The following is a 135,153-nucleotide window of genomic DNA, read 5'->3' as shown; positions in this document are numbered from 1 at the left end:
TAAAAGGGGGCCTCGGTGTACTGACACCACCACAGTGGTCCTTTGACTGCAGCTTGGTAAAATAACCCTTTTATGCACATACTTAGCCACTTAACAAACTGAAAATCGCCACTAAGCTTTGTCCCCGGACCAGTGGCTTAGCAAGGGTGGGGCGGTGGGGGCGGTCCGCCCCGGGTGTCAACAGGCAGGGGAGTGCTCTGCTGGCGAGTCCCTACCAGCTGCATCCACCTGGCAGCTGTGTGGTGTGGCGCCTCACGTCCCGCTGCTGTAAGAGAAGAAAATCGCCTCGTTGGCCCTTCCCTCACTCTCTTTCCCGCCCTCGAGGAAATAGGAAGTTACATCAGAGGGCGGGACACAGTGAGGGAAGGGCCGAGGCGATTTTCTTCTTTTACAGCATCGCAAAGTTGCGCGAGGCGCCGGGTGGACAGAGCTGGTAGGCAGGTGGGGACTGGGTCGGGGGGGGGTGCCGCCGTGTTACGCGGGGGGGGGGGGGCCATGTTGCTGTGTCACGCTGGGAAGGTGCGCGTAGCAGCGATCCACCCCGGGTGGCAGTGAACCACAGAACACCACTGCCCCGGGCTGCCTAATCTAACTGGTTAGGGAATGGCCAGTTAGAGAGAGAGAGAGATTCAGTAGCACTACTCAGTCATGTGCTGTTGAATGTCAGCTGCTGGCCAGCTTAGGGGGGGGGGGGGGGGTTTGCAGAGAGGATTTTACTGCTGGATTTGTTTCCTTCTGCAACCAGAAGCAAGTCCCTGCAAGGTTTAATTAACCCTTTAGTGTCCGATGTGCCTATCCATCTGTTCCCATATGGCTTATTACGGGAACATTGGGCACTAAAGGGTTTTAAAGGCAGATGAGAGGTAACAGATGTGTGCCTGTCTGAACAAAATCGAAAGTGAAAGCACACACTGGCGTCTGTTTTTTTGTGCCTAAAAATTAGCCTTGCAAAAATGTTATGCAAGAGCAATTTTTGTGAGGCTCGAACTTAGGAGATGCTGGATCTGTGCCTTCACTTTCAATTTTTGTTTGAACATGCACACAAGAAGCTGCACTTACTGCAAAATTGCTCATGTGTCTGGCACACTCCCTCCCATTAGCTGCAAGCTTTTTGTGTGTAAAATTTGTATGCCATCAGCTTTTTGCACGGTGCAATATTATGCTTGCCTTAGAAGCCACATGCTCAGACATCTGGATAGTAGGTGCTGTTATCTAGATAAGGCAATTTATATAATATTCAAAAGAACAGATTCTCAGAGGAGTCTTACTTTTTGCTTCTAAATTTCATCAAGGATTGTCATGAATTCCCCTTTTCCACTGCACAGGTCACAGTGACTAGTGGGCTCATTTTTGAAAGAGAAGGACGTCCATCTTTCGACATAAATCGGAAGATGGACGTCCTTCTCCCAGGGACGTCCAAATCGGTATAATCGAAACCTGATTTAGGACATCTCCAACTCCATCGCAAGGACGTCCAAAGTTCAAGGGGGAGTGTCGTAGGTGTAGTAAAGGCGGGACTTGGGCGTGCCTAACACTTGGACGTCTTTGACCCATAATCGAAAAAAACAAGGACGTCCCTGATGAACACTTGGACATTTTCACCCAGACCTGTTTTTCTTATGACTAAGGCACAAAAAGGTGCTCGAAATGACCAGATGACCACCAGAGAGAATTGGGGATGACCTCCCGGTACTCCCCAAGTGGTCACTAACCCCTTCCCAGCCTTTAAAAACATCTTTCAAAATATTTAATGCCAGCTTCAGATGTCATACTTGGGTCCATGACAGCGCTTGCAGGTCCCTGGAGCAGTTTTAGTGGGTACTGCAGTGCAATTCAGTTAGGCGGACCCAGGCTTATACCCCCCCCCCCCTCCTACCTGTTACATTTGTGGAGGGAGCAGCGAGCTCTCCAAAACCCACCACAAACCCACTGTACCCATATATACAGTGGGGGAAATAAGTATTTGATCCCTTGCTGATTTTGTAAGTTTGCCCACTGACAAAGACATGAGCAGCCCATAATTGAAGGGTAGGTTATTGGTAACAGTGAGAGATAGCACATCACAAATTAAATCCGGAAAATCACATTGTGGAAAGTATATGAATTTATTTGCATTCTGCAGAGGGAAATAAGTATTTGATCCCCCACCAACCAGTAAGAGATCTGGCCCCTACAGACCAGGTAGATGCTCCAAATCAACTCGTTACCTGCATGACAGACAGCTGTCGGCAATGGTCACCTGTATGAAAGACACCTGTCCACAGACTCAGTGAATCAGTCAGACTCTAACCTCTACAAAATGGCCAAGAGCAAGGAGCTGTCTAAGGATGTCAGGGACAAGATCATACACCTGCACAAGGCTGGAATGGGCTACAAAACCATCAGTAAGACGCTGGGCGAGAAGGAGACAACTGTTGGTGCCATAGTAAGAAAATGGAAGAAGTACAAAATGACTGTCAATCGACAAAGATCTGGGGCTCCACGCAAAATCTCACCTCGTGGGGTATCCTTGATCATGAGGAAGGTTAGAAATCAGCCTACAACTACAAGGGGGGAACTTGTCAATGATCTCAAGGCAGCTGGGACCACTGTCACCACGAAAACCATTGGTAACACATTACGACATAACGGATTGCAATCCTGCAGTGCCCGCAAGGTCCCCCTGCTCCGGAAGGCACATGTGACGGCCCGTCTGAAGTTTGCCAGTGAACACCTGGATGATGCCGAGAGTGATTGGGAGAAGGTGCTGTGGTCAGATGAGACAAAAATTGAGCTCTTTGGCATGAACTCAACTCGCCGTGTTTGGAGGAAGAGAAATGCTGCCTATGACCCAAAGAACACCATCCCCACTGTCAAGCATGGAGGTGGAAATGTTATGTTTTGGGGGTGTTTCTCTGCTAAGGGCACAGGACTACTTCACCGCATCAATGGGAGAATGGATGGGGCCATGTACCGTACAATTCTGAGTGACAACCTCCTTCCCTCCGCCAGGGCCTTAAAAATGGGTCGTGGCTGGGTCTTCCAGCACGACAATGACCCAAAACATACAGCCAAGGCAACAAAGGAGTGGCTCAGGAAGAAGCACATTAGGGTCATGGAGTGGCCTAGCCAGTCACCAGACCTTAATCCCATTGAAAACTTATGGAGGGAGCTGAAGCTGCGAGTTGCCAAGCGACAGCCCAGAACTCTTAATGATTTAGAGATGATCTGCAAAGAGGAGTGGACCAAAATTCCTCCTGACATGTGTGCAAACCTCATCATCAACTACAGAAGACGTCTGACCGCTGTGCTTGCCAACAAGGGTTTTGCCACCAAGTATTAGGTCTTGTTTGCCAGAGGGATTAAATACTTATTTCCCTCTGCAGAATGCAAATAAATTCATATACTTTCCACAATGTGATTTTCCGGATTTAATTTGTGATGTGCTATCTCTCACTGTTACCAATAACCTACCCTTCAATTATGGGCTGCTCATGTCTTTGTCAGTGGGCAAACTTACAAAATCAGCAAGGGATCAAATACTTATTTCCCCCACTGTAGGTGCCCCCCTTCACCCCGTAAGGGCAATGGTAGTGGTGTACAGTTGTGGGTAGTGGGCTTTAGGGGGGGGGGTTGGGGGGGCTCAGAACATAAGGTAAGGGAGCTATGTTCCTGGGAGCAATTTATGAAGTCCACTGCAGTGCCCCCTAGGGTGCCCTGTTGCTGTCCTGGCATGACAGGGGGACCAGTGCACTACAAATGCTGGCTCCTCCCTTGACCAAATGGCTTGCATTTGGCCGTTTTTGACATGGATATCTTTGGTTTCGAAAATCACCGAAAGTAAGGGATGACCAAATCTAGGGACATCCAAATGTAAGGATTTGGTCGTCTCTGACGGTATTTTCGAAACGAAAGATGGACTTCCATCTTGTTTCGAAAATACGGGTTTCCCCACCCCTGGATTTCGCCATTTTGCAAGGACGTCCAAATCACAATTTGGACATCCCTTTCGAAAATGCCCCTCTAGGTTACCTCTTACCCCCTAGAGACTCACAGGACAAAATTATTGGATTAAGTAAATCACGGTGTTGAATTCTGATACTTAAATTATGAAATATCAAGAGAAATATGTTGATGTTTAAATACATAATTCATGTATTATTCTATTTTTTTTTTTTTTTTTTTTTTTTTTATTTTCTTTATTTATAAATTTCAAATTTTACAAGCATCAAACTTGATATAAGAAAAATGATTTTAGAGGTTACAAATTTTCCAAGCAAAATTATTTTCTATATAATTTTCCTCTAATCAATATAAGTCCACACTTATGGGAGTTCAAAATGAGAGAAAAACGTTGAAGCAAAAAAAAAAAGGAAAGAAAAAATAAAGAAGAGAGTGGAAAAACAACTCTAACCGTTATTACAATACTATTGAACAATAATACTAGTGGGAGCATTAGTTCCAACTATCCTTCTAGATGTTATAAAGTTCTCAAGTTGAATAGGATCAAAAAACGTAAATTTTTCGTTTTGGTAGGTGACTAAACATTTGCAAGGGAATTTAAGGAAAAACGATGCCCCCAAAGTAAGCACTTCTCCTTTCTTCTGTAGAAATTTCTTCCGACGTAATTGTGTTTCTCTTGAAACATCTGGAAAGATGCTGATCTTTAAACCTTTGAAGAGTTTTGCTGAATTCTTATAAAATAATCTTAGTATCCAAGCTTTATCCGGAGATAAAACTACCGTTATTATCAGTGTAGCAGGCAATACTTGTTCAGTGTCAGAAAGTTCTAGTAAGGCGGATACATCCAAAGGTTGATTTTCTATTTGCTGTAAATTTCTAGATGGAATATAATAAACCTGTGCCAAAGGAGGAATATCTTCTTCTTTTATTTGGAGGATTTCTTTAAAATATAATTTTAACATCTCTTTAGGAGCCATAGTATTTAAGAAAGGAAAATTTAAAAAACGAAGATTATTACTTCTAGAAAAATTTTCCATTATTTCTGCCTTTCTTCTTAGATTACTTAAGTCCTTAATGACTACATTTTGCACTTCCTGTAGAGATTGAATATCTTTGGCTTGTTGTCCCACTTGTAAATTTAAGGATTGAACTTTCTCTTCCAGTTTTTCAACATCCTGTTTAACCGTTTGTATTTGAGGCACTAAAGCTTTACCTAAGTCCATGATAAGTTTCCAAAGGGATTCAAGAGTCACTTCAGGGGGTTTAACTTGAATCAAATGTAAAGACTCCTACCTCCATCTGTACGTTTTCCACTCGACTTGAGAAAATACCCTCCTCCATCGATGTTCCGTTCGGCCCAGCTTTCTCCTGATCTTTAATCGTCCCCAGCGCTCTTACTTCTACATCTCCTTCCGGAGTTCGAGTCGATAGCGCCGCCAAAAAAGGAGATTGCTCGCGAAGCATAGGAGGAGGAGGAGGTGTTCGTGCGTCCGGGCTCAGTGAGACTTCCAGCTCATGTATTCCCGTCACGCCTCCAACTGCTGCGGGAGATATCAGCGAGCCGCCCGTCGGCGTGCTAGCGGTTTGAGCCCGCAGTAGGAACGAGTCTATTGTATTGCTTCGAGTCGGGGTCCCAAGTCGCTGGGGGGCGATAGCCGCGGCTTTCCCCCTTCTTTTCGGCATAGTGAGGAAATATTTAAGGAAAAACCGAAGTTTTTCCAAAATTCAAAAGGTAAGTTCCTCGGGAGCTACAAGAGTATGTCTTTCCCTCTCGGCAGCCATTTTGAACTCCCGTATTATTATTCTATTTTAAAATGATTTTAAATCAAAATATTTAAAAACCTTGAGCTCAAATATACTTTTATAGTTGTTAAAGAAACACTTATACTTAAATATATATTGCACAAATCATCAGATAATGATATTAATGCAAATATTTTCTTGCTATAGCTAAATGAATATATTCTATAAATTCTGACCTAGGTTAGCTTCCAGGTTTCAAAAAGAATGACTAATTTAACAGAAAAGAATTTTCTCATATAAAATTCCAAGAGTTCAGTGGATGTGTAAAGTAAAGTAAGTACAATTAATATTTATTCCTAGCAATTGTTTTGTAATTACAAATATTGGATTCTTTTCTCAACATTCTATTTTCTTTTTCAGTTTTCTCAATAATTTTCCAGATCAAGTATTTCTAACCTTTCAGGTAAGTTGGTACATTTATGTGGATATGCATGTTTGTATGTACCCGTAGCTCCAGTGTCAGTACTTTTTCTCAAAAAAGTATTGCAATGCTTTAGACCCTGATGCACAAAGCTTATTGTCCCTTTCGCCTCATCGACCCCTCCCCCAATCAGGGGCGTAGCCAGACCACAGAGTTTGGGTGGGCCTAAGCAAGAAGTGGGTGGGCACCAAGTTTTCTCCCCACCACCCACTAAATAAAAATCTCAAGCTGGCGGGAAAACGCTTCTTTCCACCTTAGCAGTCTGCAGCAGACATGCACTGAAAACTGAGCATGTGCAGGTGCCGGTATTGTGGTGAGTAGCGTTTTCGTTACCATCAGGGGGATGCCTTCAGCTGGCAGAGCTTGGGAACCCCACAAGCTACCACTAAACGTGTGCTACTGTTGGGTGGGCCTGAACCCTAAGTGGGTGGGCCCTGGCCCACCCAGGCCCACCTGTAGCTACGTCACTGCCCCCAATGCTCACCTACCCTTACTCACACCTCTCCTACTCCCTTCACTCTTGCCCATCCCCCTCCGCCTCATCTACCCCTCCAATTGCTCACTTACCCTTGCTCATACTTCTCCTACTCCCCTCATCCCTACATGAATTCATTCTTATTTCTTTTATTACTCCGATAATACTCAACTTATTTCTCTCCACCAATACTTTGTAATCCCAATTACTACGTAAACCTCATTGAACCTGCTTTGAGTGGGAAAGCGTGGAGTACAAATGTAATAAATAAATAAATAAACATTGGAGGCAGGAGGGGAGGGCCCAGCCTCTGCCCGGTGCATCCTGAGATGCACTGGGAGGGGCGCTGTCATTTTGTGAGGGGCAGATCCAGAGGCAGGCGGGAGGAGATGTTGCCTCTGCCTCTAAGGTTTTGAAGGTATGGGGAGGAGATCACTGGAGTGAGGGGACTTGAGAGGGGGTCCACTGGACCACCAGGGGTTTTTTTGAGATGGGAGGGTTTGGGAAGGGGTCCACTAGACCACCAGGGATTTTGTGGAAGGGGATATAGGTCACTAGACCACCACAGAGCTTTTTGAGTGGTGGGGGGGCTTGAGAGGGAGTCCCCCTCTCGAGCTCCCTCTCCCCGCACAACTCAAAAAGTTCCATGGTTGTCTGCTGTCAAATGCATTTGACAGTTTTGAGTTGCAAACAGTGACTGGTGCGCAAAGGGGGATCCGTGCATCTCATTTGCATGCCATCCCCTTTGTGCATCCATCGCTGTTTGTGACTTGTTCACTTCTTATCTCTTATTTGTCCTGTTTGTCTGTCCTAATTAGATTGTATGCTCTGTCGAGCAGGGTCTGTCTCTTCATGTTCAAGTGTACAGCGCTGCGTTCGTCTAGTAGCGCTATAGAAATGATAAGTAGTAGTAGTAGTCTTTGGGATTCCAGAATCTTGCTACTCTTTGGGATTCTGCACAGAATCTTGCTACTCTTTGTCCTTATCCCTTATTTGTCCTGTTTGTCTGTCCTGATTAGATTGTAAGCTCTGTCAAGCAGGGACTGTCTCTTCATGTTCAAGTGTACAGCGCTGCGTACGTCTAATAGCGCTATAGAAATGATAAGTAGTAGTAGTAGTCTTTGGGATTCCACAATCTTGCTACACTTTGGGATTCCGGAATCTTGCTACTCTCTGGGATTCTGCACAGAATCTTGCTACTCTTTCTGCACAGAATCTTGCTACATTTTGGGATTCCGGAATCTTGCTACTCTTTGGGATTCTGCACAGAATCTTGCTACTCTTTGTCCTTATCCCTTATTTGTCCTGTTTGTCTGTCCTGATTAGATTGTAAGCTCTGTCGAGCAGGGACTGTCTCTTCATGTTCAAGTGTACAGCGCTGCGTACGTCTAATAGCGCTATAGAAATGATAAGTAGTAGTAGTAGTCTTTGGGATTCCACAATCTTGCTACACTTTGGGATTCCGGAATCTTGCTACTCTCTGGGATTCTGCACAGAATCTTGCTACTCTTTCTGCACAGAATCTTGCTACACTTTGGGATTCCGGAATCTTGCTACTCTTTGGGATTCTGCACAGAATCTTGCTACTCTTTGTCCTTATCCCTTATTTGTCCTGTTTGTCTGTCCTGATTAGATTGTAAGCTCTGTCGAGCAGGGACTATCTCTTCATGTTCAAGTGTACAGCGCTGCGTTCGTCTAGTAGCGCTATAGAAATGATAAGTAGTAGTAGTAGTAGTTCTTGCAGGGCTCCCATATTTAATGGGGTCTTTTGTGCATTGGTGCCTTAGTCACTTATCTTTTACTTTATCTTCTTTCTTGCTTAGCTCTTTACCTCACTTGTATCATGGACTACAGATCTGCAACACCAGCTGAAGTGGTTTCTTTCAGTGTCTCTAGGACACTTGCTATACTATCTTCATTTATATTAAGTAGGCATACTAAATCCTTACTTTGTTACGATGGAGCTAAAGATGACCTCGTTCACAAGATTTGTTTTGTATGTTGTATCTATTCCAAAAAAAATGTTAATATCAAATAGAAAGGATTTCCTACCAAAATTCCTTCCAACTCATTTGTTTTCTTATCAGCTCTTCCAGCACACTCAAACATTCAGTCTGGAATTCATGTACGGTACCAGAAGATTGTAAGGTGGGCAATGTAATACCAAATTCTAAAAAGGGTTCCAGGGGTAATCTGGGAAACTACAGGCCTGTAAGCCTGATGTTGCTGCCAGGCAAAATGGTAGAAACTATTTTAAAGAACAAAATAACTGAACACGTAGACAAACATGGTTTCATAGGACGTGGAGGGGCATAATTGAACGAAAACGTCTATCTCCATGGGCGTTTATCTCCGAGAACGGGTCCGTGAAGGGGCGGACCGAACCGTATTTTCGAAAAAAATAAATGTCCATGTTTTATTCGACAATTTGTGAGCTGGGCGTTTTTGTTTTTCAGTGATAATGGAAAATGAAAGCGCCCAGCTCAAAAACGAATAACTCCAAGACATTTATTCGTGGGAGGGGCCAGGATTCGTAGTGCACTGGTCCCCCTCACATGCCAGGACACCAACCAGGCACCCTAGGGGGCACTTTTACAAAAAAAAAAGGTAAAAGAGCTCCCAGGTGCATAGCACCCTTCCCTTGGGTGTTGAGCCCCCCAAATCCCCCTCAAAACCCACCACCCACAAGTCTACACCATTACTATAGCCCTAAGGGGTGAAGGGGGCACCTACATGTGGGTACAGTGGGTTTGGGGGGCGGTGTGGAGGGCTCCCATTTACCAGCACAAGTGTAACAGGTGGGGGGGGATGGGCCTGGGTCCACCTGCCTGAAGTCCACTGCACCCCCTAACAACTGCTCCAGGGACCTGCATACTGCTGCCAGGGAGGTGGGTATGACATTTGAGGGTGAAAATAAAAAGTTGTGAAACATCATTTTTTGTGGTGGAAGGGGGTTAGTGACCACTGGGGGAGTCAGGGGAGGTCATCCCCGATTTCCTCTGGTGGTAATCTGGTCATTTAGGGCACTTTTTGGGGCCTTATTTGTGAAAAAACTGGGTCCAGGAAAAGTGCCCTAAATTCTAGCTACAAAGGCATACTTTTTTTCCATTATCGGCGAAAAGCGCCCATCTCTCCTCGGCCGATAACCACGCCCCAGTTCCACCTTCGCCACACCTCCGACACGCCCCCGTCAACTTTGTACGCTTCCGCGATGGAGTGCAGTTGAAAACGTCCAAAATCGGCTTTCCATTATACCGATTTATTCGTTTTTGTGAGATAAACGTCTATCTCCCGATTTGGGTCGAAATCTAGGCGTTTTTCTCTTTCAATTATAAGGTGGAAAGTCAACATGGATTCAGACAAGGGAAGTCTTGACTAGAAAGTTGCACGGGGACAGAAATCTAACCCATCTCCGCCGAAATCTAACCTGTCCCTGTGGGAATCTAGCCTGTCCCCGCCCATAACTACCATAAGTAATCTCCTCTGTCCCCAACCCTGGCCCACCCAGCCCTGTCCTCACTGACCTGTGTCGCACCCTGCTGCACAGTCACATAGAACCCCCCCCCCCCCAAGAAAGCCAGATTCTATAAGCAGTGAAAATACTGGTAAAAGTAACATAAATGCATTTTCATATGCTGCCGAATACAAAATTTAAAAAGATGTACATTTTCAAAAAAGCAAACATCCATGAGCAGCATGTCCCCCTCTCTTCTATCCCATATGCTCTATTTTCCTTTTTCCCTTCCCCCCTCCATTTATGTCCCCTTTACCAATCTTTTTTCCAGCCCCCTCCCTCCCTGCACCCACACTCCCTCCACCCTTTTTGCAGCCCCTCCCCAAGCGGCAAAGCAAAAGTGTATGATCAACCAGATCAAAAGCAGATGACAGGTCAAGTGAAGCTATAATGACTGAGCCCCCCCCCCCCCCGAGTGCATTCTTGCCTGCCGTGTGCATGCCCACTGGGGGGGGGGTGTCGGTTCCGCTGGTTCCCTGCTCCCTCTGCCCCGGAACAGGAAGTAACCTGTTCTGGGGCAGAGGGAGCAGGGAACCAGCGGAGCCGACACCCCCCAGCGGCGTGCACCCGGGGTGGACCGCCCCCACCTTGCTATGCCACGGGGGGGGGGGGGGGGGAGAAGCCTCAGAACCCTACCTCTACCTGTGCTTTGTTTATAGGGTAGTTTACGTCACAAGCATAAAAAAGCCTCCTGCAGAAAAACATTGAATGAATGAAAGCTTTTTTTTTTTTTTTTTTTAACTATAGTCATGTTTTGAAAGGGTAACCGTAAGGATTGAGAACACATGGAGTTTTAATGTTTGAATTGGGGAGGTTTTTATGCCTGTGACATGAATTATCCTAATAAATTCTGCCACCGATAAACAAAGCACAGGTGGAGGTAGGGTGCGGAGGCTTCCACCCCCCCACCCCAAATAAATCATACTCTATTGTGCAATGGTTATTAAAGTACATAGGCTGGAAATTGAAAAGAGGATCTGAAATACCAGCTCACACGTCTGCTGCCTCCGTTCATGTTTAGATGTTGACAGTTGTAAAATAGTTGTTCTTTCTGCATATAACCAGTATATACCCACACATTCCTGGGTGTATTTATAGAAAAGGCTCTGAGTCATTAGACCATTTCCCGGAATTTGACATGTCCCAATGGATGTCTCAATTCTGATTTCTACATTCTGGGTCTGAATATCTAGTGGTTTTCATACTTGAAAGATTATGTATGATTCTGGGCTATGCAGAAGAGAAGATATATATATATTTTAATGTTTTAGTTATTCAAAGGAAGTCAGTACAATGCAACAACTACAACAAAAAATCCCAAGATACCATATACATTCTATAAATGTTTACCTTATATATCTCCCCCTCCCCAAGCAAATTTTAATATCCACAATGAAGTAAAGGTAATGAGTGAACCATACAAGGACAGAAAAAGGCAGAAAAAAAGTTGGGAATACAATATGAGGTGTGGGCAGCTGTCCTCCAAGCCGTATAAATGTTCCAGCAGTGGCGTTCCTGGCCTGGATGGCACCCGGGGCAGAGCGCCGATGCCCCCCCCCAGTGCAGCACGCCCCCCCCCGCTAAATGACCCCCCTGGGTGCATGCCGCTGGGGGGGGGTGCCGCGCCGCGCGCCTGCTCCGAGTTCACTAAACTTCGCTTCGCTGCAGCTCCCTCTGTCCCGGAACAGGAAGTAACCTTTTCCGGGGCAGAGGGAGCTGCAGCGAACGAGCGACGAAGTTTAGCGAACTTGGAGCAGGCGCACGCCGCAGCACCCCCCAGTGGCGTGCACCCGGGGCGGACCGCCCCCACCGCCCCCCCCTTGGTATGCCACTGTGTTCCAGGTATTATGATAAGACTAGTAAATCAGGCCCATTTCTGACACAAATGAAACGGGCGCTAGCAAGGTTGTCCTCGGAGTGTGTATGTTTGAGAGAGTGTGTGTGAGACTGACTGTGTGAGAGAGAGAGAGAGAGAGTGAATGTGCGAGTGTGTGTGACAGAGAGAGTGAGACTGGGTGCGAGTGTGTATGTGAGAGAGAAAGTGTGTGTGTGAGAATGAGAGTGTGTGCTATGGGCCCCCTCCCTCCGAGTTCCAGGGTCGTCGTCCCCCCTCCCTCTGAGTTCTATGGTTGCCCCCTCCCTCCGAGTTCCAGGGTCGCCCCCCTCCCTCCCTCCGAGTTCCAGGGTCGCCCCCTCTCCGTCCCTCCAATTTCCAGGGTCTCCCTCCCCCCGAGTTCCAGAGTGGCCCCTCCCTCCGAGTTCTAGGGTCGTCCCCCCTCCCTTCCTCCCTTCCTTCCAGTTCCAGGCGCACTCACTCCAAATTGTAAAAATCATCTTCAGGAAATGAGGGCAGGACCAGAGCTAACAGAGAGAGAAGGGCCGAGCGTGCACCCCTGGGGGCGGCGACCTAGGGGGGGCGTGGTGTTGCGGCGAGGGTGGCAGGGGCGGGGCCTCATGCTGGTGTCGTGCTGTTGGTCAGTGCTGCGGCTGACGTACTGGTGACATCAGTTCAATAAGTGGAGCCTTACAGAGCGCAGGAATGCTTCAGCCACGGTCCACGGAGTCCAGCTTCAGAACGTTGGAGGTGCGTTTTATTAGATAGGATATAATACAAACTATGTTTATGAGCTGTGAATTGGGACATCAAGTAGTAATAATCCACTTTTTTTTAAAAACAATCTCAATTGGTGGAACAACAGATTGGAGGCCTTTTTACAAAGGCGCTACACACATGCAGCACACGCCTAAATAAGACTACTGCCAGGCCACCGCGCCCTCTGGTGGATATTTTAGATTTGGCATGTGCCCATAACACCTGGATGATTTATTAATTTATTCCTCCCACATGCATCATTTTCAGTGGTTATCGGCATTTGGCGTTCGCTGAGCAGTCATCGCGCTTGTAGCGCATGAGCCCGTACCACTAGATCAATGGGTGGCGTTAAGGGCTCAGGCAAGTTTTGGACGCAGTCTGGTTTCAGTTTTACCGCATACCCTTTTCCCGTCCCATTAAAAAAAGCCCTTTTTTGCAAATGCCATAAAAACTGGTCTGGCACGCGCCCAATACACGCACCTACACTACCGCAGGCCACTCTTTGTCGCAGCTTAGTAAAAAGGATCCCATTGTTTCCAAAGTTGTGCTAATACTGTTTTAGCTCCCATGATGACATGTATCACCAGAGTGTATTTCCTTTGGGATACCATCAACAGAGGTGTAGCTAGGTTGGTCACCAGGGGAGCAGCCGCAACCCCAAATGGCCTTGCAGTCAGGGGCGTAGCCAGACTTTGGCGGGAGGGGGGGTCTAGAGCCTGAGGTGAGGGGGCATATTTTAGCTCCTCCCCGCCGCCGACTCTCCCCCGCCGCCACCACAAACGTTGACCCCCCCCCGCCAACGAGCCTCTTGACCCCTCTCCCACCGCCAACCCTCCCCCGCTGCCACCTACCTTTGCTGGCGGCAGGGGCTTAGCCAGACACCCAATTTTGGGTGGGCCTGGGCCCAAGATGGGTGGGCAGAACCCCACCCAGTCCTACAGGTGATTTGGTCTCTCCTTCTCTCGCCTGCATGCCATATGGTCTCAAACATCCCCCCTCTCCCACATACCTTTTAAATAGCAGATTTTCACTGGCATTAAGAAGCAACTAATACACACTGGTCATGTTGGTCCTGCAGCCTTCCCACTGCTGCAACTTCCTGTTTCCGCATTGGCGGGAATACGTCAGAGGGAAGGTTATGAGGCCAGTGTGCGCAGTACGTACAGTGGGGGAAATAAGTATTTGATCCCTTGCTGATTTTGTAAGTTTGCCCACTGACAAAGACATGAGCAGCCCATAATTGAAGGGTAGGTTATTGGTAACAGTGAGAGATAGCACATCACAAATTAAATCCGGAAAATCACATTGTGGAAAGTATATGAATTTATTTGCATTCTGCAGAGGGAAATAAGTATTTAATCCCTCTGGCAAACAAGACCTAATACTTGGTGGCAAAACCCTTGTTGGCAAGCACAGCGGTCAGACGTCTTCTGTAGTTGATGATGAGGTTTGCACACATGTCAGGAGGAATTTTGGTCCACTCCTCTTTGCAGATCATCTCTAAATCATTAAGAGTTCTGGGCTGTCGCTTGGCAACTCGCAGCTTCAGCTCCCTCCATAAGTTTTCAATGGGATTAAGGTCTGGTGACTGGCTAGGCCACTCCATGACCCTAATGTGCTTCTTCCTGAGCCACTCCTTTGTTGCCTTGGCTGTATGTTTTGGGTCATTGTTGTGCTGGAAGACCCAGCCACGACCCATTTTTAAGGCCCTGGCGGAGGGAAGGAGGTTGTCACTCAGAATTGTACGGTACATGGCCCCATCCATTCTCCCATTGATGCGGTGAAGTAGTCCTGTGCCCTTAGCAGAGAAACACCCCCAAAACATAACATTTCCACCTCCATGCTTGACAGTGGGGACGGTGTTCTTTGGGTCATAGGCAGCATTTCTCTTCCTCCAAACACGGCGAGTTGAGTTCATGCCAAAGAGCTCAATTTTTTGTCTCATCTGACCACAGCACCTTCTCCCAATCACTCTCGGCATCATCCAGGTGTTCACTGGCAAACTTCAGACGGGCCGTCACATGTGCCTTCCGGAGCAGGGGGACCTTGCGGGCACTGCAGGATTGCAATCCGTTATGTCGTAATGTGTTACCAATGGTTTTCGTGGTGACAGTGGTCCCAGCTGCCTTGAGATCATTGACAAGTTCCCCCCTTGTAGTTGTAGGCTGATTTCTAACCTTCCTCATGATCAAGGATACCCCACGAGGTGAGATTTGCGTGGAGCCCCAGATCTTTGTCGATTGACAGTCATTTTGTACTCTTCTTCCATTTTCTTACTATGGCACCAACAGTTGTCTCCTTCTCGCCCAGCGTCTTACTGATGGTTTTGTAGCCCATTCCAGCCTTGTGCAGGTGTATGATCTTGTCCCTGACATCCTTAGACATCTCCTTGCTCTTGGCCATTTGTAGAGGTTAGAGTCTGACTGATTCACTGAGTCTGTGGACAGGTGTCTTTCATACAGGTGACCATTGCCGACAGCTGTCTGTCATGCAGGTAACGAGTTGATTTGGAGCATCTACCTGGTCTGTAGGGGCCAGATCTCTTACTGGTTGGTGGGGGATCAAATACTTATTTCCCTCTGCAGAATGCAAATAAATTCATATACTTTCCACAATGTGATTTTCCGGATTAAATTTGTGATGTGCTATCTCTCACTGTTACCAATAACCTACCCTTCAATTATGGGCTGCTCATGTCTTTGTCAGTGGGCAAACTTACAAAATCAGCAAGGGATCAAATACTTATTTCCCCCACTGTATCAGTCACTGTTTGCTGCAGGTGAAGATCTACTATTTATGCAGGAGGGACAGTTGTTGGGAGTTTTCAGCTAGTGGGGCTTCGGAATGCCTGCCAACCACATCATAGATGTGCTGCTACTGGGTGGGCCTGAGTCCAAAGTCCACTGGCTGGCGTGGGACCCTAACCCCCGCCAGCCGAGGTCCTCTTCCTCTGGCGCAAGGCTTCGTCGTTCTGTTTCTGTGAGTCTGACGTCCTGCACGTACAGGACGTCAGACTCACAGAAACAGAATGAAGCCTTGCGCTGGAAGAAAAGGACCTCGGCTGGCGGGGGTTGGGGTTCCCCGGCAGCAAAGCTAGGCGGCGGGGGAGGGTTGGCGGCAGGGAGGGGGGTCAAGAGGGTCGTCGGCAGGGGGGGTCCAGGGCCCCTCACGTAGCTACGCCACTGCTTGCAGTGGTGCCTATTTTTCACGCAATCTGTCGTGTTTAAAATACGCGCTGGTGCCATAAGCAGTCCGCTCTCCCCCATTCCCGCAACCTGGCTACGCTTTTGACCAGCAACCTTATGATGCAGTAAGCAACAGTCAGCACGAAGTGGATAAATGACCAACAGAAATGTGTTCATTTGTGAAGCAGCACTGTCCAAAAAACTTGTACTGCTGGACACGTCCACCAAACATGGACAAGGAACCTTGCTCATAACAGTTGCGCCAACATAGTGTCAAAACAGTTTTATAAATCCACAACAGTCTCACTGGTGTATAATACCACTGCTAAAAAAAAAAATCTTATAATCATTCTCTCAGCGATTTCTGCTTGATAGTTGTTCCTTCTTCCAGTCCTAGATATTTAAATATACCTTCCTGTTCAAGTTCCTTTATCTTCCAGCCAACAGTCAAACAGGATACCAAAATATGGGTAACGTAATTTCAATATAGTTGTAACATCAAATCTATTCAAATATCATCACAACTAAGGCCAATTACAAAAAATTTCTTTATTCAAATTTATACAAAATTATTAACCACAAAATTATTCCTAACCACGGGAACATAACAGGTGATATCGAATTCAAATACTTCATCACCGTGGAGACCTGAATGTGGAGTACCCCCGGGGATCGCTGCTCTCGTCAACCTTTTCAACCTAGTGATGACACCACTGGCCGGGTCGCTGTCCAACCAAGGCCTCAATCCTTACATCTGTGCGGATGATGTCGCGATCTGCATCCCGTTCAGACATGATCTGGCGGAGATCACAAATGAAATCAATCACAGCCTCCAAATAATGAATTCATGGGTGGATGCATTCCAACTGGAGCTCAATGCAGAAGGGATGCAGTGTCTTGTCCTCTCATCACAATATAACATGAACAGGCCCACTACTATGAACACCCTGGACTGCACTCTTCCTGTCTCGGACAGCCTGGGGATTCTCGGAGTTGCAATTGACCGGAATCTTTCGCCCTTACACTCGACAGAAACGGCGCTATCTAAAGTCTGCAATGACCTCTTCCTTGCCAAATCCAAAGGCCACTACTCCATCCTCATCCTCCTTGACCTATCCGCCGCTTTTGACACTGTCAATCACAATTTACTTCTTGCCACACTGTCCTCATTTGGGTTCCAGGGCTCTGTCCTCTCCTGGTTCTCCTCTTATCTCTCCCACCATACCTTCAGAGTACATTCTCATGGTTCTTCCTCCACCCCCATCCCGCTCTCTGTTGGAGTTCCTCAGGAATCTGTCCTTGGACCCCTTCTTTTTTCAATCTACACCTCTTCCCTGGGCTCCCTGATCTCATCCCATGGTTTCCAATATCATCTTTATGCTGACGACACCCAGCTTTATCTCTCCACACCAGACATCACTGCGGAAACCCAGGACAAAGTATCGGCCTGCTTATCCGACATTGCTGCCTGGATGTCCAACCGCCACCTGAAACTGAACATGGCCAAGACCGAGCTTATTGTCTTCCCACCCAAACCCACGTCTCCTCTCCCTCCACTCTCTATCAAAGTTGATAACACCCTCATCCTCCCCGTCTCATCTGCCCGCAACCTCGGAGTCATCTTCGACTCCTCCCTCTCCTTCTCTGCGCATATCCAGCAGATAGCCAAGACCTGTCGCTTCTTCCTCTATAACATCAGTAAAATTCGCCCCTTCCTCTCTGAGCACACCACCCGAACTCTCATCCACTCTCTCATTACCTCTCGCCTTGACTACTGCAACCTACTCTTCACCGCCTCCCACTTAGCCATCTATCCCCCCTGCAGTCCATCCAGAACTCTGCTGCACATCTTATCTTCCACCAGGACCGATATACTCATATCACCCCTCTCCTCAAGTCACTTCACTGGCTTCCGATCAGGTACCGCATACAGTTCAAGCTTCTCCTGCTAACCTACAAATGCACTCAATCTGCAGCCCCTCCTTACCTCTCTACCCTCATCTCCCCTTACGTTCCTACCCGTAACCTCCGCTCTCAAGACAAATCACATCCTTCAGTACCCTTCTCCACCACCCGCCAACTCCAGGCTCTGCCCTTTCTGCCTCGCCTCACCCCATGCTTGGAATAAACTCCCTGAGCCCATACGCCAGGCCCCCTCCCTGCCTATCTTCAAATCCTTGCTCAAAGCCCACCTCTTCAATGTCGCCTTCGGCACCTAACCACTATACCTCTATTCAGGAAATCTAGACTGCCCCAACTTGACATTTCGTCCTTTAGATTGTAAGCTCCTTGAGCAGGGACTGTCCTTCTTTGTTAACTGTACAGCGCTGCGTAAACCCTAGTAGCGCTCTAGAAATGTTAAGTAGTAGTAGTAATCTTACACTAGAGAGCCACGTGAAAAATATGACGAAGAGGGTGTTCCATTCAGTGTGGAGACTCAGGGGAGTGGAGCCTTTCTTCCCAAGGGATATATTCCGCAGCCTGGTACAATTAATGGTGCTGGGCCACCTAGATTACTGTAATGCCATTTGCGCCAGATGCAAAGAACAAATCGTTAAGGGACTGCAGGCTGCCCAGGACATAGCGGCCAGACTCATATTTGGAAAAACTAAATACGAAAGCGCCAAACCCCTAAGAGAGGAACTGCAACTGGCTCCCTCTAAAGGAGTGAATTGCATTTGAAATCTGTACCCTGTCCACGGGATCGTGCACGGTGAGGCCCCGTCATATGTCGGGCCTCGTGGACTTACCAACCAGGAACACAAAGGGGTCAGCGCGCACATTCTTGAATGTCCACTGCCCCAGTTGCGGGGGTCTTAGGTATAGATCGGTATATGCATCCAGCTTCTCCTACATCGGCGCGCAACTATGGAATGCATGACCTAACAACCTTCCAAAGGTCACTGGAGACCAGCCTGTTCAGGAAGACATACCACAATGATCCATCCTAAACACCAGATAACGAAACTATACCAGAACCAGACAAAACCGAACTCTCTAGACTTGACTGCTTTCAATCACTCTGTCACTTACGAACTACCACCTTATCTCTCACACCGGAAATGAACTGATTATGGAACTTACTCTATAAATTTACTCTATCATTTATGACCTTTAAATGCTTTACCACTTTGTATTTCTCATTCCGGAAATGGCGATCACCATTACGGCATATTGTAAGCCACATTGAGCCTGTAAATAGGTGGGAAAATGTGGGATACAAATGCAACAATTAAATAAATCATGGGGGTAGCAATAGAAACGTTATAGCAGATAATAAAAAAAACTTTATAGAAGATCTTTATTTTGGTGCCACTGCACAATTAAAACAAGTTTTGGTCGTTTGAAAATGGAGTTCCTGAAAGAAGTCTTTTTGAATTGAGCAACGCACTTATAGATGTTCTAGAAAAAAATTTCCATAAACTGAACCTTTTTTGATAGTAACAAAGATTTTGTAGGAAGGTTGTTAAAGGCAGTGATTGGAATATAGTAAGCACTGACAAGAGTGTGCTCTGAATAGGTATTGAGACTTTTTTTCCCTTCCTTTTTAAATGGTTGAATTTTGGTTTAAGTTGTTATCGATTCATCTTTAGCTTGTAATATCTTTGAGTGGGTATGTGTGTTTTGGGATCTTGCCAGGTACTTGTGACCTGGATTGGCCTCTGTTGGAAACAAGGTACTGATCTTGATAGACCTTGGGTCTGTCCCAGTATGTCAACAACTTATGTAAGTATATGTTGAAAGTGAAACATTCACGTTCCTCATTGTGGTTTGGCTCTATACAGAAAAGGAGCTGTCATAGCAGGAGAGCTGGCTGCACTACGTCTGGTTTTCAGTTCATCTCTGGATTTTCTTTAAGATCTTATCCTGGCCCTCAAAGTATTTCATGCTGGTGTTTATTTATTTAGACTTTGCTTACAACCTTTTCAGTAGTAGCTCAAGGTGAGTTACATTCAGGTACTCTGGATATTTCTCTGTCCCAGGAGGGCTCATAATCTTATTTTGTACCTGAGGCAATGGAGGGTTAGGTGACTTGCCCAAGAATCACAAGGAGCAGCAGTGGGATTTGAACCTGCTCTAACCACTAGGCCACTCCTCCACCACTGGAGAAAACAATTTGAACACAAAATGTACTCTTGTCCTGGCCGTCTCACTGTCTCTAGAGCAGCGATGCTCAACGTGCAACCTTTCATGGCACTTTTTCACTGATGAATGACACTTTTGTAAGATCTTTCATTTTATATGATGGCAGAAGGCTACCCAAGTCTTTTTCCTTCTTTATATTTATTAAAAAACAAAAAGCATAAATGGGAGGTAAAATGTTTATTACACTAATTGTTCCTCTCGGCTTTGACTGTTTCCTCTCGGCTTGACTGTTTCCTATATTCCTTCTTGTTCCCTTTTTTCCTTCAGATGCTAACCATATGGCCCTTCTTGGGCTCAGACAAACCCATCTAGAATCTACATGACTTCAGCTTTCTATTTTATAGCCCCCATATGAATTCCCTTCCTGTAAACATTGGTTCTGAAATCATCCTCCTGTCACTTTAAGTCACGCCTTAAAACATATTGGGCCCTGTTTACTAAGTTGCACTAGTGTTTTTAGTGCATGCTAAGCATGTAGATGCTCATAATATTCCTATGGGCATCTACACAGTTATCACGCACTAAAAACACTAACGCACCTTAGTAAACAGGGCCTGTTATTTCTCCCTGGCTCTTCTGGATGGCTCTCAATGAATTGTTTGTCAGGAGTTGGCACGGAATGGCTTGATTTATTCAGTCTGGTTTGAGTGAGTCACTGTGGATGTTTGCCTGTCTATCCTATTATCAATGGTGTTCCTTTCTACTATTTTTTAAAATTGCATTGTAAGTTGTAAACTGCTTAGATCCACTTGCCTGGAATATGTGGTATAGCAAGTTCTTATAAACGTAACTCCAGAACATCTGGCCTTTGTATCGCTCCATGGTGCATCCGCACCTTGAGTATTGTGTTCAGTTCTGGTTGCCGTATCTCAAAAAAGATATAGCAGAATAAGAAAAGGTTTTCTGTGAAGAACGACCAAAATGATAAAGGGGATGGAACTCCTCTCATATGAGGAAAAGCTAAAGAGGTTAGGGCTCTTCAAGATGGATGAGAGGCAATATGATTGGGGTCTACAAAATCCTGAGTAGCGTAGAACGAGTAGAAGTAAATCGATTTTTTACTCGTTCCAAAAGTACAGACTAGGGGACACTCAAGGAAGTTACATGGAAATACTTTAAAAACAAATAGGAGGAAATATTTTTTCACTCAACGAACAGTTAAGCTCTGGAACTCTTTGCTGGAGGATGTGGTAACAGTGGTTAGCGTATCTGGGTTTTAAAAAAGTTTGGACAAATTCCTGGAGGAAAAGTCCATAGTCTGCTATTGAGACAGATAGGGAAGCAACTGCTTGCCCTGGGATTTGTAGTATGGAGTGTTGCCACGATTTGGGTTCTGTCAGGTACTAGTGACCTGCTTTGGCCACTGTTTGGAAAACAGGATACTGGGCTAGATGGACCATTGGTCTATCCCAGTATGGCTACTCTTATGTTACATTCTAAGTGTTACAAAGAGCAAGTTGATCATATAAAAACATACAGCTGACCACATTATAATTTGCCTGATTTTGACTTTCCCATCACTTTTCTATGTTTGAACTTGGGTCTTTACATGTGTTGGTGATACATTTGATTGAAAAATGTGTTTTTTTAACATGATCAGTTGAATGAACCTGAAGAATTTACAGATGTAACCACTTAAGGTATTTTGGGTGAACTTTGATCATGGGAAACAGCAGCAAGATGGGGGGGGGGGGGGGGGGGGGGGGTGGTTGTTATCAAGCTGCATTATGGCACTAACCTCTGTTATTGTCCCTTAATGTAACTAAAAGGACTCTAATGATGGGTGTGGTACTTAACATAGTGATAATTAGATCAACATATAGGGCTGATTTTCAAAGCACTTACAAAGTTCCATAGGTACTATGGAACTTTATAAGTCTAAGTGCTTTGAAATACGCCTAAGCGTTACATAGAAATGAGATGCAAATGTATGTACTGGGTGCACATCTGCAAGCTAAGTTATAGTTAGTAAAATAACCCCAGCTGTACCACCTGGATGTCAGTGGTAGTACAAGAACTTTTAGAAATTTGCTTTGAGACTCCATAGTTCACCTCATAGGGAAATGGGAAATGGGACTTGATATACCGCCTTTCTGCGGTATTTTGCAACTACATTCAAGCGGTTTACATATATACAGGTGCTTATTTGGTACCTGGGGCAATGGAGGGTTGATTTAGATTGTAAGCTCTTTTGAGCAGGTACTGTCTTTTCTTCATGTTCAATTGTAAAGCGCAGCGTACGACTGGTAGCGCTATAGAAATGATTTATAGTAGCAGTAGTAAGTGATTTGCCCACAGTCACAAGGAGCTGCAGTGAGAATCGAACCCAGTTCCCAGGATCAAAGTCCGCTGCACTAACCACTAGGTTACTCCTCCACTCCTGGGCGTACAAAGCACATATTATTTTCCATAGTAGTTGCTTGAAATGTAGCCTGGAGGAGTGGCCTGGTGGTGGCTCTGGTCCTGAGGAACTGAGTTCAATTCCACTTCAGGCACAGCTCCTTGTGACTTTGGGCAAGTCACTTAACCCTCCATTGCCCCAGATACAAATAAGTACCTGTATAAGTAAGCCACATTGAGCCTGCCATGAGTGGGAAAGCACAGGGTACAAATGTAACTAAAAAAAAAAACAAACTTCTGCAACTCTCGGCCATATGTTTTGGACATGTCCCTGATTAGTGACTTTTGGAACAACATATTAACAGCAATTTATACATATTGGAATTGTACTGTCACATATAGTCTGTTGATACTTTTTGGTCATTGTCCACTTACTGACTGCCGCCTGCAGGCTTTCCCTCGTTTCTCCAAAAAGCTATTATGTATGGTATAAAATCTATTTTGCAACACTGGTTGCAGAAGCGGGGTGCTGCCCTTCAAGCCTGGCGCTCACTGTTGTTGGTGGCACTCTAGGTGGAACAATGAGTTCCCAATTTAGAGACTAATCGAGGTAGACGATTTCAAGAGACCTGGGAGCCCTTCTGGCTATCCCTACTGGTAAGGGCAGAAGCAGCATTTTGAATTTCAAACAGTTTCTATTTCCCTTAACTTGTCCTTCAGTAGCCCTCTCGGAGTGCCTGTATGAGGTTAAGGAGGGCGGGTAGGAGGTGGGTTGTATTGGTTGTATGCTTGCACGTTATTGCTGTTTCTACTGTTTATTATATATCAATAAAAGTGAGTTAAATATCTACTTAGGGCTAAATTTTCAAAAGATTATTTGGGACTTAGGCATGGCCTAGGGAATTATGCAGTTCCATGAAAGCAAGCCGAGCCCAAATGTAGTAGAGCATTGTGACAACAAGTGGTTCTCAAACCTGGTCCTGGAGGCATCCCAGCCGGTTAGTTTTTCAGGATATTCACAATGATATTCATGAGATTTGCATGCACTGCCTCCGCTGCTGTAGGACCTCTGCAACATTGCCTATTATCTCGAATTGGCTTACAGAACGTAACTGGTTTTAAATAAAGAACTGTTGCTTGATGGTTTACGGGTGGCGCTTTCATTGCTTTTGATCTTCTTGGAACTACCGTTTAAACCAGTAACCTCTTTTCGTTACCATGGTGTAACTCTTGCTTCCCTTTGTCCCTCAGATTTGAACCTTTGTAAAGTTTTTTGATTCCACACTCATTCTGTCTCTCCTTACTACCAGACTTGATTATTGCATAATTGTATATCTTGATTGCTCCCAATCTAATCTTAAAAAAACTTCCAACTATTCACAATACATCTATTAAACGCATTTGTCATGCCCACAGATTTGATCATGTTTCCCCTTTAATTCAAAAGCTGCATTGGTTACCTATTGAACAACACATTAAATATAAACTCCTCACTCTTACTTTCTCTGCTTTTAGGCATAGATCCCCTGACTATTCTGCAGTTTGACAATACCTTACTCTCCGGCTAGATCTCTTCATTCTTTGAATGATCACTGCTTTGTTCTTCCCAGTCCCAAAGTAGCATAGCTCGTGTTCACACGTCACCGTGCTTTTTCTTTATGGCCCTTCACTATTAGAATTCTCTCCCCCTCTCTATGCATTCTGAATCCTCTTTTAAGAATGTTAAAGTAGCTTTAAAAACCTGGTTATTCACTGAAGCTTTTAATTTGAATACCTAGTTATCGAAGACGCTTGCGGTTGGTTCATCACCTGGTTCCTTCCCCTTACTACTACTTTGTTCCACCCTCCATTCTAGTTATTCCCTCCCTTATCCACTCCCCAATTTGTTGGTTTCCTTTAGACCTGTCTCTTTGCTTGACTGCTTGGTTTCTTTCCTATAGAGTCATTGTAGTTCCTTCCCTCTTTTTAAGTTTATATTTTTAGATTTGTAAACCACCCAGATCTGCCAGTCAGCTAGGGCAGTATAGAAAGTTTTTAATAAACAAACATAAACGTTACCACATCACACCATTTTTGCAAAAACTTCACCGACTACCAGAGCAATGCAGAGCTAAATTTAAAACTCTTGTCTGATCTTCAAGGCCCTTAAAGGAATGGTATAGAGTACTTGAAGAACAGGATCTCCTTCCAAGGTCCTCCAGGAGTATCCCTAACCATACCCTTCTCCAAAGGTCATCACACGATGTGATACTCAACAGCGAGCCTTCTCCAGAGTAGCTCCAACACTCTGAAATGTACTCCCTGAAAGACTTCGCTTAACACAGATAGTGCCTACTTCAGGAAGCATCTGAAAGCTTGACTCTTCAACCAGGCCTTTAATGGACCAATTAACTAACTTGCTAGTCACACACACATAAGGAGTGACACTACCTGCACATACTGTAGCAGGATATGTTTATCCACTCCTACCCTAGCTAAGATTATATTCAAGCACCTTTCTTTAAATTAGTCCCCTTATTGTCTTACTCCTGTTACTTTATCTCTTTGCTTACACCAAATGGTGTCTCTTAAAATGTTTTATTGCATATTTTGTTGACATTGTAATGTAGCATACTATGCCATACTTTGTATTATTTGTATATTTTATTGCTGTAATTGTCTATTGCTTGTTTGGACTTGTTCTTGGTGTGCCCTGCCTTGAGTGAATTCTTTCAAGAAGGCAATAAATAAATCCAAATAAATAAATAAATAAATAAATAACATGGAACCTAGCATTAAGTAGCTATAATTTGGGTTATTCTTCTCAATGTGCATCACTTTGCACTTGTCTACATTCAATTTCACCTGCCATTTAGATGCCCAGTCTTTCAGCCTCCCAAGCTCCTCCTGCAATTTCATGCAGTTTGCATGCGATTTAACAAGTTTAAATAGTTTTATATCATCTACCAATTTAATCACCAAACTCATCACTGCCATTTCCAAATAATTTATAAACATGTTAAAAAGCACCAGTACAGGTTCTTGGGGAACTCCACTATTTATCTGTCTCCATTTAGAGAATTGGCCATTTAACCTTCATCTCCATTTTCTGTCTTTTAATGAGTTTTCAATCCACAGCAGAACGAGAAGGCGTATTTTCAAAGCACTTAGACTTATTTACTGGCTTTTCCTAATCTGCCTCTCTTCTCTTCTCCAGCACTTCCCTTGCCCCCTATATCTCCTAACCCCCCCCCCCCCCCCCCATCTTTCACCTACTCCCCAGTTGCACATTTCCATCCTCTGTACTTGCTCTCTCATATCCAGCCCCACTCCTCTATCTCCTATTGCCTCTATTTCACCATCTAAACTCCATTTACACCCTTACTTAACCTCATCAGAGATCAATCGCCTTCTTCCAATACCCCCATCCCTTTTCAATGCCTCTCATCCTCTCTCCAGTCTTCCAGGGCAGGCACATGATGTCTTAACCTTTTCCCACTTCATCCCCTTTCTCTTACCCCCAACTCATTCTCCCAACCTATCAACACTCCCATTCATACCTACCAATTACCAGGTCACCACCACCCCTCAAAATTCCCCCTCCATCTCTTCCATTCATAATTCCCTGTTCTGCCCCCCAACACTCAATCACCAAGTCCTGGTCATCTTCTGCTCTGTTCCCCTCGCCCCCAAGTCCCATCAATATTGAGTTCCATCCATCTTCTGCTTGGTTCCCCCAACCCGAGTACCATCCACATTCTGCTTTTTCTAGGGTCTCCTGTCATTTGACATTTCTTCTCTCTCCTATCCACAATCATTCTCTCTGTGTCCTTATCTGTCCTCAACAGCATCACTCTCCGTATCCCTGTCCATCCAGCTTCTTCCCCCTCTTCCCTTTCTCCTGCACCCCCTAAGCTCAGCCAGAATATCTCCGTTTTCCCTACCTCCATCTCCGCAATCCAGCATCTCTCTCTGGATCCCTATTGGTCTGGTCTCTTTTTTTCTCTCTGCTCCCCTCCTTTCCCAGCATTGTTCCTTCTTCCTCAACCTCTCAGCTGATCTCTCTCTTCAACTCTTCCCCCCATCCAACATTTCTTTCCCGCCACTCCTGCAGTCGGATATCTCTTTCCCTCCACTCCTTCTCCTACATAAAGTATGGCATCTTGCGCTCTCCACCCCCGCCCCTCCCCTGCAGACCGGTATCTCTATCAATCCTCCAACCTTCCTTCAGGTAAGCTGGCTTCAGCCATCCAGACAGCCTGCCTCAGAAACCTTCCCTCTGCTGGGTCCTGCCTACACAGAAGCAGGAAACTACAACAGAAAGCTTCCAGGACCGGCTGGAGAAAGCCTGCCTCGATAGCCGATACTGCTGGCTGACCTGCGGGAAACTTGGAGAAGCACCAGGGAGGAGGAGGGAAGGGGGAGAAATATCAGACTGTGCTGGGTGAGAAGGGTGTGGTGGTGGGAGATGGAGATGACAGGGAGTGAAACACCCTGTTTTGCTGTCCCCCCCCCCCCTTCCTCAAATCTACCTGAGAAGGCAAAGGAGTTGAAAAATAATTTTTTATGATGCCTATGATTGTTACCTTGTGTTCCTAATGGTATCTCTTGTTTTTAATTTTTTTTTTTTTTTTACATTTGTACCCCGCGCTTTCCCACTCATGGCAATGCGGCTTACATGGGGCAATGGAGGGTTAAGTGACTTGCTCAGAGTCACAAGGAGCTGCCTGTGCCTGAAGTGGGAATTGAACCAGTTCCTCAGGGACCAAAGTCCACCACCCTAACCACTAGGCCACCCTCCACTGTTGCTACTATTGAGATTCTACATGGAATGTTGCTATTCCACCAATGTGGCCGCGCAGGCTTCTGCTCTGTGAGTCTGACATGCAGGACATCAGACTCACAGAAACAGAAGCCTGCGCAGCCTTGTACATGGAATGTTGCTAGTGGAATAGCAACATTCCATGTAGAATCTCCAATAGTATCTATGTTATTTTGTTACATTTGTACCCCGCGCTTTCCCACTCATGGTAGGCTCAATGCGGCTTACATGGGGCAATGGAGGGTTAAGTGACTTGCCCAGAGTCACAAGGAGCTGCCTGTGCCTGAAGTGGGAATTGAACTCAGTTCCTCAGGACCAAAGTCCACCACCCTAACCACTAGGCCACTCCTCCACTGTTGCTACTATTTGAGATTCTACATCGAATGTTGCTATTCCACCAATGTGGCCGCGCAGGCTTCTGCGAGTCTGACGTCAGACTCACAGAAACAGAAGCCTGCGCAGCCTTCTACATGGAATGTTGCTAGTGGAATAGCAACATTCCATGTAGAATCTCCAATAGTAGCAACATTCCATGTAGAATCTCCAATAGTAGCAACAGAATCTCAATAGTAGCAACATTCCATGTAGAATCTCCAATAGTATCTATTTTATTTTTGTTACATTTGTACCCTGCGCTTTCCCACTCATGGCAGGCTCAATGTGGCTTACATGGGGCAATGGAGGGTTAAGTGACTTGTCCAGAGTCACAAGGAGCTGCCTGTGCCTGAAGTGGGAATTGAACTCAGTTCCTCAGTTCCCCAGGACCAAAGTCCATCACCCTAACCACTAGGCCACTCCTCCATTCTGTATTAATGTAATACTTTTTTGTTCAGGAAATGCAATTTTATACATGAACAGTTAATTAAGCAAGCGTTCTTCCTCTTCTCAGAAGAACCCAGGTGAGGATCAAAGCAGCATAAGTATCTTGAGGTGAAGAGCTCAGAAAGCCTAAGGAGAGAAGCAGGCTCACAAGGAGGCTAAAAATAAATGCTTTTGTTCTATACATTCTTAAGGCTTACATCATACTTGTTGGGTAACATAGTAGATGACGGCAGAAAAAGACCTGCACGGTCCACCCAGTCTGCCCAACAAGATAAACTCATATGTGCCATTTTTGTGTATACCTTACCTTGATTTGAACCCGTCTTTTTCAGGGCACAGACCGTATAAGTCTGCCCAGCACTATCCCCGCCTCCCAACCACCAGTCCCGCCTCCCACCACCGGCTCTGGCACAGACCATATAAGTCTGCCCAGCACTATGCCCGCCCCCCCAACCACCCACCCCGCCTCCCACCATCGGCTCTGGCACAGACCGTATAAGTCTGCCCAGCACTATCCCTGCCTCCCAACCACCAGTCCCGCCTCCCACCACCGGCTCTGGCACAGACCATATAAGTCTGCCAAGCACTATCCCTGCCTCCCAACCACCAGTCCCGCTTCCCACCACCGGCTCTGGCACAGACTGTATAAGTCTGCCCAGCACTATCCCTGCCTCCCAACCACCAGTCCCACTTCCCACCACCGGCTCTGGCACAGACCGTATAAGTCTGCCCAGCACTATCCCTGCCTCCCAACCACCAGTCCCGCCTCCCACCACCGCTCTGGCACAGACCATATAAGTCTGCCAAGCACTATCCCTGCCTCCCAACCACCAGTCCCGCTTCCCACCACCGGCTCTGGCACAGACCGTATAAGTCTGCCCAGCACTATCCCTGCCTCCCACCACTGGCTCTGGCACAGACGTATAAGTCTGCCCAGCACCATCCCTGCCTCCCAACCACCAGCCCCGCCTCCCACACCGGCTCTGGCACAGACCGTATAAGTCTGCCCAGCACTATCCCTGCCTCCCACCACCGGCTCTGGCACAGACCGTATAAGTCTGCCCTGCACTATCCCTGCCTCCCAACCACCAGTCCCGCCTCCCACCCCGGCTCTGGCACAGACCATATAAGTCTGCCAAGCACTATCCCTGCCTCCCAACCACCAGTCCCGCTTCCCACCACCGGCTCTGGCACAGACCGTATAAGTCTGCCCAGCACTATCCCTGCCTCCCAACCACCAGTCCCGCCTCCCACCACCGGCTCTGGCACAGACCACATAAGTCTGCCCAGCACTATCCCCGCCTCCCAACCACCAGCCCTGCCTCCCACCACCGGCTCTGGCACAGTAGTGTCAGATGCAGAAATGCTTATATGTCAGGAAATATAAGCCTTTGTTTTCTAAGGAGATAATGGCTAGCAGTGTTTACCATCTCAAATATGGCATATTTAAGAATGCAAACTCCAAACACAATCACACTGTATACCTCAGTGCGATATCTAGCAGAATCAATGTACCACAGGTTTCATCCTCCCTGGCTTTTGTCAGCAGTATTATTTTGACTGGTCAGTAGTTTTTTTTTGGAATACAATGCAAATATTTGTGTAGGAGGAAGCAAGCAAGCTTCGCTGGGAAGCCAAAAGATTTCTTTAGCCTTTCCTGTAAATTTCCTTCAGCAGCTCCAGTCATTGAAGACTTAAAGCCAAGAAGGGATTTCACTCGCCCAGGCAAGTTCCATGGACAGGACAACTGTTATCTCACGAAAGCAAGACATTAAATACAACAAAACACAAAGTTTTTACAAATAGTAAAAATATACTATGTGTATTAATACAGACTAAAAAATGTACAATGTAGTTTATAGAAAACAGTTTTCAAAAACTGGAGAACTATGACAAGTAAACCAGAGCAAGCTCTGGCTCCTGCCTGTAGTACTTATTTCCTTCTCATGTATCCAAAAGCCTGGCTCATATCAGAATCCGACCCTTCACTCTCACTGGACAGAGCTGTTTCATTTAAAGGGCAAGTTTCAGAGAAGACGGGCCAGGCTCCCATCTTCACATCTGTCGTGTCACATAAAAGACTGCTCTCAAGTACACCATCAGCCTGTGCAATGCATGACGTTTCCAGGTCTTGAAGCAAGGGGATCTGTGAGGTACCACACTCCTTCCAAGGCTCCTCAGAATCACCCAATAATACTGAATTTAAATTGACGTTAAAACTACTGCAGCTTTCCAAAGGCTTAGCGGGGAAAGTTTCTGTCTGTATGGGGGCAAAACATACAGAACTTACACTTTCGTTTTCATTAAGGATAGTCTGGCACATCTCTGAGTTGACACTGTCGGCAGTCAGAGATGCGTCTTCTTGGTCACTCATTTCCCCAAGCAAAGAATCTCCCGATATGCCTGTGTTGGCACTGGAATGGTCATGGCTGCTCATAACACGCCTTCCAAAGTAATGGGTATTTTGGGTACCCTTCATCATCCTCACTGTTGGTGTCGTCATCTTCACTGTGCTCCTGCGCTCTCTTTTTCACACCTTTGAATTCGACCTTCACAGAAGTCAGAGGCTCAGGGGTCAGCTGGTCTTGGAAACTGTTGAACGTTATTCCGAGGCTGGAAAATCACTCTACAGAACGAAGAGACAAAAGTTTAGAAATAATTCCCCCACACACAAAACAAATTCCAAAACACTGTATTCCTCACAAAGTAAACTGATGTCAGGATGTTCCACCCTCCTCTTGTAATGCAGAACTAGCTAGATTTCTGAAAATATCACCTCATCTTCTGCTTTTGATCTTACTCTTCTTGTTAATGTTTGGCGCAATCTTATTGTAGTGTTTACAACCGTCATGGTTCCTTGTGGATTTTTCTTTAACAGTTTATACTGAAATTGTGACTTGCCGAGTGGAGTGGAGGAGTGGCCTAGTGGTTAGGGTGGTGGACTTTGGTCCTGGGGAACTGAGGAACTGAGTTCGATTCCCACTTCAGGCACAGGCAGCTCCTTGTGACTCTGGGCAAGTCATTTAACCCTCCATTGCCCCATGTAAGCAACATTGAGCCTGCCATGAGTGGGAAAGTGCGGGGTACAAATGTAACAAAAATAAAATAGATACTATTGGACATTCTACATGGAATGTTGCTACTATTGGAGATTCTACATGGAATGTTGCTATTCCACTAGCAACATTCCATGTAGAAGGCTGCGCAGGCTTCTGTTTCTGTGAGTCTGACGTCCTGCACGTATGTGCAGGACGTCAGACTCACAGAAGCCTGCGCGGCCACATTGGTGGAATAGCAACATTCCATGTAGAATCTCAAATAGTAGCAACAGTGGAGGAGTGGCCTAGTGGTTAGGGTGGTGGACTTTGGTCCTGAGGAACTGAGTTCGATTCCCACTTCAGGCACAGGCAGCTCCTTGTGACTCTGGGCAAGTCACTTAACCCTCCATTGCCCCATGTAAGCTGCATTGAGCCTGCCATGAGTGGGAAAGCGCAGGGTACAAATGTAACAAAAATAAAATAGATACTATGGAGATTCTACATGGAATGTTGCTATTCCACTAGCAACATTCCATGTAGAGCCTGCGCGGCCACATTGGTGATCTGCAAGGGCCGACTTCTACATGGAATGTTGCTAGTGGAATAGCAACATTCCATGTAGAATCTCAAATAGTAGCAACAGTGGAGGAGTGGCCCTAGTGGTTAGGGTGGTGGACTTCGGGCCTGAGGAACTGAGTTAATTCCCACTTCAGGCACAGGCAGCTCCTTGTGACTCTGGGTAAGTCACTTAACCCTCCATTGCCCCATGTAAGCCGCATTGAACCTGCCATGAGTGGGAAAGCGCGGGGTACAAATGTAACAAAAATAAAATAGATACTATTGGAGATTCTACATGGAATGTTGCTACTATTGGAGATTCTACATGGAATGTTGCTATTCCACTAGCAACATTCCATGTAGAAGGCTGCGCAGGCTTCTGTTTCTGTGAGTCTGATGTCCTGCACGTTAGACTCACAGAAGCAGAAGCCTGCGCGGCCACATTGGTGGAATAGCAACATTCCATGTAGAATCTCAAATAGTAGCAACAGTGGACGAGTGGCCTAGTGGTTAGGGTGGTGGACTTTGGTCCTGAGGAACTGAGTTCGATTCCCACTTCAGGCACAGGCAGCTCCTTGTGACTCTGGGCAAGTCACTTAACCCTCCATTGCCCATGTAAGCTGCATTGAGCCTGCCATGAGTGGAAAGCGCAGGGTACAAATGTAACAAAAATAAATAGATACTATTGGAGATTCTACATGGAATGTTGCTATTCCACTAGCAACATTCCATGTAGAAGGCTGCACAGGCTTCTGTTTCTGTGAGTCTGACGTCCTGCACATACGTGCAGGACGTCAGACTCACAGAAGCAGAAGCCTGCGTGGCCACATTGGTGGAATAGCAACATTCCATGTAGAATCTTAAATAGTAGCAACAGTGGATGAGTGGCCTAGTGGTTAGGGTGGTGGACTTTGATCCTGGGGAGCTGAGGAACTGAGTTCAATTCCACTTCAGGCACAGGCAGCTCCTTGTGACTCAGGCAAGTCACTTAACCCTCCATTGCCCCATGTAAGCCGCAATGAGCCTGCCATGAGTGGGAAAGCGCGGGGTACAAATGTAAGAAAAAAAAAAAAGGAACTAAAAGTGAGGCTACAAATAAAGGCTATAATGTTCGGAGGGGTAAATTTGGGCAACTTTTATTTTTGAAAGTTGTGTACTATAGGCTCAGTAGAAAGGGACTATGCAATTTTTCTTCACAACTTTGATGATTTTCCTGTTCTACAGCCTAAAACTGCAAATGCCTAAAAGGTACACAATTACTTTTTTTTTTAATTGATAAACTTTCCTCATTTTTTTTTTAAAGACGTAATTAGTCCATACCCGCGGCTGAAGTTTTAGAGGACTATGCAGTTGATATCCTCTATGTGGTGGTATAAATAAGTCATATACCCCACTTTTGGTACCTTTTCGCTCAGCGGGACAACTGATGTGCCCATAAGGACAGCAGCTCTCTCACTTTTAAAATCGTGGAGAACTGGCTACATTGACTAATGCCACTGCACATTGTGAAGAGGTCCTGTATTCCCCTGACGCAGCTCCAGTAAACAGGGAGTGTCCCTATCGGGATATTGAATATGATTGTCACTTTGCTGAACTAGGACAAAAGGGGTTGATGCTGGGGGAGTGAGAAAGAAGAGATAGACACAGAGTATGGCAAGGATGAAGGAAGGATAGATGCAGTGGAATGTGGAGAGGCGGTGTACGGGGATGAATGCTGAGGCATGTATGAAAGGCAGGGTACATGAACATTGGAGGAGGTGAGTAGGTGCTAAGGAAGGGGGTATAGAAGAGAAGGGGCAATGGATGTTGGGGAAGGGGAAAAAGAGGCAGATAGCTATGACGAGGGTGAGATACAAAGAAGACAAAAATTTGAAGGAGGTAAGAAGGGTGGAAATGGAGAAGTATAAGGGGGATGCGAGTCTATATAAGGAAGTGAAACACACAAAGGGAATGGAGGGTGAGGGATGAGTGAAAGAAGGAATGGAGTTGGTGAGGGAACGACAGTGAGACTGGGTAGGGTTGCGTACAGAAGATTCAAATGGGGAATTACAAGATGGGTGAAAGACAGGAATGAGAGACAAGTCGAGATGGAAAGAATATGGTTTATTGAATTTAATATACCGCTTTTCACAAAAGCTTCAAACTGTGTACAAAGTTAAAAAACATACACAAAGAATAAGGAAGGAAATACAATGCAATAAAGAAAAGTGAATTACATAAAGAAAGAGAAAGAAGTTGTGACAGGACGCTGTCGTTGACGATATGAGAGAACAGGAATTGTAAAAGTGAGTTATTCATGTGATAAATCAAAAGCAGATGAGAACAGGAGTGCTTTCAGAGAGGATTTAAATCATGAGTAGGAGACTTTGAGACAGAGGGGCTTAGGGAACGAATTCCAGAGGGATGGAGCAAGGTAAAACACTGAACAGCTGTGGGTAGATTCAAGGTGAGCAGAGGACAGAGGTGGAAGGAACAGCCGGCGATCATCCAGAGAGACAGAAAGAGGTAACTGAGTATAGAGCCTTATGAGTTAAATTGAGGGCCTTAAATTTTATCCAGTAAGGGACAGGTAGACATGTGGATTATACATATAATTAAATGGAGGTATACTAGGGTTGTTGAAATATGAGGTGTCTATTTGCTGGGTTTTGTGTCACTTCACACCAGTGCTTTCTTTTCTAGCGAAAAAAAAAGGTGCCGGTACTCAAATGCCAGGCCACACTTCAGGGGTGGGGTGATCACTAAGGGACCCACCCCACAATAGCCAAGCTCCCTGCAACCAGTCACAGAAGCTAGGCAGAATTGGTATGTAGAGCCTGAGCTCTTTCATTAAAACTTGGGGACCATGGGTCAATTTTAGCAGACAATGGAAAAGGTGCCGGTTACTCAGTACCCCCTCAAAAAAAAGCCCTGCTTCACACGATATCTGTCAGTGGACTGTGTAGGGAGGGAGACCATAGCCAGCAAATTACCAATACTAGTTTTTGTTTCCTGCACAACATCAACACAAGGGAAAGGGGCAGGGACAGAACTTGATTCGTTGGCCCTCCTAAGTGAAAAGATGTTTTCGCTGCCCCTGAGGAAAGTGCCAGGAGGGTTTGAGGGAACAAGAGACAGAGAGGGTGTGTCAGGAGGAGGAAGGGGAAGGGATGGAGTGTGTGCTGGGTGGGGGGGGGGGGGGGAGATGAAAAAACTATAAAGGGAGGGTGTGAGGAGTGAGGCAGAAAGAAGCAAGGGGGGGAGGGGGAGGGAGAAAGTGGGGAAGGAGAGAGATGAAAAGGGAGGAAGCAGAGATGAGGGGGAAGGGCCAGAAGTGAGGAGGAAGGGTGTGGCATATAGGGAAAGGTGGAGGAAGAGATAAGGGAGAGATGTGAAGGACTAGTTCATAGGCTAAAAACAGGAAATTTGAAACTGGGATTAAAACCTGACTATTTCAGAAAAACCTATTATTTATGGTAACGCAAGTGCGATATAACTTTTTGCGCTCTGGAAATTCACGGTTGTAGCTGCAGGATGAATGGCTCCTTCTTCCTTTTTCCTGCTCTTTTGTCTTCTGGTTTTTAAATTGTTGTGCCTCTACTCTTTCCCCTTCTTTTGTATGTTCTCCCACATACATGTGATGTTTTTGCTGCTGGAAGTCATGGCAGCCATTTTCAACAAGAAGACAGGCAGGGCCGAATGAGAATGGCTTCTGCGCCCCCCTGACTCTCCTCTAGACCACTAGGCGAAACGGTAGGCTCGGATGGGAGGGTGGTGGGCGGTCAGGGCCTACAGGTGTGTTGGGGTGGGGAGGAGCTATCTCTGTTTGGGAGGAGGAGGCAGTGGTGGTGGAAGGATGGTATAATACCAGACACCACCAAGGGGGGGGGGGGGGGGGAGAGAGTGTAGGAATGCCAGCAGACTCGATAATAAATAAAAATTTAAATTTTGGCCCCCCTCTTTTTTTTGTTAACCAAAACATCTTGGTTTATACTAGAATATATACGGTAGTTTCCATGAAGGGTGTGGTAGCATTCTGGTTTGTTCTGTTTTCCCAATAGAGATGTATTGGTTCTCTAGGGCATGGTGCACTATAAGCTGTGTGCCTTTTCATTGGTGGGAGTTGATATAATATAGGGGTCTTTTTTTACCAAGGTGCGGGAAAAGGGCCCTGCGTGGGCTGTTTTTTTCCCCACATGCCAGGGCCCTTTTTACCACAGTGAGTTAAAAACACCCCAGGCACACGTGGCCATGTGGTAAGAGAGCTCTTACCGCATGGCCATGTGACAGGCAGCCTGATAAGGGCCTCCACGTTAACTGGGCAGCGTGCGGCGATGCCCGATTAACTCTGGGTTATCGCCATACAAGCCATTTCCGGGGGTTTTCATTTTCCCCCAGAAATGGCCTACACTCGGGGCGGGACTACCATCAGTGGCCGCATTGGGCCGGAGGTAGTCCTGAAACAGCGAGTGGTAAGCCCGCGTTGGGCTTACTGCCGCTCTGTATAAGGGCCCCATAGTAAGTTTGCTATCTAGGTTTTTATTAGTTTTTAGCATTGCAGCAGTTCTTGAGGTGACACCACAGTTTGAAATTTTTGTTTTTTTTGTACAGTGCGTTGTAAGGAGAAATGTCTTTACTCCTATGTTACAGAACTGGAGGTTCAGGATTGATGCTGAGGTTCTGCTGTACAAAATTCAGACTTCACTCCCACACAGAAGAATTTGAAAATACTACTTTTCAATAATTATATTTTTATGCTGAAATGAAAACCTCGGACAACAACTTCTTGCCATGTATTTTATAGTTCATTTAAAAGAGAGGGGAGGGGCTGTGATGTGGCAGCATAATGCTCAGGAACATTACTTTGGCTTGCCCCCTTCTAAACCTAGCTTGCATCCCCACTGCCACCCCAAACACTTCTGTCTAGAGACGCCACTGCAGACCATCCCAGCACTATCTGTACATAACCAGGGCGGAGTGAGGGCTTTCCGCCCAACTATATACATAAGGGTGATATTCACTACCCAGAGGTGAGTGGTTTAAATTAGGGGTAGTCTGTAAGAAATTTCTGCAGAATTATCCATTTAGCATTGCTGAAAATTCACAGATACAGTACTTATACATTTAGTGGCTGCTGCTACATTTCCAACTAGCTGAAGGAACAAATGCACGTCCTAAAGAAACTTTAAAGAAGTAGAAACCGCTTACCAATGATTCTGGCATACGAGTCCGCTTCAAACAAACAAAGCCTCCTCTGTACAGTGCAGCCAGAACCAGCAAAATGCCAAATGTTAATAAAACTCCACTTATCGCTGCTGGGATGTAATGGTCTGCAAAATAGAGAATGCACTGCATTACTTTGTTAGAAATCCAAGTACAGCACACACAGTGAGGGATGGGCAGCCATTTTCTCTTTTGTTGTTTCCCCCGCTTCATTTCCGGGGACATTCATCATTTTATTTGAATTTATTTGGCCACTAGCTAAAAAGTAAGTACTGCAGGGTTACTGCAGCAGCCCAGTGGTACTTCCCACCCTCAGAACGCTGTCATATCCGGTGCCTAAAACGTTATTTATTTTTGTACTTCCGGTGTGTATCGCATGCTGCCCAGTTAGCACCAGGTTAGCACGGGAGCCCTAACCACCACCTGAATGGGTGGCAGTAGGGCGCCCCCCCCTGAAATGGCCACGTGGCAAGTGCTTCACTTGCCGAATGGCCATTTCTTAAAAAAACAAACAAAAAAAAAAGACCTACCTTTTACCCACTGTGGTAAAAGGGGGCTTTGCGCCAGCACCAACGCAAGCCCCCTTTTGCTGCAGCTTGGTAAAAGGGGCCCCAAGTTTGTACCTGAGGCAATGACTTGCTGAACATCCTATGAAGCAGCAGTGACATTTGAACTGGGCTTCCATGGCACTCAACCCACTGCTCTATTCGACTAGTCCTCCATATTAGAGGAAATAAAAATCACGATTTAGAGAACAATACACAGAGCCAGTGGTTAAAGTAGCAGGAAAACCAGAGTTGAGATCCTGCTCCTCCCACCAACTCTCCTTGTGACCATGAATAAGGTCACTTCACCTTCCACTTCCTTGAGTACAGACAAAATTCACTTGGACACGGAATCTTACCTTGAACTAGGATTTAGAAAGGCAAGTGTTAAAAAAACTCAAATCCAATCTTAAATGTAATTTAAGTGTTTATTTTCAGCTAATTAGGGATTATTTGAGCGTATATAATTGGTATTACTTATGTTTTGTTATGCTACAGCAGGGGTTCTCAACCCACTCCTTGGGACAGATCTAGTCAGTCAAGTTTTCAGGACACCCATAATTAATATTTATTTATATAATATTATAATATTCATGAGATAGATTTGATACAAAGAGGCAACGCATGTAAAGTCAGCTCAGGCATATTCACTCTGGATATCTTGAAATCTGACTATCTTGGGGTGTCCTGAGGACTGGGCTGAATCCCTGTCTTACAGGTCTATTACTGGGTACATTTCTTGATTCAACCAAATACATATATTGGTGCAGCTGGGGAGTTCCTCAGCACAGAAAGAGCAGAAAACCAGAGTGAAGGCTCCAAGGCAAGGAAAGGAAGAAGCCAAAACACTAGGAGAGCTGATCTTCTGGCGTTTTAGAAAGGCATTTCTCGGATGTTTTTGGCACCAGAGGTGTGTTATCGGTGTTGTTAAAACCTAACATCAGAAGCCCTAATTCTAAATCATTCAGTCTGGCAGTCATAACAGGAAAAATATCAGAACTCATCCCTGTGGAAAAACGTAAGGGCCTGATATTCAGCTGGCGATGATCAGCATTTTGCTGACCATCACCAGCGTTATCCCTGGAAATTCAATGCTGGGCCACGTCTGGCTTCCAGCACTAAATTTATGGGTATAATGAGTCAGCAAAAACGTAGCTGATCAAGTGTGATATCCAGCACTTAACCGGCTATGCCGAGCCCCATAAAGATAGGACTGACTGTTATGTGGTCCTATTTATGCAGGTATCCTAGCTGGTTAAGAGCTGATTCTGCACACAGAACGTCCCCCAAATAGCTAGTTTTGCACTGGACACTAGCCGGACATTTTAAGTGACACTCTCTGGTTAACTGCCTTGGAATATGATTGGTTAGCTTCAAACAAGCGATTTAACCAGCCAGGAGCTGTTTCTGGCTGGTTAAATCGCTTTGTTTGAAACTTTCTTTTTTTTAAATTGATGACTTTACACGATACAAACAATAAAGAAATGAAAAAAGCACAATATTAGTCATCTAATTTTTTAAAAAACATGTTCTTAGTGAATATATTAACCCATTGCACCTCCCCAACCACATTTCCAACCTCCCCCATTCTCACCTTTTTATTCTATCAAAATCATTTCAAAATAACTTGAAATTGGCAATAAGATCTCTAGTAATCACAACACCTTGACCACCCAACCCTTAGCCCCTCCTCCTCCCCCCAAAAATAATCATCACACATCATGGCTACACCAAGATTCCCTGAATCTGTCACAGTGAATTAAGAACCCAACTGCGGTCCCTGGACGATAAAGATTGTATGTATATTTCCCATATAGATAAAAATGCCTTCTTACATTTAAGGGACGTCCTAGCCTCATTATGCTCCATCAACATCAGAGAACGGAATTTGTTTCTCCATACCTAAAATGAAGGTGATCCTATGGATGGTTAAATCACTTTGGATATCGGACCCATAAATCATTTAGGCCACTACTGTGCCATCTGTGGATATGCACCGAAATGTATGCCCAGGTGTTCCTGCAGTCCAGCTTATACAGCAAACAGTTGGAATATATCCTTCACTTGAAGACTGTGGGTAAAACAATTGGGCATTACCTGCATCTATTTGCTACTGTGTCTTGAGGCCAACAATGTACTACCAGGTGCTCAGTTCCAAGCAAAGAGATAAAACGATGCAGCTGATGGTGAAGAATCGTCAGAGGTTGCATCAGCAGGCTGGGGACAAAGGAGGGTTGAAAGTGCTAAGTTGAAAGGGAGTATTAGTGGGAAAACCGCAGCTACTAGAGATAGGAAGAGGTACTGAGGTGCTGGTCACTGAGAGAAAGGAGTTTTAGGGTACAAAGTCATGGTGGCAAAAAGAGAGCATCCCTACCAACTGCCCTGGAATGGCACCAAACGAGGGTCCTGCTCATAGGAGATGTCATCTGTTGTAATACAACAGAGTAACACAGTAAAGACGGCAGCTTAAGACCTGCATGGTCCATCCAGTCTGTCCAACAAGGTGACCAGATTGTACTGCTGTTCTGTGCAGGATCCCTTTATGCCCTGTCTAAAGTGTGAAGGTCATTTACATTTGCTGTTCATTCATCATCTCTCTATATGGGGAGCCTCTGTCTCTCTGGAAAAGAACTGTTTGTATATTAATACCTTTCAAGTAAAGGGCCATGGATTTTCATAAACTGCCATTCTGCCTAGTACAACCAAAGTGGTACTTTCTCTGTCTTCGGTGAGCTCACAATCTAATTTTTTTGTACCTGGGGCAATGGCTAGGGTTAAGTGAGTTGTCAGGTCACAAGGAGCTGCAGTGGGAATCGAACCCAGTTCCTCAGGTTCTCAACCAACTGGTCTCTCCTTTCCTCTAGTGTTGTCCATATTCAGGTCCTCAAGTCTCTTATTGTAGTCTTTTGGCACAACCCCTCATACTAATTTTGTCGCCTTCCTGCAAACTGCTTCAAGGCTTTTTATGCCTTAGCGAGACACAGTCTCTAAACTGAACACAATACTCCCAAGTGGCTAATATGCAGCAGTCGGATTCACGTGACAGCGAGGTAATGTGCAGCAAACTGCTATTATAACTGCTCTCACAATTTAGTGAGGTGCTGAAAGCAATTTTTTCTTTAGTGACTTAATGAATTTTATTTGGAGGGATTATTGATAACATATCTGGCATAAATGGCTCAAGTTTTGCACAAAACAGGGCTGTTGGGGTGAGGTGGGGCATCAGGGCCCCGCCCCCCTTCGTTCCACCACCGGGCCGGGCCCCCTGAGCCTGCAAAAGGTGGGATACAAGTGCAATCAATAAATCATAGCGCCTCACCTCACTCCGTCTGGAAGAAGCGTAGAATGGAAGTCTGCAGATCGCCTCCCTTCGGGCCTTCCCTCCCTGTGTCCCGCCTTTGAGCAAGTTTCGACAGACGAGGGCGGGTCACAGGGAGGGAAGGCCCGAAGGGATGCGATCTGCAGACTGCCGTGCTTCTTTCACACGGAGTGAGGTCGAGGTGACGGCACTATGATTTGAATTCAGGGGGGCCAAGCGGGGGTGGACGGAGGGGACTGCGGCGCCGGGCCCCCCTTGGAGGCCCGGGGAATTTTGTCCCCCCCTGCCCCACCCCCTCTCGGCGGCCCTGGTGTGGCCACACACGTGCTGGTGCCGAGAATGACAGAGGCATCAGCAGCACGTGTTGATTAGGAGCCAAGTGTAAAGCAGTTTTGGCTGTGGTCTGGAAGTGATGTTTGTGAACCTTTGGATGATGGTGTAGTCCAGCAGTGCTGTTATAAAGCAGAAAACACAGGGACACTGAGTAGTCAGGACCTAACAGATGCATGGGGTCTTGAAGGGGAGAAAAAGAACAGACTGGAGGCTAGAGTGATGAGCGGTGGCGAGCGAGGTATCAGACCATCTGGACAGCAATCCTTCACCCTCCCCCAGTCTCAGGGTCCTTGTTTTAGTTGATTCACCCTGGGGCCTGCCCCACACTAGGGTCATCCCTTTGCATAAATCCTGCCGCTCTTTCATTTTTGCATGATAAAACAGACATGTAGAGGAAATTATGACAATGCAAAAGGGCCATATATTCCTGTAAAAAAGCAACCCAAAGAACTCAGAAAAGCAACATGATTGCAAGTAAGAATTAAAACCAGACTTTCCAAGGAAAATGAGGGGTGCATTAGCTAGCTATAAAGCATTGTTGCTCACCCGTTATTACGTGTTTTCCATAGACAGCGGAATTAATCAGGCACAAGGGTGGGTGATGTCTTTCTATGTCACTAGGATGGAACAACTCTCCCAGAGCTCAAAACTTGGAGTAAGATATGAACGTGGGAGGTCCTTCCTACATGCAGCAGTCTCAACTGCTCAGTCTGGATTTAAGACTCCTCTAGACCACTTTGCAAATATAGGAACCTGGAAATAGGTGCTAATGAGTATGCTGCTTCTGGCTCTGAATCCTTAGTAGAGAGATTATAGGATCCTGGAAACAGGAGCTAATAAGCGTGAGCTGGTCGATATAGTGTATCTGGATTGTCAAAAGGCATTTGACAAAGTACCTCATGAAAGACTCCTGAGGCAATTGGAGAGTCATGGGATAGTTCTATTGTAGATAAAAAAAACTGGTTAAACAATAGAAAACACAGAGAGTAAGGTTAAATGGTCAGTATTCTCAATGGAGAAGGGTAGATCATGGGGGTTCCCCAGGGGTCTGTGCTGGGACCACTGCTTTTTAACATGTTTATAAATGATCTAGAGATGGAGCAACTAGTGAGGTAATTAAATTTGCTGACGACACAAAGTTATTCAAAGTTGTTAAATCGCAAGAGGATTGTGAAAAATTACAAGAGGACTTTACGAGACTGGGAGACTGGGCATCTAAATGGCAGATGACGTTTAATTGAGCAAATGCAAAGTGATGCTTGTGGAAAGAGCAACCCGAATTATAGCTACACAATGCAAGGTTCCACATCAGGAGTCACCAACCAGGAAAGGGATCTAGGCGTCGTTGACATGAAATTAAACTCTGGAATTCGTTGCAAGAATGTATTAAAAGCAGTTAGTTTAGCAGGGTTTAAAAATGGTTTGGATAGCTTCCTAAAAGAAAAATATATAAGCCATTATTAAAATGGACTAGGGGAAAATCCACTGCTTCTTTCTAGGATAAGCAGCATAAAATGTATTGTACTGTTTTGGGATCTTGCCAGGTACTTGTAACCTGGATTTGTTACTGTTGGAAACAGGATCCTGGCCTTGATGGACCTTCGGTCTGTCCCAGTATGGCAATACTTATGTACATATGTGCTGCTTCTGGCTCCGAATCCTTAGAAGATAGATTATAGGATCCTGGAAACAGGTGCTAATGAGTGTGTTGCTTCCGCTCCGAATCCTTAGTAGATAGATTATAGGGTCCTGGGAAAAGTGGGTTTCTGTCTGTGCTGGTATAATGCCAGTATGTTGGTACTAGGCATTTGGCAAGTCTTTGCCGTTTCCTTTAACAAAATTAGATATTTTTGGAAGGAATGCAATATTGCTGTTCCAGGAGTAGCAAGATAGACCATGAGGATTCATCTGTTCCAGTCATCAGAACTGGAGCTGACGACTAGATCACTAATCAAAGCTGTTGAAAGTCTAGAAATTTACAACAACGCCTAAGCTTTCCCAATATCCCAAAAGATTCTTAATAGCAGTTTGACCTGCTTTTTAAATGATAATGTATTGTCAAATATGACCCCTAATAGCTTTAAAAATGTTTCCAATACAAACTGATTGTCTCCAATGTTAAGAAATTGATTGGTATGTACATTATATTTTGAATGCTGCAACGGTTCTGCCTGCCCCTCTGCCTGTTATTGAATTAAGGAGTAGAACAGCAATCTACTCCCTCAAAGTTCAAAGGGAGGAGGAAGCCCCACTCAGGAGCTGAACACGGGAGGAGGTATTCTGCATAAGATAATGTCTGTTTGGAGAGGCCTGTATGGAAAGGAATCGCAGAGAGGAGAGACTGACATTAAGTCAGAAGGAGAGGATAAGCGGCATAAAATGTACTGTATAGTTTTGGGATCTTGCCAGGTACTTGTGACCAGCATTGGCCACTGTCGGAACAGGATACTGGGCTTGATGGACCTTCGATCTGTCCCAGAATGGCAGCATTGATGAAGACTGCTGCCAGAGGTATGCCGATGAACAAGTCAGGTTTGCGCTGGGGACTGCACTTGAATCTTGATGACGGTGCTTGGAGGAAGAAGCTTGCGCTGCCGTACACTATTGTTGAGGAGTTTTAGTGCTCTAATGCTTCTTTTCTTACTTATTTATTATTTATTGCATTTGTATCCCACATTTTCCCACCTTTTTGCGGGCTCAGTGTGGCTTACAATAGGATATGAGTAATAGAATACATTTGTTACAACTTGGTTATGGATTACATTGTGGAGAGTTGTGCGAGACATTCGAATATCAATTAGGAATATGACAATGGGACATCAACATAGAAACATTGGAAGGAGACAATGGGAAGCTAAAGGCAATGTTAGACAAAGACATATGGTGTACATAGTTCCGTGAGTAAGTGTATGATTGACTGGATTGCGGGATGAGGGATCAGAAGTGGGTGTATATTGCATTGATGAACAGTGAGTATGGAATCTATGTGTTTTGGCTCTTTCCGTAAGTTTGTTCAAACAGGTGAGTCTTCAGTAGTTTACGGAAGGAGGCTTGTTCGTTAATCACTCTTAGGTTGCGCGGTAGTGTATTCCAAGCCTGCGTGCTCATGTGGGAAAAGGTTGACGCGTGTAGCGTCTTGTATTTCAGGCCCTTGCAAGTGGGGAAGTGGAGGTTGAGGTGTGTTCGGGATGATCTTTTAGCGTTTCTGGGTGGTAGGTCTATTAAATCAGACATGTACGCTGGGGCTTCGCCGTAAATGATCTTATGGACTAGTAACGCATTCCTTAAGTGGAAGCCAATGTAATTTCTCTCGTAGTGGTTTTGCCCTTTCATATTTTGGTTTTCCGAAGATGAGCCTGGCTGCTGTGTTTTGGGCTGTTTGAAGTTTCCTCAGTATTTGCTCTTTGCAGCCCGCGTATAGTTAATTTTACCTCTTATGAATCACTAACATACTCCATCTTTGGAGCTCAAAGTGATTTACATCATCAAGAGAGCCAATCAAACATTGGGAATACCAGCCAATAACTCATAGAGATTCATGCCCATACCACATCCATTAATAATTATTCTAACAGTAATCTATCAATCAATTAATCTCTATTACATACGTCCAAAATAAATAGGACTTAAGAGCTTTACAAACATCTTGTAACAGAGATACATTTTATCTGAGTTGGAATACTGTTCCACCATTTAGCCACCAAATACAGAAAGGCAGCTGAGTGTATGAGTTTATACTTTACCCCTCTTGGATTAGGAACATCAATTTCATATAGGTTCCTTTCTATTAACAGGTAAAATAATCCAATTACTTATACACTCTGGTGCTTCCCCAAGAATAATTTATCGATTCCTATGAAAGGGGCTGGTGATGAGGCCTTCTCTTCAGGCCTCTAGAAGTGCTGAAAAGGGGCCGAACTCTGGACATGGAAATCTCCAAAGATCCATGTGCCAGTTTAAGCACAGAGTATTATCTGGTGGTCATCTCGGGCAACTGAACTTTTAAAGACATTGCACAGGGAGGTCGCGAGTGGTTCAGTTGAAAATTTAATGCATACAATTCAGCTGATTTGTGCATAAAGACGACCTTCTTCTAATTTGTTGTACCTAAAGAAGCCTTTTCAACTTCATAGCAGTGGCATAGTCACGTGGGGCCACGGGGGCCTGGCCCCCCCCCCAAAAGTTGCTCTGGGCCCCTGGTTTGGCTAGCGGGGGTCCCCAACCTCCGCCAGTTGAAGCCTTCGTCCAGCGCTGGTCTCCGGCACCACTGCATTGCCTGCCCTGCTCTCTCTTCCCTTCACATCCGGCACACTCCTTTTAGTGAAATTCTCAGTTTCACTAAAGGAGGATGTATGCAAAAAAAAATGCTTACATTCTACCTGGGTTGCGGACCAGGCCCATGCAGATGAGAGTGTGTCAAAGTTCTGGATTTTTCTGTCGCACTGCAGTCAAGGTCAAACTCTGATTTTGCAACATGAGAAAGAAGGGAAATTGGAAGAACATCAGGAAAACATGATTTTAAGAATAATTAACTAGACAGCTTTGTTTAGCATCCATTTGGTTGCGTGGAGAAGACCAAACTGAGATGCGGAGGAGACCACTGCGGATGGGAAGGACTGTGCATGATCAGAACTTAAAACTAAGATCTGAGCTCTGGGACTGTAGTTCTATTCTGATGATGTGCGACAACATGATTCACCTGTGGTCCACTCAATCCTGCTTATAGACAGAACATTTGCTTTTAGTACAAGATGTGAATTATGCCACGGCCCAGTACAGTAATACAGCGTGCTTGTCTGACATTGCTGTCTGGATGTCTCAACGCCACCTGAAATTAAACATGACCAAAACCGAGCTTCTCATTTTTCCCCCCAAACCCACCTCCCCACACCCCCTGTTTTCTATTTCTGTTGATGGCTCTCTCATTCTCCCTGTCTCCTCAGCTTGAAACCTTGGGGTCATCTTTGACTCTTCTCTCTCCTTCTCTGCTCATATCCAGCAGATTGCCAAGACCTGTCGTTTCTTTCTTTACAACATCCGTAAAATCCGCCCCTTTCTTTCCGAGCACTCTACCAAAACCCTCATATCCACACCCTTGTCACCTCTCGTTTAGACTCTGCTGCCCGTCTCATCTTCCACCAGGGTCGCTTTACTCATACTACCCCTCTCCTCAAGACCCTTCACTGGCTCCCTATCCGTTTTCGCATCCTGTTTAAACTTCTTCTACTAACCTATAAATGTATTCACTCTGCTGCTCCCCAGTATCTCTCCACACTCGTCCTTCCCTACACCCCTTCCCGTGCACTCCGCTCCATGGATAAATCCTTCTTATCTGTTCCCTTCTCCACTAATGCCAACTCCAGACTTCGCACCTTCTGTCTCACTGCACCCTATGCCTGGAATAAACTTCCTGAGCCCCTACGTCTTGCTCCATCCTTGGCCACCTTTAAATCTAGACTGAAAGCCCACCTCTTTAACATTGCTTTTGACTCGTAACCACTTGTAACCACTCGCCTCCACCTACCCTCCTCTCCTCCTTCCTGTACACATTAATTGATTTGATTACTTTATTTTTTGTCTATTAGATTGTAAGCTCTTTGAGCAGGGACTGTCTTTCTTCTATGTTTGTGCCGCGCTGCGTACGCCTTGTAGCGCTATTGAAATGCTAAATAGTAGAAGTAGTACCCCCCCCCCCAAATACCATGAATACAAATACACAGAGCTTAATTTCTGGGGGAACAGCCTGAACTGCTCTCCCGTTCAGGAAGCCTGCTCAAAAGAAGGGAGATTGTGAGCCTGGAGCAGAGCAGAGAACAGACACTCTGCTCTCCCTAATCTACTACTACTACTACTACTATTTAGCATTTCTATAGCGCTACAAGGCATACGCAGCGCTGCACAAACAACGAAGAAAGACAGTCCCTGCTCAAAGAGCTTACAATCTAATAGACAAAAAATAAATAAAGTAAGCAAATCAAATCAATTAATGTGAATGGGAAGGAAGAGAGGAGGGTAGGTGGAGACGAGTGGTTCCAGCCCAATTTCTCCTGTTGCTCCTGCCATGGGGCCCACCCTGATTTCTATCCCCCCCAACTTTCTTTTAGTTTACAAATTAAGCCCTGTAAGAACATAAGAACTGCCATACTGGGTCAGACCAAATCTACGAAGCCCAGTATTCCTGTAACAGTGGCCGATCCAGGTCATAAGTATTTGGCACAATCCCAAATATTCCAGGCTGCTTAACACAGGGATAAATAGGGGCTTTTTCTCCAGGAATTTGTCCAAACCTTCTCGACATACCCAGTGACACCTTCTGGTCACACATTCTACAGCTTAAGTGTTTTGAGTGAAAAATTTTGTTTCTACGATTTGTTTTAAATATGGGGATTGGGGGGGGGGGGGGTAACCTGCATGGAGCAGCAGTAACAACCCTGACCTCTTTACTGGGCAGACTGAATGGACCAGGCTGATCTTTATCTGTTGTCATTTATAATGTTACTATGTTAAATGTTCTTCTAAGTAACCTCATGGAGTTCTTTCTGAAAGATTAACAAATCTTATTTACTTGTCCCACTCCACTCATGATTTTATAGATTTTTTTAATGCTGTATATTTTCCCTGTCTCCTCTCCAAGCTGAAGAGCCCTTTCTTCATAGGTTTTAATCATTTTGGTTACCCTTCACTGTATCAGACATCTTCTAATAGTTAAAAAGGTTTTTATTCTTGCCACTTTACAACAGTTTGTCCTAATTAGATTGTAAGCTCTGTCGAGCAGGGACTGTCTCTTCATGTTCAAGTGTACAGCACTGTGTACGTCTAGTAGCGCTATAGAAATGATAAGCAGTGGCGTTCCTGGGGGGGGGGAGGCTGACACCTGGGGCGGATCGCCGATGCGCCACGCCCCCCCACTGCAGCGCGACCCCCCCCAACACCCCTCTCACCCTGGCGAAAGAACCCCCCCCCCCCGGGGTGCACGCCGCTGGGGGGGTGCCGCGCGCCGGTCAGCTTCCTTCGTTTCCATGCTCCCTCTGCCCCGGAACAGGAAGTAACCTGTTTCGGGGCAGAGGGAGCATAGAAACGAAGAAAGCTGACAGGCGCGCGGCACCCCCCCCCCCCCCGGCGGCGTGCACCCGGGGCGGACCGCCCCCACCCTTGGTATGCCAGTGATGATAAGTAGTAGTAGTAGTAGCACAACCTGACGTGGCCACGTTTTGTCTCTCTAGAGGCTGCATCAGGGATTATCAACTATTAGGGTCCCAAAGGGTATAGATGTAGCAACGAAAACAGCTCAGCAGCAGAATAAAAAGAGTGTCTCGTTTGGGACCCTAATAGTTGATAATCCCTGATGCAGCCTCTAGAGAGACGAAACGTGGCCACGTTGAGTTGTGTTTTAGGGTAAGAATAAAAGCCTTTTTAACAATTTAGAAGACATACGTTCTGCTTTTGTGGACTGTACTGCTCTTTCTGCAGAACCTTTGTTTTCCTCTTCTGGATTTCCTTGCAGAATCACACACAATGCATAATAGAGCAATAGAGGCTTTATGTTATTTTCTGTTTCATTCTCCATTCATTACCCTGACTGCATCCTTCAAACAGAAAGGCTACAACCCCAAAATAATCTCCAAGAATATTGCCTCCTCCCTCAAAACACCCAGGGAAAATCTGCTACAGTACAAAGAAAAAAAAAAAGCCACAGACAGAATTCCTCTTGTAGTGACATACAACCCAGAGCTGGAGAAACTGAGGAAAATCATAAGAGACCTACAGCCACTACTTCAGGAAGATGAATTACTGAAAGAGATATTCCCATCCCCACCAGTGCTGGCCTTCCGACAGCTACCAAATTTAAAACACAAGCTGATCAGAAGTAAACTTCCAACACAGACGGAAAAAGAAACGGGCACGTTTCCGTGTAACACAGCCAGCTGCAAACTATGCCAAAACATTTCACAAGACCCCACAGTCATTCACAAAGGAAAAATATGCAACATAAAGGACTATTTTACTTGCTCTTCTTCCAATGTGGTATATATCATTCAGTGTAAAAAATGTAACGAAGGATGCTATATTGGAGAAACAGGCCAGATGCTTAAGACAAGATTCAATCTGCACAGACATCACATGAAAATAGCCGGTGCCAGTCAGGCCCCCACCCCTGTGGGCCAACACTTCACAAGACCAGAACACTGCACCAGTGATTTCACAGTAAGAATACTGAAAGGTAATTTTAAAACAATACAGGAACGTAAGACCTTTGAAATAAGAATGATTGAATATTTTGACACCCAACAAACAGGATTTAATAAGGATCTGGGTTTTCTAACTCATTATAAAACATAAAGCTGTATTTCTATGTTTATTACCCTCCTCTCACCTACCAACACCCATCCTGTTAGAATATCAATGAAATGCTTTGATGTCCCCATGCATACCCCCACCCTCCCACTCTGTCAGACTGTCAAAGTAATGCTTTGATGTTTCTCTTATATATACTATCTGCTACCACATTTGCTTATTTCCGAACTGAGGAAGAAGGGCAACCTTTGAAAGCTAATCAAGAAATGTATTAAGTTATGTCCAATAAAAAAAAAGGTATCATCTTATTTTCTTTTCCATGTTTTATTTTGTTTGATTTCTGTTGATATCCATTCATTACCTAATAGGTGAATAATAGATTTTTATTGATGTTTATTTCATCTATTTTATTAGTTTGTATTGAGTTTTTTTTTTGTTACATTTGTACCCTGCGCTTTCCCACTCATGGCAGGCTCAATGCGGCTTACATGGGGCAATGGAGGGTTAAATGACTTGCCCAGAGTCACAAGGAGCTGCCTGTGCCTGAAGTGGGAATCAAACTCAGTTCCTCAGTTCCCCAGGACCAAAGTCCACCACCCTAACCACTAGGCCACTCCTCCACTGTTGCTACTATTTGAGATTCTACATGGAATGTTGCTATTCCACTAGCAACATTCCATGTAGAAGTCGGCCCTTGCAGATCACCAATGTGGCCGCGCAGGCTTCTGCTTCTGTGAGTCTGACGTCCTGCACGTAGACTCACAGAAACAGAAGCCTACGCAGCCTTCTACATGGAATGTTGCTAGTGGAATAGCAACATTCCATGTAGAATCTCCAATAGTAGCAACATTCCATGTAGAATCTCCAATAGTATCTATTTTATTTTTGTTACATTTGTACCCTGCGCTTTCCCACTCATGGCAGGCTCAATGCGGCTTACATGGGGCAATGGAGGGTTAAGTGACTTGCCCAGAGTCACAAGGAGCTGCCTGTGCCTGAAGTGGGAATCAAACTCAGTTCCTCAGTTCCCCAGGACCAAAGTCCACCACCCTAACCACTAGGCCACTCCTCCACTGTTGCTACTATTTGAGATTCTACATGGAATGTTGCTATTCCACTAGCTGTGTACACAAACCAGGACTCTTAGCCACCAACTTCAAGAAAGTGCTAGAAACAGTTCACACCAGTATAATATAGCAGATATATAATTTATGTGTATAGAGTACCCTCAGATATGAACCACTATAACTGCAGTCAATGAATGCTGCTAAAAAGTGGCATAGCACTTCTTTCATTAGGTAACTCTAACAATTTTTTGGGAGAGCAAATTATGCTCGTTTTTTTTTATGCGTCCCAATCACCACAGTGCTATAAAATCACTTGTTACTTTTAAAATAGTATATACTAGGTGAAAACTGTGCACTTATCTTTTAAGTTCTTGCCTCCCAGGCAGAACTGTCTTGCCTTGCTGAAACATTTATCAGTTGCCTTCCCCTGGAACTGCCCGACACCGCGGAGTTAGCGGAGATAAAGGAAGTTCCAGAGGACGCATTTTTAGTCACTCTAGATATTGAGTCGTTGTATTCTAACATCCCCCAGGATCTTGCCCTCAATATCGTGGAGAATACGATGGCTAGGCGCCCTGTCACTGAACGCATACCATCCACTTTCTTACAGGCTTTGTCTAGACTCGTTCTAAAATCAAATTACTTTGAATTTGAGTCAACATTTTATTTGCAAATCACTGGAGTAGCTATGGGCACAGCAGCAGCCCCCAGCATTGCCAACTTATATGTCAGTGATTTCGAGGTAACGAATTTATATAATTCCCAATGGATTACCCACATTAAATATTGGGGTAGATTCATAGATGATATTTTTTTCATCTGGGTATCCACAGAAAATCATTTAAATCAGTTTTTTGACTGGTTGAACAGCAGAGACGTCCATTTGAAATTTACTATGAACAAACATAGACTACACGCTATATTTTTGGATACGGAAATATTTAAGAATAATGGTAGTTTACACACCACAGTTCATCATAAGCCCACGGACAGAAACAGTTTACTGCAGTTCAACAGTCATCACCCCCACAGGTTAAAGTGGTCATTACCGGTGGGCCAGTTCTTACGATTACGGAGAATTTGCACCACCGATATATCTTTTAAACATCAAGCTGCTTTGCTAATGGACAAATTACGGATTCGTGGGTACCCTGAGAAGTGTATCCGTCAAGCGTACAAACGAGCATGGTACGCACAGAGATCGTTATTGCTAGCAGACAAGCCTAAGGAACCATTAAATAGGATGGTATGCGTGTTAGGCTTTTCCACCATGGCCCCTCAAATTGCCCAAATCATTAACAGTCACTGGCAGGTGTTGACTTTTCATACTATTTTTCAGAACAGCCATGTATTGCATATACGCGAGGGCGGAATCTTAGGGACCGATTAGTGCATACTTCTATTGGAGACAACTACAATAACAGAGAGGGGGGCATACACCAACCTTGCGGTACTTGTCAATTTTGCTGCCAAACCTATCGCATGACACAGTGGACCCATCAACAGACGTCCAGAACATTTCAATTGAGATATAATACCACATGTACTACACCGTTTGTAGTATACATGATTGAGTGCCCCTGTCATTTGTATTATGTTGGGCGCACCATTAGACATATGAGAGTGAGGTTAATAGAACACAAAAGCAGATTATCTACAAAAACTATGACAGCCCCCATGGTAGCTCATTGTGAACAATTTAAACACACATTTGCAGATTTAAGGTGGTTCATCATTGATCATGTCCCTGCTTGGACTAACAGCATGGATCGGACTACTGCACTGGCTAGGCGAGAACAGTGGTGGATTTTCACTTTGCAGACAATGAATCCTCAGGGACTCAATGAAAATGTGGAATGGAACACTATAATTTGATCTGTGGTGACTTACAGAGATGTTCCTGTTCTGCCTTTCCTATTCGTCTTTTTGTTTGTTTTTGAACAGCTTGCATAAAGTTAGTTGAACATTGTGACGTCATTTCCGACCTTACATGACTGCGGATGCCTTATAAGCCACAAGAGACAAGCAGGCTTTGCCTTGTTTTGTGGATTGCTTAAACAAAGAAAAGAAGCAACAAAGAAGGAGGAAGATAAGATCTATGCAGCCTTAACCCTTGTCCCTGAGGAAAGCAATTGAAACCCCGCGGTGTCGGGCAGTTCCAGGGGAAGGCAACTGATAAATGTTTCAGCAAGGCAAGACAGTTCTGCCTGGGAGGCAAGAACTTAAAAGATAAGTGCACAGTTTTCACCTAGTATATACTATTTTAAAAGTAACAAGTGATTTTATAGCACTGTGGTGATTGGGACGCATAAAAAAAACGAGCATAATTTGCTCTCCCAAAAAATTGTTAGAGTTACCTAATGAAAGAAGTGCTATGCCACTTTTTAGCAGCATTCATTGACTGCAGTTATAGTGGTTCATATCTGAGGGTACTCTATACACATAAATTATATATCTGCTATATTATACTGGTGTGAACTGTTTCTAGCACTTTCTTGAAGTTGGTGGCTAAGAGTCCTGGTTTGTGTACACAGGTTGTTGAATGTTACCAGAGACATTGATATTGTAAATTCGCTATTCCACTAGCAACATTCCATGTAGAAGTCGGCCCTTGCAGATCACCAATGTGGCCGCGCAGGCTTCTGCTTCTGTGAGTCTGACGTCCTGCACGTACGTGCAGGACGTCAGACTCACAGAAACAGAAGCCTACGCAGCCTTCTACATGGAATGTTGCTAGTGGAATAGCAACATTCCATGTAGAATCTCCAATAGTAGCAACATTCCATGTAGAATCTCCAATAGTATCTATTTTATTTTTGTTACATTTGTACCCCGCGCTTTCCCACTCATGGCAGGCTCAATGCGGCTTACTTGGGGCACTTATCACTGTAAACCATCCTGAATGCATCCGCCAAGAAAAGGTATAAAAAGATTCATAAATGAATAAAATAATTCCTACCATTTTCTTGTTAGCCACTGCACACTGAGCAAAGGATTTCAAAGTATTATCCACGATGATGTCTAGATCTTTTTCCCCCAACACAATTATTTGTCGCATCAAATCCTGCCTTTCACCAGGTCTAACACAGCTGCTATACTACAATGTCATCCTTCTACCAACTTGAAGACAGAGAAAGAGAGATCAAAACAGAAGATACCTGATTTGCTGATGGGGCCCGTGACAGCACATTTCCAAGGGGAGGGTTTGTTATGGGAGTTCATATTGGTTGTTGCAGTGGCATTAACAGAAACACAATAATTTGTCCTTGGAAGCAAACTCGGGATGGTGGTCGTGAAATTCTCTTTATTGGTATCATACGTAAAGATTTCAGCAGTCTGAGGAAAACACCATTGAATGTTATAGCACATTAGTACATGCAAATGAACAAATACATATACAGTAACACAAGTACATTAGTTTGATTAAAGGATTAACCTGTCAATTAAATCAGAAGCAAGTTTCACAGAGATGACATTAACCACGAGAGGGATAATATTGCACCCGCAGCAGTCAGTGGTTTGTTTGCAGCCAAGGGCTGAACTGAGACTAGATATTCAAAGTCTGGGTAACAGCACTAAATATCCAGGTTACAGCGGTCACCTGGAAGCAAACTGCATACTGGCCGATATTCCCAACAGTGTGTGGTTAGCTTCATGGATAAAAGTTAGGAGTGAGTGGATGCAAGGGAGATAAGCAGTGGGTGACAGATGAGCGAGTGAATATATGGAGGCTAGGAGCAGCAGGGGGGTGGGGGGAGTTGTCATGGCATAGTCAGCCAACGGTGTGAAAATCACTGAGCCGCGAGTGGGCATGTGCAGACCAGGTGAGTCACATGTACAACTGACACTGTTCTAGAACTTGCATGCACAACTTTGCACCCTTTTACTAAGCACCCCTTTAGCGTGCGCTAAATGCTAAGAAGCCCATTTTAAACTCATGGGCTTCTTAGCATTAAAGGGGCCCTTTTACTAAGCTGAGGTAAAAGGGGCTCTGCTCTAGTGGCACAGCCATTTTTGCCGCATGATGAGGCCCTTTCTACCACAGCAGGTAAAAAGGCCAAAAAAAAAAGAAATGGCCGTGCGGGAAGATTGGGAAAGAGTACTTACCGCCAACCACTGAGGTAGCAGCGAAGGCTCCAGCGCTAACCCTGTGGTAACAGGACAGCAAGTGGCGCTGCTCTATAACTACCAGGTAACCCCGTGGTAATATTTTCAAATATTTCCGCCAGCGCTGGGAATGCCGCACGGTGGGCTTACCACTGCTTTGTAAAAAGGGCCCCTTAGTGAGCATTAACGGCATTAGCACGAGCTAAGCTTTAGTAAAAGGGCCGCTGTGTGCGTTAAGCCTAAAATATGGCACACAAGTTTATAGTATTAAAGGGTAAGTAACTAGGCCCTTAATCCAGTATCTCATGGTGGCTCCTTTATTAGCAGAAATACATAGCTAGGGTGGCAATCTGGCTTATGATTTTTTTTTTTTAATATTAATTGTTCTGTCTTTGCTGCAGAATTCCATAATGAGTGATCAAGTTTATAGTTTGATAAACTGGTTGTTCAATGTTTCGTGGCAGCCAATGTTACGCTAGCAAGGGCCTGGAAGCGGGTGGAAACTCCAACCATGCAACTGGTAGCTCGCAAAGTGGACTATTTTTTTATTTATTTTTGTTACATTTGTACCCCGCGCTTTCCCACTCATGGCAGGCTCAATGCGGCTTACATGGGCAATGGAGGGTTAAGTGACTTGCCCAGAGTCACAAGGAGCTGCCTGTGCCAGGAATCGAACTCAGTTCCTCAGTTCCCCAGGACCAAAGTCCACCACCCTAACCACTAGGCCACATTGACGGCTATGAGAAAAGGACATATTAAGCTGTTCCAGAAAACATGGCAACCATATGAACATGTGAGGGATGTGTTATTACCAACACCATAGTGCGAGGGGGATGGGAGGTGAGGGAGGGAGGGGAAGGGTACATTGAGTAGGTCCACATAATAATGACAAGCTGTTGTATTTGAAGGTTATATTAAGAGCTATGGATATGTATGCATATGATAATAACAAAATTTCAATTAAAAAAAAAAAAGAAGATTAAAAAAAAAAAGAAGTTTATAGTTTGATGACGGCACTGATGTGCATTAATTACCTGATTCACATTTCCAGCTTTAATTAAGGCAACATTATAAGTAAGTTCAGGATACACTTTATGGACCACAGAGTAAGAGGTCTGTTTATCAGGTGACCCAAAGTGGCAGACTGGAGGGTGGATTGTAATGTGGAGGCAGCTGTCACAGCCAGTGACATTGACTATGGGTGGGCCCAGGACAGCTGTATTAAAAAAAAATACACAACATTATTCAGTGTAATTTTATTCCATATTTATATTTATATGAATTGATTTTGTACATTGATATCTCTGCATAAACAGAAGGTTTTATGATTTCCTAGGCCAATAGACCGTTGCTAAATTTTAGGCACCTAGGCGCCCTGGATTTTTTCATCTCTAACTATATGAAGGGTAATTTTATAAACAGAGAGGCTATAATGGAAAAACCAGAAAGAACCACAAAAAGACTTACAACTCAATGAATAAAGGTTGATAAATCCTGACACGTTGCTTTTTCTGTTGATATCAGGACTGAGTTAGTCACTTAGAGGGACCCTTTTGCTAAGGTGTGGTAAAGCCTGGGCTTAACGCACTCTAATGCAGGACTAAATGTCTGGAATGGCCTCCTGGTGGAGGTGGCATGGATGAAAATTGTAACCAAATTAAAGAAAGCTTGGGACAAGCACATAGTAACATAGTAGATGACGGCAGAAAAAGACCTGCACGGTCCATCCAGTCTGCCCAAGAAATGTGCCACTTTTTTGTGTATACCTTACCTTGATTTGTACTTGTCTTTTTCAGGGCACAGACCGTACAAGTCTGCCCAGCACTATCCCCGCCTCCCACCATTGGCTCTGGCACAGACCATGTAAGTCTGCCCGGCACTATCCCCGCCTCCCAACCACCAGCTCCGCGGCTCTGTTATCCAATCTCGGCTAAGCTCCTGAGGATCCACATAGGATCTCTAAGGGAGAGTTAGGGATGGTAGATGGCATGGAATGGTGGGGGGGGGGGGGGGGGGGGGGGGGGGCTGGATAGGCCATATGGTCCTCATCTGCCTTAATTTTTCTCTGTTTCTATGTTTCCTGCGCACTAAACCCAGATTTACCACAGCATTAAAAGTCAGGCATCATCTTTTTTCTTTTTGGCAGATTCTGGGCTAGTAGGTCCCATTAGAACGCAACACCTGCAAAAAATAACATGGGAGCACTTACTCCCTCCTATTAAGGAGACACTGCTCCCATGTTAACACTGAATCAGTCTTCGGCGGGAAGGGGGTCCAGAGACCGAGGTGAGGGGGCACATTTTAGCCCCCCCCCCCCCAGCGCCACATTTTGGGGTAAATGTTTTTCTCACACATTAACCTTCCTGTCCAACTCCATTTGGAGCTTTCAATTGACACATTTAGGGCTGAAAACTAGGAAATATTGTACCTCCTGTTGAGACCACTCAGTTCAGTATTGTTTGAAGAATCTATAATTGCAATTAACTATCTTCCCCTCTGTCCTCGGACAGTGTATATCCTAATTTGCTCGAGTTTAAATACTGAAAAACTGCCCAGATTTCCCATTGGCGCGGGATATCTAGTATGAATAAAACTTGGAACTGATTGTTAGGGCTTAACGCCCTTTTTTAAAAAGGGCCCCTTAAGTGGGTGACTGAAGCTCAGGGCTGCTCATTTACAGCCCTTTTAAGATAGATCATAGAATTGAGACGTTCAGTGTCCATTTCTGGTAGTATGACAACAGAGTCTTTTCCAAAATACATGCAGGAATGCATGTGTGCATACTGGCACACACTTTATTATATATATATATATATATATATATATATATATATATATATATATATATATATATATATATATATATATATATATATATATATATATATATATATATATAATTCCATTGCTTCTGATATTAGTCCTTTTTGTTACATATATATATATATATACACACATGAGGGCAGGACCACAGGAACAGCTGAAACAGAAGCAAAAGAAAAGGCTGTCTAAAGCGGCGTCCCTGCGTGCAGGAGGTAAAAACTTTTAAACAGCCGGCTCTTACGAAGGGGAGGGGCAGAGAGGGGAGAGGGGGTCCTGCAGAACAGGAGATAAAACTTTTTTGGGCGGAGAAAATCGGAGGATTAACATCTCCTGACGTCGGGGGTGGGGATGGAGGGGGGCGACCTCGGGGGGGGGGGGGGGGGCGTTGTGGCAGGGGCGGGAGATGTTGGTGCGTGTGAAGGAAGGGCTGAAGCAGCTCCTGCAACGTTCCAATGTCTCTCACTGCGTTCATGACGTCAGAAGATGGTTACGATCCCAGTGAGACACATTCGAACGTTGAAGGAGCAAATTATTATATTACACATATATATATATAACAAAAAGGACTAATATCAGAAGCAAGCATCTCCCCCCACCCCCCGAAGAACTAATATATATTGCACATGGCTCCACCATTCACATCCCAGTATCTCCTCTCTCTCTCCCTTCCACCCTTGTATCCTAACATCTGCCTGTCTTTTCTTCTTCACGCCCCCTCAGCATCTCCCTCTCTCATCTCTTCCCCCCCCCCCCATGGTCCAGTATCTCTCCCTCTCTTTCCTGCTGTCCACCCTCTTCCCCTCCTGTTGTCCAGCATCTCTCTCTACTTCCATTCCACCTCCTGATCCAGCTTCACTCCCCCTTTATCCTTACCTCCCTCCCACCCATTGTCCAGAGGCCCAAAAGAATAGAAGGAAACTTCTGGGTTTAAAATGATAAAACAGAAGACCTACTATGCATGATTGGATATAATAGGCTGTCACTTTCGTTCCAGAGTGATGTTCCATTTTCAGTGAAGGCCTGCACACTGAAAAGATACACTCCCATGCAATCCGTCATCTTCTTTGTCAGGTCACAGCTTAGGTGGTTGGTATCAAAACATTCTTTTATATAGTTCCATGTGCTTTCCTTGCTTTAAGCAGAAAAAGTAAATCAGTGCAACATTAACAAATTAATTATCCTCTCTCTCTCTGCCCTAAAGGTTAAAAGTACTTTGAGCCCTTCTCAGGGGAAAAAATAGTCATAAGACAATTAAGAATCGATTCACGCATAACTTTCTTACTTTTAGAAGAAAACCATCTCTAGCAAGATTTTTGTTTAAAAAAGGCTGAAAGAAACCAATTGTTTTCCTAGATTCAACTGAAATTGAACCTTGATGCTGGTATTTATAAGCTGACAAATGGATCTAAAACCCACTAAGCAACATTTCGGAAGTGTACACATCACATTTCTGTTCACCTACTAAGCAAACTTTAAAAAAAAAAAAAAAAGATTTTTATGAACGTGCTCAGCTCATTGCAGGCATCCTAATGAACACAGAGGAGGCTTTGCTGACACACGGCGGTAACTATTTAAGTAACTTTGAACTTTTAAATTGTAAATGGGTTATAGATTCAAACTGAACTCATGAAAGAGAGAGCGCTTTGGTAACAGAAAAAGCAGAGGCAACCAATATTCAGCCACTCAGTTGCTGAAACACAGGATTTACAAACATAAATCCCCTGTTTCATCACCCCCCCCCCTTTTACAAAGCCGCACTAGTGGCTGCAGGTGCTGTAATGCCAACACAGCCCCTTCAAAGTGAATGGGCTGTAAAGGCATTGCTGCACAGCTTTTTAAAACGGAAGGTAAGTTATTTATATAAAAAATGAACTTTTCAGTCATTTTGATGAGGTAAATAAGCAGATTAATTTTTCTGCCCATTATTATGCAGAGCCAGTGCAAAGGTAGTGTGCCCCTGAGGTGAAGCTTCAGCTTTATACCCCCCCCCACAATTAACTTTCAGCCTGCATCCCGCACCACCCCCAGATTTCAAGTCAGCAATCATTTTTCATCACACAAATATTCTATAAAAATGCAGGTCAAAGAATGTACTGATGCTCCCCCCCCCCCCCACAAGAAGCTGCTGCCCTAGGCGACCAACTCATCTCGCCTAGTGGTTGGACCAACCCTATCTTTAGGCCAGAAATTCAACAGGTCTATCTGTTTAATAGGACCACTAAATATATGGGTTTAAAAACTTAGACAAGATAGTTATAATGGCTATTTGTACGTCCTACTAAATGGACACAAGTTATCTGAAGAGCACTGTATATCAGCATTGCCCTCATAACTTCAGTCCTTATCCCTGGAATTCCTCTTCCTAAATCAGTGGTTCTCAACCCAGGATTCGGGATACAATTTGCCAGTTAGGTTTTCAGGATATCCACAATGAGTGTGCATGAGACAGATCTACACATAAGGAAGGTAATGCGTACAAATATATCTCATGCATATTTATTGGGGATAGCCGGAAAATCCAACTGGCTTGGTATGTCCCAGGTACTCAAGCATCCACGTGGTTTATAAATTATCAAATTTATAAAATAAAAGAACGCACAAATTTTGGTTGGACATCCCGGGGGCAGTTCCGTAACTGGGTGCTACAATTTACGCACCTAGATTCAAAGTGCTGAGCATTAATTTTATAATGGTATCTGGGGGCCCAGATTCTGTTATAGAACAAGTCAACATCTACACGTCTATATTTAGGTATGCTCACTTATACTATGTCAATAGCAGGCATAACGGCACGTGCCTTAATAGCACTTTAATGCATAACTAACTGTACTCTAAGTTACACACTTGACTGTTGGACACACCCACCACGCTCCACTCCCCACCCCCATGCACACTCCCTTGCAATTACTCAATAAGCATTACATTATAAAAATTCTTATATTCCAATATTGCCCATTGGAGTTCTAAGAGGATGACAATATCTAGAAGTAACCAGGCACACCCTGGGAATTACAACTTAACCAATACAACACCAAGCTTTCAGACATTCAAAAATGTCTTGAAAAATGTTTAATAATTTGCTAAAAATCAAATCATTTCTTGTTTCCCGGATGTAAACAGGAAGAGAATTCTAGATTGTTGGAGCCCAATATGCAAAACTTGGAGAAAACAGTTTTACTCTTCAAACTTGCTAGGATTAAGATTTATGAAGACGCATAGAATCTCTCAGATTTCTTGCCTTTGTTGGAATAACAATCAGTTAGGTATAATGGGGCCAAACCATAAAGAGATCTGAAAACTAATACACTTTTTGAACTGGTCACTGAAGCACCATTACTAACCCCCTGTAACAAAATGCCTACCACCCACCTGGGTTTAACCCTGTGGCCACCTGGAGGGTCTGTCCCCAGCACTGCTCTGGCCCGCCTGCACCTGCCACTTGTGCTCTACACTAGCACCCTCCACGCCACCGACTGGGTCCCTTCTTGCCTCTGGGTGAGTCTCCCGCTCTCAAGTTATTCCCCGGTGATTTCTAGGTTACTGGGGCCACAATCTCAGGGGTCCCACAGGTCCTAGAAAGAACCAACAGACCCAACACAAAAACCATCAGGATTCTTAGTCAGTCCAGGACAACAGAGACAATAAACTAACAGGTTTACTGTCACAGTAGTACAGTGAATCATATAAAACAGGTGGAAAAGAACAGCAAACATTAACAGGTAATTGACTAAGGAACAATATTAAACTGTCTAAACACTTGTTACTACCTGGGTAGCTTCAGGAAATTAACTACTCACAAGCCTTGAACAGGGTCTCAGAACAGAGATGTTTACCTCTGTGCTCCCACACTGAGACTAAAGATTACCTCACAGCTTAGGTGGGAAAAAACTGACTTCTGTAACAGCTTTACAAAAAAAGGTCACCCACCATCTACTGTCCAAACAAGAGAAATGAAATAGGGATCAAATATGTCATACATTCACATAAGTTACATACTTAAATCCCTGTTTCATCACCCCTCCTCCCCTTTTACAAAGCCACACTAGCAGCTGCAGGTGTGGTAATGCCAACACAGCCCCTTCAAAGTGAAAGGGCTGTGTCGGCATTGCTGTGCAGCTTTGTAAAATGGGGGGGGGGGGGGGGGAGTTATTTATATAAAAATGTAACTTTCAGTCATTTTGATGAAGTAAATCAGAAATGTACGTGCATGTAACCTCTCTCTCTGGGGTAGAGGCCTGGTAGCACCCTGCTGATACCGGATTGATTATGTGAAATTAAGTAATGTTAGTCTTCTTGTTTAAGAAGATTGCAGTTAGTTCAGAACACAGCAGCTCATTTGATTGAAGGTAAAAACAAATCAGATCATATCACTCCCGTCTTTTTATCATTATTTATTTGGATTTATTTACCGACTTTTGAAGGAATTGGCTGAGCTGCACTGGTTATCAGTGTCAGCACAGATAAGTTTAAGGTTTATGTTTGGTATTTAAATCTTTCCAGTTAAAAGTCCCTAGTTATCTTGCTTTTATGATCAACAAATATGTTCCATCTAGGAAATTGCAATCTTAACAGCTAACTTTGTTGAACTTTATCCATAGTTAAGCTGATAAGCACTATGAAATGAGCCAGTGCCATAGCAAGGGGGGGGGGGGGGGGGGGGGGGGGGCGGTCCGCCCCGGGTGTCTGCTCAGGGGGGGGGGGGGGTGCTCCCTGCCAGCTTCCCCCCCTCGGCGAATCGACATCCCCCCCCCCCCAGACCAGCTCCCGCACCCTACCTTTAAAAAGAATATCGGGAGGCGAGGCGCAGCGCCTCACGCCTGTCCTGCACGTAAAAGAAATGTGGACCGTCGGGTCTTCCCTCGCTCTATCTGTCCCGCCCTCCGCTGACGCAACTTCCTATTTCCGCAAGGGCGGGACAGACAGAGCGAGAGAAGGCCCGACGGTCCACATTTCTTTTACACGCAGGGCAGGCGCGAGGCGCTGCGCCTCGCCTTCCCGATATTCTTTTTAAAGGTAGGGTGCGGGAGCTGGTCGGGGGAGGGGAAGGGGGTGTCATCGTGCTGCACCCGGGGGGGGGGGGGTGCAACGGTGAAAACCGCCCCGCCTCGGGTGGCAGCCCCCCCTGCTACGCCACTGAAATGAGCATTTTGCTATTCTGGTCCCCATTTGTGGGATCAGTTGCCTGAAGACATTAGGTGTATGGGGAACTATTTACAATTTCATAAGGTTGTGTAAACATGGTTTTATACCAGGGGCGTATCTGAAAGTCGGCGGTAGCGGGGGCCGAAGCCAGAGTGAGGGGGCACATTATAGCCCCCCCCCCCAGCCGCCGCCGCTGCCATTTCCGACCCCCCCCCCCCCCGCCGCCGTGGGTACCTTTGCTGGTGGGGGACCCCAACCCCCACCAGCTGAGGTCCGCTTCCTCCTGCCGCTGCGAGGTTTTTTAAGTTCTTCATCTGGATTCGTCCTCCGTCACTCTGTGCTGCTGTTCAAAGAAGCTGCTAGCTGAATGCAGTTTCGGACTGAGTCTGACGTCGCTGCTGCACGTTGTACGTGCAGGACGTCAGACTCATGTACAACGTGCAGCAGCGACGTCAGACTCAGTCCGAAACTGCATTCAGCTAGCAGCTTCTTTGAACAGCAGCACAGAGTGACGGAGGACGAATCCCGATGAAGAACTTAAAAAACCTCGCAGCGGCAGGAGGAAGCGGACCTCGGCTGGTGGGGGTTGGGGTTCCCCGCCAGCAAAGGTACCCAAGGCGGCAGTAGGGGGCCCCAAGCAGATACGCCCTTGTTTTATACCCAGTATTTAGACTGAATTCCTTCAAAAAGTCAGTCAATAAATCCTAATAAATAAAATAATAGTTTTGGGAGACATCGGGTATCTTGGGTTGTTTGTGTTAAACTGATGAAAAAATTGTGTGTTAATTGTTGAATATTTTTATGTTTTATATTTTAATTTTTATTCATTTTTAATCACTGAACTATGTATTGCAAACCGCTTTGATGCCTTGGGCGTAACACGGTGTATCAAGTGAATACATCAAATCCATTCTAGCACCGCAAAATAGGGCACAGGAAGATAAAACTGATGTCACATGAAATGAGTGGTAGACATTAAAACTACCGGACCGAAAAGCAAAACTTGCTCAAACACCGGGGCCCTAGGGTTCCCCTGACAGATTTTTCAAGATCTATGTCCAAACGCCTGCTGCAAATCTGCATAACTTTGATGTATTTTGCACATTAAGGCCCCTCTTTACTAAGCAGTGCTATAAACCCATTGACATTTTAAACGCACGTTAACCATGCACGTGTCTACAATATTCCTATAGGTGCCTAAAACACTAACGCACCTTAGTAAGCAGGGCCCTAAATAATTTAACTATTTTGTATAATCAGAATAGTTCTTTAGCATTTTTGTCTGAGCCAGGGCAGGATTAAGGTATAGGCAAACTAGGCACGTGCCTAGGCTCCAAATGTTTAGGAGGGGCCCCCTGAGATGTGCTAAATCAAGGCAAATTCTTGTTCTGGTAAATCGGCTGCTGGCTTAAAGAAGGGAGAGAGGGAGGATAAGAGCACTACTGCTCCAAACTATGTGGTCCTTTTGCAAAGGCACGCTGAAAAGTGGCTTGCGGTGATCCATAAGTACATAAGTAATGCCACACTGGGAAGAGACCAAGGGTCCATCGAGCCCAGCATCCTGTCCATGACAGCGGCCAATCCAGGCCAAGGGCACCTGGCAAGCTTCCCAAACGTACAAACATTCTACACGTTATTCCTGGAAATGTGGATTTTTCCCAAGTCCATTTAGTAGCGGTTTATGGACTTGTCCTTTAGGAAACCGTCCAACCCCTTTTTAAACTCTGCCAAACTAACCGCCTTCACCACATTCTCCGGCAATGAATTCCAGAGTTTAATTACGCGTTGGGTGAAGAAAAATTTTCTACGATTTGTTTTAAATTTACTACACTGTAGTTTCATCGCATGCCCCCTAGTCCTAGTATTCACATCCACCTGTTCCACTCCACTCATTATTTTATATTCCTCTATCATATCTCCCCTCAGCCGTCTCTTCTCAATTTTTTTAGCGCGCCTGTAAAAAAGGGCTTTTAAAACATTTTTGCCGAAAATGTACGTGTGGCAAACTGAAAATTGCCGCACATCCATTTTGGGTCTGAGACCTTACCGCCAGCCACTGACCTAGCGGTAATGACCTACGTGTGCCAAATGCCACTTGGCGAGCGTCTGTTATACACGCCCGAAAATATTTTTCAGACAAGCACCAAAATTGAAATTACCGCAACAGCCATGCGGTAACTCCATTTTGGTGCGCGTAGACGCTTATGTGGCTTAGCAAAAGGACCCCTACGTCTCTTCTCCCCAACCCCTGCGTACTGTCATCCAATCAGCAGAAGGCAGCAGTCAGGCATACTTCTTATTTGTTTCTTCCTCCTCTGCCAGTTTTGAAATGCAGTCAGAACCCTGTTGTCAGAGCTTTCAAACACAATTATATTACGATCGGGGGCCCAATGCACTTATTTGCCTAAGGCCCACTAAAGGGTTAATCCTGCCATGGTCTGAGTAATTGATTTTGTTCTTTTGGGATTCTTCCAAGTATTGATGTGAGGAAGGAGAGGAAGAGTGAGCTCAGAGATGGGCCAGCAGTATGATGGAGGAAAAATCAAGGATGTGCAGAAGAGGAGGAAAGAGATTCTAGGTTCTAGGGAGGAGGAACCAGAGGTAGGGTGATGACTGGCTTCGGCACAGTTCCTCCAACATCCCTTCTCTTTATCTGTGTTCTTACTCCCTCTTCCCCTTTCTGATTCTGGAACTGTTTCTGTCCCCTCCTTTCACACATGCACATACGACTTCCACGTTCCCCCAATTCCCTCCTTCTCGCAACTTCCCTAGCTTTTTCAACCCCCTCCATTCACCATCTTCCCCATCCCTCTAGCGTCAACCTCTCCAAGCTCCTTGTCTCATTTCTAACTCTCCTCAAGCCCCTGTTTCTCAAATCCTCACCACTCATAACCACCTCAGCCCCCAATTTTTTTTTAACTTCCCCAAAATATATCAATAGAAATCAAACAAAATAAAACATGGAAAAGAAAATAAGATGATACCCTTTTTATTGGACATAACTTAATATATTTCTTGATTAGCTTTCGAAGGTTGCCCTTCTTCGTCAGATCGGAAATAAGCAAATGTGCTAGCTGACAGTGTATATAAGAGAAACATCAAAGCATTAATTTGACAGTCTGACAGAGTGGGAGGGTGGGGGTGGGTCGGAGGTATGCATGGGGACATCAAAGCATTTCATTGGTATTCTAACAGGATGGGTGTGGGTAGGTGAGAGGAGGGTGATAAACAGAGAAATACAACTTTATGGTTTATAATGGGCTAGAAAACCCAGATCCTTATAAAGTCCTGTCTGTTGGGTGTCAAAATATTCAATCATTCTTACTTCAAAGGTCTTGCGTTCCTGTATTGTTTTAAAATTACCTTTCAGTATTCTTACTGTGAAATCACTGGTGCAGTGTTCTGGTCTTGTAAAGTGTTGGCCCACAGGGGTGGGGGCTTGACTGGCACCGGCTATTTTCACGTGATGTCTGTGCAGATTGAATCTTGTCTTAAGCATCTGGCCTGTTTCTCCAGTATACATCCTTCGTTACATTTTTTACACTGAATGATATATACCACATTGGAAGATGAGCATGTAAAAGATTCCTTTATGTTGAATATTTTCCCTTGTGAATGATTGTGGGGTCCTGTGAAATGTTTTGGCATAGCTTGCAGCTGGATATGTTACAGGGAAATGTGCCCTTTTCTTTTTCAGTCTGTGTTGGGAGTTTACTTCTGATCAGCTTGTGTTTTAAGTTTGGTGGCTGTCGGAAGGCCAGCACTGGTGGGGATGGGAATATCTCTTTCAGTAATTCATCTTCCTGGAGTAGCGGCTGTTATGATTTTCCTCAGTTTCTCCAGCTCTGGGTTGTATGTCACTACACGGGGAATTCTGTCTGTGGCTTTTTTTTTCTTTGTACTGTAGCAGATTTTCCCTGGGTATTTTGAGGGTGTTCTAACTCATTATAAAACATAAAGCTGTATTTCTCTGTTTATTACCCTCCTCTCACCTACCAACACCCATTCTGTTAGAATATCAATGAAATGCTTTGATGTCCCCATGCATACCCCCACCCTCCCACTCTGTCAGACTGTCAAAGTAATGCTTTGATGTTTCTCTCATATATACTATCTGCTACCACATTTGCTTATTTCCGATCTGAGGAAGAAGGGCAACCTTCGAAAGCTAATCAAGAAATGTATTAAGTTATGTCCAATAAAAAAGGTATCATCTTATTTTCTTTTCCATGTTTTATTTTGTTTGATTTCTATTGATAACCTTTAAGAGTGGACTAACACGGCTACCACACCTCTCTACTCAAAATATATCGAAACAAAAAATGAAAAAAAAAATTGCTTCCCCCCTATAAATCTGTCTCAAGAAATAGAACCGCCCCTGATTCTCACCCTCTCCCCATTCACAATCCCTACTGTGGCCCACAGGTGATCACATGGCAAGAGGAGCAGAGCAACTGGAGGAGCCCTTCTCTTCTTCCTTTACTAATTTGGGAGGGAAAAAATTTGGCTGGGAAGACAAGAGGGACTTGAACTGTACCTCTACCAGCCTCTGCCTGGAAATCTCAGCTGGGCTCCAGATCTCTGGCCTTTCCTGCAGCATCGTGCTGCTCAAAACTCTCTAACTTAATTCACTGCCTTTTACCACTTGATCACCCCAAAATGACAAAAAAACAAAAACAAAAAAATAAATCATAGTAGATGACGGCAGAAAAAGACCTGCACGGTCCATCCAGTCTGCCCAACAAGATAACTCATATTTGCTGCTTTTTGTGTATACCCTACTTTGATTTGTATCTATGCTCTTCAGGGCACAGACCGTATAAGTCTGCCCCGCACTATCCCCGCCTCCCAACCACCAGCCCTACCTCCCAACCACCGGCTCTGGCACAGGCACAGACCGTATAAGTCTGCCCAGCACTATCCTCACCTCCCCAGCCCTGCCTCCCAACCCCGGCTCTGGCACAGACCGTACAAGTCTGTCCAGCCCTATCCCCGCCTCCCAACCACCAGCCCCGCCTCCCGATCTTGACTAAGCTCCTGAGGATCCATTCCTTCGGCACAGGATTCCTTTATGCTTATCCCACGCATGTTTGAATTCCGTTACCGTTTTCATTTCCACCACCTCCCATCAAACTAGACCCATATAAAAGCAAATGAGGGGAGAAGAAAGTCAAGATAGTAGTGAGGAGAGAAGAAAGTCAAGAAAGTAGTTAAAACTTTGAGGATTGTAAGAAACATGGCAGTTACAAGTGTTAACACACCTACGATCCAAGAACGTCACTCTGTAACGTGCTGGGGTGGTGCTCTGGTTTCCAGTTTCCCAGGTGAGATTGTGGCAGAAATTCTCTGAAATCAGCTTGATCTGCTTATGTGGTGCCAGCACAACCGACACTACAGAAGAGGGAAAATAAACAACAACAAAAAAATGATGCTTATAACAGGAAATGAAAATAAGTAGCCATAATTATAAAAGAAAGCGAGAGCAAGAATGTGCGTGACATTGCCAAATAAACGCCTATCAGGTAAAACTAAATATCTCTCAGTGTTATCATACAGGCAAATTATCTGTTCACTTGGATGAGGCAGTTTGAAAGGACAGTGAATTTCCCAGACCTCAGCTTCAGCCTATGCATCCATTCTGAGGTGCAGAGTCAAGAAAACATTGTTTCTCACCTGTAACAGAGGTTTTCCCACAGACACACAACTGGACATATGCAAAATCAATTGTTTATTTTTTCAAAAAGTACACGCCATGAAGTCACTAGGTAGTACATTTAAATAGGACCAAATATATTTTTACTCTGAACTCATCGTTAAGCCCTGGAACTTGTTGCAGGAGGATGTGGTAAAAGCAGTTAGCACAGCTGGTTTAAAAAAAAAAAAAAAGGTTTGGACAAATTCTTGGAAGAAAAGCCCATAAACTATTATTAAGGCAGAACTGGAGAAAGTCACTTATCATCCCTGGGGGTAAGTAGGATGGAATCTTGCTACTTTGGGGGATTCTGCCAGGTACTTGTGACCTTGACTGACCACTGCTGGAAACAGGATGCTGGATTAGCTGGACCTTTGGTCTGTCTCAGTAACGCAACTCTTATGATGGCCACAAGACAGCACAGCTCTCCCAGAGCTCAGAACTAAGCAAAGCAGATTTCAGAAGAGTTACAATAGCTCTAATTTGATGAGGTTTAATTCCACTAGATGTAGGAGTACCTGTAACATCATACCCCAAAATTTATTTTTATCTAAACCAGACCTTGATAAATTTTCATTAAATCTAGGTTATCAATAGAAATCAAACAAAATAAAACATGGAAAAGAAAATAAGATGATACCTTTTTTATTGGACATAACTTAATACATTTCTTGATTAGCTTTCGAAGGTTGCCCTTCTTCCTCAGATCGGAAATAAGCAAATGTGCTAGCTGACAGTGTATATAAGTGAAAACATTCAAGCATTACTATGACAGTAAAATAGATACCATTGGAGATTCTACATGGAATGTTGCTACTATTGGACATTCTACATGGAATGTTGCTATTCCACTAGCAACATTCCATGTAGAAGGCTGCGCAGGCTTCTGTTTCTGTGAGTCTGACGTCCTGCACGTACGTGCAGGACGTCAGACTCACAGAAGCAGAAGCCTGCGCGGCCACATTGGTGATCCGCAAGGGCCGACTTCTACATGGAATGTTGCTAGTGGAATAGCAACATTCCATGTAGAATCTATAGAAATCAAACAAAATAAAACATGGAAAAGAAAATAAGATGATACCTTTTTTATTGGCCATAACTTAATACATTTCTTGATTAGCTTTCGAAGGTTGCCCTTCTTCCTCAGATCGGAAATAAGCAAATGTGCTAGCTGACAGTGTATATAAGTGAAAACCTTCAAGCATTACTATGACAGTCTGACAGGGTGAGAGGATGGGGGTGGGTCGGAGGTATGCATGGGGACATCTGACGAAGAAGGGCAACCTTCGAAAGCTAATCAAGAAATGTATTAAGTTATGTCCAATAAAAAAGGTATCATCTTATTTTCTTTTCCATGTTTTATTTTGTTTGATTTCTATTGATAACCTTAAGAGTGGACTAACACGGCTACCACACTCCTCTACATTAAATCTAGGAGTCCACCCAAAAACGTAACCAGTGACTGAGACCTCACTTGCTTCTTCTTCTTTCCCACACCTCCAACACTGTTCCCAGTGAAGTTTTGAAGGGGAGGGGTGGGGGAGGATAAGAATCCCCTCCCAGATTATCAGTACTTCTTTCGGAAACTGATTTACCAAGGCTCTTTTCCCATTCTTTGTCTGCGGCAACAAAGAAGGCGTTAGTAAATCAGTTCCTTTAAGATGCTTCCGCAAATCACTGGCAGAAGCCAGCAGTCTCTGTTCCCCAAGTAACTCTTTGTTCTAGGTTATTTTATTTATTTATACCAGTATTTATATCCCACATTTTCCAAACATGTTTGGTTCAATGTGGAAGATGAAGGGTAGGGGGAAAGAGAAACAAAAGAATTAAATTTCCGAAGTTTTGAGCGAGTTACACTGTGGCCTCTGTCCCCACCAGTCTCTCTCGACGATACCCCCGCTGCTCCCCATCCTTCACCCAGTCTCTCACTCCCAGGCAACTAATCTGCTTTGGAGTCCGCAACCTATTTCCATTGCCTTACTATTAGCAAACCTCTTCAGAAACAATGCATCTCCCACTTCCGTACCACAATTCAGCTCTGTGTAAGCTTCAGCATCGCACTACAGAAGCTCAGACTGGTCTCGCAGCTTCAAGTTAGTTCTGTTTCCACAAATTAAACTGTTGATTATGGAGGAGGCCATGTAATGAATAGCTACTGTGGCTTTAGGTGCTTCTGTGTATTTTAAAGGGTCAAATACAGGCAAGTTCTGCTTCTTGTTGTAGAGGGAAGGGAACCGCTCTAGATATGTGCTAAATTAACCTTGGGTTCTAGATGGGTGCAAAACTACCAGCCCATATTGTTAACCAATGAAGTAAAATTTACAAAACATAACTAGCCAATAGGTTGAATAAGGTTCCTAACATACTTATCCACAGAGATCAGTGAAGTCACATGAAACATGAATTCCTCAGACAACAAGTGGTTGATTTGTGTTCACTAGAACAGGAATATTCTTATGACTCCACTTTCACTTGACCTCAAAAAAGCATTTAATTGAGCTGAATGGTTCTGTTTAGAGTACTGGACTGGTTTGGTTTTGGCCCTCAGTTTGTTATGGTATTTATAAGCCAGTTGTCAGAATTAAATATGTAGCAGAGTTATTGATTTTACCAATATAAAAATGCAGCTTTTAAAAGATGTATTGAAACTGCATTTCAATACCTTCTTTCCCCTTTTCCTTGGGAGTTTCTGGTAGCAGGGCTAGTCAATTACAAACACTTAACAGAGACAAAAGCTGGCTGGGAGGGTCACCAAGACATCTCTAGAGAACAAAAAAAACTGAAGCAGACAGAGAGACTCCTATGACTCAAATGACAAAAGAAACTCCACCTATCACAGCAGACTGAAACCCTCAAGCTATAGAAAAGCCATTTGCCAGCAGATATCCAGGAAATGTGACCATGCTTCCCTGCAAACTACAATACCCAAGATCCCCTGCAAACTACAATACTCAGGGAACATTATAAAAAGGCCTGGAAACAGCCCAGCTCTCTCTCTCTTGGGAAGCTCGCTTGGGACCTGCTGCTCTCTCTTGGAACGTGACCTGCAGTCCACCTGCCTTTGCCTCATGGCTCATCACAGCATGCTTGTGACAAAGACGCTCTTGTAAGTTAAACTGTAACCTTAACTATTAAAATGGCTACCTTACTTAAGTACAGATTATCTGTAAAGATCTTTTAAAAGAACTCTCGTTTGCAATTGTATTTTAAAAATAAACCTTTTCTGAAGCTAAAAATATAGTCTCTTTGTGTTCTGAGTATATGGTATCTGTTAAGGTTATACTGATAGCGCATGGACACTTTTAAACTTAGTGCCATGCTCTGAGTACATGCTTTCAAATCTTGCAGTACAGAATACTGCATTTCAACAGAAATATATATATATATATATATATACTTAATTTATTGCAATTATCACCTTTGGTGATTGGTGGAGAAATTAATATCCTAAAACTTATAAATACAGCGCCTGCTCTTAAATTATAAACAGTAGCGAGTGCTTTGGAGCAATATTCCCCAAGTAAATCATTTCTTGTAACAAGTTTATCTATAGATTAAGCTCTTTTATATTTCTCTAATAGTGGGAGTCTATGTTAATAATCTTATGTCACAATTTTTCCAGCTGGAAAGGGCACCAGGCAAGGCTGTCCCTTGTCTCCCCTTTTTATAATATTGCCTTTGTACTTTTAGTTCTATAATGGCATTAACCCCCCCCCCTCTAAACCCTCAAAACACCTCACAACCCCCCCCCCCCCCACCCTGTAGGCCCTTCCAGGCCTACCTTTTCAATCACTGGTGGTGTAGTGGGATACAATGGGCTGGAGTGCTGCCCACTCGCTCCTGCCTGGTACGGCTCCTTGGAGAAAATGGCTGCAGCAACCTCTAGCGGCAGCCGTGCGGTAGGAGGGAGCTGGGGGGTCGTGATGTGCTCTGGGGGAGTAGGGGGAAAGGAAGGAGGATATCGGCACACCTGGGCTGGGACTCGACAGTTATATGGAAGCCAGCTGATATTCACTCGGTTAGCTATGTGGATGTCAGTGCTGAATATTGCTGGCTCTTCCCCAAAGCTGCCCCCTGTATCACCTTTGACCACTGTTCCCTCTAACATGAGTGGTAGTCCTGCAACTGCACTGCTGCCAGTGGAGAGTGTGCTTTAATACTCTGCCATGATTCTTTAGGTCCAGTGCTCAACAAGGACCCAAGTTTCACCATAAAATGGCTTCTTCAGGAGGATAAGCTGCAGACTCGCTCAGCAAGTCTACAGTGGGACCTAAAGAACCATGGCTTTTAGGAATAAATGGCACCAATCTTTACCTTCTTCCTGGATGATCTGACATACGTCTCTAGTGCGACTCTTGATTTTGATTTTACTGGGACAATGCTATATACCGACTGTGTACAGCGACTGAAATGGTGCCTTAGTAGAGACACTGACCTGCACATGTATTGTGAACACACATCACATTTCATTAAAAAAAAAAACCAAATGCTTACTTATATTTTTGTTTTTGGTATTACAAGGTTGGTTTGTATCTGTAAAGGCCGACGCTCAACCCTTGCTCATTTTATCAGAATGTTTCTGCAATTTCTGATTATAAAGTGAATTGGGAAAATGTGAAGCACTCCCGCTGAATCCCCATACTATGAAGGTTGATATTAGTTCTTTTCCATTTTGCTGACAGCACTCTACACTGGAATACTTAGGCATCTGGTACAATGCAAGCTGGGAGGTCACAGTGGCATAAAAAAAACAGAGAATGATTTCTATTGTCAAACAGTTAAAACATCTGATCATCTTGGGTGCAGACAATCAGAAGCCCTGTGCTGTTCCAAACAGCACTCTAAAATTAGCACCAGAGAAGCAGGGAGCATTAACGCCCCTATAATCAAAGCTAATAGCATGCTAATTTAGGTGTGCTATTAGCTCTGATCATAGGAGTACTTCTGCGGGAAGATTGTGCCTGGGCAAATCGTGCCACAGAAGTTGTTTGACAGGTCCGAGCTGTTTAAAAAAAAAAAAAAAAAGCCCAGTCCTGTCAAACATTCCAAGGGGCTGAAGGTCCGGTGGAGCTCCAGACCCCCCAGGCCTGGCCCGACCCGATGACCCTCTCCCCCCCACAGAAGAGACCTCCCCTGGTGGTCTAGCACCCTCCTTACCCCAACCCGTTCCCTCACCCCCCCAACAGAAGAAAGAGCTGGAGGTCCGGTGGACCTCCAGCCCCAACCTGGTAGTCTAGCAGCCCCGACGCGCCCCCCTCCCCATACCTTCAAATGACGAGGCGAGAGTAGCATTCCCTTCTCCTTCCAGTGCTGCCTCCAAAATGGCGGCACCTTGCCCAGTGCATACTGGGATGAGATGGATGGAGCTTCCCTACCGTATAAGGAGAAACTCTGCTCAGTTCCCGACCTCTAACCTGGCATGCAGTTAACATGTGCTAGTTGTCATGTCAGTGCCATGACAGTTACTGAGCTCACGCGCTAGCAGTGCAGGTTATTTTGCATGTTAACTGCTTTACGCACTTTAGTAAAAGGGCCCTTTAATGATCTCCCAAGTCCAGTCCTGAAGTACTCTTTGCCAGTCACGTTTCAGGATATCCACAATGAATATGCATGAAAAAGATTTGCATATAATGGAGGCAGTGTATGCAAATTGTTCATGCATATTCATGCATCCTGACACGCCGACACGTCAATCCTGTAATGTTTAGAGAAAATATACAACAACGACCAAGTGGCCGCCCTACAAATCTCATCCAAGGAAATGAAATGGTACTCTGCAAAGGACGTAGCCTGCACGCTGGTAGAATGTGCTTCAGTTGTGGCAGAAGTGACTTCCCCAGGCTAAGTATGCCGATAAGATCGCCTCTCTGAGCCACCGGGCCACCGTGGTTTTCAAAGCCATGTCACCTTTCTTGCGACCCGTTTGAAGCACAAAAAGATGATCAGACTGACAGAAATCAATGGTGACCTCCAAGTATCTGAGGAGGATGTGTCTAACGTCAAGGCACCGCAGTGTCCGAAACTTGGTCGGATAATCCTCACGGCGAAACCCTGGAAGAAAAAGTGGATGCTTCAAGTGAAATCGCGACACAACCTTCAGAAGAAAAGGATGGTACCGTCCGAATGCAACCCCCAGCCCGAGCGCCTGCAGTTCCGACACTTGCCTAGCTGAAGTGATGGACACTAAAAATATTGTTTTCAGCGTGAGGTCCTTCACTGACAAGGAGCCCAAACGGCTCAATGGGAGGCCTCTGCAAAGTGCGCAGCAGCAGATTGAGGTTCCAAGCCAGAAGAACATGTAATCGTGGTGGTCATAAATGGTTTACCCCATGGAGGAAACACACTATATGCGTGGGAACCCAGAGAAGGAGACCAACACAGCCACCTGAACCTTCAACGAAGCCAGAGACAAGGACCTGTCTAGACCAACTTGCAAAAAGGCTAGGATAGAGGCCACCAAGGCCGAAGAAGCTGAAAGCCCTGCCACCGAGAACAAGGACTCCAAAGTGTGCCAGACCCACGCATAGGCCATGGAAGTGGACCGCTTCCGTGCCTGTAGCATTGTAGTTATTACTGTCTGGAAATTCTACCAGTTGCAAGCTAGCCCTAGATTCAATTATGGGGTAAAAATCCATCCCCCTTCCATGGGTACAGGGCCCTGCATCAGCAGCCCCCGACGACCCAAGGGACGCAGAGGTCAATCGACAAGCAGGCACGTACCACGGACGCCTGGGCCAATCTGGGGCTACCAAGATCACCTGCCTCGTGTGCCAGGCAATGCGCTCCACTACCTGTCCACCATAGGCCATGGTGGGAATACGTAGAGGAGAGCCGTGGGCCACTGTTGCAGAATGGTATCGATCACTTTGGATCCGTATTCTTTGCCTCTGCTAAAGAAGTGTAGCACTTTGATGTTGGTTCGTTTGGCCATCAGGTCAAGGACCGGTAGCTCCTATCGCCATGTGATCTGTTTGAATGCCTGTGCCAAGAGTTCCCATTCCCTCGGATCCAGCTGGTTCCAACTAAGAAAGTCTGTCTGGACATTAATGAGCCCGCAATATGAGCCATGAAGAGCAGGGGGATATGGCTCTCCGCCCAAATGCATAAAAGGGCCGCCTCCTTTGCTACAGGAGCACTCTTGGTGCACCCTGTCTGCTGACATATGCAACTGCTGTTGCACTGTTGAATAAGACTTGAACCAGATGGCCCTGGATCAGAGGAAGAAAGTCTCAGAGTGCCAACTGAATCGCGCAAAACTCCAGACAGTTGATGGACCAGGAGGCCTCTACCGGGGACCAAGTGCCCTTTGTCATCCATCCCATGCAGTGCGAACCCCAGTCTGACATCCACTGTCACCACTTGCCAGGTTGGTTTTCCCAGGGGCAGACCCTTGGCCAGGTTTACAGGTTCCACACACCAACAGATGGCTGCCCGAGTTGACGATATCCATGGAAGTTGAATAAGGTAATCCTCCGAGAGAGGGGACCAATGACTAAGCAGGAACAACTGGAGCGGATGCATGTGGCTCCTGGAACTATGTCCAATGTGGCTGCCATGAAGCCCAATACTTGCATGTAGTCCCATACCTTGAGCACCGGCTGGCAAAGAATGTTCTCCAGTTGACCCTGGAGGCAGAGCCTGCGATTTGGAGGGAGGGACACCGTCCCCTCCCGCATGTTGAATATCACACCCATGTACACCAGTGATTGCAAGGGAGTCTGGTGGCACTTGGGAAAATTGATGATCCAACTGAGGGACTGCAACAAGTTGATCACTCGCTCCGTCGCCTCTATGCTGTCCATGTAAGAAGGCACCCAAATCAACCAGTCGTCCAAGTATGGATGGCCCTGTATGCCTTCCTTCTGCAGATATGCAGCGACAACCATGACTTTGGAGAAGGTTCTGGGTGCTGTCGTAGTACAAAAGGGCATGGCCTGAAACTGGAAGTGCTGCCCCAGCACTGTGAAATGAGGAAAACGATGATGGGGGACCAGATGAGAATATGCAAATAGGCCTCTCTCAGATCGAGTGAGGTCAAGAACTCTCCCAGCTGGACTGCTGTGATGACAGAAACCATATGGTCTCCATTCAAAAATGATGCACCCGCAAGGCCTTGTTTACAAACTTGAGGTCAAGGATGGGCCACCCTTCTTGGGAACCATGAAGTAAATGGAGTAGCGGCCAAGGTCGTGCTCTGCTGGGTCTACTGGTCGAACTGCCCGCAAATGGAGAAGGTTGGTTAGAGTCTCTCGAACTGCCTCCACTTTGGAAGCAGCCTTGCAAGGCGACTCCAAGAAGAAGTCCAGTAGAGACCGGGTGAACTTGAGCTTGTAACTGTCTCAAATGACCTCCAATACCCATTCATCTGAAGTTAACCTGGCCCATTCCCCCAGAAAGAGGGAAAACCGTCCCCCAGTGATCAGCTGGGGTTGGACCAGGGCCCCATCATTGGGAACCTCTAGTGGCAGGTTGCGCCCAAGGGGCTGAAGCTGAGGAATGGCGGCCCCTGCGAAATGACTGTGATTTCTGCTGAAAGGATCCCAAACGCCCTGGACGATACCGCTTAGCCTCCCGGAATCAGGGTCGAGATGCCCCAGACTGTCCTGAAGTCTTCATGATCTTTTCCAGTTCCTCACCAAACAGCAACTTGCCTCTAAAAGGTAAGTGTGCCAGGCGCAACTTGGAGGCTACATCAGCTGCCCAATGCTGTAACCAGACCCAGCGGCAAGCTGTCACTGCCAAAGAAATTTCTTTGGCCAAAGCTTGAAATAGATCATAGAGGAGATCCGCTACAAAGACCAGCCCAGATTCCAGGGCCAGTAATCAGGCCACTAGCTCATCAGGCGAAGAGCCTTCTGGACCCGAGAGGCAAGCACAGGCTGCATAAGAACCACACACCAACGCCTGGAGGCACAAGACCACTACCTCAAAGGACATCTTGAAGGAAAATTTTAATTTCCTGTCCTGAGGATCCTTAAGGGCCGTGCCCCCTTCCACTGGTAGGGTGGTCTTTTTCGTGACTGCTGTGATCAAAGAGTCTACCGAGGAACGTAAGGCTGCCAGTTCCTCTGACAGAAGCTGGTACAGCCACGCCATAGCGCACGCTACCCGAAGGCCAGAATCCTGCCAATCCCATTGCGCCGAAATGAGGACCTTCATGAAATATGAAAGGTCTTCAGGGGCTTTTTGTGCCGGACATAATAGATGGTGCGACCAACGGCCCCGACGCAGACTCCAAGGAGAAGATGTTTAAAACCTCCAGAGCCCGGATAATGAGCTCCGGGACTTCCACCTTCCTAAATAACCTCGCTGCCGTGGGGTCATCCCCTTCATCTGGCAGCAATTCTTCAAGAGGGTCTGTGCCTGCTGTAAAGGAAGTCCCTGAGAAGGTGTCATCCCCTGCATCTGACTCCCCGGAGGCCTCATCTGATTCACGCAGACACTCTGTGCTGCCACTTAGGCAAGCATGCTGCCGGGGGGGGGGGGGGGGGGGGCGAGGCCCCTGTGAGGAGGGGAGGAAAGCGGAGACCTGGGGGTCCCCCACTCTCTTTAATAAAAATGCTCTGTGCATCAGTAGAACAAATTCTGGCAAAAAAGGGACCTGCTAAGAATTTAAATCTCCTGCAGCTTCCCCAATGGATCTGAATTGAGGGAAAGATGTGACTGCCAGCTGCAGGAGATGCACGCTGCTCCACAGAAAAAAACCGCGGCAGCAGAAGCGCGCATCACTGAGGAGCCTGGCTTTCCCGCAAAAAAAAAAAAAAAAAAACTTTGACGCTGCACTGCCTTCCATAGCAGGTCGCTCAGCTGATTCCCCTGGTGTGGGCCGTGCAACTTCCCGACGCTGTTCGCCGGTTCCCACACCGGAAGCAGTGCTTCACCGACTCGGACAGATTAGACATGCACTTACAAGAACGCCCGCTTAGAGGCCGATAGCGCCGCACCAGAGCTCAGCGCACCGCTGATTAATGCCTGTTCCAACTTGATTTTTTTTTAAACGCTAAAGGCCTACTGTTTAACTCCTTGTTTTGTTTTTTAAATAACATCTTCCTGTCACCTTTGCTAGTGGAGGAGTGGCCTAGTGGTTAGTGTGTGGACTTTGGTCCTGGGGAACTGGGTTCAATTCCCACTGCAGGCATAGGCAGCTCCTTGTGACTCTGGGCAAGTCACTTAACCCTCCATTGCCCCTGGTACAAAATAAGTACCTGAATATATGTAAACTGCTTTGAATGTAATTGCAAAAACCTCAGAAAGGCAGTATATCAAGTCCCATTTCCCTTTCCCTATTTGAGATTCTAAATGGAATGTTGAGATTCTATTGCTACTATTGGAGATTCTAGATGGAATGTTGCTACCATTGAGATTCTGTTGCTACTATTTGAGATTCTACATGGAATGTTGCTATTCCACTTGCAACATTCCATGTAGAAGCCTGCCCTTGCAGATCAGCAACGCGGCTGCGCAGGCTTCTGTTTCTGTGAGTCTGACGTCCTGCACATACAGTGGGGGAAATAAGTATTTGATCCCTTGCTGATTTTGTAAGTTTGCCCACTGACAAAGACATGAGCAGCCCATAATTGAAGGGTAGGTTATTGGTAACAGAGAGAGATAGCACATCACAAATTAAATCCGGAAAATCACATTGTGGAAAGTATATGAATTTATTTGCATTCTGCAGAGGGAAATAAGTATTTGATCCCCCACCAACCAGTAAGAGATCTGGCCCCTACAGACCAGGTAGATGCTCCAAATCAACTCGTTACCTGCATGACAGACAGCTGTCGGCAATGGTCACCTGTATGAAAGACACCTGTCCACAGACTCAGTGAATCAGTCAGACTCTAACCTCTACAAAATGGCCAAGAGCAAGGAGCTGTCTAAGGATGTCAGGGACAAGATCATACACCTGCACAAGGCTGGAATGGGCTACAAAACCATCAGTAAGACGCTGGGCGAGAAGGAGACAACTGTTGGTGCCATAGTAAGAAAATGGAAGAAGTACAAAATGACTGTCAATCGACAAAGATCTGGGGCTCCACGCAAAATCTCACCTCGTGGGGTATCCTTGATCATGAGGAAGGTTAGAAATCAGCCTACAACTACAAGGGGGGAACTTGTCAATGATCTCAAGGCAGCTGGGACCACTGTCACCACGAAAACCATTGGTAACACATTACGACATAATGGATTGCAATCCTGCAGTGCCCGCAAGGTCCCCCTGCTCCGGAAGGCACATGTGACGGCCCGTCTGAAGTTTGCCAGTGAACACCTGGATGATGCCGAGAGTGATTGGGAGAAGGTGCTGTGGTCAGATGAGACAAAAATTGAGCTCTTTGGCATGAACTCAACTCGCCGTGTTTGGAGGAAGAGAAATGCTGCCTATGACCCAAAGAACACCGTCCCCACTGTCAAGCATGGAGGTGGAAATGTTATGTTTTGGGGGTGTTTCTCTGCTAAGGGCACAGGACTACTTCACCGCATCAATGGGAGAATGGATGGGGCCATGTACCGTACAATTCTGAGTGACAACCTCCTTCCCTCCGCCAGGGCCTTAAAAATGGGTCGTGGCTGGGTCTTCCAGCACGACAATGACCCAAAACATACAGCCAAGGCAACAAAGGAGTGGCTCAGGAAGAAGCACATTAGGGTCATGGAGTGGCCTAGCCAGTCACCAGACCTTAATCCCATTGAAAACTTATGGAGGGAGCTGAAGCTGCGAGTTGCCAAGCGACAGCCCAGAACTCTTAATGATTTAGAGATGATCTGCAAAGAGGAGTGGACCAAAATTCCTCCTGACATGTGTGCAAACCTCATCATCAACTACAGAAGACGTCTGACTGCTGTGCTTGCCAACAAGGGTTTTGCCACCAAGTATTAGGTCTTGTTTGCCAGAAGGATTAAATACTTATTTCCCTCTGCAGAATGCAAATAAATTCATATACTTTCCACAATGTGATTTTCCGGATTTAATTTGTGATGTGCTATCTCTCACTGTTACCAATAACCTACCCTTCAATTATGGGCTGCTCATGTCTTTGTCAGTGGGCAAACTTACAAAATCAGCAAGGGATCAAATACTTATTTCCCCCACTGTACGTGCAGGACGTCAGACTCACAGAAACAGAAGCCTGCGCGGCTGAATTGCTGATCTGCAAGGGCAGGCTTCTACATCGAATGTTGCTAGTGGAGCAGTAGCCTAGTGGTTAGTGCAGTGGACTTTGATCCTGGGGAACTGAGTTTGATTCCCACTGCAGCTCCTTGTGACTCTGGGCAAGTCACTTAACCCTCCATTGCCCCTGGTACAAAATAAGTACCTGAATATATGTAAACCACTTTGAATGTAGTTGCAAAAACCTCAGAAAGGCGGTATATCAAGTCCCATTTCCCTTTCCCTAATCCCTCTCCCACTGTGTGCAAGCAGCAAGAGTTAAAAACCTGGGGAACTTACTATTGCTTGTGGCTTAAATACCTCTGTTAAGCTTCAGAAGTTAAGTGAATCGATCCGCAGGAAAAAAAAAGTTGCCTTCTTGAAAAAAAACAAAACACCTATGACAACTCTGAAATAGAATTTGTAGCAAAGTAGCGAAATAGCTACAAATTCTATTTCGCTACAAATTCTAACTACTTTTTTCACTAATGGACAGAATGCAAAATCTAGTTTGCTATTGTTTTCAACAGTATCTGCTTTTGTTTTGGACAAACCAAGATGGCAGCAAGCTCCGCCCACTGGCTTCAGCCCTGAAAGGATCCTGTCGCCAAACCTCCTTGAGACACACCGCGGGAAGATGGTGAACACAGGGGGGAAGACAGGGACAGGGAAGAGATGCAGGACAGGACACATTAAGGACATAGAGGGAAGATGGATGGTGGATGTCAGACCTTATAGACTTGCCTACTAGGAACGCAAAAAGATCATCACGCACATTCCTCAATCTCCACTACCCTAACTGTAAAGGGATGAAATACAAATCCATATACGCGTCCAACTTCTCATACATCTGCACGCAGCTATGGAACGCACTACCGAAGGCAGTAAAAACAACACCAGACCTAACCATCTTCCGAAGACTTCTAAAAACAGATCTTTTCAAGAAGGCCTACCACAAACATCCAGCTTAAATACTAAATATTAACATGATACATGATATATACAAATGCGAACTTCTATCACTTGACTGTTCGACCTCTTTGCTGTTAATGACCAAACACTACCTCTTTATCCTTATGCTGAATAGGATTTATCAACAGACAATGGACTAACGTCTGTTATAATCTAACCTATTATTCAGGAACCTTCTAGCACTACCAGAATCTACTCTTTACCATATATGTATCACATGGTATATTATATATATATATCTCACGATTTGTTCCATATATACTATGTCCCTTATATGTTATATGTTACCATGCATGTATACACCATGAATGTTACCATATATGTATGCTCCTTAATGCAATACCAATTGTAATTCTGTTACCCGGAAATGGCAACCGCCATTACGGCAAATGTAAGCCACATTGAGCCTGCAAATAGGTGGGAAAATGTGGGATACAAATGCTACAATTAAATAAAAAATGGACAGATGACCCTGATAAGAGAAAAGCAGAACAGACACACTGGGACCAAAGCAAATGTAAAAATAAAATCCTTGGACAGAGGTAAAAAGAAAACTCTATATTTATTCTGAATTTATTGATTGGAATTTGTCAATGTTGGAAAATGTGTTTCTTTGATATCTTACATTTCTTCTGTTTCTCTAGAATTGCTGTACAAGCAGCACATGACTTTTTGACGTTTCCAATTCAGTCTTTTTGTCTTCATATCTCTATTACTGATGTGTGGTCCTTTGTTTCGTATTTGAGAATCTGTGTTTTGTGCATGTGAAAAAGGTGTGGCATTCTGCTAGTGTTTATTTTCTGTAGCAGTCTGACTTGTTCCATGTTTCAGCAGGAAGTATATTGGTATTCTAGGGTGCTGCCTCTTTACAGGTAGGGCTGCTATTATTTGAGTCCTGGACATTCTCTCTTTCAAGTCCCTGCTGCCCACAAGGAGCAAGGTGTGAAATGCTTATGGGGCCACTGCAAGCATGACAGCAGACCCTGAATGGGGTGAGGTTGCCAGGGTCACCCCTCCCCATTCCAAGGCAATGGCGGGTTAAGTAACCTAAACAAAGAAAAGAGTGGGATGTTTGACCACGAAAAAACAAATCCTGGAGACAAAAATGTATAAAAACTTCTTAAGACTCGACACAACTGTTGTGTTTCGGCCGTCAGGCCTGCCTCAGGAGTCTGTCACAATGACGTGACGTGTATGATCTTGAATGCCAGAGGTGCAATCTGATCCCCCCCCCCCCCCACGAATCACAAGGACTGTTAATGGCTGTAAATAAAAAGGGTCTTTAAAAAGACCTTTGATATAGATTTGCTTGTAGTGGGTCGCTGAAAGCGTAGCACTAAATGTAAGTAACCTGCCTAAGGCCAGAAGGGGCTGTGGCGAGATTATGAACTTGGACCCTCTGTTTCTCAGTCTGCTGCTCTAACCATTAGGCTATTCCTCTGCCCTGCCCTGGACATTAGTGCTGCTTTATTATGACAAGTTTTCTACAATATGTGTTTGTTTTTTGCAGTTTGGTTATTGGAGCTCTGTTTCTATTATGTAAAGTTTGTGAAATAATCATAGAACGTATGCACATGTGGCAATTTTTTCTTTTCAGATGTCAACTCTAGTGTGGACAGCTGGTTGCAAAGGGGCGGGAGAAAGGTACAACAGTAGGCGTAGTAAGGGACTTAGGATATGGCATGACAAGGGGGGGGGGGGCATGGCTGGAGCACGGAGCAGGGCAGATGTCAGGCTTTTCTTTGGCAACCCTACTCATAAGGCAGCAGAAAAGCCATTAAAAGCTAAAACCTTTTAGAATAAAAGAGTGTTGGGGAACATGTCCTGACTTGCTCTTTCCTGCATTAAAAATCAGCACAGCACCCGTAGTGTTCGCTTTTGCTGTGCCTGGAAATGAAAAGTTTCAGAACAATGTTGGAAAACCAACAGACAAATCTTTTTTTTAATCTTTCAATAAGTGAATTTCCTAAAAAGTACTTGTTTCCAAGCCTAGTTTACATAGTAACATAGTAGATGACGGCAGAAAAAAGACCTGCACGGTCCATCTAGTCTGCCCACGATAAACTCATATGTGTATACCTTACCTTGAATTTGTACCTGTCTTTTTCAGGGCACAGACCGTATAAGTCTGTCCAGCAGTATTTCCCGCCTCCCAACCACCAGTCCCGCCTCCCATCACCGGCTCCGGCACAGACCCCGTACAAGTCTGCCCTCCCCCATCCTAGCCTCTCAACCACTAACCCCTCTTCCCCCCGCCACCCAATTTCAGCTAAGCTTCTGCATTTACTTAAAAGTCATCAGGTAAAGGGTAGGTGACATTATTGGACCCAGTTAATACACTTCTTGATCAGCTCTCATAGGCGCCCCGTATAAGAGGCTTGGGCCCAACCGTGACCGCCGCCTGCCGCATAGTCTCCTTGTGTTCTTCTGCTGACCGCCGTCTCTGTCGTCATTTTACTGCCCTGAAGAGTTCTGCCGGCATCGGGGCTCTCTCTTCAGGCGCGTCTCACTCCCACCTCTGCGGAAAAAGGAAGTTGCGCTAGAGTAGGCGGGTGTCCGTCCAGGACGCGCCTGAGGAGAAGCCCCGGCCCCCGACGCTGGCAGAACAACGCTGACTGTGATTGAATCGCGGAAGCGGTGAGCAGCAGGGAAAATGGTGCCTAGCTCGAAATCAGACCGAGGCGGTAGAAGCGGGAAGAAATGGCTCCGGAAGGAGCGCGTGGTGAAGCAGCTGGAGCGCGTGAAGGTACTGGATATCCTCAATAAAATGAACGTCCAATGCAGTGTGGAGGTTTGAGCACAGTGAAAACAAAAATAAGCTCTATTCAAACAATGGGGCAGACGTATAAAATTAGTTAAAACAATGATTTTTATTGTGAATAGGTGACTCAACACAGTCGTGTTTCGGCGCCGTAGCGCCTTCCTCAGGAGTCTATAAAAACAAATATAATGACAGAAATAATATATAAATACTGCATACAAAATAAATATATCAGTGTACGTATAAACTAAATGAACATCTCAAAACATATATACGAGTTAAAACCAAATGAACATATATAGATGTAAAAAACAGAGCAAAATTATAACCAATTTCAAATCCATAAAAATAATATTAAAAGTAATATTAAAATAACAGTCATGTAATCTCTAAAAGAATTAAATGTGAAAAAATGGTGTTGCAGAGTAAATGCATGCATCAGTAATGCAAAAACAAATGCTTATACAGGGAGTAAGGTAAGGTGTGATGTTTACACAAGAGACAGCAAACACAGGGTTCCAAACAGTATCTGATTGGTTACATACAAGAGTCTGTAGGTGTCCAAACATTGTTGGCCAGAGAGAGTACAAGGAGTATACAAAGACTGACAAAGTGGCAACATGATGTATAGACAAATAGAGTGTATAGATAATAAAGGGTGAGGTAGATTTGAAACATGCACATGAAAAAATATATATATGTGAGAAAATAGACAGAGAGTGATGATAAGGTGCTAAGAGAAAGAGAGAGGGTATGGGGGGGGGGGGGGAGAAGAAGGAGGGGGGAGGAAGAAGGGAGGGAACAACAGGACTAAAATAGGAAACAAATAATAATCATAATATCAAAAAAGGGGGGTATCAAAAATAATCAGGTAGAAAAATGATATCAAAAAGAAAATTCCAAGTGGATGTATAACTAACCTTCCGGAAGTGTTTCAATCTTTGGGGTGATTGGCACACTGGGGGAAAAAACACTAAGGGATACACAATCCTTTCTGAAAAAAATAAATAAGATAAAAATAAATAATAAGAAATAAACGGATATGTTCTAAGTGGATATCTAAAAGAATAGGAAATGACAAATACCAGAGAGGAGAAAAATATGAAAAAATAGAAAAGATAATGTATAGAAATATAAAGACATTAAAAGGTAATAGTGAAATAATGCATAGATAAGAATCAGGGGGTAGAGAGATGTAGCCAAGGAGAAACAGGTAAACGTAACAATGAAAAATATTTACTGACCTTCCAAAGGAGTATTGAATGGTTAGATGGGTAACACTCAGGAAGATAACGGCATAAAGAAATGCACAGTTCCTCCTGAAAGAGCTAATGGGTATGGGAAAGGATCAACAAAGACTACTGATCCTAATCAAGGAGAAGGAGCCATATGAATAGGAATGAAGACCGTGATGTGGATTGACTGATGAGAAAGCCTTTGGGAATGACAAATGTAGAAAAGTGTAGAGTAAGAACGGGTAGTGCACGTCTACTGGGGAGCTGTGGAGAAAGGTGTGAACTAAGAAAATGACTAAGCATCACCGTCAGATGAACTGGAGAGAAGGAGCAACGTATTGTAGTCTGCTCCTGTGGACTGCAAAATGAATGTATGAAAGATTAAGTAGAAACGAACAGGAAGAGGATTGATGAAACTCGCACAGGTGGAATGAAAACATAGTAACATAGTAGATGACGGCAGAAAAAGACCTGCATGGTCCATCCAGTCTGCCCAACAAGATAAACTCATATGTGTATGTATACCTTACCTTGATTTGTACCTGCCTTTTTCAGAGCACAGACCGTACAAGTCTGCCCAGCAGTATTTCCCGCCTCCCAACCACCAGTCCCGCCTCCCATCACCGGCTCTGGCACAGACCGTATAAGTCTGCCCTCCACTATCCTCGCCTCCCAACCACCAACCTCTCTTCCCCCACCTGCTCCGCCACCCAATTTCGGCTAAGCTTCTGAGGATCCAATCCTACTGCACAGGATTCCTTTATGCATATCCCACGCATGTTTGAATTCCTTTACCGTTTTCATCTCCACCACCTCCCGCGGGAGGGCATTCTAAGCATCCACCACCCTCTCCGTGAAAAAATACTTCCTGACATCTTTCCTGAGTCTGCCCCCCTGCAATCTCATTTCATGTCCTCTCGTTCTACCGCCTTCCCATCTCCGGAAAATATTTTTTTGCAGATTAATACCTTTCAAGTATTTGAACGTCTGTATCATATCACCCCTGTTCCTCCTTTCCTCCAGGGTAAACGCCTAAAAAAACATATGGCACCAGTGTGGCAGAATGTATATCTAAAAGACGTTAGGGCAGAGGTTTTTAATCATAAAAAATGCCACGAAAAAGGATGCTGGAAAAAGGTACGTCCATAAATTAGCGTGCGACGTGCAGGAAATGAATAGAGGTTGAAAGTCAGAATATTTACCTTAAAAGTGAGCGAGTGGCGATGCAAAAATCTCAAGAATATTTGCACATCCAAAACAGGCGTGCGGTTTGACCGAAGGATAAATGCCTGAAAAACGCGCCAAAATAAAGGGGGTGTGGTCACGTCCAGAGCGTCAAACGTCATAGTGAAATATGTAGCTAAGAAGTGATAGGCAGAAAGAGAACAGAAATAGGATATACTGGGACATGTATTGTAAATAGATGGATTTTAAAAAATGAGTTTCTCAAATGGATGAATTTTAATATAAAATATGAATTGTAAATCATTGAATTAAAAATATTATTTCCTAAGAGGAAAAAATACACATTTAAAGTAACTGGGAAAAAAAGCAGGCACGACAATCTGTTCACGAAGCTCCAAAATAGTAAGGCAGTGCCATCTAGTGGCAAACAGAGGTAAAAACATCCTACTTATAGAGTTGAAGCCTGGATCATACAATGAGTTACTACTACTACTACTTAACATTTCTAAAGCGCTACTAGGGTTACGCAGCGCTGTACAATTTAACATGGAAGGACAGTCCCTGCTCGAAGAGCTTACAATCTAAAAAGACAATGTACAGTTAATCAGATAGGTCAGACAGATTGGGGCAACCTATATGTTCGAAAAGGTTAGGTTCCGAACGCAGCATTGAAGAGGTGAGCTTTAAGCAAGGATTTGAAGATGGGTAGGGAGGGGGCTTGGCGTAGGGATTCAGGAAGACTGTTCCAGGCATAGGGTGAGGCAAGGCAAAATGAGCGGAGCCTGGAGTTGGCAATGGTGGAGAAGGGTACTGAGAGGAGGGATTTGTCATGTGAGCGGAGGTTACGGGCAGGAACGTAGGGGGAGATGAGGGTAGAGAGGTAGGGTGGAGCAGAATGTATTGGGAAAATAAATTTGAAACGAAAAATAGAACACTATAAAAAATATGTAAAAAGATAAAAACAATAATAATCAAAAATATATCAGCTAAATAAATGGTAAAAAATGAGAAAGAATTGTAACCAGAGAATAAAAATCACAGATTGTGTGCATTGAATAGACAATAAAGAAATGGATTAAAGGGAAAAAATGGGGAAGGGGAGGAATGCAAAAAAAGGGGCCAACAATTTTTGGACACCTACAGACTCTTGTATGTAACCAATTAGATACTGTTTGGAACCCTGTGTTTGCTGTCTCTTGTGTAAACATCACACCTTACCTTACTCCCTGTATAAGCATTTGTCCAGTAGCAGGGCTGACCCTGAAAGGGTGGAGTGAGTGCTTAGTTTGGTGAATGTGGTAAGATTGATGCTCTGTATGGTGACCAAAGGCTTCTTGCAGTGGTGACCTAGCAGCATCTCTTTCCTTGATTGACTGTGGAAAGATTACTGTTTCACCCACAAAGTGTTGCTGCCCCTAGTCTCCAGTTCCTTTTAATAACATATAGTAAGAACAGGAAAGGCATGTTTTCCAGCACTCGCCTGCCCTCGCTCAACCTTGGCAGACTCACAGCCCTAGGTTTTCACCCTTGAATGTCTGGACTCGCTTAATGCATTTCAAGGTGCCAAGTCTGAGCGTATCAGTTGAGGCTACACTGTGCAAAGTTAGTTTCCTTTCCTCTGGTGAGTGAAGGCTGTGTGATGCATCTGTGCCCAGTCCTGGCATTGGTAGAGAGATAATACTCTTCCTATATTTCCTCTACCATGTAAGATGCTTTCTTTTACTATGTAAGCCGCACTGGACCTGCTGTATGTGGGAAAGAACAGGGTACAAATGTAATAAATAAATTATTCTGTTTTTAGGCATGTTTCAGGGACAAGTGGTTTTATAGGTCAAAATAAAAATAAATATTTTTTTTATTGCAGATCTCTTTTGTTTAAACATAACTAAATGGGCTATAAGACCCTAATTGTGTATTAGGTTCTGCCCAGTGTAATATTTATGGTACAGTAAGGTTCCGAGTGTGTTTTTGCACAAAGTTGTGCATAGTGTTTTGTAGTTGAGCGATTGTGGTTAGTATATGCTTTGAGCAACCACTTTGACGTATGATACATATCTAATATCTAAATTTAATAAAAGGTATTGTGACTTTTATTTTTATTTTTTTTCTGTGTGTTATCAGACAATTATGGATTTAAGCCCCACCCCTGGCCCCACCCCTAACCCCGCCCCCTTTAGCATCCCCAAACAGTTGGGCCACCGACCGCCTATGTCAGCTCTCCAGGAATTATGCTATACCCTTCATCGGGTAGAGGCGGAAGCATACAGAGTCCCACGAAAACTACCCTTACAGATTATTTGCAGACCATTATTTCACCTACAGAAGTACACTGACATGGCAACCACTCAACTATTTAATAAACGGAAGAAAACACTTTGATGAAAGGCCCTGGGGAGGAAGTACTGGAGCCCAGTATCTTAGATCAGCTTAGAGGAGTGGTAACAAACAGCACTGGAATGGAATCCAAGTCTAATTAGTTTTCCTTTCAAGAACAGTACAAAGTGCAGTACACAAGGCTATTTAAGAATTCTGATGTGTCAGATTCTTGAACGTGACTAACGCAGTCTCCTCTGGGACTAGACAAGGGTGCAACTGGTTCCAGCTCACTGCTTTCTATCACATGTCCTACGATGGGGGGGGGGGGAGTGATTAATCACATCCACAGTGCTACTCTTGCAAGCTTTAAGGAAGAAAGGAGGAAAAGAGAGAGGAGGAAACAGTGCCTTGGGTCAGAGGGGTGTCTGCATAATGACCCAAGCACAGATTTCAGATTTATTCTGTGCCATCAATGCACATCTGCACAGACACAGCCTTTACTTATCTGTGGTTCCTTCCTGATACAGAGAGATGAGATTGCTCTGTTTCCCACAGATAAAACAGGTGCCACTGTAAACAGAGCCTTAGCCTTCAAAGTCTCCTCCAAGGTCCTTCTGGCATTGTTTTGCTAAACCCTTATCACTGTTTCACAAACTTCTACTACTTGTCTGTGCAGCTTTTTTTTTTTTCTCTCATAAGAACATAATATCCATACTGGGTCAGACCAATGGTCCATCTAGCCCAGTATCCTGTTTTCTAAACAGTGGCCAAGCCAGGTCACAAGTACCTGGCAGAAACCCAAATCGTGGCAACACTCCATACTACAAATCCCAGGGCAAGCAGTTGCTTCCCATGTCTAACTTAATAGCAGACTACAGACGTTTCCACCAGGAATTTGTCCAAACCTTTTTTTAAAACCCAGATACGCTAATCGCTGTTACCACATCCTCCAGTAAAGAGTTCCAGAGCTTAACTATTTGTTGAGTGAAAAAAATATTTCCTCCTATTTGTTTTAAAAGTATTTCCATGTAACTTCCTCGAGTATCTCCCTAGTCTTTGTACTTCTGGAACAATTCAGCTGAAACCTGTTCATTTTCTCTAGCCCTCTGACTTGAAAAATATCACGCTTCAAGGTCAGATTGATTAACTCTCTTTACAGTAAAGCTTACCATAGTAAGTGATGGAAGATAAAGACCTGAACAGTCCATCCAGTCTGCACAACTGTCACACTCATTATCAACTCATGATTAAATCAACAATGAATATGATGTAAAATACTTGATCATAATTTCATGGCCTTTCTAGGACACAGAAGTCCACCCGTAATGACTAATTTAAATAAGCACAGCATATCAATGAACACTTAGGTTTTATTGCTTTGCTAAAGACCATACATTTCTTTTCTAATCTGGCATTAAATAGGGTGTAAATTCCATAAATAACCCACGGTGTCAAAAGGCTCTTTCGTATTCACACCGTGCAAGAAGGTGGAAAACGCAGGAGGTGCCTGCCACTATTCTCGGAACTCAGAAGTGCCCTAACGTAGGGCAATACTCCGACGAATACAGAGAAAGGTATTTACTACTATTACTACTTAACATTTCTAGAGCGCTACTAGGGTTACGCAGCACTGTACAGTTTAACAAAGAAGGACAGTCCCTGCTCAAAGGAGCTTACAATCTAAAGGACGAAATGTCAAGTTGGGGCAGTCTAGATTTCCTGAAGGTGGTTAGGTGCTGAAGGCGACATTGAAGAGATGGGCTTTGAGTAAGGATTTGAAGATGGGCAGGGAGGGGGCCTGGCGAATGGTCTCAGGGAGTTTATTCCAAGCATGAGGTGAGGCGAGGCAACATCTGGAAAAGTACTTTCAGCTTGCTAAAAGCTGCAGGATGTAGTCCGTGTTGATCAGCGAGAACTAATGCACCAACCCCCACTGGTAGCTTACAGCCTAAGCCGGACAAATACAAAATGCTGATAGGGACACCGACATCCGTTACAGCGTTCTCTCCTTAATTACAACTAATTAAAGACAAAAATGATTTCTATATTCAGGTGCAGGCCCAAGCTATCCCAATGCTTTCAATCTAGATTTCCTAAGAGGGCTGAGTGTGGCATCTGGCAGGTCACGCCTTAAATACATCAGAGTAATACATTACAGTGCGTTCTCGCTATTCGCTGATGTTAACTTCCTAGAAAACCCTGTGAATACCAAAAACGCAAATATGGAACCATTGATCCTACGGGAAAAAGGGGGTTAGGTTCCTGTGAGACCCTGCAAGATAGCAAAAGTGTACAGTGAACACCATAAATTCATCATTTCAGGTTTCAAAACTGAAATGAGGTTGAAGGGTGGAAGACCTGGGAATAATGTCAGGAAGTATTTTTTCACCAAGAGGGTGTTGGGTACTTGGAATGCCCTAGCAGCAGGTAGTGGAGATGAAAACCGGAACAGAATTCAAAAATGTGTGGGATAAACATGTAGGAGTGGATCTAAAGATGCTTAGCAGAGACTAGGTGGCAGCACTGTTAACTGGGAAGCAAAGCCAGTAGGGGGCGGACTTCTACGGTCTGTGCCTTGATAGATTTGGATGGGCTAGAATGCCTAAAGATGGATGGGGAGAGAAGGGGAGGTGAGGAGAAAGACAGGCTGGACACATGGAGGGTGAATTTTCTCTACTTGCTTCTGATATTGGTTCTTTAATTGCAAGATTAATTGCGATTTAAAACTTTTAATCAAATAATTAACCATGATATTTACATAGTAGATGACGGCAGAAAAAGACCTGCACGGTCCATCCAGTCTGCCCAACAAGATAACTCATATTTGCTGCTTTTTGTGTAAACCCTACTTTGATTTGTACCTGTGCTCTTCAGGGCACAGACCGTATTAAGTCTGCCCAGCACTATCCCCCCGCCTCCCAACCACCCGCCCCTCCTCCCAACCACCGGCTCCGGCACAGGCCGCACAAGTCTGCCCAGCACCATCCCCACCTCCCAACCACCAACCATAGAGGGACGGTCCCTGCTCAAAGAGCTTACAATCTAAGAGACAAATGAACGGTCAGTCCGATAGGGGCGGTCAAAATGGGGCAGTCTGGATTTACTGAATGGTAAGAGTTAGGTGCCGAATGCAGCATTGAAGAGGTGGGTTTTAAGCAAAGACTTGAAGATGGGCAGGGAGGGGGCTTGGCGTAAGGGCTCAGGAAGGTTGTTCCAAGCATAGGGTGAGGCGAGGCAGAATGAGCGGAGCCTGGAGTTGGCGGTGGTGAAGGGTACCGAGAGGAGGGATTTATCCTGTGAACGGAGGTTACGGGTGGGAACGTAAGGGGAGATGAGGGTAGAAAGATAGTGAGGGGCAGCAGACTGAGTGCATTTGTAGGTAAGAAGGAGAAGCTTGAATTGAATGCGGTATCTGATCGGAAGCCAGTGAAGTGACCTGAGGAGAGGGGTGATATGAGTATATCGGTTCTGGCGGAATATGAGACGTGCAGCAGAGTTCTGAACAGATTGAAGGGGGGATAGATGGCTAAGTGGGAGGCCGGTGAGGAGTAAGTTGCAGTACTCCAGGCGAGAGGTAATGAGAGCGTGGACGAGAGTTCAGGTGGTGTGTTCAGAGAGGAAAGGGCGAATTTTGCTGATGTTAAAGAGGAAGAAGCGACAGGTCTTGGCTATCTGCTGGATATGCGCAGAGAAGGAGAGAGAGGAGTCAAAGTTGACTCCGAGGTTGCGGGCAGATGAGACGGGGAGGATGAGGGTGTTATCAACTGAGATAGAAAGTGGAGGAATAACCAGTAGATAAGCTTGTCTTTTGTTTTTCTGTATTGCGAATCTATCAATATGTCCACTATTTGCAGTTTATTTGCTAATCTGTTACTCTCAGCCATTTCATCATACTACTTCACTATTGTTGAAATTCAAACTCTGTATTTTTAATCTGAACTGTAAGCCACATTGAACTCGAGCTTGTTTTCAGGATGTGGGATATAAAATTTCAAAATTAAATTAATTTTTAAAATAAAAAATGCAGCCTTTATCTATATATTCATACACATAGAAAGCCTTTATTGTAGTCTAAAAATATGCAATTCAAAATGCATTACATAGTAACATAGCAGATGACGGTAGAAAAAGACCTGCATGGTCCATCCAGTCTGCCCAACAAGATAAACTCATATGTGCTACTTTTTGTGTATACCCTACTTTGATTTGTACCTGTCCTCTTCAGGGCACAGACCGTATAAGTCTGCCCAGCACTATCCCCGCCTCCCAACCACCAGCCCAGCCTCCCACCACCGGCTCTGGCACAGACCGTATAAGTCTGCCCAGCACTATCCCCGCCTCCCAACCACCAGCCCCGCCTCCCACCACCGGCTCTGGCACAGACCGTATAAGTCTGCCCAGCACTATCCTCGCCTCCCACCACCGGCTGGCTCTGCCACTCAATCTCGGCTAAGCTCCTTAGGATCCATTCCTTCTGAATAGGATTCCTTTATGTTTATCCCACGCGTGTTTGAATTCTGTTACCGTTTTCATTTCCACCACCTCCCGCGGGAGGGCATTCCAAGCATCCACTACTCTCTCTGTGAAAAAATACTTGTTTGTTTTACTGATCTACAAAACATACTTATACTTTCAATGCAAAACAAAAAAAAACCAAAACAAAAGTAAATATGATTAAGAAATAAGAAGTCTTAAGCCTTCAGGAACTTCTCTTTTCAATCCTCCTCCTTATCTTTTCAAAAAATAAGAATGTCTACTCTGGTCGCACCTTCTGTTGGCATTCACTTGAAGACACCATCAAGTGAGCCCTTTTACCAAAGCTTAGCGCGTGCTAAATGCTGAGCCTCCTATTTTATCCCCTGAGCCATGTGGCACTTTGCTCATGCTAAGGTTCAATAAAAGGGCCCAATCCTATATAATAAAAAGCACCTCCAACATTCTGAAGCTGACTCTGTGGCACTGTGGCAGTGTAGGGTTTGTAAGTCTGTAGTTCAGCGTTTCATTGGCTCTCACTGTCCCCGCCCTCACGTCGAGGAAACGGAATGCTGCATAGTTGCCAAGCAAACAAACGCGACGTCAGAGGAATGAAGAACCAATCAGACAGAACGGAACTTGGAGGAGGGTCAGTGGAGTGGATTGAATCCAGTGGTGTGCTGGTAAATTTTTAACAGGCTCTCTCGCCAGTCCACCTTGGCGCCCCCCCCCCCCCCCCCCGTCCAACACCGCGCCCCCCGTCCACCTCGGCGCCCCCCCCCCCAAAAAAAATTGCAGAGCTGGCTATAGCCGGGGGGGGGGGGGGGGGGGGCAATGCATTACTCTCTCCAGGAAAAAAATTGAAATGATCCCAGGTTCCAATCTAATTCACGTTTAATGTGGGATAAAATGCCATAAATAAGTAAATAAATATAAACTTTTAATGTTGAGCACCTGATTCTCAAAGTGAACATATTCCAAACACTATAATGAAAATAAAATGATTTTTTTTCTACCTTTGTTGTCTGGTGACTGTTTTTCTGATCATGCTGGCCCAGTATCCGATTCTGCTGCTATCTGTCCTCTTAACTCCATTTCCAGGGCTTCCTTTCCATTTCTTTCTTTCCTCTTTTCTTCTTCATTTCTGGTCCTCAGCTTCTGCCTATTTTCTTCATCCATGTGCAGTTTTTCTCCTCTCTTCCTTTTCCCTCATCTCATCTCCTTCCTCACTCTTCTCTCCCCTCCATCCATGTCCAGCATTTCTTCTCTCTCCCCTCCTCTCCCCTGCCCTGCATGCACCCATACCCAGCGACCCTCCTCTGCCCTGCCCTGCATGCACCCAGATGTCCAGCAATGACCCTTCTCTCCCCTGCATGCACCCATGTCCAGCAGTGACCCTCCTCTCCCCTGCATGCACCCATGTCCAGCAGTGACCCTCCTTTCCCCTGCCCTGCATGCACACAGATGTCCAGCAGTGACCCTTCTCTCCCCTGCCCTGCATGCACCCAGATGTCCAGCAGTAACCCTTCTCTCCCCTGCATGCACCCATGTCCAGCAGTGACCCTCCTTTCCCCTGCCCTGCATGCACCTATGTCCAGCAATGTACCCTCCTCTCCCCTGCCCTGCATGCACTCATGTCCAGCAGTGACCCTCCACTCCCCTGCCCTGCATGCACCCATACCCAGCGACCCTCCTCTGCCCTGCATGCACCCAGATGTCCAGCAGTGACCCTCCTCTCCCCTGCATGCACCCATGTCCAACAGTGACCCTCCTTTCCCCTGCCCTGCATGCACCCATGTCCAACAGTGACCCTCCTTTCCCCTGCCCTGCATGCACCCATGTCCAGCAGTGTACCCTCCTCTCCCCTGTCCTGCATGCACCCATACCCAGGGACCCCCTCCATCTACCCATGCCCAGCAGAGACTCCCTTTTCCCCCCTGCCACCCCCTCCCGAGTTGTTTCGTGAATTCTTCTCCTCCCTCCCACCCTCCCTCCCGATCCGGTCCCTCACCGCCCGCTTGTTTTTTGAATTCTTTGGGGCAGGCAGTCTTGCCTGCCCGCTTCCAGCACCGACTGTTCTCCCTTGCCGACTCGCGCTTCAAAATGGCCGCCGAGACTTCAGCTGAAGTCTCGGCGGCCATTTTTAAAGGGCGAATCGGCAATGGAGGACAGCGCTGGAAGCGGGCAGGCAAGACTGCCTGCCCCGAAGAATTCAGGAAACAAGCGGGCGGTGAGGCGGATCCGGAGGGAGGGAGGGAGGAGAGCCAGAGCCGGCTCGCTATTTTCAACAACCGGCTCGCAAGCCGGAAGAAAATTTAACAACCGGCTCTTGCGAGCCGGCTCCAGCACACCACTGATTGAATCTCTAACAAACAATCATATACAGGAAGGTACGAACATCAGTGGAGGCAAGTGCACAGAACGGAAGGGAAGACAAACATTTAATCACTTTGTCACTCACACACATCACACATACATACAGACATCACACACACACACACACTCAATCACTCTGTGTATCTCTCTCTTACACTGTCTGTAAAACACACTGTCACTCTCAGTCTCTCACATGGGCAACTGTATGTTGCACTCTCACGAGTAAGGAGCTCTTCTGATGTGATTGTTAAACTGATTGAAGGGCCTGAACAAGGAAAACTTTTACCACATTGTAACACAGTTTACACAAAAACTATTGTATATAAAGAAATCTTACACATGTAAACAACAACTATATTCAGAATACAACCGTGGAAACATTAATGGCAGGAACTCATTACATTGCTAGCGCCCGTTTCATTGTTTTAAGAAACGGGCCTTTTTTACTAGACTACTATAATAAAAGGCACCTCCAACGTTCTGAAGCCGACTCCGTGGCTTCACTCAAGGGTTCGTGCTTTCGTAAGGGTGTAGACATCTCTCTCTGCCCATCTCAATGTGCCCCGCCCTCGCGTCAAAACGTCATGACGTCGAGAGCGAAACACTGATACTGAACGGATCCCAAAACAGTTAACAGCCAACGGCACACTACGTCAGACGCACCAGCAACCTATCAGACGGAACTAGGGCACAACACTAACAGTGAAGGGATCGATGAACAGTTACCAGGCAACGGCACGAGATGTCAGAGGCATTAGGAACCAATCAGAAGTAACTACATGGAAAGAAGGGAGGTAGGAGTGTCAGCAGCAGAAGGGGTCAGAGGAACATCGCTGCCACCAGGAGAACAACATTCCTGCGGATCTTGGTACTCTGGGTATGTGCCATAACACACAGGGGGTTCAGTTGTGTGGCTTGACGGTATAGCGGTGAATATACTGCTGTCCTTCGGTCACACTATGTAGCGTACGGGGTATGGCGGAGGGGGTATAGCGGTGACTATATTGTTCCATTTAAAACAGTAATGTCTGAAAATCAACACCTTGCTAGCGCCTGTTTCACTTGTTTGAGAAACGGGCCTTTTTTACTAATATAAACATAAAGGGAAGATAAAATGATCACAAGTGAAGTGATCCGACTGGAATAACCTTCACGCAACTGGATCAGCTGTTCTTTCCCACTCATGCTTCCTTAGTTTCACCACTGCACAATTTCAGATCAGAATTTAACAAAAGAAATTCAAACTGTATTTCCATCAGTTTGAGTAACTGTCTTTACTTCCGCTTACAGCCAGCTGTACTGGACTGTACTAGACCTCTCAGTTCCGCTTAATTTCTTTCATAGAGTTTTTCTTCTTTTATTGTGAGGCACTTCCCTCAAACTGATAATTTAAGAATTGACTTTAAAGAGAAGGTTCTCATTTAATTTGAGACAGAACTATCATATACATGCACATCCCAGTTTGTTGGCAACATAACTTTTTTTTGTTTTGTTTGTTTTTATCACTGGCCACGTCATTATAGTGTTTGCCATCCTTTTATCACAATATTCTCTTCACTCTCACACATTTCACATCAGATCTGTTTTCAAATCACAAGTGTGCTATAAATAAAACCTCAAAAAAAAACAACCCCCCACGTTAGTTCCTCTTTTCATTCATTCCTTTGCCTTAAATCAGATTCTCCAAAGGTGGTTCTCTCTTTCTCTAGCTTTTTAAGTGTAAAAAACCAACTAATCCCCTCCCCTCTTACCACTTAATTGAAACTCTCCTCTGGCCTCGTTCCATGAAAGTTCAAACCCCCTCAGGAAAATCTGAAATGCGTTTCCACAGCATATAGTAAACACTGCACGAAGATGTATGCCACTGAGTGGTAAAGTATACCGTACATACTGAACTGCAAGTTGAGCTCATGGATAAGTCAAGGGCAGTTTTGCAGCTAAAAATAAACAAAAATGCATGACCCTAGTCAGGGGAAGCCCAAGGCAATGTGCTGCCTCAGGCGAGGGCTAAGATGGTGCCCCCCCCCCCCAGTCATGGTCTGGCATCTCCCCTTTCCCGAGCCTACCTTTTGTTTGTGAAAAGATGGAGGTGGCGGCAATCTTCATAGTACTACTACTACTACTACTATTTAGCATTTCTATAGCGCTACAAGGCGTACGCAGCGCTGCACAAACATAGAAGAAAGACAGTCCCTGCTCAAAGAGCTTACAATCTAATAGACAAAAAATAAATAAAGTAAGCAAATCAAATCAATTAATGTGAACGGGAAGGAAGAGAGGAGGGTAGGTGGAGGCGAGTGGTTCCGAGTCAAAAGCAATGTTAAAGAGGTGGGCTTTCAGTCTAGATTTAAAGGTGGCCAAGGATGGGGCAAGACGTAGGGGCTCAGGAAGTTTATTCCAGGCGTAGGGTGCAGCGAGACAGAAGGCGCGAAGTCTGGAGTTGGCAGTAGTGGAGAAGGAAACAGATAAGAAGGATTTATCCATGGAGCGGAGTGCACGGGAAGGGGTGTAGGGAAGGACGAGTGTGGAGAGATACTGGGGAGCAGCAGAGTGAGTACATTTATAGGTTAGTAGAAGAAGTTTGAACAGGATGCGAAAACGGATAGGGAGCCAGTGAAGGGTCTTGAGGAGAGGGGTAGTATGAGTAAAGCGACCCTGGCGGAAGATGAGACAGGCAGCAGAGTTTTGAACCGACTGGAGAGGGGAGAGGTGACTAAGTGGGAGGCCAGCAAGAAGCAGATTGCAGTAGTCTAAACGAGAGGTGACAAGGGTGTGGATGAGGGTTTTGGTAGAGTGCTCGGAAAGAAAGGGGCGGATTTTACGGATGTTGTAAGGAAAGAAACGACAGGTCTTGGCAATCTGCTGGATATGAGCAGAGAAGGAGAGAGAAGAGTCAAAGATGACCCCAAGGTTTCGAGCTGAGGAGACAGGGAGAATGAGAGAGCCATCAACAGAAATAGAAAACGGGGGGAGCGGGGAGGTGGGTTTGGGGGGGAAAACGAGAAGCTCGGTTTTGGTCATATTTAATTTCAGGTGGCGTTGAGACATCCAGACAGCAATGTCAGACAAGCACGCTGAAACTTTGGTTTGGATGCAAGGTGAGATATCAGGGGTAGAAAGGTAGATTTGGGAGTCATCAGCATAATGGTAGGAAAAGCCATGAGATGAGATTAATGAACCAAGGGAAGAAGTGTAGATAGAAAAGAGGAGGGGACCAAGAACAGAACCCTGAGCTACGCCGACAGGCAGAGGGATAGAAGTAGAAGAGGATCCACCAGAGTGAACACTAAAGGTGCGGAGGGAGAGGTAGGAAGAGAACCAGGAAAGGACAGAGCCCTGGAATCCAAGTGAGGATAGGGTATCGAGAAGTATGCTGTGATTGACAGTGATTGCAGCAGGCACCGGCCTCTCTATTGCGGCCTCCTCTGACATAACTTCCTGTTTCCTCAGAGGCAAGCCACAGCAGAAAGGAGAGGCCGATGCTGGCGGCAGAGCAGACAATGGGAATCGCTGCCACTGCTGCCTTTTAATAAACAAAGGTAAGCTCAGGGAAGGAGAATGAAGACGGAATGGAGAAGATGCCAGACCACGGCCGATATGGCGGGATATGCTGCTCCCTGAAGAGTGCTGCCTGAGGCCCCCGCCTCAGGTGGCCTAATGGTAGGGCTGCCACTGACCCCAGTATAAGTCTGTAAGTTGAGGCTCCCCTCCAGCCCTCCCTCCTTCACCTAGGCCAGTATCTTCCTCTCTCCCCCTCCAACCTCCAGGGTTCAAAATTGCTCCCTCCGCGTCAGTATCAGCATTTCAAACCCACACCCCCTCCCCATGTACCTTCTAAAGTATCTTCTTTAGAGCTGCAGCAGTGCAGAGATCCTCCTAGGCTGCCTGCCCCGCAGTACTCCGATTCATGCCGCCAAACAGGAAGTTGAGTCAGAAGGAGCGGGACGGACCAGGGAGAGCGCTGTGAGGCATCAAGCAGGCAGCCTAGGAGAATCGCTGCACTGCCACAGCTCTAAAGAAGATACTTTGGAAGGTACACAGTGAAGTAGGGGTGGAGAAGAGAACGTGCTGTGGACGGGGATGGAGCTGTTTAATTTATTTGACCTCTTATATGAGATGACTCTGTTTGTTTAAATGCATTTTTTAGCCAAACACTTCTCGACTTGTAGTTGAGTATATACGGTAAGTGAATGTGGGATTGTGTAGGCAGTATGAGGGTGGCATGAAAGTAGTGAGCTCTGAATCTGCTAGAGTGTGTGTCTATGGCTGGTTGGGTGTATCTGGTGGATGGAGGAAATGAATATGCTTGGTGATTAGGTGGCTGGGGAGGCAGCAGTATGGGGGAAGGGGATGGAGAGCACTAGATCCAAGAAAACAACAAAACAAGCGGAAGATATCCAGAAGGACCAGACTGAAGCCACAAATGTTGGAAACCAAAATAATTTATTACGACCCAACATGGTCCGTGTTTCGGCCGAAAAGGCCTTCTTCAGGAGTCTTCAGATTGGCATATACAGGTATTCCTCCAAAGAATCTCACAAAAATGAGACGATCGCTAATGCTGTCCGAATAGACTTGCTGGTATGCAAAAATAAAAAAGTCTATTCGGACAGCATTAGCGATCGTCTCATTTTTGTGAGATTCTTTGGAGGAATACCTGTATATGCTAATCTGAAGACCCCTGAAGAAGGTCTTTTCGGCCGAAACACGGACCGTGTTGGGTCGTAATAAATTATTTTGGTTTCCAACATTTGTGGCTTCAGTCTGGTCCTTCTGGATATCTTCCGCTTGTTTTGTTGTTTTCTTGTGTTTTTCGCGGGAGATTTTGGACTCTCTTTGTTGTTTTTTGAGCACTAGATCCAGCCTGATAGGTAAACCCTCTATTTCAACTCTAGGATGAGTGCCCACAACCAAAAACTCAATCCACAGACTGATGCCTCAACTATAATCAATTATGACGTTACTGGTTATAGGAAATCCAGCTTAACAGAATTACGTACAGGATGCTAACCAATTTGCCAAAGTTCTCTTTGCTAATAGTTTGCCAGCTCTGCTAAAGTCGGGAGAGATAAACAGCTATGTAGACTTTGATGGATTCAGTAACTAGAGCTTGAAGTTTGCATATTCTTCTGAGGTAACCACTACTGAAAAGAGCGCTTTTTAGGAAAAATGCTTGAGTGAAGCAGATTCCATTAGCTCAAACAGCAGCTTCATCAGAGATATAAGAACAATGATGTCATGGGTAAGGAGGCTTCTGTAATGATGGTTTGATATGAAGAAGCCTTTTCATGAATCAACACAGAACAGCAGGAAGCTGGAAGTCTATCGACAGGGGTATGCTAGTCTGAGACAGAGCTGAGATGCACTCCGATAAAGGTCATTTGGTGCCCTAAAACATAGAAATGGTATAGGTAGTGCAATATGATGTCAAGAGCACAGCAAATGGGATCATGACCAAATGGAAAACCTCTTCCACTTAAAAGGTGTATAGGTACATCTGGTAGATGATTTTCTTCCTGCAATTAATATATCTTGAATAGGGTGAAAATTAAATGCTGCTTTATCTCCATATTGGGAGGGCTGATTGGGATGAAGAAGGCAGGGCCGACCCTGCCATGTGCGGGTGGCAGGAGTGCATCCTTTCTGCCGTTCGATCCTCGGTCCTGGGACCAACTTGTTTTCCCTCTTCCATTGTTAGCTAACCCAATATTTTTAACGTATCCACTAATTTTATGTTGTAAACTGTTCCAATTTTTCCTTTACAAGGGGTGGCATTGCATATCAAACCTATAAATGGCAAGTGACCGACTCACCTGCAAATGCGCAGTAGAGACTTCCCTCTCTGTCCCGCCCCCGCATCAAGACGTGATGACGAGGGGAGGGGGGGCGGGACAGAGAGGGAAACTGCGCGGAAGGGGAGGGAGGGAACCGCTGACGTCGCTACCGCTCCCCCCCCAAGGTAGCCGCTACCGCCACCCCCCCCCCCTTCACCCGGCCCGGGCCCTCTCTTCGTTATTCAACTTACAGCAGCGCCGAAACAGCAGCAAGCAGCTCAGCTTCAGCTCCTGTCGGCCTTCCTTCCCTGCCTGTGCCCCGCCCTCGCCGACGTGACGTCACACGAGGGCGAGGCACAGGCAGTGAAGGAAGGCCAACGGGAGCTGCTGCTTGCTGCTGTTTTGGCGGTGCTGTAAGTTGAATAACGAAGAGGGCCCGGGCCGGGTGAAGGGGGGGGCGGGGGCGGCTACCTTGGGGGGGGAGGGGACATGGGAGGTCTCAGAAGGAGGGGGGCCTTGGAGCTGGGAGGGCTGGACTGAAGGGGGCCTTCCAGCTGGCTGGGAAGAAGGCATGGGGGGGGGGAGCGGGGGGGGCCTTGGAACTGGGAGGGAGGGCAGGGGGGCCCTTACAGTTGTGAGGGAATGGGGCCCTTAGAGTTGTGAGGGAGAGCAGGGGGCCTTGGAACTGGGAGGGAGGGAGGGCGGGCAAGGGGCCTTGCAGCTGGGAAGGGGGGAGGACTGGAGCCTTGGAGCTGGGAGGGAGGGGCAGAGGGGGCCTTGGAGCTGGCAGGGAAGGAGGATGGCAGGGGGCCTTGCAGCTGCAACGGGAGGGGGGCCTTGGGAAAAAAAACATTCCAATACGCGCCTGTTTTAACGGGCTTAATGGCTAGTCAAGTTTAATAAACCATAAACGGGACAGTTTTCAACATTAGAGTAAATTCATTCTCTCGGGATTTAATTTCATACTGATTTAAAAGAAACATTGATTTAAAAGACTAAGCACTATTCTGAGACTTTAAAACAGGAACTACCAAAATATCATCAGAACATAAAAATAACCATACTGGGTCAGACCAATGGTCCACCTAGTCCAGTATCCTTTTTCCAACAGTGGCCAATCCAGGTCACAAGTACCTGGCAGAAACCCAATTATTAGCAACATTCCATGCTACCGATCCTGGGGCAAGCAGCTGCCTCCCTATGTCTGTCTCAATAGCATACTATGGACTTTTCCTCCAGGAACTTCTCCAAACCTTTTTTAAACCCAGATACGCTAACTGCCTTTACCATATCCTCCGGCAATGAGTTCCAGATCTTTTTCTTTGAGTGAACAAAAATTTCTTCCTATCTGTTTTAAAAGTGTTTCCATATAGTTTCATTGAGTGTCCCCCGCTCTTTGTACTTTTATGAAAAAGAGTGAAAAATCAATTCAGTTTTACCCATTTTACACCACAGGATTTTGTAGACCTCAAATCATATCTCCCCTCAGCCATCTCTTTTCAAAGCTGAAGCTTTTCAAAGCCCTAAACATTTTAGCCTTTCCTCATATAGGAGGAGTTCCATTCCCTTCATCATTTTGGTTGCTCTTCTTTGAACCTTTTCTAGTTCCACTATATCTTTTTTGAGATATGGCGACCAGAATTGAATGCAATACTCAAGGTGAGGTCATAACAGTCAGCAAGTAAGACCCCACTCTCCGCTTACTCAGTTCTAGACCAGAACATTACTTTAATGCAATGTATGTATGAATTCTTGTTTTGCAGATACTATCATCACAGTATATAACTCCTGAAGAGGTGTATATTGAAACATGGCCATGTTGGCTTTTATATCTTAATAAATTATTCAGTTTGGACCTTTCTTTGATTGTGTGCAAGACCTTGCCTCTCTTGTCTGTTAAAAATATCTTGAGCAATACGGGAAAGTGGGGAGCCCGGAGGGACCCCACATTCCATCTTCCATTTGTCTGACAGCCCACCATTCCAGTTAACTCGAAAAAAGCGACAATCCAAATATTCAGAAAGCCATTTAAAAACCACCAGCTATCCCTAGATTTTGAAGTCAAATCTTCAAAAGGTCACAATTAAGACCAACGCAATGGAAATATCCAGTTGCACAATCATGGCTGTTTACGCCTACCCAGATAGCTATATATGTTATGAATGAAAGTGGATAACAGTCTCTCTTTAAACTTGATTATGACGGATGTAATAAATCGTGGGCATCTAGGTAACTCTGTAAATTCTCAGTCACCACCGTTTCCAGTAACTTAGCTAGGAAAGGAATATTTGCTATTGTTATTGCATACCTGCTGAAAAATGCAAACAAACATATGTTACACCATATAAAGTTGATGAGTAGCAATATGGGCAGATAGCATTGTCCCACAGAACACCTTCTTTCCCAAATTACCAGGGTGCATGTTAGAAAATTTTCTCCACTTTCTGGCTTTCTCAATCACAATAGTGGAGTATGAGGGTTGTACTTTATTGAAACCCAGCCCTTATACTTCCCATCCATCTCTTTGTAGACAGGCCGGATGATCAGCCACACGACGTTGCTGTTTTTGAAGAAAGTCATGAACTAGAACAGCATCAGTGGCCTGCGGAGTCTCTATGAACTTGAAAAGCCCTATCTGCCTGTGGTTCTGCTTCCTGAAGCAGGAACAATATTGCTAAATGAATCTCAATGCTGGGGGTGGAGACTGACAGAATCCCTATAGAATATTCCTAGTTCTAGAAATGATTCAGGAAGAATGAAATCCAGATCTAAAAACTCTTTGATGCACTTTGCAAGATGTCAGAGCATTTGGGGGGGGGGGGGGGGGGGAGGAACAAGGTAATGAATGTTCTCCTTGAGGCTTTGGATTTGAAACACAGAGCCATGGGTACTACGGGACTTTAAGAAGCCAGAGTGGCCCTATGAAGAGGAGCTGTACCAGTGGATTAACATAACACTGTGCTAAGCTGGGAACATTTGGAAAGTCTTTGCAGTACTTCTTAAACTTGATGAACGTCTGAAGGAATAAATGAGGATATTCTGGAAGGGGCAGTAAAACATAGGAAGAGGATTTGTCTACAAAAGGCAGACAAGATTGGAACTGAAGACATTGGAGTCTGAGCAGCTGGAAGAGGACTGAGGCTAAACTGGGGAACAAGAGGACTCCTCCACTGTACCTTCTCTATGGATACGAAGAAGATCCTACACTTAAATCAATCTGCAGGTGGTCTGCACTACACGTGTGCCATAATGACTGCACTGACAGTGGTTGAAATGTGTCAGTAATAGGGTCCTGGTGTGTCTTTTTGATGGACTGGACTGTGTTGTGCAGAGATTTATTTTTATTTATTTATTGCATTTGTACCCCACATTTTCCCACCTATTTGCAGGCTCAATGTGGTTTACAGAGTGTTATTATGACATAGTCATGAGAGGATCTTAGATATATTCGGTGGTAGGACGAAGATATTTGAAGAAAGAGAAGGGGGTGTTAAATAAGGTGATGTAGGAGGTGTAATCATCTGTTTGGGTAGGTTGTGTGGTGATTTGTGTTTTTAAGGGTTCTTTTTGTAGGCTCTATTGAAGAGATGTGTCTTCAAAGATTTGCGAAAGTTGCTTAGATTGTCCATAGTTTTTAGGGCTGGGAGTAACGCATTCCATAGCTGTGTACTTCTGTAAGAGAAGGTAGTGGCGTATGCTTGCTTATATTTAAGTCCTTTACAACTGGGGAAGTTCAGATTGAGGAATTTGCGGGCTGATCTCTTGGCGTTTCTGGGCGGTAGGTCCACTAGGTTAAACATGTAAAGTGGGGCATCTGCGTGAATGATCTTGTGTACGATCGTGCAGATCTTGAATTCGATGCGTTCCTTGAGTGGTAGCCAGTGAAGTTTCTCTCTTAAGGGTTTCGCACTTTCGTATTTGGTTTTTCCAAATATGAGTCTGGCTGCGGTATTTTGGGCTGTTTGGAGTTTCTTAATAGTCTGTTCTTTGCAGCCAGTGTACAGAGCGTTACAGTAGTCCAGGTGACTTATTACCATAGACTGTATCAGGGTACGGAAAATGTTTCTTGGGAAGAAAGGCTTAACTCTTGAGTTTCCACATCGAGTAGAACATCTTTTTTGTCGTGTTCTTCACGTGGATATCGAGAGTGAGGTTTCGGTCGATGGTAACTCCGAGAATCTTCAGGTTTTCTGAGATAGGAAGGGTGCAGTATGGTGTGGTAATAGTGGAGTAGTTGTTTGTGTTGTATTGAGGAGTACTAGGCATTGAGTTTTTCTGCGTTGAGTTTTAGCTGGAATGAATCTGCCCAGGTGTGCATGGTTCTGAAGCCTTGGTTGATCTCGTTGGTGATTTCGTTTAGATTATGTTTGAACGGGATGTAGATTGTGACATCGTCTGCGTATATGTAAGGGTTAAGGTTTTGATTGGCTAATAGTTTGGCTAGTGGTATCATCATTAGGTTGAAGATGGTAGGTGAGATGGGGGATCCTTGAGGAACTCTGCATTCCGGTGTCCATGGAGGTGATCTTTCGGCATCTGTTATTACTTGGTAGGATCTGGTGGTGAGGAATCCCTTGAACCACTTGAGGACTGGGCCTCCGATTCCGAAGTGTGCAGGCTGATATCAGCACTGATGTGCTTATGCTTCTGCTCTTTGGAAGGATTTGTGGAGGACGCCTTCGCCAGGCTCGTGTAAGCATGCTGAAGACGACCATATTTTGGGCCCAGGAACCTCCAAAGAACTTCATGCTGCTTTCGTAGATCTCTGGTGTTGCTCCTTTATGGCTAGACTTTTAAAATCAATGCGCAGGGAGATGGAAGGGATGTCATAGAGGAGGACCTGCTGGAATGTGCTTAGCCAGCTGATCTTTGTACAGATGAAGTCTATTTGTCTTCTGCAGAAGCCTCTTCTCCGCTTTGTAGCGGTTCGAAAGTCAATACAGGCAATCTTGTGAAGATCTACAACCATAGGCGTCAATGCAGAAAGCCACAAGGTACAGACGGGTGCCAATGGCTGAGCATGCAGCTTCTACTATGAGATTAATGAGAAAATATTCTTTGGCGATGCTGTAAGCTAATGAGATGCAAATTCAAAGCACAGAGAACTTGCAGGCTAAACAGGAAAAGCCTGCTGGACTGATGAGCACAAAGATTCTGCAGTAAGGGAAGCTTCACTGTGTGCTTATCTTAAGACAATGAAAGTGCCATGAGCCAGAACATCATACTGTGTATAAATAGTAGTCTCCCAAATATTTCTTGCACGTACCATTTTTGTGGGGCTAATATTTATGTGCAGAACATGTGCCAATGTGTGTGGGTGCTTTTGTTTTCTTTGGACACAAGCACAGTGAAGCCACTTTTACCTCTGTTCTTTCTTTTCAAGTTGCAGGTACATACAGTGGGGGAAATAAGTATTTGATCCCTTGCTGATTTTGTAAGTTTGCCCACTGACAAAGACATTAGCAGCCCATAATTGAAGGGTAGGTTATTGGTAACAGTGAGAGATAGCACATCACAAATTAAATCCGGAAAATCACATTGTGGAAAGTATATGAATTTATTTGCATTCTGCAGAGGGAAATAAGTATTTGATCCCCCACCAACCAGTAAGAGATCTGGCCCCTACAGACCAGGTAGATGCTCCAAATCAACTCGTTACCTGCATGACAGACAGCTGTCGGCAATGGTCACCTGTATGAAAGACACCTGTCCACAGACTCAGTGAATCAGTCAGACTCTAACCTCTACAAAATGGCCAAGAGCAAGGAGCTGTCTAAGGATGTCAGGGACAAGATCATACACCTGCACAAGGCTGGAATGGGCTACAAAACCATCAGTAAGACGCTGGGCGAGAAGGAGACAACTGTTGGTGCCATAGTAAGAAAATGGAAGAAGTACAAAATGACTGTCAATCGACAAAGATCTGGGGCTCCACGCAAAATCTCACCTCGTGGGGTATCCTTGATCATGAGGAAGGTTAGAAATCAGCCTACAACTACAAGGGGGGAACTTGTCAATGATCTCAAGGCAGCTGGGACCACTGTCACCACGAAAACCATTGGTAACACATTACGACATAACGGATTGCAATCCTGCAGTGCCCGCAAGGTCCCCCTGCTCCGGAAGGCACATGTGACGGCCCGTCTGAAGTTTGCCAGTGAACACCTGGATGATGCCGAGAGTGATTGGGAGAAGGTGCTGTGGTCAGATGAGACAAAAATTGAGCTCTTTGGCATGAACTCAACTCGCCGTGTTTGGAGGAAGAGAAATGCTGCCTATGACCCAAAGAACACCGTCCCCACTGTCAAGCATGGAGGTGGAAATGTTATGTTTTGGGGGTGTTTCTCTGCTAAGGGCACAGGACTACTTCACCGCATCAATGGGAGAATGGATGGGGCCATGTACCGTACAATTCTGAGTGACAACCTCCTTCCCTCCGCCAGGGCCTTAAAAATGGGTCGTGGCTGGGTCTTCCAGCACGACAATGACCCAAAACATACAGCCAAGGCAACAAAGGAGTGGCTCAGGAAGAAGCACATTAGGGTCATGGAGTGGCCTAGCCAGTCACCAGACCTTAATCCCATTGAAAACTTATGGAGGGAGCTGAAGCTGCGAGTTGCCAAGCGACAGCCCAGAACTCTTAATGATTTAGAGATGATCTGCAAAGAGGAGTGGACCAAAATTCCTCCTGACATGTGTGCAAACCTCATCATCAACTACAGAAGACGTCTGACCGCTGTGCTTGCCAACAAGGGTTTTGCCACCAAGTATTAGGTCTTGTTTGCCAGAGGGATTAAATACTTATTTCCCTCTGCAGAATGCAAATAAATTCATATACTTTCCACAATGTGATTTTCCGGATTTAATTTGTGATGTGCTATCTCTCACTGTTACCAATAACCTACCCTTCAATTATGGGCTGCTAATGTCTTTGTCAGTGGGCAAACTTACAAAATCAGCAAGGGATCAAATACTTATTTCCCCCACTGTATGGTCAGAGAAAAAAACCCAAACCTGCAGTACGTCCCCAAAATTGGCATTTCTCAAATAACCCTTCTATGCTGCCAACGGATCTGGTGGTGAATTTTGCACTTTGTGCAAATGTTTTTAAAATCCCGTTTACTCCTGTGCTTTGTGGAGGAATACTTAATGGCTTCATTATAATTAATTTTAATATGGTGTGCATCACCGTGTACCGCATGAGTTAATAACTATCGTAGTGAACCGCTTTCTGCTTTGCGAGCACTGCTTTTCTCTGTAATTCTGTGTATGCTGGTCTTCCCTTTTCACAAATCAAAGGACTCTAAACTCTTCAAAATTGTGCTGCTTGCTTCCTTTGCAAAGCTGGGAAATCCGATCATGTTACTCCTTTATTTTCTCATCTTCACTGGCTTATAGTCTGTTATCCAGTTATGTTCAAAATTATGATTACCCAAGTGATAAGCTTTCTCTCTCCTCTTTAACTATTCCCTATACTCCTTCTTGTGCACTACGTTCTTTGGATGAAAATTGTATGGTTCTACCTAAGCCTCGTCAGGCCCGGTTACAATCTACTCGTCACTGCATTTTAATTTTGTTGCACCTACTCTCTGGAATTCTCTCATCGGTCATATTCGCTTTTTCCCCCGATTCATATCCTTTCTTAAAGCTCATTATTGCTCCTTGGCGTTTCAGGGTGGTTCCTGTTGAGTCTCAGCTGGTGGTTTGCTTACAGAGGGGGTCCTTTTACAAAGGTGAACTGAAAAATGGCTTGTGGTAGTAAGCGTGGGTTCTGGGCGCATGCCGATCCATTTTTTAGCGCGCCTGTAAAAAAGGCCTCTTTTTTTTTTGTCAAAAATGGATGTGCAGCAAAATCAAAATTGCCACGCGTCCATTTTGGGTCTCAGACCTTACCACTATTACTACTATTTATCATTTCTATAGCGCTACAAGGCATACGCAGCGCTGTACACCAAACACAAAAAGACAGTCCCTGCTCAAAGAGCTTACAATCTAGATAAGACTAGCAAACAGACAGAACAATTAAGGGTAAGGGAATAAATAGGTGAGAATAAAGGACAGCCATTGACCTAGCGGTAAAGAATCTGGGCGGTAATGACCTATGCGCATCAAATGCCACTTGGCGCGCGTAAAATAAAAAATATTTTTCAGACGCACACCAAAATTGAAATTACCGCAATGGCCACATGGTTACAGGGCGGTAACTCCAATTTGGCGTGCGTTTGGCGTGCATAGGCGCCTATGCAGATTAGTAAAAGGGCCCCAGAGTCTTTTTTTTTTTTTTTAATTGTTTTTTTTTTTTTACTCTGAATGTTAGTTTTAAACTTTCTTATTTTATGATGGAGTTCCTTTCCCTTTCAAGTGTTTTAGTATTAATTGTAAACTGCTTAGATCCCCGAGTCGGGAATATGTGGGTATAGCAAGTTTTTAATAAACAAACATACTGAATGCTTGTTAATCACACGTGATAGCTTTCTGCAACAACCCTACAATACTTACGTTCAGCTTCATTATGGTCAGAACCTAAACAAGTTCTGGATTTTTCTCTCATGTTGCAGGAAAGGACCCAACCATGACTTCATTTTTAGGAATGGGAAAACGAAGAATAATGTCATAACACAACCTCTTGCACAAACAGCAGGGCAGTGGCGTAGCCAGACCTGACATTTTGGATGGGCCCAGAGCTAATATGGGTGGGCACTATGTATATAGGTATGAGTCATGTTTCATGGGATAGTCTAAATAATGCCTTAGCATGCACTTGATGACAAAATTATCTGCCCAACAGATGGCCTGCATCAACATAAACCACATACATACTTTTATGGAACACAGAAATTTTTTAAATAAATTAAAAAATGTCAATCCTGCACTATCCCACAATTCTAGGCAGGTTACAACTGTTATATACATAAATTTTCATGAGAAGAAACCTCTCCCAAAAGTGCCAGCCAAAACACACACCACCCAACCAATTGCACACCCAAAGCTTCAGAGTATATGCCACTTTGAGTCTGTAAATGGACAGAAAAGCAACAGGTAAGTGTACGCATACCTGTGTAATTGGTAGCTTTAAATGTGCTATTGGCTAAATAGTGTATGCTCTAGCTGGCACCCCTAGGAAAGGTCTCTTCTCATGTGATTTAAATTGGTCTCTTCTACCCTCTGATTAATAGTGTATAGAACATACATACAATTTTGCATATTAATTACTAGACAAGCAATACTTAAACTCGACAAGACATAAGTCTACTATAATGGCAAACATCTAAACACACATCACAGTATCCTGTAAAAATAATTACAGCAATGGCACACATCCTTCAAACTTTGCTTTATAAGAAATTAAATTGAATTAAAATGAAACTCTCCTTTCATTGGGGCATATGGATTCACATCTTCACTTCATCTCTTTTGTACAAATGGATTATTCAATTTTGAACATGTTTCAGGTACAAGTGGTTTTCATAAGTCAAAATAATAAAAATATTTTCTTTCATGCAGATCTCTCATTTGTTTAAACATAACTACATGGGCTATAAACCCCTAATGCAGTCCATTGGGGTTTTTTTTCTTTGTACCCCACACTTTCCCACTCATGGCAGGCTCAATGTGGCTTAGGTACTTATTTGTACCTGGGGCAATGGAGGGTTAAATGACTTGCCCAGAGTCACAAGGAGCTGCCTGTTCCTGCAGTGGGAATCGAACCCAGTTCCCCAGGACCAAAGTCCACCACTGGGCCACTCCTCCACTTGTGATGACTTCTACTGTGCTAAAACTGGAAATACAGTGAGACAGAATAATAGAGTTGTTCCTCCTTGGTTAATTTGAGGCAAGAAGCTAAGAAATTATGTACTCTGGTCTTACAACAAGGACATCCCATCAAGCTAGGCATCATCATTTGGAAAGCATAAGTGTCATTCAGCTCCAACTGTTTTACCGCTGCTTTCCCTTAGCCACCATTATTCCTGGGACTCATCTATATACAAACACAGAGCTGGGAGACAAAGATTAACTCCCCCCCCCCCCCCAAATATACAAATATATATATGCCTTTCACAGCCAAACAGACTTTACAGAACTGGAAAATGTTGGCACACACCCAGACTGATCCTTGACTTCTGTATGATGGTAGCTCTGCCCCATCACCCAATATTTCTCTCTTAAATAGCAGCAATAAACAATATTAAGTGCACCTTTATAATATACCACCGCACCCCACAAAACAAAAGGAGCAAGTTCCCACAAACCATCCTCCTCCCTTGACCCAGACACAGGAAAAAAAAAGACTTCAAATGCTCTCATGTATCAACCCAATTCATATCCCTTAGTGCATATCTTGGTTGTTACATACATAAAAATGTCATAAAATAAGTAAATAAATAGATTGATAAACTCTGAATGTCGAGCACCTGATTCTCATAATGTCTGCTTTAGTGGCCCTTCACCAGGAGGAAAATATCTCCACACGAATACATCACGTGCTAGGGTGTCCCCACAAGCAGCCTCTCCAAATGACACACTGATGATCACAACTCTACCCACGAAAAGTTATCCCGTTATTATACTTTCTCTGTGTACATCCGCATACTGCACAAGCCGGCTTGCTTAAAAATACAAGCGAGATCAAGCAAAAACGCCACCAACAATAAAGAAGGACAACGTGGATGCAGCAGCCCACAGGCCCATTTGCCCTACCCCGAGTGCACGGGGATTATGGCTGTGCGCGAGGGAGGGAAAACAGACCAACCTCTGAGTCCGTGGCCTCAACCCTTTGCCGCCATGCTGCCTCCTGCTCTGAATTCAACCCCTTGGGTCCTGGCTGGGGGCTCACTGGAGACGACGAGATGAAACCTGGCCAGATCGATGCATGCACTGCAGGGCAGACCGCGTAAGTTAGTATATGCTAGAGGAGAGGCAGCAGGCAGCCGTAGGGAACGGAGACAGAGCAGCAGAGAGAAGTAAACCACCATAAGAAGGGTGCAGTGCGGAGCGATGCAGAGTGGAGCCTCTTCCCCTCCCCCTCCTATCCGATGCTTGACTCCCGATTGCAGGAAACAAAGCAAAACAAAGCAAGGCAAGGCAGTAGGAGGTGCTTCACTGCTTTCTGCACATTTACTAATGCGATTGGACTACTGCGTGTAGCTGTGCAGGATTGCTGGCAGCTGATTGGTGTTCCATAAGACTGGGTGGGCCTGAGCCAAATATGGGTGGGCCTGTGCCCACCCAGGCCCACCCGTAGCTACGCCCCTGCAGCAGGGTACAAAAAAAACGGACGCGCTGAGATTTCTGTACACAGAAAGGATGGGCATGCTCAGAACTTTTACACAGGGCTATGGAGATGGAAGAAATTCTGGGTGGAGTCGGAGTCAGTAAAAATGTACCGACTCAACTTCAAAATAAAATTTACCATATACTATATTGTTAAGTTTATCATTTATACTTACACATTTTCTTTGCTCAGGTTCTTTTTTCAAACGTCAAATAGATATGCTTTGTGGTCTATTAGTCCTAATTTTGTACATAAAGAAATACCCTATGTTTCTGTAATTAAATCAAATTTCTCTTAGATTTATTACACACAGTAAGAGTCAAAATCAGACAGAAAAATAAGTCATCAAAGGTTTGGTGTACTGACTCCACAGCCCTGCTTTTACATTTTGTTGTTACAGCTGTTCCAACCCAGTGATGTGTGAAGAGGTCCGCTCTCTTGTATGCCTGACTCAATTCTGCTTGATGACAAAAAACAAAATAAAACAAAACTCTCTTCTAAACCTCCTATCTCCAGCATCAGGTGTCTGTATCCCTGCCTAGTCTAGTCTAATCTAATCAGACATGTCTAGACCATTTTATCCCCAAAGGGGTCAGAGTTGTGACACATAACTTTGCAAAACTGCATGAATATTCTGCTCCGAAAGAAAACCTCATAACAGAGTCACCAAATGCAGTTTAAAAAAAAAACACTGCATGAATCACTGACCCAACATGTACTTTCATTGACAAGGTCGTGTTTAAGGTCACCCCTAAACTCCGAAAAGAATCCAACACTGGCACAAAAACAGAATCCAAATAAAAACCCGAAAAAGGACAAACCTCACCCACCTGCGACAACCACAAAATTTGGGTCTTTGCCACATTCAGACTTAGTTCATCCTTAACCAGGACTGAATCTTACAAAAATGAGACTCCACTGACTGAACACTCTCAACTGCTGTATCTGGTAACAGTGGTTAGCGTATCTGGGTTTAAAAAAAGGTTTGGCCAAATTCCTGGAGGAAAAGTCCATAGTCTGCTATTGAGACAGACATGGGAAGCAACTGCTTGCCCTGGGATTTGTAGCATGGAGTGTTGCCACAATTTGGGGTTTTGACAGGTACTTGTGACCTGGCTTGGCCACTGTTTGGAGAACAGGATACTGGGCTAGATGGACCACTGGTCTGACCCTGTATGGCTACTCTTATGTTCTTATCTGGAACAGGAAAATAAAACAATGTCATTGGCAATTTTTTTCATCAATGTATTTGAAATCCCTGCATTAGTATAATCCAATTGAGAAATAACCAAGGCCTGTACTGAAACTGCAAATTATCTTTAATAAAAATACAGGCAAACTGTCTTCAGTTATTCTAACATAAAAAAAGCTTCTTGTACAAATTATTAATTTGAGCCTCACAAGTTAAGGCTGAATCAAGTATGAAGCCTAACACTTCGGAGGCGTTAACTATAGTCAACCTGTCCCTACTGTTCAAAGAAATCAAAGAAAAAGCAGATAAATATTGCCAAGCCTGAAGATTTTTTTTTTCAGCCACAACTGTAAAACAATTCTATTCCCGAACTCAATGATTGCCACTATTTTACAAGCAGGGGTCACTTTTGTAAACAGGATTGGTAAACAAGCATTAAGGTGAGAAGCCAAGTCCATCACCAGGCAAAATGACCCACACTGTGCAAGAGGGAAACCCTGCTCCAATGACACAGCTAGTTGGGGGTGGGGTGTCGCCTCCGATGATGTCGTCACAGACACCCAGGAACATTAAGACTGAATCATAACTAAAACAAAGTTTACTCCCCTACATATTCTGTTTATCAAGTCTTTCCTCCCACCCTACCTTCTCCGTCTCATTCCCTCACATACTCTCCCCCCCCCCCCAGCTCCTCTCTCCCACACACTTTCAAAAAAATACACTCTCCTTCAACCTTCATCTCAGTCAGTCTCAATTTCCAAAAGTCTGATTCTACCTCTATCCCCATTCAAACTGTCTTTCCCCCCTTTTTTAACCCCTCCTATTTACCCCAGAGTCTTGTGGGTGGTGCCACCTCATGGATATCTATTTGCTTTTCTTCCACATAGCTTTTAGCCAGTTTGAAACTTGCAGTGCCTGAACACCTGCACTGCTCTGTCAGCTTTGCAAGGCTGCCGTGGGATACTGGGCAGCATTGGGCTGAGAGTCACTGTGGTGCGGGTGAAAACAGAAAATAAAAGAGCAGCCAAACGGAAGGAAGAAACTGTGGAACACTGGCTTAAGGAAGGGAAGAGTGAGGAAAGGAACAGAGGAAATACAGCTAAGACTTCAAAAGGCAGCAGAAAACACCAAACAAATAAGCAAAACAAATCAAACAATAACCCCCCCTCCCCCCCCAAGAACAACTGTAATGGAGATATGCCAGCAGCAAGTTCATAGTTCATCTTTATTTGATATAGCACCAATCATTAAAAAAAACATTTATCTAAGTGGTCTACAAAAGTTAAAACAAAGGAAAGACAACATTTGGAAAAAACAATAGGAGACTGTAGAAAACAGTCCGCAGAGAAGGCAGGGGGAGTGTGTGTACTGTGGGAGGTCCGCCACTGGCCCCCTCAGCCTTGCAATGCAAAACACCGCCCTTACCCCTTAATGGCGCCAGGAATTCAGATGACGCTCTCCCTACCAGTGGCACTGCTACCCAGCTCTTGCCCAATAAATAGATAGGGATGGGCTAGAGTGTAAATTTTAAAGGGGCTTCGACGTTAGTACAAGAGCAGTGCCGGGCAGACTTCTACGGTCTGTGCCCTGAGAATGGCAAGTACAAATCAAACTCGGGTATACATATAAAGTATCACATACTATGTAAAATGAGTTTATCTTGTTAGGCAGACTGGATGGACCGTACAGGTCTTCATCTGCCATCATTTACTATGTTACTCTTTGGTGTTCTACATGGAATGTTGCTACTAATTGGGATTCTGGAATCTTGTAACGCTTTAGGATTCCAGAATCTTCAGAACTTTTAATACAAGAACAGTGCTGGGCAGACTTCTACGGTCTGTGCCCTAAGAAAGGCAAGGACAAATCAAACTCGGGTATACATATAAAGTATTGCATACCATGTAAAATGAGTTTATCTTGTTGGGCAGACTGGATGGACTGTACCTACAGTCAGGCTCATTTTCGAAAGAGACAGACGTCGAAAAAGTGACATAAGTCGGCATTTGGACGTCCATCTCACAGAAACGGCCAAATCGGTATAATCGAAACCTCATTTTGGACGTCTTTCTCCGAAGTCCGTCAGAAGGACATCCAAATCTCAAGGGGGCGTGTTCAAGGCGAGACTTGGGCGTTCCTAAGACTTGGACTTCTTTCAGCAAAAATGTCCAGCACTAAAACTTAGATGATTTGAGATAGACCTGTTTTTATTATGAATAAGGCACAAAAAGGTGCCCCAAATGACCACTGGAGGGAATCAGGGATGACCTCCCCTTACTCCCCCTCCCACCCCCCAAAAGTGTGTTTAAGAACATTACTTGCCAGCCTCAGATGTCATACTAGGGTCCATGACAGCAGCATGCAGGTCCCTGGAGTAGTTTAGTAGTAGGTGCAGTACACTTCAGACAGGTGGACCCAGGCCCATACCCCCACTACCTGTCACACTTGTGGAGGAAACTGTGAGCCCTCCAAAACTCACCAGAAGCCCACTGTACCCACATATAGGTGCCCCCTTCACCCGTAAGGGCTATGGTAGTGGTATACAGTTGGGGGTAGTGGGTTTTGGGGGGGGTTGGAGGGCTCAGCACACAAGGTAAGGGAGCAACGGTGAGATGTATATCTGGGAGCATTTTATGAAGTCCACTGCAGTGCCCCCTAGGGTGCCCTATTGCTGTCCTGTGATGTCAGGGGGACCAGTTTACTAAAAATGGTGGCTCCTCCTACGTCCCAATGGCTTGATTTTGGAAGTTTTACACTTGGACGTTTTTTTTCTCCAAAAATGGCCGAAAATCAAAGACGTCCAAATTGCAAAACGTCCAAATCACAGGACGTCCATGGTTTTTCGAACACAAAAGATGGACATCCATCTTTTTAGAAAATGATCTACTTCCCAGTTCGGAATTTGGACATTTCTTTCGAAAATGCCCCTCTATGTTATGTAATAAGCAGTATATAAATACTATATAAATAAAGTCTGTCTGTCTTCTGTTTCTAGAACACCTGTGTGCCTGCCTACTTTCCCCAGTCAGGACTGCAGCGACTCTGTGTAACCTAACTTCATTTCTCACCATCAATCCCGGTGGCTACGCCCCCTCCTTCGAAGAACACCACCATGGCCCTTAGTCTCTGCACCAGCCTTTTCACAGCAGCAACAGGAACCACATCACTGCCTGTCCTCCCTGCCAGCTCTTCATACTCCCCTCCTGCCAGCTACCCCCCCCCCCAAAAAAAAAAAAAAAAACCCAGCCACAGGACAAGCTCTGCACTCCAGCCCTTAAAGACATGGGATACCACCACCAATTTAACAAGAAAAAAAAATTCACCCAGGAGTGGCCTAGTGGTTAGGGTGGTAGACTTTGGTCCTGGGGAACTGAGGAACTGAGTTCGATTCCCACTTCAGGCACAGGCAGCTCCTTGTGACTCTGGGCAAGTCACTTAACCCTCCATTGCCCCATGTAAACCGCATTGAGCCTGCCATGAGTGGGAAAGCGCGGGGTACAAATGTAACAAAAAAAAATATACACTATAGCCATAATCTCTAATAGTAAAATTCAAACACAAGGAAAACACCACATGTGGAAAGACAAATATAATCCTCCTCTCACAGTACTTATTCCCAGTGTTGAAATTAAAAAAATAAGTCCCAACCATAACCTTTGAAGTTTATTCCCCTCTTGTTTTTCAATTCCAGTGACATTCAACAAGGCAGAAATCAGGAACGAGACCAATTCCACAATGAATCATCTAACATACTCAGATCCCTCCACCCTCCTATTTTAAAAAGATATCCTTAAGTCTCTGTAAGGAAGTTGGGTACATAACAAAAGAAAAGGGTGAGAAATAACTTTTCTGACAATAGTGTGTGGGCACATTCGTTCAAAGGAGTCTTACATGACCTACGGACCGAGCAAGTGTCCAACAGGGAAAAAAAACAAGGTTTTAAGGGGATTACCAGCAGTTTTTAAGATACCATCTAAATCTCCTTCACCACTGGAGAAAACAATTTGAACACAAAATGTACTCTTGTCCTGGCCGTCTCACTGTCTCTAGAGCAGCGATGCTCAATGTGCAACCTTTCATGGCACTTTTTCACTGATGAATGACACCTTTGTAAGGTCTTTCATTTTTATATGATGGCAGAAGGCTACCCAAGTCTTTTTCCTTCTTTATATTTATTTCAAAAAAATAAAAGCATAAATTGGAGGTAAAAAGTTTATCACACTAAATTGTGAAGAACGGTGGACTGACTCGCATCTTTATTTTGTTGGGATACACACTTAAGTACATAAGTATTGCCATACTGGGACAGACCAAAGGTCCATCAAGCCCAGCATCCTGCTTCCAACAGTGGCCAATCCAGGTCACAAATAACTGGCAAGATCCCCAAAAAAGTACAAACATTTTCTTCTGCAGTGGATTTTCCCCAAGTCCATTTTAATAGTGTTCTATGGACTTTTCCTTTAGGAAGCTGGCCAAACCATTTTTTAAACCCTGCTAAGCTAACTGCCTTTACCATATTCTCTGGCAACAAATTCCAGAGTTTAATTACACGTTGAGTGAAGAAATATTTTCTCCGATTAGTTTTAAATTTACTACTTTGTAGCTTCTGTACTATATAACGTCAAAAAATAAATAGCAGAATCAGAGATAACTTTTACTCAGGCACAGAAATGTTTAAAAAACTAAGAAGCCAGACAACATTATAGGAGCAAAGAAAACAAGTTTTCCCGATGACTTTTCAGCTCTATTTTTCGCCATGGTTCAGCAGAACAGAGACATGAGATCATACTGAATGCGTGTGCTGCGGTCTGTGCTGTTGTGTGTTATATCCTTCTCTTACAAGAGATTCAAGATAGGATTAAAGACAAGGCTTTTCTGATGAAGCCAGTTATGGGTTCGGAAGTTTTACAGATCCATTTTCCCTTTTGTGATCTGCAGTATTGTTTATTGTGAATTCACTATTCTGAATATGCAAGGAACAAATAATCTGCTAACAATAAAAAGGAGGAAAAAGGACTTGCACATACTGCACGGCGGAGGTACTGAAATCGCTGTATGTTAACGCTCCTGAAGAAGCCAATGTGAAACAATAGCAACTTAGCGTAGGGCAGCATATATTTCAGATAAGTACCTGATCGAGTGTGGACTATAATAATGAATGAAAAAATGTAACAAGAAAAATGAAAATAAATTAAACATTAACTATACAGGGTTTTTTTTTTTTTTTTAGGACTGATGAAGACATTTGGCCGGTTATTAGTCCAAAGACTCATTAAGATGTGATCTAAGCCACTAAAGTCCTTTTACTCCTTTTTATTTTTAGCACATTCTCAGTTACTTGCATATTCAGAATAGTGAGATTTTCTCTAGTAAAGTTTAAAGCCTTTATAGATAGTTGTGACACATTATTGAGAATTCAGCAACTCATCTATGATGTACTTGAGACTTCGAACGTGGATGTGCTTAATCACTAATCTATACAACTAAATAATTTTCTCACCACTATATATATTTTAGAGGAAATGACCTCAGTGGCTTCATGGCCTAATATTGGGCACATTGAAAGCCTCACAATAAATCCACCATCATCGGTCTGAAAATCCCCTATTTACTTAAGCCTTTAAAGTCACATACTTTCATTATTATAACTTTCAGTTTCAAAAATCACAGTGGTTAATCTTTTTTATAAATTTTCAAACGGGGATTACATATAAGGCACCTAGATTTGCATGCCGAAATCCAGGCATATTCTAAAACTACACGGGTAACTTAAAAGGCTTAACAAGCTAATCAGCGCTTTTAACAGCGCTTAACAAGCAATAATGAGCACTAATTGGCAATAATTGCAATTTACACACACAACTCGCTAAGCGTATTCTATAATGAACTGCGCCTAAACGGTGAGGCGCGCAGTTCAAAATAAATGCGTACAGTTCAAAAGGGGTGTGTTTATAGGCATTTCGTGGGCGTTCCAAAATTTATGCACGCAGTAATAGAATACGGCCCAGTGCGCCTAAATCTATGTGCCAGGATTTACGCGTTTTCGTTGGTGTAAATGGGTGCACGCAGATTTAGGTGCAATGACATCGACTAAGAGTATTCTATATATCGCGCGTAAATCTTAAAGAATACACTTAGTCAAAACCGGGTTCCACGCTGATTTTTTAGGTGCCATATATAGAATCTGGCTCTTAACGTCTTGACTACTTGCAAAGGCAAACTTACCTTTTCAGGACTCACTTGATTCTACGGAGCCATCCATATCGTCGATGCCAGCTTCTTCAGGAGCCTATCGGCCAAAATCTTTTACTAAGGCAAATCGCCCTCAATTGCTACTGAGAAACTTTGGTCATGAAGGTCTGTGCCCAATCAGGCACGGTCCTTCATGAACAAAGTTTCCGAGTGGCAATTGAGGGCGATTTGCCTTAGTAAAAGAGATAGGCTCCTGAAGAAGCTGGCATCGGTGATATGGACGGCTCCGTAGAGTCTAGTGTGCCCTGAAAAGGTAAGTTTGCCTTTGCAAGTAGTCAAGACGTTAAGAGCCAGATTCTATATATGGTGCCTAGATTCTGCACGGAAATACGCGAGTAACTTAAATGGTGTAACAAGCCAATCAGCGTTTTTAACAGCACTAAACAAGCAATATTGAGCATTAATTGGCAATTATCATAATGTATGCGCGGAAATCGCTAAGTGTATTCTATAAAGAACTATGCCTAAATTGCAAAGTGCGCAGTTCAAAATAAATGCGCGTAGCGGCGCGTTTATGGGCATTTCATGGGCGTGCCAAAATTTATGCACGTAATTCCAGAATACGGGTCGGTGCACCTAAATCTACGCGTGTGGATTTACACCAGGTTTTTATTGGCATAAACGGGCACACGTGGATTTAGGTGCTACGGTATCGAGTAAGAGTATTCTATACACCACACCTAAATCTTATAGAATATGCTTAGTTCCGCGCAGAGTTTTTAGGCGCCAAATATAGAATCTGGGGGTAAATATTTAAAGACATTAAACGTTTGAAAATTTATAAAAAAGATTAGCCATTGTGATTTTTTTAAACTGAAAGTTATAATAACGAAAGTATGTTGCTTTAAAGGGTTAAGTAAATAGGGGATTTTTCAAACTGATGATGATGGTGGTATTGTGAGGCTTTCAATATGCCCAATATTAAGGCTATGAAGCCACTGAGGCCTTTTCCCCTAGAAGATAATAGTGGTGAGAAAACTGCAATTTAGTTGTATAGAGTATTGTTTATTGTACCAGGTTTTACACTGGTGTGCTAATCACTTCTTTTCTTTGTGTCTCTCTGGTGTTTTGTGTTGAGGCAATTTCTCCAAATATGTTATCTGGATTGCTTTGTTTTGATATTGGAATCTGATAAGATGACATTATTGTATACCGCTTTGATATCCCTTTTTATGAAATGAGTATCTAGAACGTCAGACTTTCTACTTTACCTATGTAATTACAGCTTAACCCTGTTTTAACGCGGTGCTCGGGTTCAAAGAATCACATCGCGATATAAGCGGATTGTATTAGAAATTTCTACCCATTTTTCTGCATTCAATTTATACAGTACCTATCAATTTCGAATGCCTCATTTTTGCACGCGATAATTGCAGTACTATAGAATATTAATCACTCTATTGGTACTTTCTGCTAGAAATCCCTTCAATTTATTCATAAGGCAAGTAAGATTCTCTCTTCACTTTTCGGAGGAGAGACTTCAGATTCTCTGCATTTCGCCCTGGATTGCATCGCACGGATAGCCGACTGCTTCCTATCCTATGCAGACCATTATCTGCTATATTGGGATAAGGTGCAGAATCGTCATAAGTCAGAAAACCTTCATTTACTAACTTTAAATTACTTTCATAGACTTTTTATATTTATATTGGAATTCACTGCCAGAGAATGTGGTAAAGGCGGTTAGCTTAGCGGAGTTTAAAAAAAGGTTTGGATGGCTTCCTAAAGGAAAAGTCCATAGACTGTTATTAAATGGACTTGGGGAAAATCCACTATTTCTTGGATAAGCAGTATAAAATGTTTTGAACATTTTTGGGATCTTGCCGGGTATTTGTAACCTGGATTGGCCACTGTTGCAAACAGGATGCTGGGCTCGATGGACTTTTGGTCTTTCCTAGTATGGCAATACTTGTGTACTTATTATAATATGCATCAATACACTTATCTGGGCTGTAGTTTCCTCCCAATTGTATTGTGATCAGTTTGTTTGCTTTGTCTGTTCTTTTTCTTTTATTTTTTGCTTATTTGTTATTTGGGGTTTTCTGCCACCTTTCTTATTTCTTTGCTCCATTTCTCTTTCCTCACTCTCCCCCTTCCCTTTGTTACACCTACATTCCAGAGATTCTTCCTTCCCTCTGGCTGCTCTTCCATATTTAGCTTCGCTTCTGCCTCTCCTCCTCCCTAACTTCATTCCTCTCTCTTCTCTGCTTCTATGTTGCCTAAAAGTAATGGGAAGCTCTAGACTGCTGCATCAAGTGCCAGACCAGGTGTAGGTACTGCCCTGGGCAATGTCACTGATCCCCACACACAGAGGTAAGAGGCCTTCACGCAGTCCCTCTGCCAACTTTTGCTTGTGTTAGTGCAATAGTAATAACCTGGAAGAGTCAGAAGCAGCCACGGCAAGGCCAGAGAGGCTGCGGGATGTTTTGAACGTTTACCTCACCCCAATGGCAACTAGTAGATTTTCATTGGGTAGTAGAGGAGGTTTCCTCTTCAAACTCTCTCCTTTTCTGGTGCCAGACCAAGTTCGGGGCTGCTGGTGGCACCCCTGGTTGTATGGAACCCAGGGTGATCACATGGCTCGCCCTACCCTAAAATCCAGCTCTGGCCAGAGCAGCATCTCTTCCTAGCCCCAGCCACGGTGGTGTTCTCTCTCCTTAAGCCCAGAAAAAAAAATGTGGCAGGTCCTGTATGCTTGCAGTAAAGAAAAGAAACAGGCAAGAAATCTTCACTGGCACTGACTGCAGAAGTAGTTAAACTTCTCCTCAGAGCTTATATTAAGACTAGCCGTTGAGCCCATGAAAACGGGCTATTTTTGGAATGGGGGGGGTTTCCGAGCCCCGCCCCGCCTCCCCCGGAGTCGCCGCCGCCGCCCCTCCACCCGGCTCGAGCAGCTCTGTAAACTTACATCAGCACGCAGCAGCAGGCACATCAGCAAAGCTGCCGTCAGGGCGGGCTTCCTTCTCTGCCTGTGTCCCGCCCTCGTGTGACGTAACGTCAGCGAGGGCGGGACAAAGGCAGAGAAGGAAGCCCGACGGCAACTTTGCTGATGTGCCTGCTGCTGCGTGGTGGTGTAAGTTCACAGAGCTCGGGCCAGATGGAGGGGCGGCAGCGACTCTGGGGGAGGGGGGGAGGGGGAGCAGTTCAGACGTCTGCAGCATGCCAGTAGAGACTTTCCTCTCTGTCCCGCCCCCGTCATCACGTATTGACGCGGGGGCAGGGCAGAGAGGGAAGTCTCTACTGCGCATTTGCGAGTGAGTACGGTCACTCGCCGTTTATATGTTTGATTCTACCATTAGAAAATCCTTTGCTCAGCCTTCTGGTCTTCAGTATTTGTACTGAATAGCTAATAATCTTCATTATGGCATTTAAAATGAACTGTGCTCTGATGTCAGAGCGAGTCTTTCACACATAGCTTAACACAAGGTGATCACAGTAGCACACAAAATTGAATGCAGAAGCTGAGGTAAGCTGCATGGGAAGTCCACGCTTTCACAAGTTGGCCCCAGAGAGGTGAGCACAGTATTCTAGGTTTCTCCACCACACACAACTACTGTATAATTTCCCATCTAGGAGGCCCTGTATTGATGCAGGAAGGATGTGAAATCAGGCCCTTAATACTAGCGAATAGCATTTTTTACTAGTCATCCGAATACGAACAACAACAAACAACACAACCCACAGCAAAAATTAATAATCAAACATTTTAAAAAAACTGTTTCAGAAAAGTTTTTTGTGCGCTCAGAATGTGCCATTTATATTTTGAGGAATACGAGACATTAACCTTTAACATAACAATAAATGAAGCAAAATGAAATCAGAAGTGTTGGCTTATTTGTATTCAAATTTAAATTACTATTAGTTATTCTTATCTATATGTTACATCTTTGCTTACACCCTATGCTGTCTATTAAAATGGGGTTTTTTTTTGTGTAGGTATTTATTTATTTAGATTTTGCTCACACCTTTTTCAGTAGTAGCTCAAGGTGAGTTACATTCAGGTACTCTGGATATTTCTCTGTCCCAGGAGGGCTCACAATCTAAGTTTGTACATGAGAGGCAATGGAGGGTTAAGTCACTTGCCCAAGATCACAAGGTGCAGCAGTGGGATTTGAACCAGCCACCTCCGGATTGCAAGACCGGTGCTCTAACCACTAGGCCACTCCTCCACTCTGTATGTAATATAGCATACTATGCCATACTTCGTATTGTTGTTTGAATATTTTTACTGCTGTAATTGTCTGCTGCTTATGTTTGACTTATTCTTGCTGTACACTGCCTTGAGTGAATTGCTTCAAAAGGCGGTAAATAAATCCCAATAAATAAATAAATATTGGCTGAATATGAATAATGTATTTGGGGTCGAACTGAATATGAATATTCAGTACAGCTCTACTTAATACGCAGAAATATTTGCAGAACAGGCTACGAGTGAAAAGGACTGCAACATCCCTAGTGCCTGCACTGATTAGATATTGGACAGTCAAAGTGAAAAACAGCCAATGGATTTCAGTACAGTTTTGCATCAGTATGTTATTCATTACTGCTTGATGGTGCACAGCTCTTACTTTCATAAAATGAAAACACGCAATACACAAGAACCCAGGATAAAGAGCTCCCAAAGTAATAAACTTTGGGGCCCTTTACTAAGGCGTGCCGAAAAATGGCCTGCGCTGGTGTAGACGCAAGTATTGGACGCGCGCAGGTCCAATTTTGAGCGCACCTGCAAAAAAGGCCTTTTTTTGTTGCCAAAAATGGACATACGGCAAAATAAAAATCAGTGCGCATCCATTTTGGGCCTGAGACCTTACTGCCACCCATGGATTAAGCGGTAAGGTCACACGTGTCAGCTGGGCGGTAATTGTCAGCGCACGTACGCTGCCATTACCACCTGGTTTGCGCCACGCGGTAGAAAATAGAATTCAATTTTCTGCCACGCATTTTGGATGCGCATCAAAATTAGAATTACCGGTTGGGCACGCGGTAGTTCTAATTTGACGTTATACTCGTATAGGCGCCTATGCGTCTTAGTAAAAGGGCTCCTTTGGTTTTCACTTCTTGGTATGCCCCCTCCTCTCTTATGCTAAACAGAAGTTTAAAAATGTACTTACAGAGTGCGCATAACAGACACAGTTGCAAGGGTCCACTAACTGAGGCCATTCCTGATCAAAGTGGAATTTATTTTACCTTCATACCTGTAAAGAGAAGGAAGACTAATTTAAGCCCTGGCTAGAGGCTCCAGCATGTAACAGAAAACACATACCCGTGTACTCACGACGATAGAGTCGAGGGACGAAGCTGGGGGAGTTCCTTTCCCAAATTCACTAGGAGGTTATCACTATTCTAACCGAATGGGTGCAATAAACCGAAAAAATCCCCCGACTTTAAAATTCTGTTAATACAAACAAACTGGAGCAGCATCTGCAAAAGACCCCCCCGGACAGTCTCTCAGAAGGCTGGGATTGGCACGGGACATTAACATTGTACATGCCCAGCTCAGAGGCTTACCTGGAGGGCTTCGGGTAAAACGCGGATCCTGTTGACCCTGCAGATCCCGCGGATCTAAACCGCGTACCCGAAAGGAGCAACCCCTCCACTTTGGCCACAGTTGGCCAAAGAACCGCTATAAAGAGCGGTTTCACACCGTCTCCTGCAAAATGATATTTTGTTTTCTCCTTTGGTGAAAGAATAATATTTACCCTTCAGCTTGACTCCAATCCACTGCGAAATAGCGAATGCATCACGTTGCCCAATAAACGAAAAAGTGAAAACTGATCATTCCTTCCTTCCTTCCTTCCTTCCACCCCTCCCCCAATTCCTCTACTACCCCCCAGAGGGTAGGTTTGTGTCAGATCGCCGATCGTAGAGGGGAGGGTGAGGGGTGGGAATGTCCCGGTAAGCCGGTCAGGGGCCAGAGAGGGCTACGTACAGCGGGGCGCTTCGCTCAGCATTCCCCGAGCTCTGGGGCTGTCAGGAGGATATGTTAGAAGCGGCTGATCCGCTGGATTATATCACTCACTGGCTCCCACCGCAGCGACTTCCTTCCTCGCCCCACTAGCTGAACCAAGGAGGTTGAAGAAAATAAGAGACGACGGCGTATTCCTATCAAGTCCATTATACGGGCTGAAGCCAGTGGGCGGAGCTTGCTGGCAGTAGGCGGAGCTTGCCGCCGTTTTAGTTCACCCAAAACAATTATTATTATTAGCATTTGTAGTATAGCGCTACGAGACGCACGCAGCGCACCTGATACTGAGAGACAGTCCCTGCTCTAGAGCTTACAATCTAAAAATACAGACAGACAAGACAATTAAGGGCGAGGGAAGTACTGGGTGAGAAGGAAACAATAGCAAAAGATTATTAGAAATAACGGACTGCTTAAGCTTGGTCATCTGTAAGAAGTCTAAACCTGATCCAGTTGGATAGGCAGTGCCTTAAAAGGTGGAGGACAAAAGATTGTTTTTTTTCCTTACAGCTTTTTTTATTTATTTGAAAGCTTCCCATATGTAGATATATATCGTGAAATAAAAATTGAATATTGCTAAAACAGCTTTAAAATTATTATAGCTGGTAGAAACAACAGTTATAAGCTCTGTGTTTTATGCTCATTTTTCTACACTGTTCTGTACAAATACAGATGACCAAATTTCAGTGGTTTCCTGATTGGTTCATCTTAAATGTATGTATTTATTTATTTGTGACATTTATATCCCTTTAAGTTCAATGTGGCTTACAATAGGACATATAACAAACAATAATGCATTAGAAAGTAATCTGTTGTAAGAATCCAATTTTACAATACAGTAGCATAAACATACCGGGATAGCTATGGATGTTTAACATTTAGAAAATCTATTATGAATGAGAAATTGTACATGAAGGAAAGAGAAAGTTAATGGTAAATAGAGTGATAACCAATTCAGGTAATAATTGATTGTTTGAGATATGTTGTTGTAATCTGCATTAGGAAGCCTTGTGTAATAAAGGAATAGACTGCAATTAAATTCTCATTTCATTGGGACACATGGAATCAAAATTTCACCTTATCTGTTATGTAGAAGTTTATATTTTAGATACACAAATGGATAATTAAGTTTTTAGGCATGTTTCAGAGACAAGTGGTGTCATGACTCTTGGAGCTTGGTAATTAGAAGCCCCAATATCATGGAGCATAACCCTGGCCCAGCAATCACCTGAAGTCTCTATTATTTTATGAAGTCTCTTTTATTGAATAAATCACAGATAATTTACTCACAGATAGATGTTCAGGATACAGAGACTTCTTAATCTGGAGGCTGTGGGAGGTGGAGATCTGAAGAGAGGTAGTTGTATTGCAGGGGGAGGGGAAGGTGGTTGAACAGGTAGAAATAGTCCAAAGCTGGGTCACTGCAATGTGCAATATCTCATTTGGAAGAAGATATTTACAGGGTAAAAAATCCAGGTTCGTTACAGGGAGTTTGAGCAGGACAGAGCTGTCTGGAGTGAGATGGTGTTGGCTCCATGTCCCTGGCTGTAATGGAGGAAGAAGCCCCTGGTGGCTGAAAGGACAAAGAAGTGGTGGGGCTTCACACAGGGAGGAGCAGATAGAGACCAATGGGGACAGAGCCTGCTATCGGATAGCAAGGGGTAGTCCTAGAGATAGGAGGGAAAGGTCATACCTGGCTGACCTCTGTGGACAGAATAGCAAGACTGAGCAGGAAGACAAAAGAGCCAAGCTTGACAGAGAGAGAGGGAGAGAGAGAAGGTCTGAGCAGCCTCACAACCAGTGATAGCAGTTCTTACACAGCCAAACAAGTGTGGTTGCACTGCCTGTGAACTACATTACCCACCGTGCATTGCTCATGTATTTTTCCAGTGGGGAAACTGCAGCAATGATAGTCCTTGGGACTGAGAATAACAGTAAAGGCATTACACACATTTTAGGATCAAGTTATAAACTAGTGCGAGGCTGTCAGAGGACAGAACAAGTGGTTTTATAAGTCAAATAAAATTGATAGTTTGGTAAATTAAATAATGGTATCCACTGATACCAGGCAGGAAGTGTTTGCTTCCATTTGCATGGAGGCAGGCTGTTTGTTGCTTATCTAATATAATAATTCGCACCTCCAAGCTGGCAGCGTGACAGTGAAGCCGTGTAGTGCCCGTTTCATTTCAATGAGAAACGGGCTTTTTTTAACTAGTGTATATATGTTAAGCATTATCTGTAACAGATTGCATTGCCTGTACCTTTTAAGGTTGTGCCCTTGAACGACAGTCCTCTGTAATAGTCTCTTTCAGAGCACATGACCATCTTGCCTTGCTCTCTGTGCATGCTGGGCTAGTTGCCCCCCCCCCCCCCCCCCAACAAATTTCTCATCCCATTGGGTTTGTAAGAATTGGTCTGTAGTATTCTCTTCTGTGAACTGAAACTGCCTATGCTGTATTTTACGGTATGACTCCCTTGAAACTACTGTGACACTACCAAGATTTCAGTAGCGTAAAAGTATAAACAGCGAGGAAGTGACGTCAACCCCGGAGATGGCAGCTTAATTTGTAGGCTCTGCCATCCCAGGAGCAAAATTGACCTTCCCTCCTGTAAAATAGTGGAAGTTACTCCCCAGAAAAGGCGAAAGAGAGAGCTGAACATGGCAGCGAAGAAAAAGCTTGCCAAGTTTAAATTCGGGACCGAAAAAGCTGGCGCCAGTAAGGTAGCGGGACTCAGACCGCGCGAAGCAAAGATGGCCGCCGACGAAAGTGAGTCGGACCCCGAGGAGCAGTTGGAAAGCGAGTCAGAGCTCAGCAAAAGAGATTGCGTCCGCTGGTTTAAAGATCTTAAAACAGAAATGGTGTCCACGCGTCGCAGCATACAATCCGCTGTAGCGGAGCTGCACGAAGAAATTAAAGAGATAGGCACCCGGCTGGCGGAAAATGAGGAAAAGACGGAGGCGCTAATGACGGAATTGAAGGAGGTCAGAGGGTCCCTTAAAAATGAACAACAAACCCGAGCAGATTTGGAACTAATGTTAGAGGACTTGGAGAATCGCACAAGAAGGTGCAATCTGCGTTTCCGAGGTATCCCAGAAGAAGAGCAATTTAAAAATCCAGAATTGGTGGTAAAAGAGATCTGCACCTTTCTGCTCCAACAAGATGCTAACATGGTGGAAGGCCAATGGAAGGAGCCAGTGGAACTGGATCGAGCACATAGAAGGCTTGGCTCGCCGAGGGGCGGAATGCCCAGGGACATAGTAGCTTGTTTCCACCAATATCAAGTAAAAGAAAAGGTATGGAAGAGAGCACGAGAAAAGGGTGAGATTACTTGGAAATCGGTAAAAGTTAAAATATTTCAAGACTTAGCACGGAAAACGCTGCAAAGAAGGAGGGACTTCAAAGAAGTTACCAACTATCTCCAAAAAGCTGGCTTGAGATATCGCTGGTTGTTTCCGTTTGGATTACAAATTACAGTTGGAAATAATACCAGACGTCTTCAATCGCACCAGGGAGCATGGAAAGTACTGCGAGAGATGGGGTGTACAGACGTTCCGAGAGAAGATGAACCTGAGCAGCAAATCCAACGCAACACGAAGCGGAAGGAACAGAGAGAATGGCAGACGGTAGAAGGGAGGAGAAGTCGTCTATCACCCCAGACTGAGAGAGGAGATGGGGAGACAACAGAGGGAACCTGAACATGTGCAGGACTGAGTTTGAATTGAGTCGGAGTTCTCTATAGAAGTTGCAAAGGGAAAGACTTGGGGAACAGAACAGGAACATTAAAATGATTCAAATCTGGGAGAGTATAAACCAATGTTAAGACTAAGGGAGGGAGGGGTAAATGGGCATAAGATTGGGTGATGTAGCTCTAAGGAGGGCGTACTTCCTGGTGGGCAAAACTGGCACGACAGGAACCTAGCCAGTTGATGGGGGGATCAGGGGGTGGGAGGGGCGGGAGGGGGACTCCAGGGGGGGCAAAGGGGGGGAGATTACAAATAGGGACATGGAATGTTAATGGGCTAAACAACCCGGGCAAGAGAAGCATCATTTTTCGAGAGCTACGCAAATTAAATTGGGATATAGTGATGTTACAAGAGACACACATTAAAAAACAGGATGAATCCTTAATAATGAATAAGGGATTGGGTGAAGGGACTGCTCTGGCTGATTCAAGGGGAAACAAAACAGGAGGGCTGGTGATTTATGTGAAAGAGCACCTGAAATTTAACACTGAGTCGGTATACAGGGATAAAGAAGGGAGATGTCTAGCTATTAAAGGGAAGATGAACAACCAACGAGTTACCTTAGTAAATATATATGCCCCGAATGTAGACCAAGAAAAGTTCTTTGAATCTATCAGGGAGGGCTTGATTCCCTTTATAGAAGGGATGGTGTTGATGGGGGGTGACTTTAACTATGCAGATGGGCCACTTGACCATTCTAATCAGCAGGAGAAAGGGAGAGGGTATATTGGGCGCCAATTTCATAAATTGATGCGAGAGCTAGACCTGATTGATATATGGAGACTGATGCATCCAAACCAGAGGCAATACACACATTATGCACATGTGCAAGGAACATACGCAAGAATAGATGCACTCTGGGGGAGTAGGAGTATATGGGGAGATGTGAAGGAGGCAGAGATAGAAAGCATACATGCCTCTGATCATGCCCCAGTTTGGACTGCAATAGAAGGAATGGGTAAACAGGATAGCAGGCAAATTTGGAGACTCAATGAATCACTGTTAGACTGGGAGGTAGACTGCCAGGAAGTGCAGCAAACCATTAAAGATTATTTAGAAATTAATGACACAGGGGAAGTTTCAGAGGGGATATTGTGGGATGCCTTAAAAGCTGTAGTGAGAGGGGTACTAATTCGGAAGGGGGCATATAAGAAAAAGGAGAGAGCAAAATATGAGCTGGAAGTACGGAAGCAACTGGTTAGATTAGAGGCACTACACCAGAGGGAGAGAAGGCCACACCAGCTACTAGAGCTTAAACGGTGGAGAACAGAACTGCAATCGATTCAGATGAAAACAATGGAGTACCATAGGCAATTAATGCAGCAAAAATTATTTGAATTTAGTAACAAAGCGGGTAATTTACTATCCAGGGGTTTGAAGGACAGAAGGATAAAAAATATGATCACCAAAATAAAGGGCCCAAAAGACTCGATATTCCACCAAGATAGAGAAATTAGAGAACAATTCCTGAACTTTTATCAGGCACTCTATAAAAAAGAAACAGTGACTCCTAAAGAAGAGATTAGGGCTTTTCTACAGAATCTAGATTTGCAGCGAGTGACGGCTCAGCAGAGAGAAATGCTAGAAGCACCTATAACATTGAATGAGGTATCAAGAATCATTAAAGGCCTTAAGGGAGGAAAATCCCCAGGGTTAGATGGATTCACAGCTAAGTATTACAAGATCTTTCAAGGTGAACTAGGGCCGCTGCTGGTCCGTTTGGGGAATGCCTGCTTTATGGATCAGAGCTTACCAACTAGTATGCAAGAAGCAGGGATGTCAGTTTTGTTAAAACCTGGGAGGGATCCCACATTATGTGGGTCATATCGCCCGATATCCCAGCTGAATTTAGATGTTAAGATTCTTGCAAAAGTTTTGGCAGATAGGTTGAGCGGGATTTTGCCATCCCTTATACACGAAGATCAATCAGGTTTTATCAGAAACAGGCAGGTAGCGGATAATATTAGGAGAACCCTCAACCTGATCTGGGGGGCTCAGAGAAGGGGAGACTCTATGACACTGCTTGCGGTGGACGCGGAAAAAGCGTTTGATAGAGTTGAATGGGAATACTTATGGGAAGTAATGATAGAAATGGGAATGGGAAGACCTTTTATAGGATGGGTGAAAAGACTATATGAACAACCAGTGGCTAGGATTAAGGTGAATGGGGGTTGGTCAAATCTATTTGATATCCAGCGTGGAACAAGACAGGGTTGTCCACTGTGTCCGCTACTTTTTGCCATCTCTATTGAACCCTTAGCACAGCGAGTTAGAGAATTAAAAGAAGTAAGAGGGGTACGAATGGGGGGGAGGGAACATAAAATTGCATTATTTGCAGATGATTTATTATTTTACATAGGGACACCCTTGTTAACAATACCGATGCTCATTCAGGAGTTGAGTTCATTTGGGAGAATGTCAGGATTTAAGGTAAATCTTGATAAGTCAGAACTGATGGGGATCACGACATCTAATCAGGAGATAGAACAACTGAAGATGAATACTGCTTTTCGTTGGACAGACTCGAACTTTAGATATCTAGGCATACAAATTCTGAGAGATCTTAACATGTTATATCAGATTAACTATGTACCATTAATTGCAGCTATTCGGAAAGATCTCAGTAAATGGAGGACAGGCTGGCTTTCATGGTGGGGCCGCATAGCGGCGGTCAAAATGAACATACTCCCAAGATTACTATTTTTATTCCAAACCTTGCCAATTTTGGTCCCTAAGGGAGAATTGCAGAAAATACAATCAGAACTGGGGGAATTTATTTGGGGAGGTCATCAAGCGCGGTTATCAAGGAAAATAATGTGGGGAACAGTGGAGCAGGGAGGAAGGGGCATGCCAAATATAGTATGGTACTATTGGGCAGCACAGCTTAAACAAATCGGAACTTGGAGTAAGGTAGATTTCTCCCCTGTAACACGGTTAGAGCAGATTTTTGTGCAAGAGGGAAAATTAGATGCACTGCTATGGGGATCTTTCTCAGAGGCCACCTATAGAAACTTGACATTGAACCCATTTGTTTCCCATTTATTCAGACTATGGGGCAGACTTAAAAAGAAATTGAGGGGCCCGCAAGAAAGATGAACATATGCTTGGATAACTCAGGAATCAGGCTTCACAGGGGGTCAGGAGAATAAGATATTTACAAATTGGTTTGATAAAGGATTGATTAGATTTCGGGAGCTAACAGTAGATGGAAAACTCAAAACTTTTCAAGTCTTAAGACAAGAATATGATCTGCCTGAGACTGATCACTTTGCATATCTCCAAGTCAAAAGTTATATGATAAAGGAACATTGGCATAAAGGGGACTGGTTAGAGAATGAAAAATTTGAGAATCTATGGGGGGCAATCACTGAGGGAAGTAAGGGAATCTCAAAGCTATATGAACACATTATGGGTACAAGATTTACAAAACTACCATATATGAAATCCTGGGAACAAGACCTCAAAACTGAGTTTAATGAGAGTGAATGGAAAAGAATGTGTCTGGAAGTTAAAAAAGCTTCAGTATGCGTACTAGTTAAGGAAAATGCCTATAAGATAATGAGCCGTTGGTACTACACCCCAGACAGAATAAAAGTAACGTACCCTGAAGCTACGGATGTATGCTGGCGATGTGAGCGTGAGAAGGGAACATACTTTCATATATGGTGGGAGTGCTCGATTATAAAGGGGTATTGGGTGCTAATCACAGGACTCATAACTCTAGCGATTGGAGTTCAATTTCCATGTGATCCCAAATGGTGTTTACTTGGCTATGGGAATAAAGGGGGAAAGAAATGGCAATGTAGAATAAAAAGGATATGCCTAGCAGCAGCAAAAACAAACATAGCAATAAAATGGAAACAGAAGACAGGTCCCACGGGGCAGGACTGGAAGGAAAAACTAAGATTAATGGTAGGTTTGGAAAAATTGACGGATACACGTCAGGGAAAATATAAACCACAAGCAGAAGAATGGATACAGCTGGGGAAAATACTGGCTGGAAATGTAGGGGAATAGGAACATCCGCTCATAGGGGGATAGGGAAGGGAGGTGGGGATGGGGAAGTTGCAAAGAGAGTGGGAGTAAGGGGAAGGGAAGGGGGAAGGGAGGGGAGGGGGGAAGGAGGGAGGAGGGCGGGGGGGGAGAATGGGGAGGGGGGAAAAAACAAAAAATGGATGTTGACATAGCATGTTTGTTGAGGATTTTGAAAATGTTCAAGAGACATTGAGGCTTATTTTCAAAGCACTTAGCCTCCCAAAGTGCTTTGAAAATATGCCTCTAAGTCTCTCTGTGATTGTTATTTAGACTGTACAATAAAAATCTTTAAATTTAAAAAAAAAAAAGTATAAACAGCATCTCTACTCAATTTGTTGTCCAGGAAATCTGAACTGTAAGTTATTTTTCCTTGTTTGATTACTGAATTAAGAAGATTTTGGTTCAAGAGTTCTGGGTCTTCTCATAGTGATGCTGTATACTCTGTTTAAGTTGCATGCCAATGGGACTCCCCAACATTTTTCTAAATAACCCAAAAACGTCTTACTGCGGCAGAAACTTCTGCCAGAAATTTGAGACATTTCTGCATACCTTATTTTTCAACAGGCTCCAGTGTATCGCACTCACAAAACAGTTAAGCTCTTACTTAATGAACCCCAGAATTCATTGAGCCAACAGCTCAGTGGCACTGAAGACTGTGTGAATATGTCAAGGTTGAAGGAGGACACTTGGAACACAAACTATGAATTAACTAAGAACCCCCCCCCCCCCATTATACTAATGTATTTTCAAAGGTTATACTAAGGGTCCTGTCATTTTTAATGCACGCTAAATGTTAGAGACACCCCTATATTCCTATGAGTGTCTCTAGTGTTAGCGCATGCTAATTTTTAGTGTGCGCTAAAAATGCTAGTGCACCTATAGCGTGGCATAGTAAACAGGGCCCTAAATGTTTAAACAAAATATTTTGAAATCATGTAAGAGGTCCTGTTTTTTTCTGGACATTGTGTATATTTTGTTCCACCCTAATCCCACCCAAACTCCATCTTTTTCCATATGCAGTTATTGCTGATTTATATATAGAAACATAGAAAATATAGGCAGATAAAGACCATATGGCCTATCCAGTCTGTCCAGTGCTTTATTAATTGCACAAAGGACCCGACACGGCCCGTGCTGGTTTGGTCTGTAGTCAGCCTCTACTTCTGTGGTACAGTTTGGATTCATCGTAGAGGTTTCTCCTGTTTGCTGTTCCCTATCCAGTCTGTCCATCCATGCCATCTACTCTCCCTATCACTCCTATGTATTTGTCCCAAGCTCTCTTGAATTCAATT

The 135,153-nt window shown here is 44.6% G+C and overlaps 1 protein-coding gene across 1 annotated transcript; it reads right to left on the bottom strand.

The window, feature by feature from the left end:
- Positions 1-29,851: 29,851 nt before the first annotated feature.
- Positions 29,852-126,130, bottom strand: LOC115469737 (interferon alpha/beta receptor 2-like). The gene is given in 9 exon segments (XM_030202524.1): positions 29,852-30,501; positions 30,503-30,660; positions 36,826-36,947; positions 53,558-53,735; positions 55,541-55,722; positions 58,283-58,461; positions 67,733-67,862; positions 125,231-125,314; positions 125,819-126,130. Coding segments are annotated over 8 exon segments (1,524 nt in total). The 5' UTR covers positions 125,280-125,314; positions 125,819-126,130; the 3' UTR covers positions 29,852-29,975.
- Positions 126,131-135,153: the final 9,023 nt, after the last annotated feature.

The sequence above is a fragment of the Microcaecilia unicolor genome, chromosome 4 (genome assembly GCF_901765095.1).
Source record: "Microcaecilia unicolor chromosome 4, aMicUni1.1, whole genome shotgun sequence".
In the NCBI taxonomy this organism is placed as follows: domain Eukaryota; kingdom Metazoa; phylum Chordata; class Amphibia; order Gymnophiona; family Siphonopidae; genus Microcaecilia; species Microcaecilia unicolor.
This window is presented reverse-complemented; position numbering and strand designations above follow the sequence as displayed.